This window comes from Pseudorasbora parva, chromosome 2, assembly GCF_024679245.1.
Source record: "Pseudorasbora parva isolate DD20220531a chromosome 2, ASM2467924v1, whole genome shotgun sequence".
Taxonomy (NCBI): Eukaryota; Metazoa; Chordata; class Actinopteri; order Cypriniformes; family Gobionidae; genus Pseudorasbora; species Pseudorasbora parva.
Genome location: NC_090173.1, coordinates 24,608,183 through 24,752,361, shown reverse-complemented (window position 1 = coordinate 24,752,361; position 144,179 = coordinate 24,608,183). Strand labels below are relative to the sequence as shown.

At 38.0% G+C, this 144,179-nt stretch overlaps 1 protein-coding gene across 3 annotated transcripts; it reads right to left on the bottom strand.

Moving 5' to 3' along the window:
- Nucleotides 1-25,162: 25,162 nt before the first annotated feature.
- On the bottom strand, nucleotides 25,163-134,558 carry spop (speckle type BTB/POZ protein). Of its 3 annotated transcripts, none has more exons than XM_067412880.1 (12): nucleotides 134,415-134,558; nucleotides 91,178-91,308; nucleotides 90,527-90,626; nucleotides 67,215-67,539; nucleotides 60,750-60,871; nucleotides 60,457-60,608; nucleotides 48,334-48,461; nucleotides 39,055-39,232; nucleotides 36,900-36,955; nucleotides 34,226-34,348; nucleotides 33,587-33,729; nucleotides 25,163-27,939 (listed from the first exon to the last, which is right to left on the bottom strand). In XM_067412880.1, the coding sequence occupies exons 4-12, from the start codon at nucleotides 67,290-67,292 to the stop codon at nucleotides 27,795-27,797; spliced, it is 1,125 nt and encodes a 374-aa protein (XP_067268981.1). In that variant the 5' UTR covers nucleotides 67,293-67,539; nucleotides 90,527-90,626; nucleotides 91,178-91,308; nucleotides 134,415-134,558; the 3' UTR covers nucleotides 25,163-27,794. The 3 variants fall into 3 exon arrangements, with proteins under 3 accessions (XP_067268981.1, XP_067268997.1, XP_067268989.1); XM_067412896.1 differs by lacking the exon at nucleotides 134,415-134,558 and adding an exon at nucleotides 102,207-102,224; XM_067412888.1 differs by lacking the exon at nucleotides 90,527-90,626.
- Between the last annotated feature and the right edge of the window lie 9,621 nt (nucleotides 134,559-144,179).

Genomic DNA, 144,179 nt, shown 5'->3' with positions numbered 1-144,179 from the left:
CACAGTAACTGCCTCAGAGACTGGTTTAGGTCTCAATTCACTTTTAAAGGTAGGTTAGGCAATTTTCAGAGAGGCTAGTAATAGCAAGCTAGCATTGAAAGCATAAGAACCAGTGCCACGCCTCCTTCAAAACACATGAACGCACACAGTGGAGAGTGTCACAGAGACGGCGTTTGGACCGAATGCAATGATTGGACGAAACATTATATTGTCCTACACCTATACAGATATAGAAATACATTTAGACCATTTAACTTAATGATTGTTATCAAGATGTAAAGAAACTTTCAAAAAGTTTTTGGGAACAAATCGCCTTCCCTGCCTTTAAGTTGTCCATGGTCGTGAAAAATGTTTTGGGTCACAAATCGATAAAAGGATTCAGTGGACAAACTCAAAACAGAAATCTTTACTCTTCATCTGATTGAGTCCATGCCTATTTTTTGTCTATGCAGTTTACAGAAACGCAAACAAAAGTAATAGATCTTGTTCTCTTTATAAAATCTGATTTTTTTGATATGTGGTTGAATTGAATCTTGAAGCAGAAAGGAAGACTTTCATATTAGAGAGGGTAACATTTCAGCAAAAAAAATGAAATAAATAAGAGCCTTTCCTAGAGGACTAGCTGACACTAAAGCTTCAACTTGACGTGCCAAGCAGAGGGAGTTATTTAAACGAAAGCTAACAACAGCCATAGCAAACGGCTCAGCTTAAGCTGAACAGGCCATTTGCAATGACATGGTAAGTAAGTGGTAATAGTTCTTGAAATGCAGACTTCTAAAATTGCCTGGATTAACACTCAGCTATGCTTTAATCGAGCTATAGACTTTAGTCAGGGTAGCGCCATATTTAGAAGTTGAGTATATTCAGTGGATTGTGCAGTTTTCTGATATACCAATCCGATGAAACATATTTCCAAGAAAAAAAAAAACTTTCACTAGACAAAAGTTTTTCGTTTTGAAAGTTTTAAAAATGACATGTATTTTTTGGACCTTTGCAGTGGCAAGCATCCATCTAAAGTTAAATATGGCATCTACACTGACTAAGGAGGTTCATTCTGTGCTTAATACTAATATTGCAAATTATTAATAATAATAATACATTCTGAAATCTTTTAAACATTTCCCTCAAATTGCTATGCTGATAATATTGTAATGACAAATTGCATCAATAATAATTTAAAGTGGACTTTTGGACTTCACTGTACATAATTGTTCTTTGAAAAATTGATAAAACATGAGGAAACGTATCTAGTGCCAAACTATTATGTATGTGCCTGAAGCAAAATATGTTATTCAACAAAAGCAAATAATTAATTTAAAACAACCACAGAACTCTACTGAATAACAAAAAAGAAAATATTTATAAGACTATTTATCCACATCTGTTTGTATCTGATGATGTCATTGCAACAGATACTGTACACAGACAATGGCTCGTAACTTTAATGAAACATATTACTGTTGAAGCCTGAAAAGATCTGCTTTTCCAGTTGTTACAGGATTCAAATCATGTCCTTGAGTATCTGAAAGGCATTCTCACTTTCATAGATTTACACTATAAACAGCTGCGTATGCTAGTGCCTCAGTATAACCCTGAAGGACTCCATCATTTTCTATTTACTTTTCACATTCACCTTCTCCCTCCCTCCCCTTTTTTTCTGTTTCCCTCCTTCCTCTTTTGTTATTTCATACTTCATACCATTTTCCCATGCAGCCTCTCAATAACTCATAAATGCAACTGGAAATAACCTACAATACACACTGACCACCGGGGTTTGCAAAACTACGTATTTTCCAAATCACATTATACATACAAAAATTAGTGAAGTTCTGTAAAAACACAATCAGTTTTCTACTTCTCACTCACCCCTTTCTACCATTTTTCTTGATTCTTTGTCTTTTTTGGGCTGTGATACGTCTATCCGTTCTCATAAAGTTCTACGTCTGTCCTTGAGGATTCATAGCCCTCTTTTTCTCCGCTTATTTTCTCCTCCACCATATCTCAATTCAATTCTCTTTATCCTCTGGACTCCATTCGTGGTTGAGTCTGACTCCCTCGGCCCAGACCTCCATCTGTCTATCTCCCTCTCTCTCATTTTCTCATCTAATCATCCCTCTCTCTTCCTCTATATTTACATAGCGGGGTGAACGGGGTGGAGGCGCTTACAAAATGCTTCTCCCTGTAATATCCTTTTTTCAGACCTTTTTCCTCCTCCCATCGGTGTCTTGCGGTTGGTAGCGCAGAGCAAACACAGCCTGTTATTATGGCACACTAGGTGGGCAAATATCATCATCCCACTGCCATGGCTATTTTTACGCATCAATATTAACACAGACCACAGAGAGTAGCAAAGCACTCTGGGAAAATTAGACCCCCGGCAGAGGTCTAGCCATGGGGGGAGTTGTAATTGTGGATACATACTTATAAAAACAGATGCTGACATACAGCTAATGCCCATGTGAACAGCTTCACCCTCTGAAACACCATTAAAGTGCATCACTGTGTCAATCAGTGTCATATTATTATGGGTAGTGAAGCTTTAGTGCAAACATGTAACTTAAACAATGCAAAAGAATTGGAGATGTGCATTTTCAGCAGTTTTTGTCCTTGTTAGGTGTGTGTCCTGATGCGAAATCCTTAGAGATTTATAGAATAGGAGCAAACAAGCCCACTCACTTTACCAGAAACAAGACCCAGCTGGCTTAATTTGCGGGGTCTATGTAAATTTGTACCATGTTTTACTTTAAAGAGTGACTCATTCCTACATATTTGCAACCTGTAACCCCCGTAAATCACAGTAAACACACCCAAGCCGAACCAAACCAAGGGAGACCGTGGAAATGAGAATAAACAAGTTCACAGCACACCTGGAACTCTGCTGAGTAAGCGATCCGAGTCCTCTCGGCGGCATTAAACCCTGGACCATTACAAGCTTGTTTCCTTTCACATCGAAAACTCTTTCAGCCAGAACCCACTGGCTGGCTGCTTGGACTGGGACAGAGCAATCTTATAACAAAGAAGCCAAATCTCGGCACAGAAAAGCGCTACTGTATGTCATCGACTGTAGATCCAATCGGCCTGGAGCAGTCAGTCAAGAGGATTAGTTTTGTCATTCTCATCTTTGGAAGTTGAAAAGCACTGCCTGTTTACAAAAAGAGAGAGAGAGCACAAGACCTGCTCCATGATTTTAATCATTTTGACCCAGAAAGCCATTTTATGTTTCTGCTGTAAATAATTGTTACACCGTTCTCTCTTATGCTCAACAAGGCTGCATTTTTCTTTTGGTAAAACTGAATCTTCAGCGTCATGATCATTCAGAAATCATTCTCATATGATGATTTGATGCTTAAGATTTGATGTTTATTGTTATAATCAATGTTAAAAACAGTTGTTCATGAAAAGAAGAGTGAGAGATGATACATTTCAGTAAGGTATACTATATTTTTCAACAACCTCATGTTTATTCTTTTTTTTTTTGTGCTACAACTATCAGTAAAGATTAAAAGAGATGATCGTTTGGGCTTGCGCTCTGTGCTTTCACTACAAGTCACATCACATTAAAGAGAATCAAAAGCTTAAAAAAAACAGGCTATTGTTTGGATTTTGTACTGAGATTAACAATTTAAAAGCTTTTTGCTTATAAAAATTGTTGTCTCGTCGCATAATGTATAAACATACAGCAATGTATAAACTATGACATCTGGCCATATAAATCAGGTGTGAATTTTAGAGATTTTGATTAATGCTATAGAAAGGGTGCAAGGAGAATGAATAACAGACCAGATACACATACACTAATATACACACAAACACACATACCCATGTCCCACCACTAGTTCAGCTCCTTTGGGGAAATGAAAAGAACAGCAAATGAAGGACATTTTCCAGAACTCACAACCTTTCCAGGCATAAGCTGTGTTCAGCATCCTAAACCTAAAATGTCCCATACACACAACTTTATTAGCTCATCAAAATGCCCCAAGAATCACATGAAGGTCTGCAAGAGATCCAGTTCATCAATTTTATGGTCACGCGCACACAAAAAATGAAGTGAAAAAAGTTGGTTTATAGATGGTGGAAGAATATTAGAATGCTAATCACAGCTATAAAAGGCCACACAAAATTTTAGCGACTGGTGTGGAGCATATCTTTCTGGTATGGGGGGTTTCATAAAGGGGGAAAAAGACCCTGAAATTCAAACACAGATGAGTAAATCTCGGCTCTTAATAAAGTTAATTTCTGACACCAGAGTGCACACATCTGCACAAAGTGCTTACGCTACATATAGACCATTAGGCCAAACCTAACACATTTGATTAAATAGTCAAAACTGTGCTTTATTTTTGTGCAGCATCAGGAGAGATTAAAGACGGCTACGTCTCTGCAGTGTGTTAAACAACGCTGGCTCTGCAGAACACAGCTCAAAATCAAACCCAATCAACTCAACTGCACTGCAGGGACGGCTAGCCTTTTCCACTTCCTGCAGTTCCGCAAACCGATGCAGAAACATCAGAACCCCCCGTAGACTCCCCTGGTATCAGACTCGTGCTTGATCCAGAATGCACTAAATCAAAGCTAAATTAAAGCCAACTGTCCTCTGATACCTTAGACTGGGCTCTGAAGAAAAAAAACACTATCTGAATATAAAATGACCCACATGCTGTTCATGAGTTCCAGTGTGATCTTTTTAGTAGTCTATTTGTTCATAAAGTTTAGTTCTTTCCAACATAGGCATAATAAGTATACCTAAACCCATGTACAACATTATTTTCATTTTTTTTTTAAGTGTACCGATTTAGTTCAAGGTAATGTGAGACCCCCCCTGCATCTGGCCAACAGAACACATTTGTGGTCATATGACCTTTATGTTTTCAAGCCCCTCCAGTATCCCCTTGGCCACGAAGGAGAGGACCTCATGGTGTTGTGGTCAGCATGTTTGTTTTTTATTACAAAAATCTATTTTTGCATGTTGAAGTACATTTTCTTGCTGTCAACTTAATCAATTGTTGTGCAAAAGCAAATTGATTCAGGTAGAAAAACTTATATGGTACATGTTGATGAACTACCAACATATAAAACCATGTGATGATGCTAGCTGAAGATTAGCCTGAATTGCTAAGAGTGATCATTTTTTTTTTCAAAAAAAAATGTGACAAATGCTGTGGGGTAAAGTGAGACATTAGTTTAAGTTAGTTTAAGTTATTAGTTTTTAGTTTAGTCTTAAACATATTTTAATGTAATATTACATTAAATATGTTTTATTTTTAATGTCATAAACATTGTAGAAAAGCCATCATGCCAAGGCAATACACCAGGAAGACAACTTGGGGCACGTTCCTACACTGTAAAACAAATATTGTTGGTTTTAACTTAAAAAATATATATATATTTTTAAAATTAAAAATTTGAGTTGCTACAATGAAGGAAATTGGTTTAATAAACTCAAAATATTATTTTATTTGAAATAGATTTTTAAAAAATGTGATACATCATGAAAATAGCACAATTCGGCATGTCTCACTGCATTATCACAAACAAAACACACAATTACCCAATATGCATCTTTAAAAGAACGAAACAATCTTTGAATAATATTTGAATAAAGGTTGTCGATTCTCAAAAAAGTTAATTGTATTAACTTAAATGTTTAATTTCAGTAAACTCTAAATTTTAAGGCAAACAGGGTAGAGTCGGGCTAGTTTTAGAGTATGACAGTAAGCTGATGTTCTAATCCAGGTGGGTCTAGGCCTGTGTTCTGAGTCCCAGGCTGTTCTAGCTGGCTCGGATTGTCCTTCGCTCTGACCCCCAGACACTAGCTGGCTCTAAGGGTCCTGTGTTCTGACCCCCAGACTGTGCTTTAATCTGGTTCTTTCTGTCATTTGAATGTTAAAACAATTTTAATTATATCATTTTGTATTTGATTTTGTTCAGACTCAGAGTTACATTCAAGTGTTTAGAATTTTTTTTTTTTTTTTGGCTTAATTGACCAATCCCCATGATTGTGTTATTAGTCCGACATTAGTTCTGGAATGTCTGGTTGTCAAGCTAGAGGTCAGGATTCAAACTTTTAAAACGTGTGTTGTTATAGTAGTTTCAGAGTAGAAAAAGTAAGTGGTTAACTTTACCCCCTTGATTTCTCTGGTCTGTCCCAGTTTTCCCCTGAGCTGAGGTAAAGTGAAACACAAGACCACTTTTTTTTTAAAAAAACAATCATATTTTCACTGAGCTTTGTCCTGAATACATTCTGATCATTCCATATAAGAAACAACCTGAATTAATGGGAAAATTGTCAATTTTACTGATATATCATTTTAGAGGGGAGCAAACGTAAAAAATGTCTCACTTTACCCCACTCTCCCCTACCAGGGGTGTCCAATGTTGTCCTGCTGAGTTTGGCTCCAACTACATGCCTGGAAGTTTCTAGTATGCCTAAAAGACCTTGATTAGCTGGTTCAGGTGTGTTTAACTGGGGTCAGAGTTAACCTCTGCAGGACAGAATCCCTCCAGGATGAGACAATATGATGAGGATGAGAGACCAAAACAAACACGCCCCTACCCCCAAAAGGGTCTCGCCCCTATTTTGATAGCTCCGCCCCACACATACGTAACCCAGGCAATGACTACGGCAGAATCTGTGTGTCACTAATTCAGGGCGAATATTCAATGAAAAAGTCACCCTTCCATCACAAAAACACAAACCGTTCTAATGACAACTCAATAGTACACGAGCACAACAGTCCATTACAATTACGACCGAATAAGGGTTACATATATCAAGAAGAAACAAACATATATGAGCAGTGTAGTTTCTTACTTGTCGGACACATGACACACTCTGAAACAGACAGTTAGGAGATTTAGATGCTCCATAGGCCGCGGCCATACGGTGTGGAATGGTCGGGTCTTTATCTTCGCTGATGTGAGCGACAATACGATCGCAAATGGACAAACAAGCAGACATCACACACAAGCATATTTAAGCAAAAGCCGGCATATATTAGTTATTGGCTAATGTCCTGTGTGACTCGTGTGTTTTGAATAATGATGTGCACTGAGCGAGCACTCTCTTCTCACCATCAAGAGTAGACACGCCCCTTACCTGCTGATTGGCTACAAGTTTGTTATTGGACTCAGCCCGAGTCCATTTTGTAAAACGGTTTTAAAATAACACTAACCCACCTTTTTGGTGTTTGGAATTTGGTCATTGTGTTTCCTCATATTTATACTCCTGTGAAACAAGACATCATAGCCGGAAAATGTCATGCTCATAGTCTAAAAAATTTAATGTACTTCAGATATTTTACTCATAAAAATAAATAATTGTGCCAGTTAATGTGGCCAACGTGTTTTGGAGAAAACATTTTTTCATAATGTGATTTTCCCCAGACTTTCCATTCTTCTACTTCAATGAAAGGTTACATTTTTGCAATTTTTTATTTATTTTTGCATGAAAGATCAAAAGGATAAACAATGCAGATTTATTTTTTCAGCCATCTTTGATTTACTAGGGGTGCCAATAATTCTCACCACAACTGTAAAAGCAATCATGTTCTCGCAGTTTCCCCTAGTAAATCCAGTCAAGCAGCAGCACTTTGGCCACTCATGTACATCAGGGGACGTATTACAGAAATATCTTAAAGCTCCACTGTGTGATATTTTCCACCATCTAGCGGTGTAAAGGTATATGACCATCCAGTCAATATTAGTTTCTGTTCCTCTCAATTCTGATTTCGTTTTAACTCCTACGGTGGCCGATTTAGTCCAAGATTAACATGGCAATCCCCCTCTTCACATTCCACACGGTGCCATCGAGTGTTAAAACGCGAAAGGCGAAGCTTGAATTTACGGGTATGTCCCTCTTTGGCTAATGTACTTTCAAGATGGAGGAGCAACATGGCGACCGGCATTCGAACCCCTCACCCGTATGTGTTTTCAATGGCATATTATAAACTTACGAGAATACTTTATTACTTGAAAGAAGTAAATATACACTAATGAGCACATATATTTTTTAAAGAACTATTGTTTTTAGCTAAGAATAAACTATAAAAGTTACACAGTGTAGCTTTAACTTTAGAATCCTATCCTATCTGTTTGGTAACCATGGCAATTTCAGTTAGGACCCTGTTTAGGACAAAAGCTATTACGAAGTGACATTTCTTAAATGCATAATCTCATGAATAGCAAACGGGTATTACAGGTGCATTCTAACTAGACAAAAAATCCTAAAAGCCGTCTTAACTCTAGGACAACTCCACTGGTGTCCTAACTTCAAACATTTTTAAAATCCAACTGTAAAAATCACAGTAGGTACAAAAATCCTTTTTCAAAAGAGCATTACATTTATTAATTATATAAGATGAAGAGCCGCAACGTTTTGATGGTGGAGATACTTTTGAAAGGACCCAGAGGATGTGCTGTGCTTTGATGATAAAATGCTTGTAAATAATTACAGAGTCCCAGGACACATGATTTTGCAGTTAGTTGACGAACTGCGACCAACATTACAGAGGCCAACGAGCCGGCACGGAGCATTAGCCACCCCGGTCGTTGCTTTGACGCTGGGCTGGATATTCAATATTCACAAATTTAAGGACTTTCAAAAGCTACATACGACCTAAATAAGACATGGACTTGCCTGAAAATGTGAATTGTGGTGGAAAAAAAGTCGTCGGATGTTCGTATTTTTTTAAACTCCATTATTGATTCGAACAGTAAACGACTCCTACTGCACGCATCGCAACAGGCTTTTCAATAAAATGCTGGGTGAGCTCCACCAATCAGCATGTTCAGCGCTCAAGTCCCGCCTCTGAAAGTTCCTGGACTTTGAAAAAGTACTGCCTCCTCCTGACCAGGGCTGTTTTGAGGAGGAAATAATTACCCAGAACTTTATTTAGACCCCAGTTCCTGTGGTCGAACATTCAGACCACCCAAATCCCTAGATCCTGGGTTCCCGCAGAGGAAACGCAGCTTTTGTCAGGGTGTGGTCTGTTCAGAGTTGTTATAAAACATAAGAATCTCTGCTCATATCTGTAAAAGCTCTGATAAGCAATGGTTTCTCCAGTCTCTCATTGGCATTTAGCGGTACAGCTTTGTTTAAATGATTTAAGCTGCTTGCTGTCATCCTTCACAGAAGCTGCTTAATATCTGATGTATGAGAGTCTTGGCCTCAAAGGGAAGACAATAAAACCACTTCTTACCATGTCCAGATTAACAGAAAAAGGAAGGAAAGAAAAAGGAATTAATTAATGACAAAAGGATTAAAGAGGAAGCATGAACACGTTGAATGGGTAAAAAGAGAGATGTAATATAGTGATTATAACTCAAGTGACACAACAAAGACATTCATTTAGTGGCCATGACCTTTTAGGTGTGTGTGTGTGTGTGTGTGTGTGTGTGTGTGTGTGTGTGTGTGTGTGTTACTCTCACTGAAGGACACTGGACCTAATGTGTCTGCCTCATTTTTGAAAAACAATGAATGTTTTGCACCTCCTTCTTTCTTCCACCCTTCTGTTTATCTCTCTCCTCATTTATTTCCCCGTTCTTTCCCTTTCATCGCCTTGTCCTCCTTTTTGCAGTCCTTTTCCACACTCCCTCCTTCCCAGACCATCTACAGACATGTCGCCGTGAGCGATTGCAAGTTGCCATGACGCTGTCTGTCTGAAGACTTTTCTGACACTGAGCTTGTGTGGGATTCATCTGTCAATCCGTGACTTAACACACAAGAACACACACGCACTTAAAAGACAGTCGAGCAGGGATATATTAAACAGATCATCAAAAATGCAGAAAGCAACCACAAAGACGTCATTTGGATTTCTGTCTAGAGTGAAGAGATATGCACATACACAGACAGCTTAATGAACAACTGCAGACAGATATGAGAGAAATTGATCCTCTAAAAATGACCTCTGTGACAATACTGCAGATTTCATCAACGATCCTGCTGCTCATGTGGGATACACGCGCACACACACAAATGGAAAGAGAACAAGTAGCACCACTACTCCTGCAACTACATTTATGAGTAGCCATGACAATATCTCAGCATTCCAATAGAGATTTTTTTTTCCCCAGCGTGTAAAGTGAAATACTGTATATATTTTACTCCTGTAATCTTTATTTCAGATTAAAACAGGATTTTCAATGAGAAGAAATCATGATTTTATATAAGGAACTGATCCTAAAAATGGCTAGATTGTTGTAACAAAAATAGAATTTTTTCTAGTGACTGATCACATCTAAATTTTTCAGTTGGTCAAATGGAATTTCTGTGAATTATTACAATTTAATTCACAGTAATTTAATTTAAATTAACTGAAAAATTTAGATGTTCACTAGAAATTTTTCAATTGGACACCTGAATTATTTTTACAGTACAAGCATTTAGAGGGCAGACATAACACAAAAACGTGCAATTTTAAATTCTAATTCAATTTAATAACCAATTATAATTATTATTAAATTAAAGCATTCAATTATACAGTATATCATTATTATTACTCTTTACAATAAGGTTTCATTAGTTATGAGTTATGAATTAGTTAACATAAACTAATATTGAACTGCACTGTGAAATGTCAATTTCAACATTTAATGATACATTATTAAAATCAAAAGCTGCATTATATTTACTAACATTAACAAAGATTAACAAATACAGTAACAAATTTGCTCATGTTAGTTAATACATTACCTAAAGCTAAAAAATTAAACATTAAAGCGCTACCATTATTATCATCATTATTAATATTATTCCAATATAAATATACATTACCATCCACAAGTTTGGGGTCAGTAAGATTTATCATCTAAAAAATGAATACTGTTATTTATCAAGGACACGTTAAATGTATCAACATTGACAATAAATATATTTATCATATTTAAAAAAATATAAATGTACAATGTATTTCAAATCGAGAGAGAGAGAGAGAGAGAGAGAGAGAGAGAGAGAGAAGTATATACAACAAAATTATTAAGCAGCTGTTTTTTGTTTTCAACTTTGATAATAATAAGAAATATTTATTGAGCTGCAAATCATCATATTAATGATTTCTGAAAGATCATGTGGAACTGAAAACACACACAAAACAGCAATACATTAAAAATATATTCAATCAGAAAACTGACATTTTAAATGATAATAATAATTTACAATAATACTGTTTAATGTATTTTGATCAAATAAATGAGAAATAGGGGGAAACATGCTAACTAAATATTTTAGAATGCAATGCCCAGTTAAATAACTTTATAATTACTCGATAGTGTTTGAATGACACCATGTATATGTTTGTATACCTACTTGAATAATGTGCGTCTTTTATTACTTTAAATATTTTTATTTTTATTATTTTTAATATCTCTTATTTCTCACTGTAAAGCACGTTGGATACAGTTGTGTGTAAAACAATGCTATAAATAAAGTTTGACTTGAATTTGATTTCAATGTCGTTATCTATTGTATTAGATTTTTAAAAAAGTGTAGCAAGACTGGTTACATCACTTTAAATGACGAGCAGCTAGGGTTTCACAGGATAGCTTCCCTAAAACTGAAACACACACACACACACACACACACACACACACACACAACACCACGAGTGAGGAAACTGCGCCACACAAACACCTTGTAGAGTTTGTTAGGAGCATGCATTAAAATACACTCAGACCTTGTGCAGTTTGTTTGAGCAGAATGTGAGACAGGCGCACACACATACACACACGCAAACAGGCAGGCGAGTGAAATCCCTGACTGCCTCCAGCCTTCACTTTGCATTTTGAGTGAAACTAAAGATTAAAGCCCTTCTCAATACAAAACCCCAACAGCAGCACAGCCAATTACACCTCCTAGACCTACCAGAGAGAGAGGGGGAGAGAGAAAGAGAGGGAGAGCGCAAGGAAAAGCAAAGAACTGGACTGAGAGAGGTACAGAAAGAAAAGAAGTGGACAGACATGCAGAGAACAGAAGGAAGAAGAAAGAAAAGAGAGGGCTGGTGAGGTTGAGGCCAAGACACACACCGTTTCCTCCAAGGAAACCATCTGAGAGGAGAACCATGCTGAAATTATAAACTTACAGAATACTTGGCGAGAGAGAGAGAGAGAGAGAGAGAGAGAGAGAGAGAGAGAGAGAGAGAGAGAGAGAGAGAGAGAGAGAGAGAGAGAGAGAGAAGTATACACAACAAAATTATTAAGAGAGAGAGAGAGAGAGAGAGAGAGAGAGAGAGAGAGAGAGAGAGAGAGAGAGAGATTTGTGCTATACTGCAAATTACAACAAAAAAAACTTTTATTCAGAACAAAGTCACACTCTAAAGAATGTAAAAACCAGCAAATGAGCCACAATTTTTTTTTACGCTGTCAGTGATTACACAGCGGGTTTTAGAGCAATCAACAAACCTGATGCTCCAGACGCTTCTAACGCATTGAAACCGGACGGGGATGAGGAATGGGAAAGATTAAACAAGTGCACATCCACCATTTTTCAAGCTGTGGTTCAGATACAGGCTCATTATGGAGAGAGCGTGTGTGTGATGACGGATAAAGCCAGCGTTAGTGAAGGGTTTAAGTCAGGAAGAGTGTGAAAGTGAGCTTTCGTAATGGTCGCAAGATATGTTAGTCTGACCTAGTATCGCAAGCTGCTGAAGCTTTTTGGCATTCCAGAAGCCTTCCGAATTTAAGATGCATAAAACGGTCTTAAAATCCAGTGAGATGCTCACACTTTAATAACTTTGTCATTCTAATAGTCAATACTGTGTCTCAAAATCTAGCGAGATTCCTGCCCAGCATTTTTGGGGATCAGACAGTCAGTGCTTAATTTGAACCGGATCCTGTTCCAAAAATGTTGGATTTTTGCGTTTTGTTATTTGTTCATAAACGATCCATCATTAACAAGCGCATCACAGCATGACAGTCTGCATGCGAGACAGAGCGAGCACGGTTTATGCAGATGTCTTTGGAGGTGATGTTTTCCTATTGAACCTCACAGTCCATTTGCTGTGGGATTGTGGGACACTGGAGGTCCGGAGAGGGGGGTTTTAATCACTAAGCAGTCTCAGTCATATGCACAACTGCAACTAAAGTGCGAGAAGCCTTGTGAGATTTTAGCACGATCGTAACGAGCCCCCTCTGTACACTTGCTACTAAACCAGACGAATACGCTTTATCATTCTCTGAACCCTTCATCTTTTGCTTTCTCTCTGTCCCTCATTCGCTTTGCCATGTCTACCACCCTCTGGCTCCCTCTACATCAATCTTTCTCCTGTCATTTTGCCTTTTTCTTATTCGCCTTATTAGTAGAGGCCACAGCCATTTCACTTTCAACATCCTACAGATAGATTACTTTTAGCTTGAACATACTCTTAGAAAAATGTAAAGATCCCTATGATTTTTCACTTAATTTTAAAGAAGGTTTTATGACAAAAAGGTTCTATGAAAGGAGAAATGTCCTAAACGACTGCATAATGCGTTTTGCCGTTTAACAGGTCATTCTCCATTGGATTGCAAGCTTGGAAAAATCAAACTCTGGTCAGGCCAATCACATTGTGTACAGAGTTGGTGGGCGGGCTTAACATAATGACGGCAGAGTTGTGACGGTTCCGCATGCTCTTTTGAATCGGCTTTGGAAGACTTGTGGTTAAGTTTTTATTTGAGAAAAGAACGGCACTGAAGTCATTCTTAAGAAAGGGAGGTGTTCTGAGTTTTGCCGACCGACTACAGCGAAAGTTCAATCTTTCAACTAGCCGTCACCTTCTTCATTGCTCTGGTTGGTTGAAGCGCTATCCAATTGCGTGCAGACGGAATGAGAAAGACAACCGTTTATCCTGCCTCTCGGATTGATCCTGGTCAATGATGAGTTCCCAGACCCAACATCTTGATGTGGGTCTGGTTTGTCAGGCTACCTAAATAGTTCTATATATGAAACAACATTTAACCTTTCCCTCTAAGATTGCAGTCTCTACATATTTGGCTGATATAGGTTATATTTACACAAAATATGCAGATTCTACAGGATGTATTTTTAGTTAAAGAGAGAGAGATGACAAACCTTGACAACAAAAACCAAAGCAACCAAAACAAACTAATATAAGAATATAAACCTTCAAATTAAGCAAGTAGAACTCCCATTGACATTTGCTGGAGACAAAAAAGGACAGAGGTGATAACAATGCCTCCCCCTCCCTCATTCCATATCCCATCTATCCATCTTTTCTCAGCAGCATTATGCGTTTTGCTTCATTAGACTTGAATCTCATCTCCTGACTTCGTTCAGTGCCAGCCAGTGTGGCATCCGCTGGGGAGATGCACATCGGGTTCAATGGCACACTTAATACACACGTCTCTGCATCAGCATCACTACACACACATATATTTGGCACAGCCATTAAACCCCAAAACACAAGCTAGAGTCGGCAAGGAAGAGAAATCAGAATGGAGCATTCATGCAGGGTGAACGGTATATTTGTTTATACGTGTGTGGGATGAAGTAAGGAGGTAAATGTTGAAGAGATCAAATGAAATGTTTGGGTAATAAAAGGTATGAAAATAAATAGCAATGTGTAAAATGTGTGAGAGAGGGAACGAGCGCAAAACAGGCATGAGGCCCCTGAGAGCGTAAAAGCATCTGCTTTCATTACTTTTCAGAGGCTTTTAGTTTAATTGTATTCTTATGGTACGTCTCTGGTGAACGGAGGGGTTTGCTGAAGGATAAAAGTCTGTTTGCTCTCCATCTCCCACTGAGAATTGTGTGGGAAGAAAATCTGAAACATTTTTTTTTTTTTACCGAAACTCAGATAAACTACTCACACAAATACATAAATTACCTCTCAAATATTAACACTTTAAATAATCATTAAAATATTTAACAGTGCAATTAAATCAAGCCAAAATCGAGCGCAAAATGATGGCTACCCACTGCTCCAGTGGCTTCAGTTTTTCCTATTCAGTTTCTCTTGAGGAATCGCTTTTTGTACAAACCCAATTCCAAAAAAATTGGGACACATTATAGATAACATATTTAATGTTGAAAGTGAGACATTTTGAAATGTCATGCCAAATACTGGCTCATTTTGGATTTCATAAGAGCTACACATTCCAAAAAAGTTGGGACAGGTAGCAATAAGAGGCCAGAAAAGTTAAATGTACATATAAGGAACAGCTGGAGGACCAATTTGCAACTTACCAGGTCAATTGGCAACATGATTGGGTATAAAAAGAGCCTCACAGAGGGGCAGTGTCTCTCAGAAGTCAAGATGGGCAGAGTATCACCAGTTCCCCCAATGCCGCTGCGAAAAATACTGGAGCAATATCAGGAAGGAGTTTCTCAGAGAAAAATTGCAAAGAGTTTGAAGTTATCATCATCTACAGTGCATAATATCACCCAAAGATTCAGAGAATCTGGAACAATCTCTGTGCGTAAGGGTCAAGGCCAGAAAACCATACTTGATGCGGTGATCTTCGGGCCCTTTGATGGCACTACATCACCTACAGGAATGCTACTGTAATAGAAATCACAACATGGGCTCAGGAATACTTCCAGAAAACATTGTCAGTGAACACAATCCACCATGCTATTCACCGTTGCAAATTTTGCATGTCATTCGGAAATCAAGGTGCCAGAGTCTGGAGGAAGACTGGGGAGAAGGAAATGCCCAAACCCTGAAGTCCAGTGTCAAGTACCCACAGTCAGTGATGGTCTGGGGTGCCATGTCAGCTGCTGGTGTTGGTCCACTGTGTTTTATCAAGGGCAGGGTCAATGCAGCTAGCTATCAGGAGATTTTGGAACACTTCATGCTTCCATCTGCTGAAAAGCTTTATGGAGATGAAGATTTGGTTTTTCAGCACGACCTGGCACCTGCTCACAGTGCCAAAACCACTGGTAAATGGTTTACTGACCATGGTATTACTGTGCTCTATTGGCCTGCCAACTCTCCTGACCTGAACCCCATAGAGAATCTGTGGGAAAGTTGAGAGACGCAAGACCCAACACTCTGGATGAGCTTAAGGCCGCTATCGAAGCATCCTGGGCCTCCATAACACCTCAGCAGTGCCACAGGCTGATCGCCTCCATGCCACGCCGCATTGAAGCAGTCATTTCTGTAAAAGGATTCCCGACCAAGTATTGAGTGCATAACTGAACATAATTATTTGAAGGTTAACTTTTTTTTGTATTAAAAACACTTTTATTTTATTGGTTTGATGAAATATGCAAATTTTTTGAGATAGGAATTTGGGGTTTTCATGAGCTGTATGCCAAAATCATCAGTATTAAAACAATAAAAGACCTGAAATATTTCAGTTGGTGTGCAATGAATCTAAAATATATGAAAGTTTAATTTTTATCATTACATTATGGAAAATAATGAACTTTATCACAATATGCTATTTTTTTTAGAAGGACCTGTTATATTACAATGCTAGCTTACTTAGTTGTAAATGACAGCGTCACTACTAAAAACCTGTTATATTCAACTACAGTTGTTGCAGTCATTGATTCCACAATGTTTCCCACGGAAACGCCTCCAACATGTACAGATCGGGGTTTAAAGAAAATCCCCAACATGGCAAATCCACAGCATGTCCAGTGCAAGTAGGCTTTAACCCTTTCATTTGACTTTTTGGAAGGATTTGGAAAGATGGGTGGCTTACTCATGTACTCATTGAGCACTTAAGTGAATTGAGTTTGTAGACATTTAAGAGGCTGTTGTGTCAACCTTTTGAGGTGCTACGTTTTGTTTTGATTTTAGAAAATAAATGTGATGATTTGGCTGCTCACAAATCAGTTGTTTCTTCTGGTTGTCTCAGGTTTGAGGACTAGTGCACCTTTGAGCTTACATTAGGTACCCGAAAAAATACTTAAATACTGTTAAAATCAGATACTCTAAGGCTTAGTTTAACAGACAGGGCTTAGATTAAGCCCGGATTTAGCCCTTTAAAAAGCTTTTATAAACATGAATAAAAACATGGTGTGCTTGTTGAGACGAGACAATGGCACTGACATTTTAAGATATGCCTCTGCAAGTTGCTTTCATAAACTTAAAACAGCTTAAAAGTGCAGTTTAGTCTGGGACTAGGCTTAAGCTTTGCCTGTAAAACTTTTACTCAAGTTGTATTGGAATTGGTGACTTTTAATAGAGTCATTTTCGCTGTAAGCTATCTGTATTTTTACTCAGATATGGTTTTCAGGTACTCTTTACACCTCTGGTTATTTTGGAGGCCTCATAAGACTCTCATAACTTCAGCTTTGTGTATAAGATAACAAATAGTGGATCCATTATCCACATTCTATCAGCTCTCTCAGCGAACACAAAAAGCTGTGAAGAGGTCAAAATCTTCTCTCACATCTAGACTTTGACAATAGTCTTTCATGGCTGACAGACAGCGCCGCCGGCCAGAAGCCATGAGACTAGTGGCATCAAAAGATAATGATCTACGGTTGCATTTATTCTGCACCATTGACTGCCCTGCTGTAGTCTATACGTCTACTTAACTAACATGCGGAACCCGGAAAGAGATAAACAACCGCTGCTCTCTCCACATCCCTCTCCATACATCTCTGTCCCTCACCCTTTCCCGAGCTGTCTCATCCACCACCTCCTCTCTCTTGCTTCGCGTCACTTTCTATCAGTTTATCTCTTCCCCTTTCCCTTAAATATCCATCCATCTCTTGTTCTATCACAAGGCCACAGCATCCTCCATTCATCATAGAAACAGGTCTGTCTGAGGGCATCTATCTGCAGCGTGTTGAGACAAGTGACAAATCAAATGCTCATATATTGAGCCAAAGCAGAGACATAATAAGGGGGAGGAGACGGATGTGAAAAATCATAAAACTCCATATGGTCGCTGTGGGAACGAAAGCCCCGCCTATGCGATAAAAGAGCCAATTTTGATAAACTCGTCACAACTTTCAGCACGGAAGACGGCGACTAGTCCCAACTTCCAGTAGGAACAATCCTGAGATGGGAACAGAGAAATGTAAGCGATGCAGGTTTAAAAAAAAAAAAATTACATTTAAGAGCCTTCAAAATGAAAATGAATATGAAATATTTTAGAAAAATGTAATGGCCAATCAGAGACATAATTACTTGTTACATTTAACAAATATGCTTTAAATGCTTTATGCTTCGTAACGGACCTTCCCAAAAAAAGCAGAAAAGGTCTCAGTTACCATGGATACCAACATAAGACAACCCAATATCATGTCGATTCATACATATTTCACAAGGTGGCTAATTCGAATGAATTTGTATGACCACACACATATGAATTTGTATGATTGTTGCTAAATCGTACATATTTGATGAGTAGCCAAATTCGTTTTCAATTCGTACAACTGACCTACCATAACACCTGTCTCTAAACTTACCCGTCACTTGGATTTAGACAAAATGTACAAATCAATAAAAGTGAGGTTGTACAAATTCGTACGAATTAGCCACCTCGTAAAATACATATGAATTGGTCGTGAGATAGTGTTGGATAAGACAGTTATTGCTTGAAACAATGTGAAAAACAAGGGCCATGGTGAGACCATAGACAGACTTTCCTGCAATAATTTATAGAAAAACTGTTCTATAAATGAACATGCACAGGACATTGTGCATTGGTATACATTACAACTATCCTGTAAAAGTGTATCTTGTATGGTATTTCAATTTTTTTATATATATTTTATGAACACACTACTATAACCTCATTAATACCTTGCTTGGTGTCAACAAATTCATAATTTATATGTCAACATATTAGTATTACTATATTCTTCAATAGTTTCTTCATCTGCAACAAATCAAACTGCACATACAAAAGGACACGCTTGAGACAAAGAGCCATAAAATCTCTAACAGAGGAATCTTCCCGTTTGGAAAATTTGGCCTTCTTCACTGGTCAAGTCAACCCTGAGGGGTTTGACGTGCCCCAGAACCTTAAAGAGAGACTCTCGCTCTCTCTCACTCGACTGGGCTCCCACCTGGCCAAGCCAGCATACTCTAAGGTCTATACACACATCAAGCCATGTGTGTGTGTGTGTGGGAGAGGCAACCCAATCCGCCCATAAGGTCGCGGGCCGCCAGGCCCAACACCTCTAGCCATGTGCAACATCCTCGACCTCGACGGAATCAAAATAACCTGGCAAGTTCCTCATATCTTCTTCAGTCAACGCAGAAGAAATCGATTGCAACTTCAACACCATATGACTGAACTAACAAGACTTTCTCCTGTGACGGTACACTATAGTGCTCTTCAACGGCTCAGGCAAATGCCAGTAACATACAATATACTAAATCGCTGTTTAGTCAGTCAAAGCTGTGAACTCTTTGTTCAAACAAAGGAGCTTGCAGTCATAACTGATGGTTCTCCCAGATGTTTTCATAGCTTCATCCCTCTGTTCTAACCCGGTTCTTCAACTTAACTTATTACCTATGTGTTTGTTTTGTGTGTATGCGTTTTATTTAAGTTTGTTTAGTTAGATTTAGTTAATAAAAATTAATTGTGCACAATACATATTTGGTTCTGAATCCCTGCCAGGAAATAAATTGTCACTTAAATTATCGATTTTGTTACACACTCCAAGCACTGTGAATGCTAAGGAAGAATTATTTTCTATGGCCAGGAAAAAGACCCATCCATTAGAATGAATTAATAATCAATACTGAGTGTTCACAGGATGAACTGAGTGATTGATTGTAATGTTAATGTAGCTACACTAAGTTAATCTCATTAATGGAATCAAATATTAATAATTAATCATAATGAATAATCATAATGACTTATGAATAATTATTAATATTTCCCCTTAGCTAATTTGCTACAAAAATATAAATATTTTAGCAACATATAAATGCGTAGGAAAAATGTAATGAATATACACCAATCAGACATAACATCTAATATTGTGTTGGTTCCCCTTTTGCTGCCAAAATAGCCCTGAAAATTTGCAATGTGAGCTACAGTAGCTCGTCTGTTTGATCAGAACACATGGGCCAGGCTTTGTTCCCCACGTGCATCAATGAGCCTTGGCCACCCATGACCTTGTCTCCGGTTCACCACCGTTCCTTCCTTGGGCCACTTTTTATAGATAATGAGCACTACAGACCAGGAACAGCCCACAAGAGCTGCAGTTTTGGAGGAGCTCTGACCCAGTCATCTAGGAATCACAATTTGGCCCTTGTCAAACTCGATGAAATCCTTACACTTGCCCATTTGTCCTGCTTCTAACACATCTACTTTGAGGACAAAATGTTCACTTGCTGCCTAATATATCTAACCATACTCCAGTCATACTCACTTCATCTGTCATATTTTGTGTGTGTGTGTGTGTGTGTGTGTATATGTATGTGTGTGTGTATATGTATGTGTGTGTGTGTGTATATGTATGTATGTATTATATATATATATATATATATATATATATATATATATATATATATATATATATATATATATATATATATATATATATATATATATATATATATATACACACACACTGTATAAGTCTAAGTATGTGACAAGAAATATACCAAGACAGAACATGTACCTGTTTGTAGCCCTTTTTTACAGTACAAGACCTAATTGTGGTCTACTGTTCTCATCTCTCTCTCTCTCTCTCTCTCTCTCTCTCTCTCTCTCTCTCTCTCTCTCAACAACCAGAGCACAACACCATTTATCCATCCATTTCCCCCTCTTGCTGTGGCTTTCTCTGGGAGAGCGACAGTGACGCAGAGCTGTTCATCCTGTTTGCAGAGTTGACCTGCTGCAACCCTCTATTCAATAAAAGAGACAGAGTGATGGAGAGTCAGACGGAGCACTGGTGATTGGCCATTTGTGCTCTTGTAGCTATCGATCAACAGATGTTGTATTGATCTCACAGTATAGCCACATAAATTGCACACTTGATTGCAAATTGGACATGTACGGACTACAGAGAGGTACAAATAAAATAAAATAAATAAATACAGTTTTACAGGCAAAAAGGAACTGTGACATGAAATAACTGTGCTGGATGTCTCAGTAAAGTGGTTCATAACTGAATGGGTTCAGAAACCTTGAGCAAGATCCTCATAATGCCAGAACTGAACCATCAGTACACAAACAAATGCCTCGTTCCACAAACTCAAGGACGAGACACACACACACACACACACACACACACACACACACACACACACACACACACACACACACGCACACGTTTTTTTTATAAGCTTACCTGCACACAAGGCAGCACACATCTTTATAAGCTCATCCCTTCATGCCACACAAACAGGGAGATAGAAGAAAACAAACACCAAACTCGCACATTCCACCCACAGGGGATTATACGGGCCACGCGTATCTAATATTCGTAAGTGCTTTTTTTCCTGAGTCTTGTTAAACAGAGCACAGAGAGTATTAGAATTTCAAGAGGCTCTGAGAAGAAAAAACGAAATTAGAAGCAACTCATAATGTACTTGGGATACCAAAAAAAAAAAAAAAAAAAAAAACTTTTCGCATTTAATCCACTGGTTAGGTCATCAGACCGGTTATATGAAACAGCCTGCAGGTAAGTTCTAGAAAACACTTCAGCCAAGCTTATTGCGATCAGTTTCCAGCTGGTAAATCACAGAAGCTGGCGACCCGAGTCTCATTAAAAGAAGAAAAATGGGACTCTTAAAAATGGTTGAGCATGAGATTTGTTCATGTTTTTGGTTAATATACAGTGGGGTCCAAAAGTCCACACTGAAAATCTGACAAAAAATGTATTTAAAAGTTAAACATTTAAAAACAAATATCATGAAGTAAAGAAATATTTGCGACTCAGCACTATATCTAAGTCACTAACCATATTGTTATACATATATCACTATTTGTAATGAACAAATAGCTTTCTCACCAGTGGTCTTTTGGACCTCTCTATGTTGTATATTACAAAATGGGTAGTTACACCTATAGAGTAGCATTGCATCCTTCATATCTCTGAATAGTGTTTAGTTTTATCATATTTATAAAAGCCAGATACAACGGTCAATTGTCAACAAAACACAGACATCTGATGCAGTTTCACTCACCGCCTGTGGTTCAGACTCATGACCGGGAACAAACAAACACACTTGCAGAACTCTGTTTCTGCTCCAGAAAAACAAACTGCATCCACTGTTTACTTAACGCTGGATTAGTGTGGAAGCTGAACAAGTTTATCTTTCACTCACAACCAAAAACACACTTCTTTAGTGACATTGTTGATTTTGCTGTCTAAAAACAAAATGACAGCTGTAACGCGAACAAAACCCGTTGATGGGCATGCTCTTGCTCTCACTCTGGTTAATGTGTGCAAACACTCTTCCTGGAGAAGTGCCCATACAAGCAATTCCGTTCGTCATGTCTTCATACAGGGCCATACTCAAGAAAAACTTTCAGAAACTTGTTTGAATCCTGAAGTGTATTTGAAACAGAAATCCTCCATCATACATCCAACTCGTTTTTTGAAAGTTTAGCATGAGAATCCAACCCTAACAGTAAAAAAAAGTCAGAATCCATAAAATAGTATTATGCTGCGTTCCAGGCAGTTTTTTTTTTTTTTGCCTGTAAGTCACAACTTCAAACCACGACTCTAGGCAGAGTCATGCCAAACTGCCTGAGCGCAAGGAATTGCGGTAGCTAGATGTAAACAAGGCATGGCAGACCTTACAGGGCTGATGCTCATTTACAATCATTTGTGTCGCCAAAGGTGATTACTTCTTGTTTATTTGAGGGAAACTGAGGAGAAAAAATGCCAAATAGGGCAACAGAAGCTGTTATACCTTTTATTTTACGTTATTTGTATACAGTATTTTGAATGTATGCACTCAATGGACTGAAAACTAGCTAACGCTAGAAAAGCTGCTGATAATGCATAACATTTGCAGATAAATAACGTTAGACCAATACCTTATTTTAATAAACGATTTGGTTTTTAATGTACGACTTCCATAAATACCACACCCGTAGGGGCTTCCTTTGTTTTTTGGCAGGTTTGCGATTGTCAGAGCTCTTAACTAGTACGAGTTCACGGGTGGGAAGTCCCGGGTCTGACTGCCATTCCAGTACACTTTTAAGGGTTGAAGGTTGGAAAAACACGGGATACAGATTGCCTGCAACACAGCATTAGGCCCTTTAAGGGTTTTTGCTGCTTAGCAACATTCTGTTTTATCAAGGTAAATTGGCCAATTTATACCAAGTATGACAGGAACTATAAAGTACTAATAATAATTCTAATTCTATGGAAACAAGGAAATCAATAAACAATTTTGTTTACAGTCAGTCACAATTTACATGAATTTAAAGAGCTTGCACATTTAAATCAGCAGATGACAACTGGAGTGTGTTTTTAAGAAACATTGATTATACCAATATAATCTGTTGGTGTGGATGTTAATATAATTATCATCATAATTATTGTTCTTTAAGTGATCATCAGGCCATACCTTCAAATGGTTAGTTCACCCAAAAATGAAAATTCTGTAATGAATTACTCACCCTCGTCATTTCAAACCTGTAAGACCTTTGTTCATCTTCAGAAAAAAAATGAAGTTCTTTTTTTGATGAAATCTGAGAGCTCTCTGATAGACAGCAATTTAATTAAGACTTTCAAGTACTAGGGAAAGTAAAGACGTCGTTAAAATAGTCCAGTGGTTCAATAAAATGGTTGAATTGTTTTTGCATGCAAAAGTATTCTCATCATTTCATAAAATTAAGGTTGAACCAAGGGAGTCACATGGACTATTTTAACAATGTCCATGGAGAGTAGGTTTGGGATGAGTAAGGGTGAGTAATTAAGGACAATTGTTTTTGGAGAACTAACCCTTTAAGCAGAAGAATGCCACTTACTAGAGTGCTCAAGGGATGATATATTTTTGTAGGCAAAAAAACAGGAACGAATCGGTATTTCAGAACTTCAGGTCTCATCACTCCGAAGCCAATGGGTTTTTTGTTAAATGGCTAAAATACGTAAGGTTCGTGGTGAACACAAGCTCAAGATGTTTTCACTGTGTATTCGACAACATACAATGCATACCATCTTGTGATATTTTTGTAAAGCTTTTAGTTGTCTTGATTAAAGCAGTTGCGAACAAGTGTCTGAATGGAACTAAAGAGGTTGTCAGAGACATTAAACATCATCAGCGGAACAGGTAAACTCATCTACTCACTCGTTTGCCTTCTCAGCCTTGTTTGCAGTCATGCGCTTGTAAACGATTAACTCAAACTATCAGTTGTATGTTCTTGGAAGCTTAGCGACAGTAACGTTGAAGCCATACGACCATTGTGTAGTTCGTTTATATCCTATGTTTAGCTTTTGACTGGTGATTGTTTATGATTCAAAAATTAATAAAAGTTGTTTATTTCTGAAGATTATCGTGATGAACAAAACATGCAAGAATCCTAAGCTTTTGTTTGTCACAGACCTTATTTTCGGCAATAATCTAAAAGCCAAAGTGAAAATCCTATTGTGTTTTTGTCAAGGTTTATTAATTCAGATTTAGGAATTTAGGTATGATTTCCCAAAACTGGGTTTTGAATGAGAGTGAGAGTGAGAGTGAGAGTGAGAGTGAGAGAGAGAGAGAGAGAGAGAGAGAGAGAGAGAGAGAGAGAGAGAGAGAGAGAGAGAGAGAGAGAGAGTGAGAGAGAGTGTGAGAGAGAGAGAGAGAGAGAGAGAGAGAGAGAGAGAGAGAGAAAGAGAGACAGAGAGAGAGAGATAGAGAGAGAGAGAGAGAGAAAGAGAGATATATTAATTTCAGCAAGTGACATTTCTGAAATAAATGTTATTTAACTAGTATTCCATAAATAAAGAACATTTTAATATAAACAGAATACACATACTGCACAAAGAATACACGTAGTGTAGAAGAATGACATTCTGCAAAGAGACTAAGCTCTGAATTATTGTGTCTGGAGGACTAATTAGTAAAAAGTTTTGCTTAATAAAAATAATGTAAAAAAAAAACAATAAAAAAGTTTTCAGAAATTATAGTTTTTTATCCAGTTTGCTGCTTTTTATTTGACAATGTTGATAATTAAAGTAATTCCTGAAGTCCTTTTATCACTAAGAACCATCCAGTGTGTCAAATTTTTCATAAAGAATATTTATGACCTTTAAGGGCCCCAATATACTCACAGCAAAGTTCTTTGCTCTACACTTGGGGGGGGTTGCTGAGATCCACCTTTAGATGTATATGCAAATATATGCTCTGCGCTTATCTCTCTCCCTCTCTCTCTCTTTCAAAAAATAATAAAAATAAATTGTGAGAAAATGGTAGTTAAGCAAGCACCTGATCATGGTAATGTGAATGTTTGCACAACCTCTGCAAGTTGGCCCGTCAGTAAAGTCACATTACATTTATTTGCACAGCACGTAATAGATATCGCTTTTAATCAAGCAGCTTTACAGTATTAAATATGAAAAAACATATTCTTCCAATTACAAATTAAATTTCTGCAATAAAGTGATATTTTTACCTGTGGACGTATGATCTTGAACAGAAGAAATGAACCGGAGAAGATCCACCAAAACAGGCGAATGTACCCATTACATCATCACTAAGTACCAATGGTAGTTTGATGGCATTTTTCCGGAAAGCTCGCTCTGGCAAGCCGCTTCAAACTCCTGAAATGAACCTCGTTTTGGACAGATTTTGTTCAAAACGACATCACACCGTTTGTTCTTCGTTTTACTCGAAATATATCAGGGCTTTTAGGTTACGTTCACGCTATCAGTCCACATCTGATTATTTGCGTATCTGACTGGAACCTGAGCTAAAATGATTGATGTCCACACTGGGTATCACAGCTGTTCAGATGCCATTTCTGTGTCAAATGCAGCTCTTTTGCTTTCTGGGATATCTGCATTGCTTTCAACGGCAATGTTGGTAGGCATAAGCCAAAAACAGCAGCAACAACTGCAACATGGGAGAGGTTTGCAATACAAATGATGTCTTATTTACACATGACATTGTGCAGCCATTGCACACTGGACTACTGTGTCTTCTGACTCTGAGGCAGCGGCAGAACCGTACAGGAGGCTGGCATGTGCAGCTTTATTCCGTGCTGTCGTTCCCACCGGTTTCAAAAAATGACCGATCATGGCTGATGATTATAGTTATTTTCTGCTCGACCTGCACTTTGCAACAACACAACTGGTTTCTGTAGCGTCTTACAGCATGTTTCCTATAGCAACACCAACGGCAGATGAAGCCACATAAACCACGCTAAAATCCCAGAAACTTCCACAAAACGCACCACATATGAACGTACCTCGAAATGGATTTGTGAATATCAAATTTCATGTGATTTTTGGCCGTTCAGACTTGCTAAATCTGATCGGATATGCACAAAAATCGGATCTGGACTGGCAGTCTGAACGTAGCCTGTATCTGTTAAACGACTTTTTTCTCTTACATTTCATTTTATTTTTGTTATATTTTACCCAATTTTTGTGAGGATGCTCAGAAATTATTATGTGTGATTGGGTGCACCTATTTTCCCTTCTACAAACAAGATTAAGCCCAATACAAAATGTATTTTATGGAACCAAAAACCCTATATGCTGTCTGTCAGACAGGCTTTTATTCTTTAAAAAGAAAAAAAAGCCAATTCTCCGTTTCAGGAACAGCTCCAGATTTGTCTAATCCATGACTGAGACTAGAGAGAAGAGAGAATGAAATCATCAGAAAGCAGGATAACTGCTAAGATATGCCCATAACACAAAACAAAAAGAATACACAAACGCAGAGAGGTTTGTGTTTTTTTTTTTTTTTTAAGCTTTTTTTTTTCATACAGAAAGCCTGGATTCAAATACACAAGTGCTACAAGGAGGAGAGAAAAAAAATCTCAAATAAACATCACAAGGAAAAATTCAAATAAAAAAAAGTTCCATGAGCATTTCCCCATTTTTACACTCCTCACTGGATTCGTCAATTTATTGACCCTGTAAAAAGAGACCAAACCACTGTAAGTCCATCTGAACTCCATCTCCATTTTGGAAGCAAGGCTAGCTTGTGGGTTGTCAGTCAAAGTTCATAAAGGTGGCAAGTTCTGTGTTTCAATTTTCCCAATAAACAGAGGACAGTTCTGGGAAAAGCTGTTTGTCGTCACAGGATTTATAAAGTCACACAGTAATCAACTAAACGCTGATGTCGTCTTTATGAAGACACATGCTACCTATTAAAAAGTTATTTTGCAATGATAACGGAGTTCGCCCTCAATTCCTTTTCGAAAGAAAAAACCTCAATCCACGACTGTAAAGGGGAATGTCTACCGGCCAATCGTTTTTTTGTTCTTTTTTAAGGAGGGATGGAGCGAAGATGGAGAACCGGTTCGCACAGTGAAGGAGAGCACAAGGTAGTGCCAGTGGAAGGAGTTACGTTAAAAAGTCTAGTCTTTATCCATCTCATGTTTAACTGCCCAACCAAAAGCTCAACCTTGATCCATCCGCCCACGCTCATGAATCCAGTCCAACAGAATCATCTCTCCCTGGAACAGACGGCCAGACTGGCACAGAGGATGGCCACGTTTTTGGACAGTAATCGACCTGCAGCAACCTCAACACTCAAGTCTGAGGAACCCGACAGTGGGGCAGCAACAAACAGGGTCCTCGGCGCTGGACGGGCCTGTCTGGATAACGTGAAGGAAGGGGGCAGGTCAAGAGCTGGTTTAGGCATCTAAAGGGACAGAGCTTGGGGGGGGGGATGAAAATCTAAAGTAGCACCCCCCTTTTTGTAGGCAGTTGTCTGTTGAGTGTGTGTGTAGGTGTGTGGGTTAGGTTACGGTAAGGGGTGGCACTATGACTGTTTGAGGCGTTTGCGGGGAGGGCCGAGGAAAGGGCACTGGGCGGAGGCCAGGGAGCGGTATGCCTCGGCGACCAGGTGAGGATGAGACGCCACCATTGACTTCCATCCCGAGGTCTCCATCACATCGGACGCATGGCTAAGAGAAAGAGAAAGAGAGAAGCATTTAGAACACAACCCTCTTTGCTGAGCTCAGCACCCCGAGGGCACTGACACTGCACTATCACGCACACCAAAAAATGGCCTTTAACGACATTTACCCGGAGAGTGTTTGTGTGTGAGACGCTGACCTCCCCCTAACCCCACTATGCTGTTGCCCCAAAACACTTGGCATTAATTGCAGCTTTTGCTCGCGGTTTTGACATCAGGCCTTGCGGGCAGATACCCATACCACTTTACCCAATGAAAAAGGTCAATGTGCGGCCAACCATCCACAAAGGACACGTTACAAACACAAGCTTTCCGAAATAAAATGGGAAGAAAACAAGACGGGGGGCAGAAGCAAAAAACAGCTTTTATATGAAAACACCTTGTAAAGTAGAAGTGTAGGGAGACAAAACTACACATTTATCAAGCATTCAGAAGTTCATTTGAAAGCGTTTGCTCAGTATTCATGCATTGCACTGGTGTAATCCAACATTTGGGATTCTTTGCCACTTTATATTTGACAAAAAAAAGTGATATGTGGCAGGAATGGGAATAGGGAATGGGAATAGGGCATACTGCATGACCACAAGAGAATCTTTCTTAAGATGAAAATTTACAATTCTAGCTAATACTTACTAGTTTTTTTTTTTTTTTAAGTTATGGCTGAATACCTGAAAGATGATATAAAAAAAAATATATATAAAAACTTTACCTTAACATTTAGAACATAATGTGAAAAATAGATATTTCAATTATGATTGTTTTAAGAAGAACTTTTAATGAGCAAGATAACAGCAAAGGTGTACAAAATGTAAAAATAGAGGATATGAGAGCATCCAATATTAAATATTCAGTATTGAAACCAAAAAATTAGAAAAATCTGTAAAATATCCCAATAATTAATATGGTAAACTAAAATATATTGATACAGTATATTACTTATAATATATTGATACATCATCAATTATTTTAGAACTTGCAAATCAGTAAATCAGATGTTAACACATTATTCTCTCCACATGATTCTGTCAATGAGTCATGTGAATGAGTTTGAGATTTTTCAGATTACCAAATAATTATTTTTGAATTTTTTTTTTTTTTAATATTTAAAAAGGCATATACATTTACTTATTTAAAAGGTTTTATGCATTTCTTTTTTTTTGTCTCTTCAGTTTTGTAAGGATACTTAATTATATAGAAAATTACAACAATTTAGAGAACCACAACTGCATGCTGTCTGTCAGAAAGGCTTTTATAGATTGATGTTTTTTAAAGAGAGACTCTTGTAAATCTTGAACCGAAAAAGAACCAGATCATAAGAGTCACTAGGGTGACCACCTGCTAATAAGCTCAAGGGGGGACAAAGGGTATGTTTCTGAGGGACAATGTGGGACACTGCCACCCCACGGGCAGACGGGCAGATAGTGGTTTACCCATTTCTAGCACATAGCACCTTACATGGTATATTAATAATGCCCTATTCCCCTAAACATGTGTAGGCTAATTGCTGATGTATGCTCATGAATAGGCCAACCAAAGTGTATTTTTGACATAATATTTTGAACATTCAATGAAATGACAGATGCACTTCCACTTACGATTTACTTTAGCTATTTTACTTTACTTATTTTTCATTACAATTTATTCACTTTAAATAAATTAGAATATCAAATTATAGGATTAGCACAATTTGTAGTTGCTCAACACCACAGGAACAGAAAAATAAATAAATAGTTAAGTTAAAGTTAAACTAAAAGTAAAGTGAACTCTAGAGGTTCACGGAATGAGAAGGAGGGGAAGGATGGTGAACTTCCATGTTAGTATAAAGTCTGCACTGCAAAAAAAAAAAAAAAAAAAAAAAAAATTCTTACTTAGTATTTTTGTCTTGTTTTAAGTCTAAATATCTAACAATTCTTAAATTAAGAAACATTTACTAGACATGTAAAAAATATTGTCTTGTTTTGGGGGGAAAAAAATCACTCAAAATTAAGCAAAATAATATGCCAATGGTGAGAAAAATTATCTTGTTTTCTGCTTGAATTAAGATTATTTTTCTTACCCCATTGGCAGTTTATTTGTCTTATTTTAAGCAAAAACTCTTTAAATAGAGGTATTTGTTCCCAAAACAAGACAATTACTTTTGTTTGATATTTTTATTTATATTTTGGCTAGAACCAAGCGTAATACGAAAATACTAAGAAAAGCATTTTTTGCAGTTTGACTCTGTCGTTTGACATCGTATTTAACTATGTCCGATTGAGAGAGACGTTTTGCAAAGGTCAAAAAAAAGCTCTCTCGGTCAACACCTTTCAGTCACAAATATTCATTTTCCCAGTCTTTCTTGTACCCACTCCTTCTCTTTTTAGTTGATGATTGCGGTGCCTCAGACTCCATTTTTCGAATAGGAAAGTGAATCTAAAAAGTTCCAAGTGTGTCTGGTATGCACGTGCGTACGCTGTCATGACAACAACGAAAAAGTTGACAACAGCAGTTCAACTGTGTGTGTGGCAACAGTAGTGTGCTGAACTGTCAAGTAATGTTGGTTTGGCTACCTGAGGCACGAGGATATAGAGCGACCAACTTTTTGAGCAAGCATGCGTGACACGGTCTCAATTTGCGGGACGCATAAATTTGGCTTCAAACGCTGTGCGCGCACGCGCTACGCGGGACGGGTGGTCACCCTAAGAGTCACTCATTGTTGAATCGGACTATAGATGCCATGCTGTATGCTTATAGATAAGTTTAAAATGAGGGCAATGGACTAGAAAACCTTTCATTTTATTCTTTTAAATGTATTCATGTGCAAAATTTCTCTTTTCCTGAGCAGTGGGGGTGCTCCTGCTGGCGTTCCTTGTCCTGTGATGACTGGACAAAGTCTGGCACTGTGGGAAAACTGCTGCACTCTGACACTAAACTCCTACATGCGGCAATAAAACCATTTGAGAAGAGGAAGACGAGCACATAAACCAATAACATAAGCAGCAAACATGAATGCAGGAAAAGAAGGGCAGAGAGGACGAATCATTTTGGGAGGGGGTGCTGGTGTGCATGTTTATTTTCTGCGTTGCCCTTGTTATTGATCTCCCTCTATCTCTGCTGTTGTTGTTGTGGTGGTGGGTGTTTTGTATAGAGATGGAGAGAGAGAGAGCTGAAATGAGATGGCCACGGTCCAGCTTCATTCCAGCCAAGTTACTGCCATCCACGAAATGAACTCAAAATTAAACAGTCCAATAAAGCTGCTGCAAAGACAGACTGAACAAGCTAGTAAAAAAATGCTACAATATAGAGCATGAAAGATAATTGTGGAGAGAAAAAAAATGGAGACTGACAAAGTGGGGACAACAAGCATTTGCTATTCAAAATCCCTATTCGGAAGGTAAGTGTTTCTCGTGGGGTTGTAAGGGTTTTTTTTTTATCATTGATGGGCTAGCCTGTGATTTTATTGCCGTCCGAATCCAGAATGTCGCCATCCGATCGGCATCCAAATGCACAGGTTTTATCACTGAGGTGGTGTGCAAAATTCTTTTTACGGACATCCACGTGAGAAACAATTATCGTCCGAATAGGGCTTAAGACTGAAAGGAACTGGTAAATGTATTTATTGTAATTACTTTTATATACATATAATTAATGATTTGATTTTAAATATTTATACCTACATTTATATTATATAGTATACATTTAAAAAAAAATACATTAAAATATATTCATGATAAAGATTTAATGATAATATTTTAATGTACTGATTTTTTTTTAAACATTATACTGTATTTGCAGTGCGCGTGCTCGCAAGGGGAAAAAATACACTTAAAAGGTGCAGTGTATAATATTAACAGAATTGCAATATACTATACATAACTGTCATTGGTGTCTAAAGACAATACATAAATAACCTTAGAATGAGTCATTTCTATCTACATGCACCGCGGGTCCCCTTTCAGTGACGTCACCATTTTGCGCAGTCATATTTCTACAGTAGCCCTAAACGGACAAACCGCTCTACAGAGCGCAAGTCGTTTTCTGCCGTCTCAGACGACAACATTTTTGTCCTGTGTCAGCCCCTGTAGCCTCTCTATGTACTTCGAAAGGGCAGTTGCAACTCCTCAAATTTACACAGTGCACCTTTAAATATAGCTATTATTAAAGGGGTCATTAATTGAGAAATCAACTTTCCCTTGAGCTTTTGATATATAAAGTTTCAGAGCTAAAAACCTCCTTGTTAGTCAAAGAAAAGCTTTTATAGTCACCAGCCACAATCATGTGCGCATCTTAACGTCATCGCGCGACGAAACTGCCTCTACAGCATGTCTAATTCAGTAGCCCCGCCCATTCACTCATGGAGCTGTTCGGATCGCGCTAGCCAGCAGCAATAAACATGCTGAAGAAGATAGCAAGATATTGCTCTATTCCTGGTTGTGGAAGAACACAGTTGCTACATATAAGCTTCCTGGTTGTGGAAGAACACAGTTGCTACATAAGCTCCCTTTGTTTGTAAACAAGTCTCAGCTCGAGCTGGATTTGCAGACATATTGAAATTAAAACACAATGCCGTGCTTCTATATAGGATACAACAGGAATGGTGCAACACACTTATGTAAGTAAAACATGTTTCTTTTATTTTTTTTATATTATTGCATTGAAATTAGGCTGTCGACAGGCCGGTGAATCTTAAGGTGCTTTCACACTTGGTTCGATTGCCTGGACGGAACCCGCGTTCGATTGGTCCCCCCTCCCCCAGCCCCCGCTGGACTGTGTTCATATTATATTATTTGGGTCCGAACCGAGGTTCGTTTGTGTCAACAAAGCTGCAGCTGTTTACCCAGTTGCTTTGTAACGACAGCCCGTGGGAAGGCGGCGAAGTGCATAGTGTTGCTCCCGTCACTTTTATATTTGTATGTTTAAACCATTCGATTTGTTACCAAATCTTCAGTACGTTATGGCACTTGCGTATATCTGCCGCAAATGCACTGGAAATGCTCTAAAGAACGCCGAAGACAAGCAGAAATTAGAACTACAGCTCTTTACTTGCAGTACGTCTGTGACGCTCGTCAGGTAAATGAGTGAAACACACAAAACACGCATTTTTATCAACTTAATGTCATTAATAGCGGTTCACTTCCGCGATTTAGTACGATTGCGTTTACATTAGCAGCGAACCGTAACAGAGTTCACATGAAACAAACCCCAGACCACCGTTTTAAGTGGACTCGGGTGTGGTTTGCGGGTGCGCACCCGAGTTTCACATCATCCAAACGAATCGAACTCTGACGTCAATCGAACTCGGGTGCGCACCAAAAGTGCTAGTGTGAAAGCCCCCTTCAAATAGTGAAATAACATTCCTTTCTTGATCTACGTTCTTCACTCTCTTGACGTGATATCTGAAAGGCATCCTTTCAGGAGCGAGAACCCAGCGTTCAGGAGAGAGCCTCAAAGCCAGTGTAGAAAATAGCCTATTACTCATTCATTATGATGTTTTTGAACATAAAAACCATTACATTCAAAATTAAGTTGACCTCAGACAACAGTATAAAAAAATAAAAAAGCCAGTTCATGACACCTTTAAATGTTCACCAATTTTTTGTGGGGAAACTGTAGACAGGTTAAGTAAAATCTGAACTACTGATTGGAGTAGCACTCACTAGTTGATGAAGTCGACGGCCTGCGTCTTGAGCTGGTCAGCACTGTGCAGGTCGGCCAAGATCAGAATCTCTGCTGCATTTTCCACGGACAGACTGGTGCACAGAGCGTCCTCACACATCACCTTCAGCCGCTCTAGAGCATACTGGAGACAAAGGCATGCACAATAAAAATCTGCATGCTAGTGTCAGCAAAACAAATTAGGTAATATAGATTTAAATAAAGTGACTTTTTTTATCATGACTTTTAATAAAAACTTATTTTTAAATGTCCTCAGATGAGAGGAGGGAATACGGTTTGCCATTAGTGCTGTTAAAAGTACCAACTTCGGTGCCTATTCGGTACTGAAATTTTAAAAACGTCATGCTTTGAGCGCTGCTAAATGGAATCGTAAACACCTCTGACTGGCCATTGTGCTCACATGCTCATCAAATATGTCTGAGATTGGCCACAATGATCAGTGCTTCAAAAACATGAAGTTAATATACATCAATGACGCTTTTGGAGTTTACATTCACGCTCAACAACACTCAAAGCACCCCATTTTGAATTTCAATACCGACTTGGTGCTTTTGACAGCACTATTTAGCAAACATTTAGCTAAATTTGGTGTTTATGTGTGCACACTGCGCAATACTCGCCTTGTCAGCAGCAGCGAGCAGGTCGTCAGCCATCTTGTCAAGGTTGGGTGCTTTGCCAGTGTAGATGAAGAACATCATCTCTTTAAAGACCTCAGCCTCCACGTCATTTATCTCCACTCGGTTCTAGACACAAAATCACAGTAAGAATCTGGTCAACCTTACAGGTCTCAGAGAACATCAGATCAGAAAACCCTCAAGATTCCTGACAGTCTACTGACTGCGCTTTTGAAGTTTTAAGAGCTGACGTAATTGGATCTGATGCAGTTCAGGATGTTAAAACCGTTGTAGAAGCACATTGTGTGATTCTGTCAGAGTCTGGCTTTTCCACTTATGAGCTCCTAATGGTGTCCCTTGAGCAGCCTACACCGCACTCGCACGACCTCTGACTTCCACCGTAGAGTGCGTACGAGCACACCAAAGGATTGAGTGACTCAAAGCAAATTAATATATAGTTCAGAAAGCCTTGTTCCGTTTTCGGTTCCTGGACTGATCAATGTTCCGGAATGGGTGCTGCGAGTTTCCCTCCTCAGCCCAAGGCCGCTGGGGCACAAACTCTTTGTCGATTGTTGTGCTGGTAACAAAGCCTTTTCCGTCCCAACCCTGTCCATCACAGCTAAACTAATTAATGCAGCTGCTGTTAGGAACCCACCCATAGACACATGGCAAGGTCAAATGAAAAAGTTCACTCAAAAGAGAAACACAATTTATTAAAGGCTATTATAGAAAATAAAAGTCTGTGTAGCCTGAAGGTCGGCATGTGTCACATCCCAGGATTTTTTCACACAAAGTTTTACCTCCTTCCCTCTGAAGATTTTGAACTGTGGTACAGTTGTCATCATCAATGTGAGTACCACAATAAAAACTAGTTACAACTTAGAAATGTAACTAGGTAAATTTATAAAAAGAAAAACCATTCAAAGGTCATTGAATGGGGTTTTACGTTTAGAAATAATACTTTTTTTCTTTCTTTTTTTGTAAGGATTCATTAAATTAATTAACAGTAACAAGTAAGGCATTTACAATGTTAAAAGAGATTTCCATTTCAAATAAACACTGTTCTTTTTCAGCTTTCTATTCAAAGAATCCTGAAAAAAAGCATCTCAGTTTTCACAATAATACTACTGAAAACTGTTTTTTTTGACCACCAAATCAACATACTAGAATGATTTCTAAACGATCGTCTGTCACTGAAGACTTTAGTAAAGACAGCATTTGCTGTTTTGATCCATAATTCAAAGGGGTATAGTGTTATTTTGGACCTCACTGCCTTTCAACATATCAACAAAAGCAGTTGAAATATCTTCTTTTGTGTCCAGAGAAGTGTGACGTATCCAGACAAGCTCGTTTTCAGGAGTCTTTCCTTTAGATGTAGTCTCACTCCGATGAGGCATTTCCTCTCTATTCTCTTTAGATTTGTTCTGTTGGAGCATCAATGCCATAAATATTCTACAGATGCCACTGCCAAATCACTGAGCCTCAACCATCATCTAAACCTGACACATACATGCGGCCACACTCGCGGTACACGTGCTTATACACAAATTGAGCTCCAGATCCCAAAGTTCATCTATTAACACACACACACACACACACACACACACACACACACACACACACACACACACACACACACACACACACACACACACACACACAAAACTGTCACATATTTGCATGGATCCCCATAAAGCTAATAAGCCACACAAGCAAAAGGAACAACAGGAAATCTCACTGCTCCACAAACCCCAAAAGCAAGCACATCCTGTCCCAAAAAACGTGCATGATGAAACTCTGGGAAAGGGAGGATATGGAGAGAACGACAGGAGGAGGGAGGCAGAGGAATACTGGATCAGCAGATGGTGAAACATGGGAATATCATAGATGATGATAAGAGAAAGAGCAGGAAATGTGTAGGGGTGTAATTTTATATTATGAATTGGCTTTTTTATATTTATATCAAATGTCCATTTATTTTTATTAGCCTTTATTTTTAATCAAGTTTTTAATCAAGTTTTTAATTTTATTTCATTAAACAAAAATATTTTGAATAGTTTAGCTAACACTGCTGCAAATATGTAAAATATATTAAAATAATTGTAGTTCACGCATCAAGTTCCTTTTAAGGTGAAATAATTGGGTTCATTACTTGGATTACATTCACAAATAAACAAATAAATGGCATTAAACACTTCACTAATTGCAAGTGTAAATTTTGACAGCCCTAAAAATAATATACTGTCTTCAGTCCTCTTTTAAATAGGCATGTGCAGCCCTCTTGATTTACACAGGCAATCTTTACTGCTGTGATCTATATCAGACCTAATAAGACTGCCATATTAAAAAGCCACATAGGAAAAATGGCAAATAGTAATTTATGATTGGCTATTGAAAGCAGGAAGACAGTGAGACAGTATTAGACCAAACACACACACACGCCTGGAGTGAAAATATGTCGTACTGAGAGATCACTAATACACTTACTGTTATAAACTACAGAAATGAGACCTCAGGACAACACTTGCATGAAAAACAACATGAATGTAAACGGTGGCTCTGTGATTGTGAAAGTCTAAAAGGACTGGAGTTCTCTCACTGCTTTTGAAGTTTAATGAGAGAAAATGGAAAAAAGAAGGGAGGGAGCCAAAAAAGAAAAAAAAAAATACACCCGACTGACCTTTTTACTCTCCTCCATCTCGTGTTCAAACATAGCGCTGAAAACTGGGGAACGTGCTGAGAAAGTAAAAGAGAGAAAGAAAGTTCTATTTAATACACAACACAAACTTGTGAAAAATTTTATAATAGAGCAAAGCGGCGACAGGCCACTTTTTCTCCCCAGTTCATGTTCTCCGAAGGCAATTTCAAAATGTTCTTCGATAAAGACTTCACATCATGAACCAATTCAACAAGTTCTGAGATGAATCACAACATTATACATTTTAAAACTTTGAAAAAGAATAAAAAGTTCAGCTTTCATGAAACTTGGCAAATGACGTAATAAATTCTATTTATTTGTATAACACTTTTTGTTAAATCATTGATGAAGATCACAGATCAAATCATAGTTTAATCAAGAGGGATAGTGAACGGGGATTCTGAAGAAATGTTTCCGCCATCAGCATCAAAAACTAAACATCTAACCGCGGTTCCTCAAACAACTTGTGCCTTGGTGCAATTGCCGAACCTTTTGGCTGATTAACCCAGGGAATAGTGGCGGCTCAGACCTTCCTCTCTGTTAAGCCTGGATGTGAAGTCAGATCTGTCTAGGGCAACTTTAACTTGTTTAAAAGGAGCGTGTGAAGTCTGGCACATTCTCTCACTCGCGCACACACACACACACACACACACACACAAAGTCCAATCACAGCTCAGACACCAGCCGATCAGATCCGTCTCCAAGGCGATTAATGAGCACTACCAGGTACAGCCAGATAACGAGGAATCCCGCCTCACCATGAGCGACAGCGGGGGAGAGAGAGAGGCTGTGTCGGCAAACTGAAAACCGCTGCCCTCTCAGACAGTATACATTGGTAGGAAGGTATTCAAATATTCACCTAACATCATGTCTAAAATTCTTCTGTATGGTTGATTTTTGAAGGCAGCACAGATGTATTTGTCACTGCCTTTGATAAACCGCAATTCTGTGCTTGTAGCAGTAAGATTATTGTTTTTTAAACTGCTGACTGACAGAGCAGTTGAAAACAGCTAAATAGTTTATATATTTACATTCTCAGCTTACGATTCATTTTTAACGAGACATAAGCATTGTAGTCAATAAATATTCACTTAGTTATCTCTAAAGCGCACATGAATTTGTTCTATATATGTAAAACCAGTTTCCATAAAAGGCACCTTTATACTAAAAAGCTGTCTGCTGAGTCACCAACTGGGCAATGGGACAACTGTCTTATTTTTTGAAAACAGCCAGAGAGGAAATCAGGACAGAGGAAGATCTGAATTTTATTTAGTGACAAGACTTTAACTAAGTCAAAAATCTCCAAATAAACTTGACATTAAATTGTACAAATGTATACTGGTCATCATCAGCCACACTGGTCTCTGCATCAATGTTGATAACTAAAACAAAAAGATATTTCCATTAATTAAAAAAAAAAAAAAGAAAAAAAAAAAAAGGAAAAGTAGAAATGTTGCCTCGGCACTCAAAGTGTGTATTTGAACATTAGCGCAGTAAGACTACTTAGTCCAGTAATCATGTGTGTTTGACAGGCGCGCGCGCTCGGTGCATAAAAAATGCAAATGAAATGTTTAACCAGCAAGGCTTTAAAACGCGGCTAAACACCACCTAACTTCAGTGCATATGATTGGATATTTGCTCATATCAGCGTGTAGACTCACAGGCACACTCAAACAGAGAATTTATAATTGATAAATTAAAAATATATTTAAAAAGGCAATTACATATAACACTTTAGTATGGGGAACACATTCACTATTACCTATGACTTTTGCCTCAATAAACCCTTAATTTGCTGCTTATTAATAGTTAGTAAGGTAAATTTGTAGGGATGTTGAAATTGGTCATGCAGAATAAGACATTAATATGTGCTGTATAAGTTAATAAGAGATAATTGAACCAGAAAACAATAATGTGTTACCAAAAATATGAATAATTACCATAGCATATAAATACTCAAATAAATCAGCCAACCCATTTCAGTTGACATCTGCAATAATTTTCTTTAAACTTGTGCATGATTAAATCTTGATTAATAAATCATGATTAAATTAAATATGTGAATCTCTTAATAAAGTATATGCAAGAGTGTGCGTGTGCATGTGTGTGCGCGTGTGTGTGTGTGTGTGCCACATACCTGCCAGAATGGCTTTGTGTGCCTGGAACTCTTGCCCAGCGACACACAGCGAGCAGTCCGTGAATCTGGAATGTTCCCACAGTCCGCCTAATTCATCTGCCAGCCGGCAGTCAGGGACCTTCACCATGTTCATGGTGTTCTGACCCGAGATATTCACAGAGTCCTGTACCACACTCACCTAAACTCACAAAAACAGAATGCAAAAACAAATCAGTGCTGCACCAGGAAAAAATAAGTGCATTTTAGATCTAGCAAACACCATACACAGAAAAATACGGTGTCAAACTTGAACCTTTAGGGGTACAACAGCTTGTCGCTGGGACAGTACCCTTAAAAGGACATCTGTGTACCTTGTTTACTCCTAAAAGGTGTATATTAGTACCTTTGAGTACAAATGTGTACCTTAAGGTACTACTATGAACCTTTTTGTGGTAAAAATGGTACAAAGTTGTCCTTTTAAGGGTACTGTCCCAGCGACAAGCTGTTGTACCCCTAAAGGTTCAAGTTTGACACCGTATTATTCTGTGTGCTATCAATACTATCATGCTAGAAAGAGATGAATGCATATCAGCCCGTGTACTGAACGAGTGCATTGTAAAGGTAGTCGAAGACCGATATATTGACCAGGCCAATTAATCTGCCGATATTTGACAATTTTGAGATGATTGCCATTGGTCTGATTGGACAATTAACAGAAGAGGTCATTCCTCTTAACATCAAATTTGTTAATGGATAATTCAGTGTTAAATCATGTTAAGTGCCCTTTGACTAAGTATCTAGGGGAAGAAGAAAAAAATTAAAGTCAAAGTAGCCACCATGCTCTCAATAGAAGGACGTAAAACCAGATTAATGTGTACATGTGTCATATTTAAGGATAACCATATGACAAAGTATAACATTTCACCTTGACACTGTTATATTAGTATTAAATTATATGATTCGTCCAACTGATCTCAGTACTGGAAGGAGATAAACAAACAAACAGACACAAACACACACTACTTCAATAGACGCAGATTTCTACGTTTTGGGTTTATTTTAAAGACACATTAAAGGATATCCATATGTCAGCCAAAATGGTAGATTCTGATTATAGTGGCTCATTGGGGACACTACAACGACTGTTCAACAAGGGCAGCCGTCTAGTTATCTCTTAATTTACACAAATTGCCTCAATTTGTTACTGGTCTCTGTGTGTGAGTGTGAGTGTGTGTGTGTGGCGGGCCACCATGCTGACTTAGCCACCTGTTCCCGCAGACATAAGCAGGTTCATTTATCTCACTCCAGGCGTCTCTCTCTCCCTCTCTCTCACACACACCACACACACGCACGCGCGCGCACACACAGAGAGAGAAATGCCACAGGTTCTCACACCAAGTTAATTGCCGTATAAGGCACATTTCTTTAATGAGCAAAACTCCTCACAGACAAGCCTCAAGCCTGAAGATGTTTCAAAACCTTGTGAGCTGCCTTCCTTTACAACATTTTGGGCATCGTAAGACAAGTACTGTAAAGGTAATGTTACAAAACTGGAAATCTCTTATTTGCTGCATAATGACATTTAAGCTCAATTTAGCCAATTAAACTAATGCTTAGAGCTGCAGAGTTTGAGCTAAAAAAATCAGGGATTATGAGCTGACGGGTGAAAATTACACAAAAGAAGAGTGAAAGGCAATGCGAATGAGACAGAGTTGGATATAAACTGAGGAGAGCGAGTATGACACACAGGAAGAGGGTAAAAGACCACCACAAACAGGAAATTAAATGTCAAGGACCCTTGTATGTTCTTAATAGAGGAGCAGGCTTTCCCCTGAAGGAAAACAGGGAAGACAGCAGATGAGAAGGGGAAGGACAAACAGGGAAAGAGGGCGAGAAACCGAGCAAGATGAGAACAGGTCGGGGACCCAAAAAATACAACCATTTCCTGCTAATAATGGTGTGTGTGTGTGTATGTATGTATGTATGTATGTATGTATGTATGTATGTATGTATTAGGGGTGTGCACGAATATTTGAATATTCGATCTGTAATTAACATTCAAAAACTAAAAATACTATTCGAATTTTATTGCGTTGATTGGCTGGCTGTAAATGCAGTGAATCAATGAGATATCCCTCTAAATCTCGCAGTTATAACTAAATCCACTGGGTGGCGCTGTGGAGCAGGTTAATAAGTTAAGTGCATTTGATCACAATGTCATCGTCTGTCTCGCGATGTTTTGGAATTACTTCGATGAAAATTGAAAATGATGTTACAAAATGGAGTTAGTTTTGATTAAATCAATTACTGAAATGGAGTTATCATAATATCACCACCACAAACGAGAATCACATGAAATCCAAACACCAGTGGAATGAGCAATCACCGCATTCAGGAGTGTGGGTAAGCCCATCTGTGCCCCGAGTGAGAGCGCGATAACTTGTGATAGCAAAATGATCTCGAGACAAATGCTTCCTTTAAAGTTCTTTGAGGGTTTGTGAACAGAAAACACAAAGTGCTTTACTCAAACTTCACCATTATCTTTGTCTCATCAACGCCTATCAGTGGCGCATTCTCTCACCCGGGGCCGAGAATAATATCATAATCCAATAATATTATAGTTTCTCTCTACATGAAAATGTGATATTATATAATTTATTATATATTTTCTTGACCAGGACCACACCCCTAAATGCATTGAAGCAACAGCCATGTGATTGGTGTATATATGGTGTGTGTGTGTATATATTATATATATGTATATGGTGTGTGTGTGTATATATATATATATATATATATATATATATATATATATATATATACACCAATCACATGGCTGTTGCTTCAATGCATTTAGGGGTGTGGTCCTGGTCAAGACAATCTCCTGAACTCCAAATTGAATGTCAGAATGGGAAAGAAAGGTTATTTAAGAAATTGTAAGCAGTTATCGTGGCATGGTTGCTGGTGCCAGACGGGCCGGTCTGAGTATTTCACAGTCTGCTCAGTTACTGATATTTTCACGCACAACCATTTCTAGGGTTTACAAAGAATGGTGTGAAAAGGGAAAAACATCCAGTATGCAGCAGTCCTGTGGGCGAAAATGCCTTGTTGATGCTAGAGGTCAGAGGAGAATGGGCCGACTGATTCAAGCTGATCGAAGAGCAACTTTGACTGAAATAACCACTCGTTACAACCGAGGTATGCAGCAAAGCATTTGTGAAGCCGCCACAAACACAACCCTTGAGGAGGATGGGCTACAACAGCAGAAGATCCCATCGGGTACCACTCATCTCCACTACAAATAGGAAAAAGAGGCTGGATTCTGCACAAGCTCACCAAAATTGGACAGTTGAATACTGGAAAAAGTATTCTTGAAAAAGTATTCAAAAGTGTTGCCTGGTCTGATGAGTCTCGATTTCTGTTGAGACATTCAGATGGTAGAGTCAGAATTTTGTGTAAACAGAATGAGAACATGGATCAATCATGCCTTGTTACAACTGTGCAGGCTGGTGGTGGTGGTGTAATGGTGTGGGGGATGTTTTCTTGGCACACTTTAGGCCCCTTTTTGCTAATTGGACGTCGTTTACATGCCACGGCCAACCTGAGCATTGTTTCTGACCATGTCCATCCCTTTATGACCACCATGTACCCATCCTCTGATGGCTACTTCCAGCAGGATAATGCACCATGTCACAAAGCTTGAATCATTTCAAATTGGTTTCTTGAACATGACAATGAGTTCACTGTACTAAAATGGCCCCACAGTCACCAGATCTCAACCCAATAGAGCATCTTTAGGATGTGGTGGAACGGGAGCTTCGTGCCTTGGATGTGGATCCCACAAATCTCCATCAACTGCAAGATGCTATCCTATCAATATGGGCCAACATTTCTAAAAAATACTTTCAGCACCTTGTTGAATCAATGCCATGTAAAATTAAGGCCGTTCTGAAGGCAAAAGGGGTCAAACATATTATTAATATGGTGTTCCCAATAATCCTCTAGGTTTTTGGGTGAACCAACCCTTTAAAATAAAATTGTAATGTCATGATATCAAATCGTACTATATAACTTCAAATCACATGGATTTTTAATTATGTCCATGGAGATGGAGATGAATGCTGAAAAAGTCCTGAGTCAATCTCTATACGTTTAAAAACACAACTTTATTTTCAGCCTCAGAAATAGGACGTATCAGTACTTTAAAGTCAAGCACATCACTTTAATGAGCAGTGCGAGATGGGCACTAGAGCAGCTCGGTGCTGTCTAGACTCAAGTCTGAGTGAACTGTTTACTGTGTGTGTAAATCTAAACAGAGAAACTAATGAGTGAGTAGGGTGTACACTAGTGCGTGTACGTACGCTATTCTCTACCTGAATTTGATTAATAAACCTTAAACACACACAAACTCAGAGTTAAACCTATGTGCGGACAAGCATCAATCAATCATTAGTGGCACGCAAAACAGAACGAGGAAGATGAGAACAAGAGAGAAAAAAAAGAAGGGACAATACTGCCAGGTGACTTCCAGAATCTATAAATACACACTACGAGCACTGCATCAGGCTCATGCTAATGAGCTTGTCCAGGTCATAATGAATTCATTGATTAATCAAAGCAAGCAGAGTAAATTACACACACTTCAATTAGATAATTACCACATGGTATCTTATCACTTCATCTCTTAATAACAAACACACCTCCACTGTGCACGAATGCAGAAGACATTAAACATATCTCCCGCTAATGGACTACTTCTCAGATAAAACACAGGAATGCTCATAATTTATTGGTCCTATTTACAAAAGATTTCTATTTCAGATAAATGTTGTTCCTTAGAGCTTTCTATTCATCAAAGAATAGAACAACACTGACATTAATAAAAAATCATTATATTAGACTGATTTCTGAAGGATCATGGTGTAATGATGCAGAAAATTTAGCTTTGCCAAACAGGAATATTTATGAAAAAAATATAAAAAAACATTAAAGAAACTTTCCCACTAATATTCTATAGTTTTACATTTTACATAAAAAAGTGGTATCTGGCCTTTAGCAGGTCTTAAAATTAGGTAAAGATGAACAACACGTCATATTACACTGTTTCATTATTTATTTAACAAAACAGGTGACAAAAACTAATTACATCCTTACTGCCTTCATAGCAATTAAGACACTGCTAACCAAACGCCTTTTATCAATTGATCATCAGCAAGTGTAATCACCTCTATGAAAGCAGACATTTTGGCAGTTTACTGGTCGAGAGCGTTCAGGTGTGTGTTAACACAACGCCAAGGAGGAAAGACATCAACAATGATCTTAAAGAAGAAATTGTTGCTGCCATCAGTCTGAGAAGGGTTATATGGCCATTTCCACAAAAATTTGAAGTCCATCCTTCTACAGTGAGGAAGATTTTTCACAAACGGAAAACATTCAAGACAGTTCCCAATCTTCCCAGGATTGGACGCCCCAGCAAATTCACCCCAAGGTCAGACAATGCTCAGAGAAGCTGCAAAACATTTTGGCCAAAACTGGGCCATGCAAAAGGACAATGATTCCAAGAATACCAGCTAATCTACAACAGAATGGATGAAAAAGAAAATAATCAATGTGTTGCACTGGCCCAGTTCAAATCCAGAAACGCAGAAAAGTATCACTTCAAGTTATTGTTTCTAAAGGTGGTTCTAAAAGCAATTAAATCACAGGGTGTACTAAGACACACAAGGCTTCTCCATTTTGGCCTAGTTTTATAATAATTTTATGTCAACATATGTAAAACAATAAAATTCAAAAGGGTGTATTTTTCCCATGACTGTATATTAGGGATTTGAGGGTGAGAATTTTCCCACCATTTAATCAGCATGTGCTGACAATGCTAATACTGGTATCCAGGTTTACTAGTATTCCCTCTTTTGCACCTTGCTTTTAAATTGTTAATTCATTAATAGAGCGAAAAGTAAAATACTCATGCTCACGGTGCTTCAATCAGCTGAAAACCATCCCTCTGCTCCGCATCAATGCACACCAATTTGCAAAATTCTAAACAACGGTGCATGGGGGTGGGTGTTGAGGTGGGAAAGTGAGGTAACCAGTAATTTTACAAATAAAACGGCAAAAACTCAAGGCAAAAAACATCTATACTCTTTAGCCCTGCATTCAGTTTTCATTCATTAATTTATTCATCAAAACTCATGACTCAATGTCAAAAACAAACAGACACATTCTGGGTTAAAAAAAAACATTAAATATTAAACTTTATATATTTATATAAAAAAAACACAATTTCTTCTGCACCCTCTTCATCAACAACAGCCTGAACTCTAAACTTTAGACAGTTTCATTGTTCACAATAAAAAATATAGCTGCAAGCAGCAATGAAGGGCCCAAGCCCCGGCGCCAATGCAAACTATGTTGTCAGTGCCCTACAAACTAACTGGTTTCTATACCTTTATTTCGATATTCAAACCTATAAAAAAATACAAGGTCTATGAGATTTTTTTTTTTACTTTAATGCTGGCAAAAGCACACAACAGTGAATGGGTTAAACTCTAAACCATCAAGAGTGTAACACACTCTCTGCGCGAGAGAGGGAGAGGAAAACAAAAGGGCCTCCACCAATTTGGGCCTTGGACCCTGAACATATCTAACTATAACTACAACCTAGTTCACAATATGAAGCAGCATTACAATTTGCACATTGAAATTACAAATAGCCACAGCTCTTACGCTAATAAGGTGGATACTGCTACCATAATATACCACAATTTAGGTCTCACTGTGTGAGAAATTTTACTCACTGCATGCTAAAGAAAGACACACTGACAGAGATGCAAGCTTTATTTGTGAACAGCTGTATGTTTGTGTCAGAGAGTTTGTTTGATTCTGTTTCAGACTACACATATGCTTTTACACGCATCATTTCCACTCAAGCTGTTCAAGTCTGGCCCTGACCGCAAACCTCCCTTTTTTCTCCTTCACCTGATCTTATTCCTCCATTTCCATGCTTTTGACGCCAGCATCTGCCTCTCATCTCACCAAACTCGTTGTGATGTATGCATGCGAGCTGACTCGTGTGCAAAGAGACTACCAACCGCATACATCTGTGAAAAGGGATCCCTGACATTTGTTGAGATGCAAGCACAACACTGATAAAGACAACTCATCAGTTTGTCACATATGTTGTGTGAATGTATACAGAGAAACGTTCAGTGTTAAATACTAATGCAATCAAATTCGCTTTTACTTTCATTAGTGTAAAATGCTTTCGCACTTCTACCTCTCTCCTTCCCTCCACCACACTCTCATCTCCGCTGAGCCCTCCGTGTTTTGAGGGTGAAGAGGAACAAAGCAGATGCTGCACGTACAGAACTTTCCTTCTTAAAGTGACAGTTCATTCAAAAAAATAATCATGCATGTTTCAAAACATGTATGCATTCAGCATGCTTTCAGCAAAGACAGCAAAATTGATCAAGAGACGCGCATGATGTCGCGAAAAATGTCACGAAGAATGTATCATAAAATACTGAGCAGCAACATTGATAAGAGATAATAATATAATGCACAATATTGCTGTTTTTACTTTTTTTTAATCAAATAAATGCAGTCACTTTTTATTGCAATTGAAGTTGAACTGAATTGGTGCTTCAAATAAAGAAGCAAATGCACCATACAAGTAGGAGTGAATAAATAACAACAATTTAGATTTTCTGTGAACTACTCCTTCAACTTGCTACCACTATTAAACTTTTGTGTGTGCATGTGTGTACGTATATATCAGTAGCAGATGTTGCAGCTGTAGTGGATCTCAGAGATTTCAGTGTGGCATATGGCTGCACTGAGTGAAAGATGGCTGCTGTCAGATGGAGAGAGAGAAGTGCAGAGCTCATTTATTTACTATGAGCAATCTACCTGCTGGAGGATGGAGGTGGAGTGAGGGACCAAAGGAGAGGTGAGAAAGAAAAGAAGAGAAAATAAGAAAAGGTGAAGGGGGAGAGAGAGAGAGAGAGAGAGAGAGAGAGAGAGAGAGAGAGAGAGAGAGAGAGAGAGAGAGAGAGAGAGAGAGAGAGAGAGAGAGAGAGAGAGAGAGAGAGAGAGAGAATAACTAAGTTATCGTTAAAAAAACTATAGAAAAAGAGATGGAATAAGAATAAGAAAGAGAGCTTGGAATAAGATGGAAATAGCTACCAAAGTCAACGAATCATTAGCTAAATCTGACGTGTTATCAATCTGATTTGTCACCAATCATTAAAGTGAGGGTAAGGGAATCCAGCATTAGTGCCTAATTTTCTTTATAAATCCCTCCATCTCACTGGACACAATGACACCAAGTACTCCACCTCTAATAGGACCCCTCTTCCTCATTAAAAACACAGAGGGAGAAGGGGGGGGGTATGCTCAGGCCCTTATTTAAAGAGCTAACACCTAAAAAGGAAACCACATAAGATGGCAGAGAAATAGAAAGAAACAAGAATGGAATTGTGGGAGGAAAATGTGAGTTAAGAATGGTGCAAGAAGGAACGAAGGAGGAGGCAATGCTAAAGTTTTAGGAAATAGTAATGAGATACAGAAAGAGAGTGAGGAGGAGGAATAGGAGGAGGAGAAGAAGAAGGGAGAGGAAAGAGTTCATCCATCTTGATTAGAAATGTGTAAAACTACATATTTTCATGGCTAGCTGACTAATTCGTTTTAAGGAAACCCTGTATAATAATTAAGTTGATTTCAGGACCACCTTACCCCTATCAGACATGTTTCTTTGGGAGTGTTTAAATAAGGCACCTGTGTTAAAAAAATGCTAGACTGAGTGCAGCAGGAACAAACACTGCGAGGCATGGTGCAACAATAAAGCATCCGTCTGAATGCCTATGACTAAAGCTTTAAAGTGGATTATTTTAAAGACAACTCATTGATCAAGGACACAAAATTGAGCAAAACAGATTTTTGTTTCAAATAAATTTGACTGTTGGAACATTAAAATAAAAAAAATTAACAAGTGCCTCAGTTTTCACTGTTTTCAACATTGATGACAATAAGACATTTTTGAGCACCATCAGCATAATAGAATGAAAGAATGTAACACTGAAGAGTGGATTAATGATGCTAAAATTTCAGCCATCACTATACATTTTAAAACATATTAAAATTATACAAATACTTACAATCGTATTGATAATTCACAATATTAATGTCTTGACACTTTTTGATCAAATAAATGCAGACTTCTTGAGCCCAAACCTTTGAAAAGTAGTGTATCTAAAAGTTAAGAAATAAAGTTCAGCATATGATTGGTCGTGCATCACTTACTTCACAGAAGAGTGTCAATTTGTCATCAGGCAGCAGCCCATTGGCCTCATCCAGGAGGAAGTCTCTCCTTATGAACTTCTTGAAACCCCAGTCTTTTCCTTGTACAAAGCGATACGCCCGCTGACTCTCTGCACAAAATAAAACATATTGACACAAAACTGATTAAGTGGACAAAGAACACCAGTCTTGCACCAGGACTCCATAATGACATGACATTACAAAAAAGATACATCTAGAGAACCTTCACCATAATACAGAACATCCCCTAATTCAGTTAAGTATTAGAATGAGGAAAAAACGATCTATGCAAGACATTGCATACACACATCAGAATCTGAATCCAAATACTCTTTAAGAGGCTTTTCTGCCTATCTGGCAAGGTCTATAATCTTGCTCTCCATTAATTTCTGCATAATACCTAGCCTGATTATTCTGTGATTTTTCATTCTCATGCTGTTTCTCTGAAAGCACATTAAACCTACATGAATGCATGAACCCTTCATGCACACACACAGAGACTGGTTTATTTTTAAGGCTGCTATGTTCAAACCTTCACTCCATCTTGACTGCAGATATTTTAGCTGACCCACAGAATCTGGTTGAGAAGTGTAAAAGAAATAGGGAGAAATAAAGGGGATAAAAGTAAGAGGGGGGAAGGATATGGATATGGAGAATAAGTAAGAGACAGAGGAGGAGAATGAGGAGAAGGAAAAGAAGGAAGAGAAGGTAATAAGGAAGGGAGGAGGAGAAGAAGGAAGGAGAAAAGAAGGAGTTGGAGGAGGAGGAGGAGGAGAATGAGGAGAAGGAAGGAGGACAAGGAGAGTAAGGAAGGAGAATTAGAAGGAGAAGGATGAGGATGAGAAGGAGGATGATGAGAAGGAGGAGAAGGAAAAGGATAAGTAGTTGAAGGAAAAGGAGGATGATGAGAAGGATGAAGAGGAGGAGGAATTGGAGGAGGATGATGAGGAGAGAGGAGGAGGATAAAAAAATGGAGAAGACCAAAAACAGCAAGGAGAAGAACAAGAGAAGGATGAAGAACAAGAATATAAGAAAGTGATGCTGAATCAAGACATATCGACAATACCTACAGATTTCTCCTTTGTCACTACTTCCATGCACAGAAGGGGGGGGGGGGGGAGAAGTGGGGAAGAGTGAAAAAAACAAGAGATGAATAGAATCCTTTGTGCTTTTGTTGCGGTTTGGGTATGTGTGACAAGTGCACTCTATCAAGTGTGACATCCTCTCTTCCTAAACATTAAACTTGTTCTAGTGAAGCATCTTTCCTCTTTTCTCTGTCGACCAAGCGCAGCTGGAGCTCAAATCATCGCTGGTTAATCTGCCGCTGTAGTTTGTAAGTGTGCAGGTGTTTTAACATGGTGTGAAATGGCTGTGTGTTCACAGCTCGACTGTGACAGTCATACAGATTCACACAATAGGGAAGCACTAGAAGGGGGAACAAACATGCCTCAGGAAGACCCTGGTCTCCCCATCAAAACAGAATTTAAATCATAGGTACCAAAAGTTACCAAAGGCTGATGCTGGTATCCAGATAGCATAAAGGCTAATCTAAGACTGATTATAACTAGGGATATATAATATTATCAGTATGACATCAGAATTGGCCAATATGGCAATATGCCTTGCCGATATGATAACGTGTTAATACACTCAGCTAAAGGATTATTAGGAAACACCTGTTCAATTTCTCATTAATGCAACTATCTAATCAAACAATCATATGGCAGTTGCTTCAATGCATTTAGGGGTGTGGTCCTGGTCAAGACAATCTCCTGAACTCCAAACTGAATGTCAGAATGGGAAATTCATTGTTGGTTCACTGTAGTTCACATTGTGCTATCATTGGGCAAAATTATACCCACATTATAAGCATAGAATTTACAGGAAAGAGTGAAGTTATGTGCAATGCCCACACCAAAATTCAGGCCCTATTCATAGAGACGACAATGCAATTTAATGAGACATACACAAATGATACATATCAAAACATTCAAGTCTCAGACAATTTATCAGCCTGGGTTATGGGTTGGCCCAAGTTCTGCGTCTGCTGAAGTAATGCTTTCAGGACTTGCCCACTGTTGTGATGTCTGGAATTGGACAGACAGGAGTGTTCACAGATGGCATGTTTTGATTCAGCTGCTTTGGAGAAGATGCTGATGGACCGGTGGGTAATTAACCCTCCCAGAATCAAGAACTTCTCAGTAAATCAAGTTACTTGCCTATTAAATGGGAGAGGCAGAATTTCAAAACATAATTTTTCAAACCCCACACCATACTGGCACGAACACACACAGGTGAAATCAACTTTGCTCCTCATTCCATAACAAAAAGTGCCAAAAAATGTTTAAGGGCAATCCTTGACCACAGAAGCAGAAAACTTTTCAAGAAATTATATATATATATATATATAGAGAGAGAGAGAGAGAGAGAGAGAGAGAGAGAGAGAGAGAGAGAGAAAGGGGGGGGTGGGAGGGGGGGAGAGACAGACACACTGATTGGTCTCTCGAGGAAGTCTGAGGTCAGATCGGGGCAGTGGCTAAATTTGTGCTCTCATTGGGGACGTCTGGCAACTAACCAATTGCAGTAGGGCACGGAAAGTTCCTGTTGGCACCCAACCAGGGTCAAGCCTCTGTGGACACGAATACACAAGCAGCAAAGAGGACCACTTTAGGACGTCTGACAGAATACAGCTCCAATAAGAAAGGACTGACAGATGGATTATGTAGATATTGGGGAGATGAGCAGGTTAAAGCAATGAAAAAGAAAGAGCAGTCAGTAGTAATACATATTCAGTCCCCGGCACTGGGGCATGGTGCCTAATGTCCTGGCACACAGAGAGAAAAAGAGAAGTTTGCTTGGATCACAAATGCACTAAGCACACACACACAGAAAGCCAGGGAGGTTGAAAGGCCATGTTCTGTTTGCCCATACTTTAAAACACATCTGTAAGTGAGCAAAAATAGGTGAACTCCTGTGAGCATGCATCAATTGACCAGAGCTCAGCAGCAAACCATTTTAATCTGCAACACCATGATTTCGAACTCCTTGAGAAAGACATTGAGGGCGTCAAGTAGACTCAGCCTCGGACGAAATGCCCATTGACCGCCCACAGATGACCCTGATGCACATTGCGCACACACACACACAAAGCAGAAAATGTTGGCACAAATAGCTAGTGCAATTCCATTTGGCTTGCACGTACAGAATTTTCAGGTGTCAGGTTACACAGGTTATTCTCTAAAGAAGAATTCCTTATTGGATCTGGGAACATTTGCAAGGACCGTGGCATCTAGACTTTAAAAGATATCCAAAAAAGCCACTTAGTAGCAAGCAAATTATATCTTTTTAGCAGATGGTCTTTTAGTTAGATGGTTGATTCCATTCTACATGGGCGCTCTTGGACAGAATAAGCTGCTAAAGTGGACAGAATTTATGAGACCAGTCAAAAGTCTGCCTACGTGACACTAAAAAGAAACAGAGATGTCATATTTGCTTCAACAACAACAACAAAAACATCCTTTACTTACACTTTTCCATTAACAAAGAGTTCAGTAGCATGGTGTCAAAACAATTATGAGAGTAAACTGACATTCTCACAACAGCATCAACACACACCGCTACCGTAAATGCTATCTAATAATTCCTCTAACCTTGACACTCCTATACAAACATACAGAGAGCAAAACACCTTTAACTGCCTGATATGATAACCCATCAGCTTAGACTGGCCTGTCTCGATTGGGTCTGTAAAAATGTAGAGATCAACTGGCCAGGGACTGGAATCAAATGATTTTCTGCATGCTCGACCCAGATCGGAGACTGGCAGTCAGTCTCACGTTTGTCTGATTCCAAGCCGGTCCGTTTTGTTGTCAACAGAATGAAACCAGAATGAGAACATGGATCCATCATGTCCTTCCAGCAGGATAATGCACCATGTCACAAAGCTCGAATCATTTCAAATTGGTTTCTTGAACATGACAATGAGTTCACTGAACTAAAATGGCCCCACAGTCACCAGATCTCAACCCAATAGAGCATCTTTAGGATGTGGTGGAACGGGAGCTTCGTGCCCTGGATGTGCATCCCACAAATCTCCATTAACTGCAAGATGCTATCCTATCAATATGGGCCAACATTTCTAAAGAATGCTTTCAGCACTTTGTTGAATCAATGCCACGTAGAATTAAGGCAGTTATGAAGGAGAAAGGGGGGCAAACCCAGGAATGCAACCTTGCCAAAATAACACAAATTTTATCCACCAAACAGCATTTTTTTCCAGAGAACCCCCACGAAAAGCTATTGGGTTTGTTTTGGGCTAGTAGTTGGCGGGTTTTGTTGTAAAAACTTGGCAACCCTATCTGCACACACGCTGGTATAAGTAACGTTAGAAGAAAAAGATGAGTGTAAACAATCTTTGCCGGTGTTGTAAAAAAAATAATTTAATGATACACAGAGTACGTACCAACACAATCATCATTTCTGAGAGAGATAGTGAAGGTGAATGTATACAAACAAATTCTGCATTTAGGATTTGAACAAATTTAACCCAAGCTCCTTTGATGACGTGATGATTATGTTACTGTTGATCATCTGTCCATCATCGTCTAAAGCCCGCCCTGATGATTTCATTGGTCTGAACAGTTTCTGTTCGGGCATAATTACTCTTCTATGGATCAAGTCCAGACCGAACTGCCCAAGCTTAAATGTTGTGGGTGGGGCTGAGTTTGGCTGGCATCCAGTCTAGTCTTGGGGAGTATTCAGTTTTAGAACGTAAATAGTTAAAAATATAATGCTTGTTGTATAACAATATATTGGTTCTGTGCATAAACTCTTAAAGTGACAGCAGCCTAAAATTCCTGCTGCTGTCTGTCATATTAAATCATATTAAAGAACGAAAGACCAAGAAAATCACTCTCTGCTCTTAACTTTTGTAACTTTATTTATAAGCATAGATCTGAATATTTACAATGAAGACTATCCAGTGTTATTTTACATTTGATTCATTTCCCCTCTTTATTTGTGCTGTTGTTTGCAATTTGTTAATTTGTTCTTATTTTATAGCTGCCTTTTTACTTTTTTATTAAAATAAAAGTTTCCGTAGTAGAAATGTAGATTTTTGTTTGTATATGCTGCCAATAATAGTGCTTAGAAACAAAATCGGAATTGGGGCACAAAAAATTGTACATCTCTATAAAAATGTCAGATCTCAACAAAAAAGTAACAAAAACAGTTTAATAGCAGGGTATGAAATTAAGACCTGTCACCAGGCGAATGTGGTTTTTGCACAGATATAGCAGTTGACCTGTATCACAAGAGGTAAACTGACTTTTGACAAGAAAAGCTGTTGCTTCGAAGCAACGACACGCACTTGAAGAAAAAGCCATCCAGTCTTTTGCCTCCACATAAGTGTTGCTAAATAAAGGTATTATTTATTTTGAGATTCTACAGAAAAGACAGAATATATTGCAAACAACTAAATTGAACAAAAAATAGATAAAATGTAACTCTCAGAGACATGGAAATCTGAATACAACAAATAAGTTCTATTTTTTAGTTCACATAAAGAGGTCTTTGCGCATTTATTTCACATGTATTTGAATAAAAACTATTGAAAAAACTAAACACTCACCAGCAAATCTGGTTGGGAGAAAAAAAACACCTATTCTGATTAATATGTATACATTTGACATATTATATACATATATAAAATGGATATCACAAAGCAGAGTAAAGTCAGGGATACACACCAAGCAAGTTTTTTTTTTTTTTTTTTGAGGTGGGGGTTCGATTAAACATGTAGGATCAGTGTTGGGCCGTCAGTGAGAGAGAGAACTCTGATTGGCTGTTCAGTTTAGCAAACGTGTCGTGCACGAGAGCAAGAGTGGTGAAAGCAAGCAAAGCAGTCCTGACGGCACAGACAGAATGCTGTTCTAATTTGACTTAATCTTACCTGAGCATTACCCTGTGCAAATATTTTTTTTAATACACGAGTGGTGTGAAATAAAGGACGTTATCAGCATGACTGATATTCAAAATGGTTAGCAAGCACTGCTTTGTTAATGGTTTGTATACCTGCAGTCTTAGCTTCACTTTCCCTTTTAGAATGATGAATATAGGTGACAATAGACAATTAGCTCCTTTGCACGCAAGTGAAGAATACGCGTTTAGATAAGAGTCACCTGTAGTCCTCCTTTCGGTGTGTTCAAGCACAAATCTTTTTCCCAGACACGAGACGACAACAGTCTGCTTTCATCAGCGCTAGTTCTTTGGTGTCGGTTTGGTGTGTCCCTAGCTTTAGGTTACAAAACCTCAGTCTTCTGTGGATTTACAGTGAACCTGTCAGCATAATAAATGTTGATCTAGGGGAGTATTAACAGCTATGGGCCACACGGGGCTGAGAGCAAAAGCAGTAAAAGCTCTGTTGTGTAAATATTCATCAAATGGTCAATAGCCAATAAAGCAGGTTCAGAATCAATATCTGTCAGCATGCAGTCTCATCTGAATAACTACACACGGCACGCAGAGCAGAGATCGTCAGCCTGGTAGTTTATAGACTACCCAACATCCATGCAACCCTCTCTATTATCCCAACGCCGCTGTCATACACAATATCAATTTCAAAAGGCCTATTCACCCAAAAAATAAAAATTATATATATATGGGGTGTGACGGTACACGTATTTGTACCGAACCATTTCGGTACAGGGCTTTTCGGTTCGATGCACAACAGCCAGCTTGTTTTAAGCACGGAATCAGAGTTCCCACGCGAGCATATAGGTATACAGTCCATTTTATCACAAAACTCAAACCATAAATGCCATTTTAACACCGATGACTTGGCGCGTCAGTTCAAACTGCGGTGCGTGAGAAAACGTGATCATCTCTTCCCAAAGAATAAACATGAATTAATATATCTTAAGGTATATTGAGGACCCATTACAAACTTACTGAAATGTATAATATGTTGTGTAATCGCTCAATCATTGTTTTAACCATCGAAAGACAGACTTGAGAATAATGTCACGTAGCATCACATTTACCTCAGGCAAGTCCTTCAGTGTCCACAGCTGGAAGTTCATTAGAGAAACAAGTTATTTCGCTAAATAAATAGATGCACTATATTAGGCTATATATTATTTATATTCTACTTAACCTGTTAGTGATGTCTTGTTTAATTAATGTATGTTTTAATAAATCTGTCATGATTTGACACTAATGTATAATTATTTTTCAACTATATATATACATATATATATATATAAAACACACACTCACCTAAAGAATTATTAGGAACACCTGTTCAATTTCTCATTAATGCAGTTATCTAAATCAACCATTTACATGGCAGTTGCTTCAATGCATTTAGGGGTGTGGTCCTGGTCAAGACAATCTCCTGAACTCCAAACTGAATGTCAGAATGGGAAATAACGGTGATTTAAGCAATTTTGAGCGTGGCATGGTTGGTGGTGCCAGACAAGCCGGTCTGAGTATTTCACAATCTTCTCAGTTACTGGGATTTTTACGCACAACCATTTCTAGGGTTTACAAAGAATGGTGTGAAAAGGGACAAACATCCAGTATGCAGCAGTCCTGTGGGCGAAAATGCTTTGTTGATGCTAGAGGTCAGAGGAGAATGGGCCGACTGATTCAAGCTGATCGAAGAGCAACTTTGACTGAAATAACCACTCATTACAACCGAGGTATGCAGCAAAGCATTTGTGAAGCCACAACACACACAACCTTGAGGCGGATCGGCTACAACAGCAAAAGACCCCACTGGGTACCAATCATCTCCACTACAAATAGGAAGAAGAGGCTACAATTTGCACAAGCTCACCAAAATTGGACAGTTGAAGACTGGAAAAATGTTGCCTGGTCTGATGAGTCTCGATTTCTGTTGAGACATTCAGATGGTAGAGTCAAAATTTGGCATAAACAGAATGAGTTGTTACCACTGTGCAGGCTGGTGGTGGTGGTGTAATGTTGTGGGGGATGTTTTCTTGGCACACTTTAAGCCCCTTAGTGCCAACTGGCCATTGATTAAATGCCCCGGCCTAACTGAGCATTGTTTCTGACCATGTCCATCCCTTTATGACCACCATGTACCCATCTACTGATGGCTACTTCCAGCAGGACAATGCACCATGTCACAAAGCTTGAATCATTTCAAATTGGTTTCTTGAACATGACAATGAGTTCACTGTACTAAAATGGCCCCCACAGTCACCAGATCTCAACCCAATAGAGCTTCTTTGGGATGTGGTGGAACAGGAGCTTTGTGTTATAACTATTGTAAATAGTAATAATATTTTACTATTTAAGTATTTTTGGATGTATTTTTAATCACTAAATACAGTCATTGTGAGCAGAATAGGATCCAGTACTTCTTTAAAAAAATAAAATAAAATAAAAATCTTATTGACCTCAAACTTCTGAACAGCAGTGTACTTCTGATACGCAACAGCATGGAGTAAAACATGCTCAAGGTAATGAAAATTTGTATTCTATTGACCCATCCATACAATAGCCTATCCAATAATCTACTAGCCATTCATTTAAAATATACTGTTCATATAGATCATATAGTCTGTTTGTTATATAGGCATATAGTAAATTTTGCATTTTATATTTACATAATGTACATTATTGCTTCTATTTCATAATAAGCATAATGCTTTTCAAAAGGCAATGTTTAATTCTTTTTTTCTGGTACCTGTGAGTGTTTTTCGCAGCTAGAGTATCTACTAGTATCTTCAAATTAGCTCATAAGGAGTTGCTCCTGTGGACTTTATTTTTTTCTGTGCTATAAAGTGGATGTTTTGATTGGGGGTTTTGAAGCATCTCTGACTTCACTTCAGGTGGTTGTTAGATTTCTTCCTTGGGAGCTCTCATTATTAAGGTTCACAATCCTTTTGGAAATTAGACTTAACTGAAGAGAAATCTTTTTCCAAGACAAACAACAAATTTCTGCTTTAAAAGGAAATCAAGCAGCACTGGAAAGAAATCTGCAAGCCATTGCAACAGAGAACATACACCGTGTTCTTCTGAATCTCACACGTTCATGTGTCCGTCAAACCTGATCATCGATCCTCAGAGAGGAACAGGTTCCTTGGTACCTCTATTTGTTCGTCTTCTTGCCCATGACTGACTCCATAAACACAAGTCATGCTGCAGAGTCCCAGTGCCTTCTCACAGCCCTCTTAATTAAAGCACTTCACTTTGTTTTTATTTCTCTCTCTCCACTTCAGCTTCACCCCCTCCTCCCCCCTTCCCTCTCGTTCATCTCGCTCTCCCCCAGGAGGAGGGCAGGATTAAATTGGATTCTAAATGATCCAGAACCGATAGAGCAATTTCTGCTGCCATATTTTCATCCTCCGTCCCGCTTTAAAAACTCTCCCCATCACCGTATGGGGGCTGTCGACGCTTCTGTGTCCCCGGGGACGCCCCAACCACGTCACCCTCCCCACATTGCGGAGGTGCGCTAAATGGAGAGAATGTTGAGCGGAGAAACGAGGGGAGCGCGGGGCAAAACACAAGGAGCGCCTTCTTGCCTATTAAGGCGCAGAAAATGAGAAAATTGGAAAATGAGAGACAGGGTTGTTCAACTTCTCATCTCGCTGCCACAATCTGGCACCCTTTTCTCTTCCTTTCACTCCTGTTCCTCTGCCCATATGTGAGATTCTTCAAAAAGATGAGATTGTGACTGCTGCTCACACCTCAGTTTCATCTCTCCAAGCTGCACGGCGCTTGCCACCTTTTGTGAAACGTATAATACAGGCTCATATGAAACCGCAAGAATCTGCGCATGGTTGATTCAGAAGAGATTTACCAGCTTAAGCTCACCTTGCCTAAAGTCACACAATTTGCTCACAGGCCATTAAAAAATTATTGTTTCAATCATAACGATTTAAAGTTCACAGTAAACAAAGAAAAAAAATAAAGCATTTACTGTTCCCTCATACATTTTTTGATGTTAGTTTTAAAGTACCAAAAAGAGAGAAAAAAGTTCAGTCATTTTCTTTCTTTCAAAAACCACAAAAGGTGAATATCTCTGCCATTCTCAGGGATAAGTACACACGGAAGTGCATACAAACTAGAGCCATCAACCTCTAAAATGACCAGTATAAGTATCATACAATGGTCCAAATATGGTCATTTTGAGTGCACTAATGACCTTTTGGACACAAAGTTTAGTTATATATTAAATTTTTTCTCCAAACAAACAAACTTCTAGGGCACTATTTCTTCTCTACACACTATAAACTCCATGACTCTGTGAGCTACAGAGTTCACCGACCTAAAGCACACATACTCACACTCTTATCATACATATTGATCTTTTCAATGCAACTTTGTATATTTATAAATGTAAATTCGCTAGGTTTAAAAACTCACACCAGCATATCAGAAATGTTTTCACTATGCAAATAACAAAACCACCTTAAAGAAATACACACCCCCAGCTATGAATAAATAAATAAAATAAAAAGTTTAAAACCAAAATCAGCCATGAAGTTGCTCCATCTGAGCGAGTATAATTCAGTTCCACTGAAGACCAAACCCCTGTAACTCACATAAACCAATCAAACAGGATAGCCCTGAGGCCATCACCCCAAAATAATTTCAATTAAAACACTGCCGCATGACTCAAATGTAATATTAAAAGGGGAAAGGTTCATGTTAAATGTTATTACTTTCACAGAAAATACAAGATCATTCACACTTTCAAAGGCATGCCAGTCTGATTAACTCTGTTTCACAGGTATCCGTCTGTAGTATCTACAGCTCCCTAAAGGAATCAAGTGATACTGAGCTAGTCTGCAAAAACACTCTCTGATTAAATAAACGTTTCATAAAACAGTAAATGTGATGAGTGTGCGAGAAACAAATTTGCTTCTGCTTATACACAGTTTTTTATTTTTATTTTAAGGCGATCAAATTATACACTAGATTAGAGGAAGATCCAAAATACACTAAGCAATTTTAACTCACTGCAATGATACACTTATTTTGGTTGGAAAACCAATGTAAAAACGTTATTATATATTAATAATAATAAAGCACTTAGGGCTGGTTTCACAGACAGGGCTTAGATTAAGCCAGGATTAGGTCTTCAATTAGGACACAAGTAGCTTTTATTAAGATCTTGAATGAATGAATGAATGAATGAATGAATGAATGAATGAATGAATGAATGAATGAATGAATGAATGAATGAATGAATGAATGAATGAATGAATGAATGAATGAATGAATGAATGAATGAATGAATGAATGAGGCATTTATATAACGCTTTCATATGTACAACTGTACACCCAAAGTGCTTCACACTCATGTCAGGGGTCGCTCCTCACCACTGCCAGTGTGCAGCATCCACTTGGATGATGCGACGGCAGCCACAGTACAACGGCGCCAGTGCACTCACCACACACCAGCGACCGGTGGAGAGGAGAGAGGGTGAAAGAGCCAATTCAGTGGATTGGATTATTAGGAGGTCATGATTGGTAAGGGCCAATCAAGGGGATTTGGCCAGGACACCGACCGGGGTTACACCCCTACTCTTTTACGAGAAGTGCCACAGGATTTTTAAACGACCACAGTGAGTCGGGACCTCGGTTTAACATCTGAAACCCGAAGGAAGGTGCTCTTTGACAGTACAGTGTCCCCATCTCTATACTGGGGTGTTTGGACCCACACAGACCACAGGGTGACCTCCACACAGACCCCGTGCTGGCCTCGCTAACACCTCTACCGGCAGTTTTCCCAGTTGGTCTCCCATCCAGGTACTGACCAGACTCAGCCCTGCTTAGCTTCAGTGGGATACCTTGTCTTGAGCTACAGGGTGATATGGCTGCTGGTAATCTTGAGACAAAACAATGGCACTGACATATTTTAAGATAAGCCAGTGCAAGTTGTTTACATTTAAAGCAGCTCAAACATGCATTTTAGTCTGAAACCAGCCACTTATCAAAAATGTAATGAAGTACCTTTAAAACGGCAATTCTTTGAGTTCGATGGACACAAACCAAAACTAAAAAGACTAAAAATAGCTACCATACCATGGTCTAACAGAATCATTGCTCAGCATTTAATCAGCATCTCACCCATAGCTTTGGTTTCCTCGCCCTTGGCGTTAAGGATGGAGAACTTGAACTTGGCCCGAACCTCGCTCTTAGGACAGCTGACCAGGAGAAGATAGAGCGACAGATAATCTTTACTCTCTTCATCTAGACCTTTTGGATTCACCCGCAAACACCTGCTCAAAAAAAAAAAATCTTACATCAGTACATTGATTTTTTTAAAAAATTCTAATAGAGTTACAAATTGAGTTTATCTGACAAAAAAAAAAAAAACGTAATATGTAATGCAAATTAATATATGCTCCTCCCCTTCTTACCATTTGAGCTTGTCATTGGCCCCTGAGGAGAAGGTGGAGCTTTTGATAACCTCGCCCATCTCCTCCCGGCAGAAGCTGAAGTTGTTGATGGTCCACATATAGGAGAACTTAACCACTTTGATCTGGATGAACACAAACACACAAGATAATAGACAATATGCTTCATTCTTCCATTTATCCATCTACTCCCCCTTTCCTACATTAGATCCACAAGTGTTGGCAAAGACATCAAAAAGAGACACATCAAAACCACCTTTTATCTTAATGCGCTCTGACAACAAACAGGATGGGGAGAACAAGGACTAAAAAGACCTCAAACAAAAACACTGTGGGAGAATGATGGTGAGATAAATGAAAGCATTAATGGAACATGTTTCACTAGTCGTGGGGATACTGAACACGCTGGAGGGCCTTGTGAAGTCACGCACACTCAAAACACAGAGATAATGGCCATTACATATTTTTAGATAGTGTGACAGATCATTTCTGGTACATAGAGATGGTTTTTCAAACACACATTAGGTTTAGTACTTGATATACTTATATAATTTATTTTAAAGAAGTGAATACTTTAATGCAAGGGTGGATTAAATTGTTCTGAAGTGACGGTAAAAACTTTTACATTTGTACAAAATTCTATTTTAAATACATTCCGAGTCTTTCCATTCATCAAAAATTAGGATGGTTTCCACAAAGATATTACGTAGCACACCTGTTTTAAACACTGATAAAAATAAGAAATGGTTCTTATTGAATTAGCACTTTAGAGTGATTTCTGAAGGATCACGTGACACTGAGAACTGGAGTAATGATGCTGAAAATACAGCTTTGCGCCACAGAAATAAATGATATATTTTCAAATAGAAGTGTTATTTTTACATCTAATAATTTTTCACAATATCACTGTTTTTGCTATATTTGATCAAATAAATGCAGCCTTGCAGAGACCACTGCATACATTTCTTTCAAAAACATATTTGAAAATATACTTAATATATACTTAACATATTTAAGATATTGGGCTACTTTTAACACTGTTGCCTCAGGCTGTTTTTTTCTTTTATTTTTTAATGTGATATTTAGCCCCAGGAATGCAAAAAAGCTGATTTTACCCACCGAAACGCTATTTTTACTGGGGAACCCCCGAAACGTGAGTGGGTCAGTTTTGAGAAGTAATTGGGCAGGTTTTGTTGTGAAAACCAGGCAACATTGCACATGGGCCTGTTACATCATTACATGAGGCTTAATGTGTGTCTGGGACACTAGGGGAGCTCAGACACACACACAATTTGCTGGTTACATACAAGTGCAACATTTTAGCCATAAATGAATAATACAATTATAGAAATAAAATATATTACAAATGGTTTGTATAATACATTTTTTAAAAATCAATCACAAGACATTATAGTGAGTTGGTTTGTGATATTTGTGTTTCATGCTCATGAACTTCTGTTAAGGGAACATAGTAAGCATCGATGCTCCCTGGTTCTAAAAGTGCATTTTTGGACTTTTTAGGGAGTAAACATTTCAGCGCACTGGTAGAATTTTGTGATTGAGACTTAAAATGGCCGACTTCATGATCAGTGCCCTGATAACGACACTGGAGAGCTGAGCTGATTGAGACGCTGATCTAGGCCGTTTCTCAATACCAAGTACGCGAACTTGTGACTTGCGTCCTTGGTAGTTCAAACTTGCCAAGTTCGACTCGGGAGAACGAACTCCAGAGGACAGAAGGAATTGTCACCAATCTTAATTGTGAATCGTCATCAGTCGCTGGTCGAGTCCTGTTCCAATTCAAAATTCACATCTAGCCAAGTACGGATGACTTGTGTAGACTTCAGACAGGCCGGTATTCCAGAATACATCGTCTCGCTCTCGCACCGATCGGCAAGCGTCAATAGCGGATGAGAAAACCCACACAATTTAAAAATACTACAGTTAATGTGTCACAAAATATAGTTTTAAGACTTTTTCAGGCGAGAATGTAGTGCTTTAAAGCTCAAATCTTGGTTTATTTATAAAGGGAGTGCCTATTTGGCAATTTGATCTGGCATTTTCTGAGTTGTGAAGTCCAGTCAATCCAGCGGGTGCTCCGCGCTCGTTAACCCACCGAGAGCAGCCTTTTCTCGGCTAGACCTTGTGATGTTTGCCGCTGGCTCTGATGTCTCTGTGGTGGTGAAACATGTCTTGTGTAAATCTAACAGGCGATCTTTGGTCTCATTAATCTATAATTTGTTCCCTGACAGATCGTTTTGGCTGATGGCAGAGTTAAGCTTTTTATTTTAGGCTATTTAACTTAACCGTTGTAGATAGCACCAACTTTGTTTGATTGGATTGTTCACTTTATTTCTTGTATAGCTTCTTATACCTTTTATTTTTCTCATATCATTGATCACACATAAACTGACATTTAACAAAAAGAGACTGGGCTGTGTTTTGTGTCATACTTCATTTTATTGGAGTGACAATCATATGCACACTTGTCTGAACCACTATTATTATTATTAAATATTATTATTATTATTATTATTATTATTATTATTATTATTATTATTATTATTATTATTATTATTATTATATATACAAATATATATATATATATATATAAATATATATATATATATATATATATATATATATATATATATATATATATATATATTTTTTTAGGCTACAATAAAATGAAATATGTCAAAACGCTCAGCCTCTTTTCTCCATTAAAAAAAAAAATCTTAAACATATTATAGCCACACATATGTGGTTCAGGCATCTATCTTAATTATGCATGTATATTTAACAAAATAAATATATAACAAAACGAAATATAAAACACAACCCTGCCTCTTTTTTAATGTTTCTGATATCTGAGGTTTAACCACATCAGTCAGCGGCAGACGTCAGAAGGTCTAGCCGAGAAAAGGCTGCTCTTGGCAGGATAACGAGTGCTAAGCACCTGCTGATGGAGCTCACAAAACGGCAGATAAAATTGTCAAATATGCGTTCTTTTTATAAATAAACCGCATATTTAATCATTAAACAAGTACATTCTCGCCTGAAAACTAAAAAATTGACACATTAACAGTAGTACTTCTAAATTACGCAGGATTTCTCACCCGCTATTTACGCTTGCTGGTCGGTGAGAGATGCATTCTAGAGCCCCTTTCACACTGCACGTCGGACCCGCAATATTCCCAGAACATTGCCGGGTCGCCTTCTGTGTGAAAGCAACCACGTCCCGGAATTGATTACCGAATTGAACCCGGGTCGGGGACAGGGATGGAAATTAACTTTTTTGTCCACCGGCCACTGTGGCTGGTGGATTTCAAAATCTACTAGCCACTCAATGTTTTTACCAGCCACTTTCTTGTTTTTAACCGACAATGTGTAACTGGACGTGAAAATTAATACTACAAGCTCTACAATACTTAAGCTGTTTATTGACATTTTTTCACTCTTATACACACACAAACCATGAACTGATATACATTTCATTAAATGAGTAGGGCTCTATGTTCTCTCTTTTTTTTTTTTTTTTACCTGGATGTGGCATTTGGATGATTCGTGGTCTTTTATGGCTTCCAGTTTTAGGTTTTTAGTACCAACAATGAAACTACTAGTTTTGGCATCTTCTGAAGTGTGTTGACGACATACCGAGCAGAACATTGTCAGTAGGGATGCACCGAAATAAAAATTATTGGCTGAAACCGAAGCACTAAAAGAAATTATGCCAATTATCCATTGCATTTATGGCTAATGCTATGACTGAGAAACTTTACTTAAAATTGCATTAATTAATATTAAAGTTTAAAATAATAAATCAATTACAAATTATGCAAATATTTATTTAGCACATTGCAACATCAAACAGTATAAAATAAAATTCAAAGTAAAATGTTTAACTTGACCTCACTCATGTGTACATTAAATAATAATGTACAGGTCTACTAGCCTACAGAAATGTAATAAAGTAATCAAATGTAAAATAACTGCATATTTAACTGTTTAAATGAAAGATTATTCCTTATTAAACTTACAAAAGCTATTCAATCAAGAGCAGTGAGTGATGTCCTTATTGTTTGTTTGACATTAAACATAGCAGTAAAAGCTACTGCCCCTTTAAGACCTAATAGAGGGATATGCGTCATCTTTCACGACTGTATAAAGTTCACTTAAGGCATATTCAGACTATGTCTGCTAGAATTCTCATCAAGATGAACATGTTGGCATACTTTTTGTGTGAGTTTGTCCGTTTAAGCACAAGACTTGAAAGAGAACTCAATATTTGTGCGCTGTGAGACGGGTGCGCGCTTCCGGATGACAGTGACGGATCTTCTTTCTTTTACTGTCTATGATCTTCTCTCAGCGGGCGCGAGTATTCGCGTCTTCTGACACTACATCCGGGTAATGACGGCGAAAACGACTGGTCATATTCGGACATACGGCCGCACTCGCATGCACTGAACACAGTTTATAAAGAGGGGAAACAGTATGCTATTTTTATTTACCCGCCACGGTGGCCGGTAGGTGAAGCGAGTTTACCCGCCACAACTCAAAATCACCCGCATTTGGCTGGTGGCGGGTGCTAATTTCCATCCCTGGTCGGGGACCTAGTAACATTGCGGGATTCGACCCGGGACGAGCGCTGTGTGAACAAAAGCCGGAACTAATGCTGCAACGTGTACGTAGTTATCGTGCGACTCCGAGCTTGTTTTTTCAATAATACAACCTTGCAGTGCCAGAAGAGCTAGTCTGTGTTTTAAATGCAGAGATTGTTCATATACAAAAGAAACTAAAATTAAACAAGCAGAAATGTGCGCAAACTGGACACAAGTCGAGACCACGGAGCTCCTTACTATCCGCGCTGAAGCTGAGATCGCTCGCCGTTATACGTCACATCAGGATGTCACGTGTCAACTCGACCCGGGACCGTTACGGGTTGTGTGTGAAAGCGCACATATTACGATATTTCGCTGGCAGTGTAAATGGACCAAATCTAGAACAAATGCCGGGTCGCATTATCCGTATATTTGCCGGAATCGCAGTGTGAAAGGAGCTTAGGATGTCTCCTCTCGATGCAACCTCCATGAAAGGGGCGGATCAAGGAGACATCCAGGGATTTTAACTGTAGCCTGCTTGGCTAGATGTGAACTTTGAAATGGAACAGTACTTGGACAGCGACTGATGATGACGAGAACACAAGTACAGACAAGTACGCATATAGAGAAACGGCCCTAGTTTCTTGCACACTTTAGTTCCAGTCTTGTGCCAACACACCTGTCTGTAATTTTCACCTGAACCCATGGTGTTTGATTGGCAGGTTCAGGTGTGTATAATTAGACATGAAACTAATGCTGCGTTTTTGAGCCAGTAAGTTCCGACTTCAAAACCACGACTCTGTAGCGTTCCAGACAAAGTCACGCCAAACTGCCCGAGCGCGAGGAATGCGGTTGCTAGATGTTAACAAAGCATGGCAGACCGTACAGGGCTTATGCTTATTTACAATCATCACCAAAGTCACCAAAGGTGCTTACTTATTGTTTATTTGAGGGAAAGGGAGGAGAAAAAACAGCAAAAGGCAACATATAAAGCAAGAGAAGCTGTTAAACCTTTTATTTCATGTAATTTGTATATTTGGAAATGTATTTGGTATTAATTTATTCTTGCACTCAATGGACTAGAAACTAGCTAACACTAGAAAATCTGCTGATAATGCATAGCATAACAAAATAAATAAATTATGTTAGAGCAATACCTTATTTAAAGGAAGTGTATGTAAGATTGTGACCAATACTGGTACTGCAATCACTATCAAATTACTGTAGAGAGGTTTATCACCTTTCCCCCACCTCCTGACTCGAGGTTGCCAGATAGGCTGCAGGATCAGCAGGAACATTTGTAGCTGCAGCTGTGTTAGCTAGATCTGGCAACCCGGATGCAGAAACAATACTGACTTTGTGATTGGTAGATAGGTGAAGGGTGGAGCTTCAGGCCAAAACACAACATGACAACATCAACATCAGTTGAGGGCTGCAACAACAACTTTTAAATGACAATATCCTGGCAGGACTACTGTTGTCAGTGATACAAGTATTTGAAATGAACATGATTCTTAATGTCTAGTGACATATCAGGACCATTTTATGATTCATTGAAATACATTTCTTACATACAGTTCCTTTAAATAAACAATTTGGTTTTTAAGGTACGACTTTCATAAACACCACATCCGTAGGGTCTGCTAATGTTGTTTTGCGGGCTATGTGATGTCAGAACTCATAACTGGGAGTACATCGAACTAGCATGAGTTCACGGGTGGGAATTCACGGGTTTGACTGCCGTTCCAGTGCACTTTCAAGGGTTGAAGGTTGGGAAAACACGGGTTACGGGTTGCCTGCAATGCGGCATAACTTAAGGCAGATGACCAGAACATGCGCACAAACACACACATTAACAAACACTCACCTGTGTGTAACACCAGCTTTCGGCCACGGGGCCGCTGGTCATTTCTGCAGGAGGGGGCGGACTCGGCACCCTGGACATCGCCAGTTTTGAGCGTGGGGGTGGGGCAGGGGGAGGGTCACTACGCCAGCCACCGCAGGACGTCCCCGACAAAGAGCGCACACGCGATTACTCACTCAGAAGCAAATAAGCATACACACGCACTCATGTGTACTTCACAGCCGCCGCCAGGACCCGGGCAAACACTCGTGTTCAGCGTAACCCAGAGAACATGGAGGGAATGCAGGCAGAACCTTGAAGTGGTTTTCTGTGAGCCGTTCAGTTCAACCTATAGAAGAGATGACAGAGAGCAAAAACAGATTGATTATTTTTAAATCGTGTAACGAAAGGATTTAAACTTTGATCTCGGAAATGGTGCTTTGCTGCTACTGCTACATGGCTTGATTGAATAGTTTATTGTGAGAAAAGTAATATTATTACTTTTAAATTAATAAATTGATTTGTTATATAAATTTGAACAGAATTATTATTAATAAACAATACAGAAACTATTATTATTATGCCTGTAGTTCATGTATATTAAGACGCTTATTTATTTATTTATAAAATAATCGAATTATTCAGTAGATGTATTAAAGTCAAGGTAAGTGGAGAGACTGGACAACTGATTCAACATAAACATCTACCTTCACCAAATTAAAAGCAGACAAATCCAGACTGATCTTTATAAAAGAGAAAAAGAAAAACACCTGCTATGCTGATTTTGCACACTGACAGGTCTACCATCTTTCTAGTATATATGCACGAAGCCACGAACCACAATAATATACAGAATCAAACAAAGCACCACAAAGTGTGCTGTTTGAGCTCCGTTTTGTTGATATCTAGTTCAGTACATCTACATTTGCCACTGGAGTCAGAGTGAAAGCCAGACCTCTGAAGCACCATCAGCAACAACAGCGAGTTTAAAATCTGTCAAAGCTATATGCTTATAATGCTGGAGGAAAAACTATTTCTTCTTTTCCCCTTGTGTGAAACAGCTCTCAGTCTCTTTTCCAGAAGAAAAGCACATTCATCACATTATTGGCTCTCTTGTTCGTTTCCCCTCAACCCTCTGAACCTTAAACCTTTTCAATCTTTTTTCTTCAGATCAAAAAATAAATCAATAAATAAAACAGAACCTCAGGACTAATCCTTATTTTGCCATCCCAGCTGCTAATTAAGGCACTTTAATCGTTAGCTGGATACACCCCAGCCATTAATGAACTGACCAGAAACACCACGCTAGCCACTTGTCTAACGGTACAGCAAGTCATTAATAAGGCTAATTAATGGATGTAAAAACAGTCTGACAGAAGCCCGTGACTGATAACCAATTAAAGCAAAAAAGTAAATTTCTCACTTTTTTCATGACATTTATAAATGTTTAAAGAACACATGGTCATGATAAAAGATCCTCGTGGTCATGAGCTGGGTAGAATCATTAAAAGAATTATTTAAAAGACATCACTTGTAGGTAACTTTTTAATTTACTTCACAGAGCAACGAGACCTTCTGCGGTCAGATCACAAAGTTATGAGAAGTTGAACATTTATCAGACGCGCCGACTGGGGGACCTTTGATTTAAGCCAAACTAATATATATATATATATATATATATATATATATATATATATATATATATATATATATATAAAATATATATATATATATAATCTTCTCCTTTCTCAATCTGAAGCGACCTAATCACCCTTTCATGTCTCATTCCTTTCTCCATTTTTACCATCTTGCAGTCCTCTCTCCCCTTTCTCACTCAACCTGCACGTCCTTCGTCTGCGAGCGAGGGAGACAGAGACGTCTCTTTCCCTTAATTAGCATCTGATTGAAAGGATAGACCATGGCCCGGCAAAACCTTCTGGAAACTGTGCGACGTTTTGAAAAAGATAGTGTGAGAAAGTACATGATGGAGAGAAAAAAAAACTAACCAAGTGCAAAACAAAGTGTACTGTAGGAAAGACAGAAGAAAAGAAAATATTAGGAGTATGAAAAGGTCAATTCAAAACTTTTCAGAAGTACGGAGCATATCCATTTCCCACCTACACACTAGGGCTTGATGATGCAGTCAAATTACAACTCAATATTTTTTAGCTTTTTAACAATACTGAAACCGTATCTCAGTATTTGCTCTAAAACACCTTAGGATTAAATTCACCGAAAAATAAAAAAGTAATTATTTACTCAACTTCATATATCGTTCCAAACTCGGAAGACTTTCATTTATCTTTGAAACACAAATAAAACATTTTTATATGAAATTTGAGAGATTTCTGTCCCTCCATGATTTTATTCACATACGGGTCAAAGACGTGACGTCTACATTTTCTTTCCGGTTGTATTTTTTTTCTTTTTTCTTTCCTAGTTAAAAACTAGTTTAAATGCATAAAAAGATACATATATGTGTGACTGTCCGGCCATAACTTCTGTTTCGGAAACATCTTTGAAATTACTCTAAATTTATTTAAAGCTACACTGTGTAACTTTTTTAGTTTATTCTTAGCTAAAATCACTTTAGTTCTTTCAAAAATATATGTGCTCATTAATGTATATTTACTTCTTTCAAGTAATAAAGTGTTCTCGTAAGTTTATAATATACCATTGAAAATACATACGGGTGAGGGTCGGATGGTGGTCGCCATGTTGCTCCTCCATCTTGAAAGTACATTCGCCAAAGAGGGACATACCCGTAAATTCAAGCTTCGCTTTTCACGTTTTAACACTCGATGGCACCGTGTCGAATGTGAAGAGGAGGATTGCTTGAGCTCTGCTATATGATGATGGAGGATCACTCTTATTCTCGAGGATATTTGTCAGAGTCGCCAAGGAAGCGGAGAAGAGAATTAAGACGGTAACGCAACAGGCAAATCAACAAGACAAAAGTATATATTGGAGTGGCCTTTCCCAGATGGAGAGAGCTCATGAGGAGCAACGATTTTAAAAAGAACGCCAACGTTGCCTGCTTTCTTCTCGATAGGTAATATTAATTCAGCCTATTTGTGTATATTGGAAGTTTTATTGTTTCTTGGCTAATTATATCATGGTGTGCTGAGCATAACACTAGAACAACGTCTAGGATAGTTTTCCTCGTGTCAATGATGAAAAAGTATTGTTTACCTTTTAACATAAATCCGTGTTCAATGACGGATAACATAGATTAACATGGGATTAATATTTGAATTGTATTATAATTTGTAGGCTATATATGTAGGCACTTTAAATTTGTTATTTTTCATTTATTTTACTGTATACACAATTCATGTAGTCTAATCTGATAATGCTAGTGTAAATTAACGTTAGCTGTTTCTAAGCGAGACTTTTACATCTGTCCTGTAATCTGATATAGCCTACAATGTAAACTTTGCCTTCCGCTAGTGATGTCTTACAATATACAGAATAACGATAGCACTGATAAAAGTTACTTTACTAAGAATAGCTTGCATTCGTCTGGGAACCTGATAGCTGATGTTAGCAATGAAATGGTAAAAAATAATGAAAACGTAAAACTATTATTCATTTTACATAGATTAATTTGATCATAGATCATTTGGCAAATTAAATAACTGCAAATTATAATAGTTTTCAAAAGTAACCTCATCACTTGAAGCAACACTCACCGAAGAGGTCGAACTGGAAGCCATGACTAAATCGGCCACTGTAGGAGTTGAAACGAAATCGAAATTGAGAGGAACAGAAACTATTATTCACTGGATGGTCATATACCTTTTCACCACTAGATGGGGGAAAATATCACACAGTGTAGCTTTAAAATTAATTTTCTACATTATTAAACATGAACTCCAAAGTGTTTTATAATCCTGCACAAAATTGCAAATCATTTGTTCTTTCATTTCTTTCATAATATGCAAGCAAACGTTGTCTAATGATGTCAATTTTATGAAATATCATGTGGTGCGACCATCAAGAAACTTCCAATTTTTGGACTTGTGTTGAAATTCAATTAAAGATAGGAAGTTGCATTATACAGCAATTTGCCAAGGACCCAATGAAGCAGCAAGCAGGATTGTAACTTTTAAAAATATTAAAAAATTATAAATGTAATTTAAAAAAATATATATTTGTATTATAAATTCCATAGTGCGATCGGTGCGACCACTGCAGAGTGTTTTCCATGATAAATATTATATATCCTAGATTGGCAGGTTTTCTGCCTTTATATTCAATTTATGGTTTAATGTTCATAAAGTACTTTATTTAAATATTATTTGGAGTAGATTTTTGGAATCTATTGGAAATGTGGGTCATTTACAAACATTTCAGTTGTTTTGTGCTCCAGGGTCACAAATGTGCAATAACTTAAAACTGTTCATGACAAGGCATTATTACATGACATGATTCTGATCAAAATTATTTTTCCATCATCTCCGTTGTCAAGTTAAATGAAATGTTGCACTCGTTTGCAATTTGATTGTTATATAAAATAAAAATATGTTAAATTAATAAAATATGATTTAAATCAATTTTTGTATGAAATGTATTGCTTATTGATATTTTTAAATAGATTTTTAATAATATTAAAGATCCTTATGGAATTTGATGCGATCAATAATAGCAATAACTGTATTAAATAAATAAAAATGTAATATCTAATTTCTGGCAATCATTGATACAGAATTCTTAAGTGAATGGTATTTTTTAAAACATTTTTATCAGTTTTATGCAACTTTATGCAAAAAAAAAAAAAATAAGTGTGTTAAATTCATTTAAGAAGGCAACTATGTTAAAAAAATGTGAGATCAACTTTTGCAAAAATTCAAAACAAGCGCAAATACTTTGTTTATAAACACTTAAATTACTGAGAAAAATGTTAAGCATGTTAAGGAAATAAATAAATCACAGTCACACCACATTATATCTTTTAAGACTAAGAAAAAAACAGTACAATTTGTATATGAATTTAGGTGTACACAACACTCTTAATGTTTGAACAATTGCAAATGACATTATTATTTGTATTTTAAAAATGGCCAGTTGAAAATCCTTATATGTCATTGACCCATAAACATTGATCAGCAAACATATACAAAAGCTAAACCGTACTTGCTTGACATGTAAGAACAAACCTCAATGGTTCTCGCATGAGCTTCATGAACATGAACAGATGTCTGTGTTGATGAATGCTCATGTGAATAAAAGCCTAAATTAAATCTGATCATCATATAAAGCGGCCATGTCTCTTCCGAAAATTTGGACAAAATCGCTCGATTCATGCTCATATATAAAAGATGACAATTCTCTACGCGAGTCGCCATTCTGACAGAACTAGGAAGCTCTGCATTGCCTGCGGTAACAACACTACATACATTGCTTGGGGACTGACAGAGAATTTGTTAAAGTCGTTATTTTTGCTGATAGCATTCTCATCGCTTCAAGAAATGAAGGTTGAACCAGTGGGGTCACATGGGCTATTTTAACAAAGTCTTTCCTACCTTTCTGGTACTTGAAACTGTTAATTAAAAAGCTGTCTGTGGAGGGGGCAGAGAGCTCTCAGATTTCATCAAAATATCTTCGTTTGTGTTCCGAAGATGAACAAAGGTCTTACGTATTTGGAATTGAGTAATGAGTTGAGTTATTTAAGACAGAATTTAATTCTTTGGGTGAACTAAACCCTAATTAATGTATATGCACTGAAATAATATAGTAATAAATGGTTATTAAATGCACTTCAATTGAATAATTATCACATCAAAGTTGTGTGTATGCAAAACACACCGACAGAACATCACATCAGACAAGCACTAATTAAACTTCACATTTTCAGTCCAAAACTATTCCAACAAAATAAAAAGGTTTATTTTGTTGCTGTTTTGGATAAATATATTTTTCCCTGTAATCAAGTCATTGAAATGGACAGTCAAATTCACCAATTCTGCTACTCAAGGTAAAACAGATATTATAAAAAGTTAGTCTTATTACTCATACTTTAAGAAACTTAATATAAATATAAAAATATAAAATATAAAAAAGAGCTTTAAAATATTAACTGCAAATGTTCACAATTAATTTTCACCATGAAAATAACAAATATTCTATATATTACCCTAGACTTTTCACACTGGAATTAATGTTCAGAGACAATATCCAATACCTTGCTACTGATTATTATCAGTTAAGCCAATCTCTCTTTTTTCCCTCCTCTTCTTTTGTGCGATTTGTTTCTGATGAAAAACACTTGTGGCATTTTCACGCAGTAAAACAATACAATATTAATGATTCAAGTCGGGAAACAAGTTGGTGTCCATTTGCAATTCAAATTACCACTGACTTCCTGGTAATTCATTTTCACATGCGTGCCTCCCATCATGTGTCTCCAGTTATATGTTTTCTGAACTTAATTTCCAATGGCCTTTGCATCCTCATCTATCGGCACTGCCAATGAAAACTCACCTTATGGCAACAAACAAAATCACTCACAAATCGTTCTACACTGAAAACACAAACAAACACAAAAAAACAAGTTACACCGTGACAAGCCATAAGACCGGGTAACCGGCAGGCCCACACAGAATCAGCCTACACAGAACTCCACAGCAATCTTCAGTATTTCCACAAAGTGGTAGTTTGTTTTTATATTCACAAAGTTTTCCATTTAATTGTTTAAGTTACCAATAATACCAGCACTTTTAGCTGCATTTAACATGTAAATCTATTCCACAGTATTTAGATTTTCCCCCTAAATCAGCACAGAAAATCCTCTAATTCCATCTGGGCCAAGGAACGGGCGATTATCCACAGGACACAAAGACGACACACACACACACTTAAGATGTCAGAGAGGTATGAGGGGGATCTGAGCTTGCAGGCACACACCAGATCAAAGAAACTGCATGTTTCACGTGTGATTCTGTTCATTAGTTTGCAAACTACTCTATATGTAACTGGAATTACGCATATATCATCTAAGAATTCAAGAGTCAGCTGATATTTAGCTCTTAATTACATAGAAAGGAATCCATTTTTAGTCAGTACACGGTCACGGATTGGCACTTTTTTCCCCAACAAAAATTTTCAAGTGCAAAATGACTGAAAATGCATTAAATAACTTGTTTTTCCTTAACCCCTTTGCAGTCAAAGATTGCCTACTAGATCGCCTACAAAGATCGCCAGATTATTAAAGGGATAGGTAGACATTTATGAGAACAATTCTTTTTTTTTCTGAATACAAAAAGTATTCATGGCGTCACACGGTCGAGGGGCTTGGTTTGAGACAGAGGAAAACATATAAGGAGATTAATATTAAAAAGAAACACAGGATAGATTTTTATCCTTATAGGATGGTTGTGTACAGGCAGTGCCAACACATATTTTTGTACAATCAACTTGAAATATTGCATGTACCATTTTATGACCCCTTTAAGGAGAAAATACTCTGCAATGGTGTAGACTTATGACTTTGCACATGGTTCGTCTTAAAGTATATTAAAACGCCACATAGACATTTAAACAAAATTACAAACGTGATTTTTCGCCACAGGTGGGACTTTTGTTATAATTTTGTATGTAATATTTAAGACATTAAATCTTTATTACCCCCCCCAACACACACACACACACACACACCTTTTATTTGCACACATACTCCTAAAACATTTTACAGTTCTTCGCACACATCTATTTTTAGTCTCATATGCGAATGAAATGCTGCCGCTGTCGAGCCCTGACTGATGTACAGCTTGACATTTCATGATAAATAAATTCACTAACATAACCATGATAAACAAACTCCATTTGATGTCAGAGTACGTGTTTGATTGGTGTGAATGCAGTTTTCCAAATGAATTCACACCCAAGCCTGCATAAAAGACGCATAGCTCCCCTATCGACAATGTATAATTAGCATCTTTGCATGCTCCTAGACACAGATTACACAAAAATGCATTTTTCATCGCTGCTTTCTCTGAATGAATAGCCTTCAGAGGCCTTAAGATGTTTCTTGTGAAGCCTTTATATCAGCACTGATAACAAGACTTGCTAAATCTAAAGGAACTAAAACAATATTAACATAGTGAATCTGGGGTTCAACATCTGAACAGACTCGAGTCTGACCAAGTAAAATGGAACCAAGTGTGAGCCTCAGACACAAAAAACTTGGTTAAATCACAATTAGTTTAGAGCGGTGTCAGACAGCATCTGAGATCTGATCGGCTGGCACATTCGAGGCGGGTGGGACGAGACGGGTGCCAGGCAGGGAGATTCAGCCCTCGAGGAATTCATTACTGCAACCGTTACCCAGCCAAAATAATTAATGAATTAATGAGGGGAGGGGAGAGCGGGCGAGGGAGAGAAAACACACCGCGTTTCTGCACTGAAATTCTCTTTTAGTTGCGACTTGAAAGAGAAACATGAAGTACAGCCCCACCCAGCAGACTCTCCCCACAGGCCTGCGCTTCTTGTGAGGAAACGAGAACCATGACATGCACTTTCACTTGTTTAAACCTCTCCCACAGAGCCGGTGTCAGCCACACACTTTCAAGGAGGAGTGGCTTAACATAGAAAAGGGAGGAGTTTAGCGTAGGTTTGGGGAGGGTTTTACAGCGAGGATAAAACTTCGGGAAGATGGGTCAAATTTATCGAAGACTTTTTTCTTTCTGGTTTAATTTTATCCAGTCTCTTTTTTCTCTCTCCACAGACACAGAATGAAAGAGATATGTTGGAAGAGAGTAACAGACTTTTACTTGACCTTATTCAAACCCCCCATGCAATGCTAAAATACATTCGGGGTCAATGTTAGGATGACATCTAAACCCTTTTAAAATCAACATGAAACGATAATAGCAACCCAATTTACTTCCCTAAGACATTTCCAGAACAAACAGGGTATTCAACAAGGACATTCAAAATAAAGTTTACACATGGAAAAAGTCATTTTATTTGATTTTGTATTCGTTGTATTCGCTTATTTATTTCCCATTTATAGCAAGAAAGTAAATAGTTAAAATATAGTGGTATATTCTATTTACACCATGTAAAAGTAGCAGTTCTCTAAAATGTGCAAATAGTAATTAGAAGCTATTTATACTTACTGTTTGCACCTCAGTATTGTACATTAACAGGATGCAGTAATAATAGTGTAAATATGATTATATTTATTACAATTATTAAATCGCTGCTGCCCTAATGGGACAATAAAAGCCCTTCCTACACATACCCTTAATACTACCCAATAAATGATTATTAATATTAAACATTTTGTTAGGGACTTTATTTCCACTTTTAGAAAATTGTCTTAATTTTTATTAAAAGTAAATGCCTTTCCAATGTGATATGTGCAAAAGGAAGAGTGAGTAAAATCATGTCCCGCGAACCTAACGCTCTACAGACAACGCCACTGAAGATGTTGAAAGCATGCGTTTTATTTTTTTCAGTCTTGATTGGCCCAACATGTGGCATTTTGGGCGACACTACTGTGAATAACGCTTGCCAACAAGGCGCGCTATTTTCACTTGGTGTAAATAGACACTGCGGAAAGCATGTAATGTTTGATTTGACGTGAATAAAAACGGCTTGCAAATTCATTGTTCAGCTTGACAAAACATTGAAATGTTAATATCTTAATTTTCCATCAAATAAAAGAAAAAGTACTACTGTACATTAATTAGACATAACCTTAAAGCAGTTAATAAATAGTTAAATTTTTTATCTGTCCATCACATAAAGTGATCACCACGCATCAGAAGACTTGATTTAAACTGCTCCCTTCATTGCATTACTTTTATTGGGATAACTAACCCTTTGAGATGGCACAAAATATTGAACAAACTGCACTTCAGACTTGATGGTCAAATTAAACAAGCTTTTGAGTATTGCAGGTCAAAAAGAAGGCACAATATAAGTTAACAGCATGAGCTTGAGGAACAGCTCAAATTTATCAGCATGACACATCATTTCATGCATCCAAACATTCATTTCCTGCCATCTTCTGATGATAAATGAAGTTAGATAATTATCAACTTAATTAAAATAGATGAGTTGACACAGGAAAATAAAGACACTGAAGCATAAAAATTTGCGGGTGAGATTGTAAGACCTTTCTCAAGTAAACCAGCTAGACCCTGGAGTCCCATATTATCATGAATGGAACTAGAAATTTGATGCACATCGAATTGTTACCCAGCTCACCTAAAAATAGTGCAAATAATAGCAGCTTAATTTTCCAGGTAACTAAAAGAAATCCAGGAAAGTGGCTAGTGGAAGAAAAACCCTTCAATTTTCCTTCTCTTTTTCCTCTTCTAAAAGAGAGGGGGAGAGAGGGAGCCAGTGCCTCTCTCGTTAAGACACAATGAATTCGAGGTGTTGGTGTGTGTGTGTGTGTGTGTGTGTGTGTGTGTGTGTGTGTGTGTGTGTGTGTGTGTGTGTGTGTGTGTGTGTGTGTGTGTGTGTGTGTGTCTCAACAGTTTGCCATTGCACACTGCTGCAGTGTGATCAATTAGACGGCTGAATCTCTGAAGTTTACACCACAGTAAAAAATCTTTGGTTGTAAACAAACACACATACATATAGCCTTGTTTGCCCGAACATGGTTGGTTAATTATACAAAATGTTAAAGGGATAGTTCACCCAAAAAATCTGCCATTATTTACTCACCCCCAAGTTGTTCCAAACAGGTATGAGTTTCTTTGTTCTGCTGAACACAATGATGATATTTTGAAGAATTTTTCAAAAAAAAAAAAAAAAAAAAAAAAAGCACAGAGCAACCATTGACTGCCATAGTTGGGGAAAAAATACTAAGGTTTGGGATCAGTAAGTTATGCAACGACACATTTAATACAAAACTGACAGTAAAGCCCTTTACATTGTTACAAAAAATTCCTATATGTTGAATTTTCTATTTAAAAAATATTTATTTTCAAAAAGATAAAAAAAATTAAATGAAGAAATCACCAAACCTAAACGTTTGCATTACAGTAAACATTAAAAATGGAAACAAATTAAAAATGGAAATGTGAGACACTATTCACACAATGCATATTTTTCCACATTAGAAATTAAATAGTGCACTACATCAATCTAAATATGACTTTCAGTTGTCATCCTTCTACTCTAGCAGGGAAACCAATGAAATATTTTCCTCCACTGCAGCAGTATTGGTGTGTCACTCTTGAAAGGGCATTGGACCCACAGGGGGGCCCCCTGCCTGGGACCCACCGCCTGCCATCCATCAGAACAACACAGTTAGCAAAAACACTCGGCCGCAACCTGCCAAATGCACAGCCGTAATCGGTGCATCTCCAAACTCTACACAGGGTATATTTAGAATAAACTATTCTTGCTCTCAGACCATCTTCAGTGGGACTCCCACTTTCCTTTTACACTCTGTTCATTGTTAAAACGATGATACAATACCCAAATTAGAGCTGCATGATTAATCATTAAAAGATTGAGATCTTCATTCAAACATCCACACAAATGTATTCCTTAGTGACAACGAATCAGCGGTGTCTATTAAACCTTTGACAAGTGCAATCACTGACAGTGCAGTTATCATGTATAGTTATGAAATGGCTTCAGTCTTTTCAACCACATAGTATTAGGGCTGGACGACTTGACCTAAAATCAAAACCTTAATTGAACACTTTACCTCAATTACGTTTAATGAACCATCTTATTATTTCATTTTTTTTCTGACAAGGTATGAACTGTAAATATGCTTGACTATTAAAGGTGGGATAAATTAGCACCGTGAGAGTACTACCATTTGATGGCATTAATGAAAGAGCGATTGTGTGTGAATCAGTCATATCGTCTCATTAATTGTAAAGCTGTGCGTTGTATGTAGTTACTTTAAAAGTAGAAAACGTATGCTATAACTTTTGACGGAAGTGAAAGTGATCTGGCTTCAAGGCTTGCGCATTGTCAGAGAAAATAGCTTGCGACCACTAAAGTACCATGTTTTCCATATTGATGTTATTGAATGGTGTAAAATCATTTGAATTTTAAATTCACAAGATCTGAGTTTACTTCCATCATTCATGCTGCTGACCGGACGGGGCGGAGTCATGTGACTACATGCACGATAGTATGTTATTATGGGGAAGTATTAACAAGATTAAAAACCGAAATAACCGACATGGGAACATTACAGTCTGTTAGAAGTTCTGAATTTCGATTTCATTACTTTTTGATTAATCGTCCAGCCCTACATATTGTCATTATTTACGTCTTACAATCATTCATATTAGTACTGGAATAAGAGTTTATATTTCAGATATAAACAGTGATACCAACAATTGTCATTAAATCATGCATTCAAGAGACGGTTCAAAGGCACTGATTCATCCGAATAATCAAACCAGTGAAGTCTTTAGGAGCGAGTCAGTGATTCATTCATTGAAACCGATTTAGGATATAAATTAGGCTTATTGAAATAAATTACATATTAAATAGACAGCAGCAATTACCATTTTGTCAGAACATGTAGTAAATTACTGTTGTTATAACATGGTACTATTATGTTACTGTTAATGTTATTTTGTTCAGTTGTCTATTCAAAATCGTGAATCGTGATCTCCATTTAAAAAGTGATTCTCAATTTATCAAGAATCATAAAGCTCTGTAAAAGCTCCAAATGTAATTCTTACCATGCCTGAAAACAATGGCAGGACAAAAGTGCCTTTCACTTCTCTGCACAGTATTTTAGCCTAAGAGGCAATATTTTGTGGACTAGTTTTGGGTGATATACTGTGGACTACTGCCTGAAAGCACAAGAAAAAAAACATCAAGAAACTACAAGGCAGATTCAATAGAGTTTTAAATGCAATTTAGAAAGGGGAAAAAACATTTGATGGATTTACCAATCAACTTTGTGGAAGCAATGCCCACTAAAATCCCTATAAATTGTCAGAAGTTCCCCAAGGCTCACCCTCAGGTCCTTTCCTAATTTGTTGCTCATGCCAAAATTGGTGTTTGAAGCACTTCAGCAGAGTTAAAACAACATCCTTACATTAGGAACAAAGGATGTGCTCTCAAATGGATCATCAGGTCCTTTTAAATTTTCAGTAATAACCTTCAACCTGACTTTGCCAAGTAACACATTTCCAAGCTCAATTATCCCCCTTCAATAGATTTCAAAGGTGTTCTTTAGAAGCATAAAAGCATTATAATTAGCAAGAGCCCTCGCTCACGTAAATGTGCCAAACACAAAGTAGCTCAGTAGCTGCTAATTTCTTTGGCTGTCCTTACAGTTGTGTCTCATCTCTGTTGATCCTTCCTCATTTCCTTCCACAAATACACACTTGCACGCATTCACACATCCTAACGCTCCTCGCCAGCCGAGCTTGAGCCATGTGTGAAAGCCCTTTGTCTCTCTGTCTTACTCTTCTTCTGGAAACACTCAAGAGCCAAAAGGGGAAAAAAACAACAACTTTTCCCCTTCATAGGCTTACTCTGAAACAAAACTAGCAGTTGGCAAAAAACGAAGTGAGAAGGGGGACACATTTTTACACATGATGAAAAGCTAAACAAACCTGGAGCCCTGAAAATCCTTGAACCTTCACAAACCCGCTAATTTAAATGGATTCCTGTAGCTCTGAGACCAAAGTTTCCCATTAAGATTAAATTAGTGAATTTAAATTGGATATTTATATAAATCAGCCCCCTAATTTGAGAACTAGACCACATCAATGAGATGTAAAAGCAAAAAGACATGCGTTTGCCTGACTTTAGATAAATGCAATCCAAATAAGCCACACACAAAAAAAGTGACTGCTAAGACCTTCAGTTTAACTTTAATTTTCACTCAACTCAATTCAATCAAATCAAATGTAATTGATTTTCACTTAACTGGAATGTAGAATAATTAAAAAATATATAATTTTGTAATTTTCATTAATAACTTTCAACCCTGTGTAGTATGCGGTTACAAAGCCATACATTATTTATAAGTGATTTCCAAGTTAATAACGAATAAATGAGATATGAATAATTAAGTCATTCATTACTATTATTCGAAAGTAAATGAATTGCCACAGCCAAAAACTAACCACAGCACCTCTAGAGTCATATTGAAGATGGCTAAACCCTGAGCCAGTGAAAGAGATACAAAGAGCACATAGACATGTTTGATTATAACGCCGAGCTAAATCTCCAGTGACCTCATCACAAAGTTAACACAAAACATATTTCCTTCCTGTAGTCCAGCAGAGATCAAAGTCAGAAATAAACTAATCCCAAAAAGACCAGCAACCACCATAACCAAGCCAATCAAAACTCCCAGTTACACAACACCCACCCTTTAAAAGTTAACATCACTGAACTGGCCCCTAAACGGGTGTGCACACTCGCTCACACACACAAACACACAAAAGTGCATTCAGCAGAGCCAATTAAGATCAAGTCTTCTGTTAACTTGATATGCTGTCTAAGCAACAGCAGAAATGCAGCTGGTAAAGCCAATAGGCTACCATGGTGATATGAGAGGGTAAACTGCCCTCATCCTCCTTTGGTTTCCTCTCTCTCTCCCCACAGGACATATGTCAGTGCTAATACTGATGGTTTTAGCCAATGGCCCTGTGAGTGGGGATCCAGCACAAGAAGGGCGTGAATAATAGGAGTGTATGTTTTAACTTCCTCGGTTTCATTTATACCATAGTTCTGTGTTCAGTGAATATCACAAGACATGATCTATAAGTCATTATTGGGGGGGGGGGGGGGGGGGCACTAATTTGAGACCAATACAACAATTGATTTCTATCTCTAGGACTGGGAAATACCCATCTGACTGCAGAAATCTACCATGTTAAAGGTGTATAGTACGTAAGTATAGTAAAGTAGTTTTTTTTTTTTCAGTAAAATAGCCAAAAACCACTAGGCCAGTGTTTTTTGTTCAGCAGAGTTCTTACAATATCCCAAATGTTTACAGCTATTTGTAAATTGTGAGAAAATTGTTATTTTAACCAAGGAGCCAGGATGTCTGAGGGAGTCGCCTGTCAATCTGCGTAACCCTCGGTTTTATTTGGCAACAGGTGTCACAGCAGTTGCCGAGCGAACGGACACAGTAACATAATTGTAAACACACTTAAATGTATCTAATATGATAAACAGAGCTGCACTACCTCATACTCATGACTGGAAAAGCGGAAATGGCACTGTTGATTGCGTCTCGTCATAATAAAAGTCCAGCTGTACGCGAGCCGTGTGTTCGGCAACAGTTGCACCAGCTGCCTTGCTCAGCTCCACAACACTCGGTCCTGCTCTGCTTCATATTACAGTAACATTAATAACCACATCCATGAACATGATTTCTGTCCGAGTCCTATCCCGATTCTTTTCCGCCGGCTGTGAGGTGAAGACCACATGTCCTAAAGATTCTGAGCTCAAACTTGACGTCATCAAACTACGCCTTTGTTTTCAATAGGTGCCCTCTAGCGGATGGAAAAATTACAGTGCAGCTTTAGCAAACATTAACCCATTTGCTGCAGCATACACATTACACTTTAAAAAACTATTTTTAATTTAAATAAATAAAGAAAGAATCGATCGATCGATTGAGAAAAATACAAAACGACTAGTGCAAATAAATCTTATAAACCGTTTTATTTGAGTGGGTCAAAAAAAAATACTCTTATGAGCTGGAAAGATATATTTTTTAAATTATTTATTTCTCATAATTAATTAAAGAATAGTTGAATGGAATTATTAGGAGGAATAGTCACCAGAACAAAAAGTACAGGTTTTATTCTGTAGAAACCATGGAAATGCTGAAGATGCTTTAATATATTGTTTTATTAGACAGGTGAGTAACTGTTTGCATACATTCATTGACAGGAATCTTATCATAGTTTTATTGTTTAAATATTGTTTTCTTGATTTACCGCGAGTACTATGTTTTACCATGTCTAATTTTGATCTAGCTTACTGCAGTGTGAATCAAGTGTCTCATAGTAGCCACCATGTGAATGTGCAGATTAGCATAATAACATAACTTTCAATTCTCACATTTTCCACATGTGAATGAGCCCACATAAGCAGAAGCAGAAGCGAAAGCGGTCGTCTGCGGCATAATAAAAGCTCTTCTGCTCTCGAGGCGTGTCGCACTTGTCTCTCATAGCACCTGATTTTTTTCCACCGGCTGTAGAGGTGAAGACAACAATTCCCGATTCCGTGAAATCAAGGTGTGATCAAGCTACGCCTTTGTTTTGGATGAAAGCAACCTCTAAATTAGGGGTTGTCCAACTTCTGATTTTTTTAAAGTCGACATTTATGTGACGAAAGTCGAGTCAACGTTGACTAGTCGCTGATGACGTCATTAATGAACAAATAAACCTGAACCTTGAGCTGAGACGCGAAACACGGGTCTTCTTGTGCACAGGACAGCTATGGCATATGACACAGCACTGCTCATAAGGTTATTGGTCCTACATAACAGCTTTTGTATCAGTTCTTTTGTATTATAGTCGTTATATTTCCCACAGATTTCTGCTCGTTCTGAATAAGATACAGATAAAGTAGCACAATAAAGATATCATGTATATGAATGCATTAGTGAGTAAATGTGTGTGAATTAATTCTACCTGCCAGCGTCTCTCAACTAATAGTGTAGCTGTGAGTTTTAGTTATCAAGAAATATATGCAAGAACTTTTCAGTTTCTAAGTTATTTTATTGATAAATGACAATAGTGTTGACAAAACATTTCTGAGCTACTGAATGGTTTTGTGTGAGGAGCGCGCGATCTCCGCATGATGTGCGATTGGTTATGCGTGTGCAGCGTTGCAATGCAGCATGCATTAGTTTAGCGCGATGATTAACTTACGTGTACACTAAGCGAGCATTCTCCCGATCAATTTTGAGCATCCAGATGGTATAATCAAACATGTCTTGTGTGGAGCTCTAGGAGTATACATTTATTTGTCGTTTTTAATTTTTGAAAACAGAGCCTGCATGTCAAGAAATGGCTTATCCTGTTGCGCCCTCTATAGGCCAGCGACTAGTCAACGTCAAGCTTAAAGCGTCATTGCAGAGCATTAAAGTCGACTAGTCGGTGCAACCTCTACTCTAAATACATATTGTGCTTTTAAAGTACTGGCAAATCTTTTCTACCGAAAATCTAAGAAAAACTGATTATCAAAAATTAGGGTGGGGATTAGAGTTCTCCATCTCAGCAACTATGTTGAATCTGGCAAAATAAAAATAAAAACGACAGCAAGGGTACGGAACACGCAGAAAAAAAAGCCAATCCTCAAAAACGGCCGCACATTGCCAATAGCTGACCGTTGGCTTGACGTGTCCCTGGCTCAAGACTTGTTTACCATCTTTAAAGTTGTGCCCGGGTTAAGTGATGAAAATCAAAAATAGTCTGCAATAATAAATAATACATTTGGTAAGCATCTTGTTACTGTGAACAAGCATATGTCACAGACCGTGCTAATATGGGAGTCTGAGTGAGACAGGGCGAGCATATGGGCACAGACATGTTTAATAAAGTACACTCGTATGCATTTACATCTTATGTCAAGTCAGTTTTGAGTGGTTTTGTAATTTCTTTTCCTCGATAAGCACAGATTACCATAACTACCTTTAAAAATTGAAGAGCACCTCATACAAACATATTTATATTTTCTGAAACATCATTAAACACAAGATGAACCATGGTTCAAATACGTGCCGAACTGTGGGTGGCAAGCCATATGCTGCTTCTTTTGTATGTGAATCGTTTCACCCCTGCGGAGTAAATATATGAGTTTGCGTGACAGAGTGTGTAGGATTGTAGCATTGTGGAATCTGCATCCAGCTTTCAACTGAGCCCCAGTAACACTACGCCACCCAATTACCTGATGCAGACACACATGCCACTGAATATTCTACATCTAGTGCCCATGTACACACACCAGAACGTGAAAGAGAATAAAATTCAAAGAATTAAATAAGCTGGCAAATGGTAATTTATTTAAAAAAGCAGGATGTGAGGCACTGTAAGAGATGAAGCGTGAGACTTTCTCCTCTCAACAGCCTTTGTATCAGGCAGCTGAAACGGGGGATTTTACGCTGCGTGTGTTTACACCTCTTAAATAACGGGGAGGACGTCACTGTTTAAATTTGGTTGAGTGCCGTAATGTGCAAACAGATTCTCAATGGAGGCTTTCCTTCAATGCAAACAAAATGACTTTACACACTCAGGGATTCCTCTGGACGCCCGGGGCAACGTCTGAATCACGAATCCCGAAAACAAATCCCCATACTGCCATGTCCGTTAAAAAACGAAGTGTATCAGCTGAATGGGTTTCATCTCTGCAGTGTCACCATAGACCGTAAAAAAATATGGACGTAGTGTCCGTGACGTCACCCATAGGATTCCGATAAGCCGTTCTGAAACTTAAAGTAGGGGGGAGCTGGGCGTTGCCATCTTGTCAGCGCGTCATAGCGTGTCACTCCCGGATAACAGAAAATGGGCCAAAAGGCGGGATGTGGGCAGAGCTTAGGTGACGCAATAACTACAGACTGCGGATAAATGGCTATCCACCTGTCACTCAAAGTAACCACACACTTAATTATGCAGAACTCTAAGGCCTTATATAACGTAAACGAATGAGTTATAAAAAAATGCACCCCCTCACTAGCCTGACAAGCCAGACCCACATCAAGATGTTTGGTCTGGAAACTCTCCATAGACAGGGCTCAATCCGAGGGGCGGGATAAACGGTTGTCTTTCAAACTCCCTCTGCACGCGATAGGATAGCGCTACACCAACCGGAGCAACGACGGTGAAACAGAGCTCGCTGACTGATTAAACATTTGCCGTTTTCGGTCGGCTACACTCCGAACACATCTTCCCTTTTTAAGAATGACTTCAGTGCCGCTCTTTGTTCTTTTCTCAGAGGAAAGCTTAACTCCAAGTCTTCCGGATGCGCGGGCAGAGCTGATTCGAAAGACCGCCGCCGTTCGCCAGTTTCTGTGTTACTAGAAGCACGCAAATGCAACTCGGCCGTCGTCATTATGGCCCCGTCCGCAGACTCTATACACGATGTTATTGGGCCGTCCAGATTCTGAGGAATACAGCTCAGATAGGAATTGAGAGTTGCTAGACCACACTTGCGGGCTAATTAAATTTGCTGCCGCTAGGGTGCGTCTAGATTTCTAGGCTACCCCCTCACAGTTGTTTTATAGTGAAGTCTATGTAGTGTTTTATGTTTACATTTGTTCATTCAATTTCATACTTAAATGCTGCTGTAACATCTTTGAGCTGCCAGTATCTTTATATATATTTATTTTATATTATACAATACACTAGGAATGTGTATATGTTTTTTTTCTTTTTTAAGTTTTAAATTGAAGTCATGTTTTTCAATTCTTTTAAGTAAAATAAAGAAAGAGTATTGCAATAAAAAAGTCTGAATAGAATAGGAAAAAAACGAACCGAACCGAAAACCGTGGTTAAAAAAAACTATGTAGGTATGTATTGAACCCTGGACTAACTGTAATGCTGCATCCCTAATATGCAGATCAGGTAATCATAAAAGAGATTGTTTAGACTACCGCAAACAAGTTTGGCATCAATATGTTTTTTTTTTATTTAATACTTTTCAGCAAGGACACATTCATTTCAAATCAAAAGTGACAGATTTGTTTTTTTACATTATAAATGTCTTTACTATTTAAAAAATATATATTTTAAACTTTTTAAATCACCCTTAAGGAATACTGCATTATGGTTTCAAAAAAAAAAAGCATTACAAGTTTGTTTTTTTACACATTGATTAGAAATTTTCTTGAGTTTTTTGAGCACCAAATATTAAAATAATAATAATTTCTGAAGGATCTTGTGACTGAAAAAATGATGCTGAAAGCTCGCTAAATTTCACAATGTTGCTATTTCTACTTAGGCAAGGCAAGGCAAGTTTATTTGTATAGCACATTTCATACCCAATGGCAATTCAAAGTGCTTTACATAGAAATTAATTAAAACAGTGGTAACAAATGCATGAGAAAAAAAAGAGTGCCATATGGACGAATAAAAAATTCAAAACAAGCATAGTTAAAACAGTTGTAAAGACTATAATAAGAATAATAAGAATAATAAAATAAAAAAATAATAAATAAATTTAAAAAAAATAATAATAATTTAAAAAAAAGGTCAGATCCACAATAATGGTCTGATATAAAAATAAACATTCTTCAGTTTACAGCCTACATACATGTACCATCTTAATTAGAACACTTCTCATTCATTTCTTTCTCAAACACGTTCATAACATCCATTTTGATCATTCTTCCTTGATTTTTACTCAGAAACCTTCTTGTTAAACCCATTCTCACTCATCATACCCTCCACAGATTTACACATACTCAAACCTTATTGTCAAACTTACTATTTCCATCAAACCCAGTTTTCACTCGTCATATTTAACTCAAAAGAATAAGAATAAGAAAATAAACAATAACCAAATATAAGAACAAAGGTAAACTAAAACAATTATAAAAAGAATAAAGAGATAAGATAGGGTGCCATCAGTCGGACATACAGTGCTCATTCAGTAAACGCACAGCTAAACAGATGTGTTTTGAGTCTGGATTTGAATGTGGCTACTGTTGGAGCACATCTGATCTGTTCAGGAAGCTGGTTCCAACTACGGCTGGCATAATAGCTAAAAGCAGACTCTCCTTGCTTTGAGTGAACTCTTGGTATTTCTAACTGACTTGATCCTGCTGATCTGAGTGATCTGTTGGGTTTGTATTTAATCAGCATATCTGCGATGTATTGAGGTCCTAGCTCATTGAGTGATTTATAAACAAGTAATAGTACTTTAAAGTCGATCCTAAATGTAACTGGAAGCCAGTGTAAAGACCTGAGGACTGGTGTGATATGGTCATATTTTCTGGTTTTGCTCACAATCCTGGCAGCAGAGTTCTGTATGAGCTGCAGCTGTCTAATGGTCTTTTTGGGAAGGCCAGTGAGAAGGCCATTACAATAGTCCACCCTACTGGTGATGAAAACATGAACCAGTTTCTCTAAGTCTTGCCTGGAGACAAAACATCTAATCCTTGCAATATTTTTCAGATGATAGTATGCTGATTTAGTTATTGCTTTGACATGACTACTGAAACTCAGGTCTGACTCCAAAATCACTCCAAGATTCCTGACTTGATTTTTTGTTATAAGGCCTTTAGCCTCAATATATGCGTTCACCTTGAGAATTTCATCTTTGTTTCCAAATGTAGTGATTTCGGTTTTGTCTTTGTTTAACTGAAGATAGTTTTGGCACATCCAGTTGTTAACTTCATCAATGCATTTGCACAGGGAGTCAATGGGGCTGTAGTCATTAGGTGACAGTGCTAAGTAGAGCTGGGTGTCATCAGCATAGCTGTGGTAAGCAATATTGTTATTTTTCATTATTTGGCTCAGTGGCAACATATACAGGTTAAACAGGAGTGGTGCAAGAATTGACCCTTGTGGGACTCTGCATGTCATGGATGTCCACTCAGACTTATGGTCTCCTATACTCACATAATAACCTCTCCCTTCTAAGTATGACCTGAACCATTTGAGGACCATCCCAGAAAGCCCGACCCAGTTTTCCAGCCTGTCTAGAAGTATGGTGTGGTCAACAGTGTCGAATGCAGCACTGAGGTCGAGTAGAACCAGAATTGATGTTTTGCCTGTATCAGTGTTTAAGCGAATATCATTTATAATCTTTATGAGCGCTGTCTCTGTACTGTGATGTGGACGGAAACCAGATTGAAAATTGTCAAAGTATCCATTCACATCCAGCCCACAACATTTTTAGGTTGGGCAGTTCGGTCCATAGAGGAGTAATTATCCCCGAACAGAAACTGTTCGAACCAATGAAATCATCAGGGCGGGCTTTAGATGATGACGGACAGATGATCAACAGTAATGTAATCATCACGTCATCAAAGGGGCTTGGATTATATTTGTTCAAATCTTAAACGGAGAGCATGGTGTATCTGCATTCACCTTCATAATTTCTCTCAGAAATGATGATCATGTTGGGTAAGTACTCTGTGTATCATTAAATTATTTTATTTTTTTACAACACCGGCAAAGATCGTGTATTCCAGCCTGATTTCAGCGCGCGTGCAGACAGGGTTGCCAAGTTTTTACAATAAAACCTGCCAACTACTAGCCCTAAACAATAGCTTCTCGGGGGGGTTCTCCGGGGGAAAATTGGCATTTGGGGGGTAATATGTGTGTTATTTTGGGAAGGTTGCCTGCTAAAATTCGCACTCATGGGTCTATATATCACATAATAGTCGCTTCAACCTGCAGACATAGAAAACAACCCGCGGGGGAAAAAAAAAATCGGACTTGGCAACACAATGCAGTTGAACTATGTTGATCTCTGATTGGTTGTAGGTCTGTCCAATAGAGATCTTTCCTGGTTCGTTTGAAACGCCCCATAATCACAGCCCAATGGAGCAGTTTCAGACTCATGTTCTGACTAGAATTGAGTATGACCACGTCAGGCTAATTTCTACTGTATTTATGATCACATAAACAAAGTCTTGGTGAACATAAGAGACTATATAAAAAATATTAAAACATCTTATCAACCCCAACCTTTTTAACTTTTTTTAAGTTTTCAAAAGGTACAAAAAAAAACAGTTTAACACTAAACACTAGAGAGAAGGCAGACAACAGTAATGTGCAACTAAATTAAACCCACTTTAGTGCTAAAAAAAAAACACCCAGCATAAGCCATATCAAATAAAACCGCTCTAACATCCACTTTCATTTTCTGCATGCATTCGCCTCAATGCCAGTAATCAACATGCTTTCACTATCTCAGTTTCAGACTCAGATTTGTCATCTAAAAAGAATAATAAAACTTTCTCAATTGGTTTTATTTCTAAAACACTTCAATAAGAGTAAAACTCCATCTGAAAAAACTACATATGAACATTAACAGATATTAGATTAAGTTTATATATCTTTGATTTGAATCAATCGACACTTAAAACAATGTGGGTCAGACGAACATTCTTACGTGTGTATGCGTGTTTGCTAAAATTCAGATTAGCAAAGAGAAGGTTCATATAATCTGGATTATCTTGATACGACCAACTCACACATGTACAAAAAAACCTGATCACAGAGAGGGAGAGAAAGACAGTGAGAGGCAGTGTACCTCTCTTATGAGATAAAAGAGCTATAGGGTAATGCTGAAAAAGATGTAGAGAACAGAGACGGGGATAAAAACAGACACGAGGTCATGAGTGGCTAATTATCCTGTCAGTAGTAATGCACTCAAGCCTGTGATCACCACAGGGTCATTCGTACCACACGCACCTGAGAGAGAGAGATGAATGTCGGTGTGTTTTAAGTTAGCAGATGAGTCTGTTTGTGAGCTCAATGAGAGTCCTTCACCTCTTGGATGTGGGTACATGGTCTGACAAAAAAACAGATTTAAAACGCATTATTTCCTTCACAGCTCCTCGTGTGTTATTCCTTTCATTCAGTACAGTAACATTCAAGATTCTTCCCTTTTTTTCACGCAGCTGTCTTTTAGCACTCTACGGTCCATTATTAGCTGTAAAAATGCCACTTTCATTACCCCATTGTCATCAAGATACTCAAATCTGCATCTTTCAGCACCAAGCCTTCACCTTTTCGCTTCTGCTCGTCTCCTTTTCTTTTTGCCTCCACTTCACATCAGTGCAATTCTCCCAGACTCCTTTCTCTCCCCTTTAAAGAGCTTTTATTGGTCTTCTTGTTCTTCCTTAAACCACTCTTATTTACCCCATCTAAATCACTTCCCTCATGCGCCATCTAGCTTATAGTATGTGACCCTGAGCTGAATCTTCACACAAAACTAATTGGATATACCTTATACAAAAATAAAATGTAAAGCAGCCACACAAAAAATCTATCATCTTTTTCAAATTCATCAAGTTCAGTTGGTCTACTATGCCTTTTACCCACCACGCAGGTGTTACTTACATATTGGTGATGAGGCAGAGATGTGGCATTACGTGGCAGCTGTTTCTCTCCGTACGTCAGAAGTTCTCAGTCTTCGTGGATTCTGCTGCGTGCATTTGATTTACTGTTCAATGATGTGTCCAGAAAGAGATCTGAGAAAAGAGGCAGAAGAGAATGCTGTGAAATCAGACAAATGTCACAGAACGAGAGTACGGCTTAAGGGAACTATAAGAAAACTGAAACCAACCAAGTTTAACATTTCTTAAAGAAAAAAAATATATATATATAAATGCTATTATATGCTGTTACAATGAATTATATGAAAATCACAATTATAATCGCATGGTTACCATCCAGCTAATTAAACACTGTATCAATCGAATTTCAAAAGTAAAGACGCTAGCCAATCACAGCAGTGGGCATTTACACTGAAGTCTCACAGCAGACACGCCCCTTAAAATACAATGCGTTCAAATCAGAGGGCTAAAATCAGGGTAGGATATGCCTTTTTATAAAGTATGACCATTTTTGATTAAAAATCATACAATATAAGTACACGCCAGGAAACATTATAAAACAATACAACAATGAAGTTAATGAACCCATTAATTCTGCAAAAACAGCTGCAGTTCACAAGTTAAAAACTGTACAATTATTATTATATAACACTATCAACATACAATATATAATAACCTTCATGATTTTTAGTACAAACAGTTTAGATGTTTTTCTCCACCTTGAAATCAACCCACAGCAATGTAAAAAGAAAAGAAAATGCTGGACAGTCAGGTATTTAAGGAGAAGTGACTGCTCAAGGAGAGTTGATCAGTCTGAAGCCCTGAAGGACTCAGACCAGTTCAGAAATCAATCCCATCATCCCCTAGACATGACTTCAAACACAAGCTTGGCTCTATCTGCTCCACACTCCCAGGGAAGGCCAAATCTCCTCAGCTTAACGCCATTATGATCTAAAAAACCCGCTCACGGCGATACTGAGAGGTGGATTCACTATCCCATCAACTAGTAGTGTGTGTCGTGATTGTCCGGTCTAGTACAGGAAGTGTGGGTGTAAAGTGAGAGATTACTGGGACACTAAAGCACTCGCTAATGAGTGAATTAAGCCCCTTTTAGGTGGCTCATGTCATTGAACTCCAACACATTGAAGCAAAGCATCAACTACAGCAACTCTGGTCAAGCATTTTAGTGGGACACTCAAGTTTAAACAATTTCACCAACCCCAATTGTCAATGACCTTTCAAAATGCAACCAACGATTACCAGACATTTCACAAGATGTATGCAGTCCGTGTTTGCCCTGAAATGTTTCTAGCCACGTTTATGACCATGTTATCATTTTTTTCTTCAAAGCAACATAAAATGTTTAAATTGGTCATGTTTAAAGGTTTTCTTCATTTGTTTTTTTACTGTTTTCAGAGGTACCTAGGTTGTGGTATCAAGCCTTGGAGAAGCTTTTATTTAAAGTGGTGATGAATTGAGGAATCAACTTTCCCTTGAGCTTTTAATATATAAAAGTTCATGGTAATATAAGAATATCCTCTAAGTTTCAGAGCTGAAAACTTCCGTGTTAGTCAAAGAAAAGCTTTTATAGACACCACGCTCAGCAAACGGTCCTGTGCTTCATACTTGCCTCTGTGCGACGAAAACTGCCTCTACAGAATCTACAGTGCGTCTAATCCAGTAGCCCCGCCCACCGACTCATGGAGGGCTGGTGCTTGCTGGTCAACAACAATAAACATGCCGAGGTAGATTAAGCTAGATTAAGTAAGATATTGCGCTATTCCTGGTTGTGGAAGAACACAGTCGCTGCATAAGCTTCCTTCTGATCCTAATATTAGGAATGAGTGGTTGAACTTTATTTTTAATGAAGTTCCAGCTTGCGTGGGGCAGATTTATTCACTCCCATTTCACTGCGGGATCATTTGTAAACAAATCTCCGGTCGATGCTGGATTTGGATCCGACAGCACTGGTGCTGCATGCTTATGCGAGTAAAACGTGTTTTTTTATGTAATAGTATTGCATTGTTATAGATCGTTTTGCTTATATGGACGTGTCTAACAGAAACATACCTTTAGCACGCTGGACTCAGACACGTATGGGCCAGGGCTCGCAAAGCCCAGCAGGCTGATCAATCTCATTATATTCCGTTCTTGTTCTGCTATTCTCTCTCGAGTTAACATCTGAAGGGCAGCGCACGCACCAAACGTGTGTGCACACGGTTCACGCTTATATGGTCCGATCTTGCGGGCTATGTGTAATATAAAAATAATCCAATCAATCGCGGGTGGATGAAAAATACATAAATCATTGTTTGTTTGATAAAGACGTTTATGAGCCCTGTGATCGAGAAAATCATTCTGGTTGCCGCTTCTCCCTCGATCTCTCCTCTCTCATGTGAACTGAACTGACAGCGGAGCTGAAGCTCATTAAATTTGCAAATATTTTCCAATCAAAAAGCCGTGGGCATTTACTTCAAAGTCTCCGGTGTGACACGCACATCAAAACCCAGCGTTTAGGAGAGAGCCTCAAAACCAGTGTAGAAAATAGCCTATTACTTATTAGTTATGATGTTTTTGAATGTAAAAACCACACAAACATCATTCGTTGACCTCAGACAACCGTATAAAAATTTTTTTAAAACCAGTTCATGACACCTTTAACAAAAATAAAACCATGTCCAAATAAACTGGGGTCTGGTATCCTTGTCGTGACATGAATAGTAAAGGAGTGGCACTGGCAGTGTTCAGTCAGGATGGGTGCAGGTAAGGTGGCGAGGTCTGGCGGCTGCATGTACTCCCCTCTCTCTGGTCCGGGGTGTGAGGGGCAGTGGCTTCTCCTCACCCCGGCGCGGCACATGAGAGAGAAAGGCGGCCCAGCAACTCAATACCTCCATGCTCCCCTTCCTCGACCCTACCAGTGTGCTTGTACGGGGGAAGAAACATCTAGCAAAGTACAGTTCAGTTCCCCAGATGTGCTCTTGATCTGCCCCTTTTATCGAGGATGCATCAAGAGGTGACTAGGTCTGTCACGATGATACATTTTGCTGGACGATAAATTGGCCAAGAAATTATTGTATGTGAGACACGTTAAGGTTCTGTTGTGAACGATTTTCGCTGCTGAAATAGAACAAAAGTACTCAATATTACATCTAAAAATGTAAGTGACTTTAAGTGAATGTTAATGTCAGTGAATGTTAATTAATTGTTTATGGAACTGTCATATGAAATCAGTGTCATTTTCAGTCATGATGGTATTCAGGAAACGGCTGAAATTTCTCCTCGAGAGGCTGCAGGAGCATCAACAGATCGACCTTGTTATCGTCAGTTCATTATACATTATTATCCACTATCGATTGCCTTACACTAAACTAATGCACAATCATTCTTGCATTTTGGCGATTCGCTAGTTATTTTTTGTTTTAATCAGGCTCTTGTCTGTCGGGTAAGAAAAATTCTCTTTCACTTTCCCTTTAAAAAATCAACTTGTCCAAGGACAAGCGTTAATGTTGAGCCTTGTGTATAACTCAATGTTTTAACTAATTGAATAATCGTTCAACACTTACTGATCAGTCGTCAACGAAGATGGCAATAATCGATGATTTGTTGATTAATCGTTCTGATAACCGTTAGATTAATCGATTATCAAAATAATCGTTTGTTGCAGCCCTACTCGAGACAGGTATCACTGGAGAATGCATCTTGACCTAACCAATAAGAATAGGAGAAAACCTGCATAATTTTAAAATACTACCGTTTTTGTGTATTGCCTCACAAAATAATAATACTTTGTTACATTTATATAGCGCTTTTCTGGGTCCTCAAAGGACTTTACATGGAAGTGGGGGAATCTCCTCAACGACCACCTATGTGCAGCATCCAATTGGATGATGCGACGGCGGCCATATTGCGCCAGCCAGAACGCCACCATACACCAGCTGATTCTTGGAGAGAGGACCAAATGAAGCCAAATGGTATATCGGGATTATTAGGAGGCCATGATGGATGGAGGCCAATGGAAAAATTTGGCCAAGATGCCGGGGTTACACCCCTACTCTTTTTCCAAAGGACATTCTGGGATTTTTAATGACCACAGTCAGGACTTCGGTTTAACGCCTCATCCGGAGGACAGAAATGTAGTCGAGATTTTTTTTTAGATTAGAATGTAGTTGTTTAAAACTAAAATCTGTGATTTACTTATAAAGACATCACCTATTTGAAAATTTGATCTGACGTTTTCAGAGTATTGAGATCCAGTCGATCACCGGTGCTCAGCTTTGCTGCTGGCTCTGATGTCTCTGTAGTAGTTAAAATATGAGATATAATTTGCTGGGTCTCTATTCGGTCTCATGAATCTCTAATTTGTTCCCTGTAAAAATAGTTTTTATTGTTGTCTAAAGCAAGGTTATTTTCGTAAACGAAAACTGAAACTAAGACTAAAACTATTGGTCAAAAAACATTTTCGTAAACTGAAAAAAAATTAAAAAATCTGAATAAATAAAAAACTAAAACTAAACGAAACTAACTACTTTTTCTAAAAAACGAACTGAAATAAAATAATAATTAGCAAAAATAAATATTCGTTTTCGTTATTAATAAGCCCTATTTAATGCGGTGGAAAATCTGACTGTGGCGGTTGAGGGAGTGTCTGTATATTGCGCTTACTGCGCGTGAAGTGATCTGAGCAGGAGATTAACCGCTGCCCTGTGACGGACGCGTGCAGACAGTCAACACATCACTAGTCCTAAACGGCAGTTCACAAAGAATCAATGCGTCCGTGGCAGTGAAATGGGAAATAACACAACGTAATGAGATGCACGTTGAACTTCTTTTAACTTAAGCTCACTGTTTTAGAATGCCGTTTCTTACGCGACGAGAGACGCAGGCGCAAAAGTCAGCAACTAATAGCAAGTACTAGCCTACTGTGCGTTTGAGATTTCATGTTTGCATAATATTGACAGGCTCAAAGGTGTTATCATAATCATTTACTACTTATAATATTATTATCTGTGTGGAGACATTTCCCCACAAAGTAGGGAATACCAGGACACACACACACGTTTGTTTCACTATATAAGTGAGGACATTGCATGGACTTCCATTGATTTTATATCAGGGTAATGATACTTTCCGTCCCCTAACCCAATCCCTATACCTACCCATCCCAAGAACATGCAAAACAATAGATTTAAATAAAAACATGTTTTGGCCGATTTATAAGCCTTTTTTAACTACACTGAAAAAAATGACTTTGTGGTATTGTAAAATCTATTACATTAATTCATGTAATTTATACATTGTAAAATCAAGATTAAGTTGGAACTATATATCTTATGTAAAATTTACACAATTTATTAATGTAATAAATTAACTGAGAAGAAAGAGTAAATTTTACCATATATTTACAAATAGTATTTAATGTTTTATAGTCACAGCACATTCACCTAAAAATACTAAGTAAATTTTAATCTGAAAAGCAAAGTGTGTTTGAATGTGCCCGCCCGTTTTTGTTGTTGCTCAAAAAGATCCCGGTTCAGTGACAGAGACTGAGACGGTCGGTTTGGGATGTTGCTTTTACATGGCTGACTTATTCTCGGTAAGTTCTGACCTTTCTATTTTAGATTCTAATTTAAATAAAATGTTATAAATGTAACTCTATTTCTTAAATGGAATTGTGTTCTTTCTTTCTTACAAACTGTATGCAGGAGGACAGTCGCAGTGTTGCTGCTGAACATATCCTTAAGATGGTCGTCCATGGAGCTGATTGAGAGGATCCAGTCGATGAATGAGCATTAAGGAAAAGTGACCATTCTGTTTCAGCTGGACTATGCATGTGCTCGTCATTAAAGGGTTAAGTTAGTTCAGTTCAGTCAAAAATGAAATGTCTGTCATTAACTCCTCTCCCTAATGTCGCTCCACACCCGTAAGACCTCCGTTCATCTTAACATTAAGATATTTTATATTTAGTCCGAGAGCGTATGCAAGTGTATGCACACTATACTGTCCATGTCCAGAAAGGGAATAAAAACATCATCACAGTAGTCCATATGAGACATCAGTGGGTTAATTAGAGTCTCTTGAAGCATCCAAAATACATTTGGGTCCAAAAATAACAAAAACTACGACTTTATTCAGCATTGGCTTCTCTTCACCGTTTGAATCTTTATTTGAGGATTGAACACAAACACGGAAGAGAAGACAATGCTGAATAAAGTCGTAGTTTTTGTTATTTTTGGACTCAAATGTGATACATTTCATATTTGGCTGAACTAACCCTTTAATGTTAGTTATGCCACTGTTGGCTGCTGATGTTTAGTTGAACCATACATGGTTAATTCTACAGTTATTGTAAATTATAATGAATGTACCTTAACTACTTAATCAGTTGATGTGAACATTACTGATGTAATGGTTAAATTTTGACATAATAAACTGTTCAACTGTATTGTATTTGTGTGATTTGTGCTAAATGTATTTGATGCAGAGAACATTATTACATTTATTTGGTTTAAAATAGCAACATTTACCTAATAATAGTGAGTAATATAAATTAATTAAACTAAGTAATTCAAAATGTCAAATGGACAAACATTATAAAATCTACTTAATTACTTCATAAGAGTAAATAATACAGATTTATAAAATTTTCACAATAGTTATGCTCCTTTTAAAATAAAATTTACTTGATTACTTTTAATAAATACAACATGCTAAGTTAAATATAATTAAGTAACATTTACTTAATGTCTTTGCAAATGTTACATTTATAGTTAAGTACATTTTACTTGATATTGGCAAGTAAGTTGTACTTGATATCGCAGCAGTAAATTTTACTTAGAAAAACTGAGTGCAAATTGTTACAAAGATTTTATCAAGTAAATCTTACAAGTTGTTTTTATCAGTGTAGTGAGGACATTTAACTGGTCCTCACTAGTTAAAAAGGCTTATAAATAATAATAAAGTTAACATAATATTTTACTAGATAAATGAGGACATTGGTCCCCTTTACAATTATAGCACAACAAACAAACACACACACACACACACACACACACACACACACACAGCACAACAGTGTGTGTTGGCTGTATTCAGATGACTTTAGCTAGCCTACATTGTACTACTGAAGAAATGAAAATAAGCTTTTAATTGTTTAACAATATTTCATCTTTGTTATGAATGAGTTTGTCTGGAATTTATAATTTTTACTTTTATATTTTACGTTGCATTTATTTTGTTCTTTAAGATAGATCCTCTGAGTATTAGCCTATGTCAAAAATATCAAATATAATTTTTTAAAATCAAAATATAATTGATTTCATTTTTAATCTCCAGATCGTTGTTTGTATAGGTCATAGTTTGACTCAAGCTTTTTTGCTCAAAGGTGAAGACCCAACTTTATGCATGTTTTGTAAGACCTTCCTGGGTTTAAACAATAATGCTTGTTTATCAAGTTATTTCACTTAAGGATGTTTAGTAAGATTAAACTCTAATCTGTGCAAACATTAAACTTTGCTGAAATTAAAAACCTTGATTTGGTCTCTACACTTCATTATGGTAACTCTGCTAAACTATAATTACTAAAACTAAAACTGAAACTAAATAAATAAAAACTAAATAGAAATGTATTTGCAAAATAAAAACTAAACTAAAACTAGCAAAACCATTTGTAAAACTAACTAAAACTAAACTGAAATTTGTAGCAAAATTGAAAACGATACTAAAATAAAAACTAATTTCAAAAAGCAAAACTATAATAACCTTGGTCTAAAGTATACACAAATAACTGGAGAAGCCAGAGCAAGCTCTCAGAGCGAATGACACTATCAAGAACCCTGCCGTTGCATTTGCAGAATAAACGGACTTGCATCCTCCAGTCCTCAGGAGTATGTTCTCCTGAGTCGAACTTGGCAAGTGCGAACTACCAAGGATGCAAGTCCGAATTTTAAATGGTATAAATGGTGAACTATAAACTATGAACAAATATGAACCTATAAAAACTATATATGTCGGTTGTCCTTCCCATAACAAAGTGTATGCATTCAATGGTTAGAAGGAGCAGAGAAGGCATTTCAAACCTGTGCAGCTGTAATGCACTTCACAGAATTCTCACCTCTGCTCTCTAATTGAAGAAGAAAGTTATTATGCTGTCTAATGAGTTTAGAAAGTCAATTTCTTGACATGCACAATAATAATTAAAATTGGTATTTAGCCTTAGAGCATCTCTTCAGCACTGCAAAAGAATCACAATATTGACTTTCACACCTTTACCACAAAGAGATGAAAACAGAAACAAAACCCTTCATCTGACGATGGATAGATGGAAGTAACCCAAGGGCTGTGTCTCAAAATATAGTGAGCTGCCAACATGCCAATCAGCATTTTGGGGCAACATAAAAAACATTTATGATGTCTAACTCAAGGTAAGCACCTCAATACATTTTGAAAGACGACAATAAACAAATCACAGACAAAGAATAGTTGCCTGATGTACTTCTCACAAATAAACTGCACAAACAGATCTTCTGAAAGCAAACTTCCTTTAAAAAAAAAAAAAAAAAAAAAACATTTCACAACCTTCCAAACATGAAGGCACATGAAAACTGAAAGTAGATCGATGTTAAAAGCCAGTTCAGGTTTACACATCATATGCAGCTCAATCAATATTAGACAGACGGTCAGACCCAACAATTGAATTAAATAACAATTGGCAAAAGGTGCTTCAGTAGTTAAAGAATGAATGTGAGCACAAGAGATAAGAGTGAGAGAGATGAAGTGAGAGAGTGGAAGAGACAGATAGAGATAGATGATCAACTCAGCACCGGACGCCAATCTACTGCTAGGAAAGATGGAAAGACAGAGAACAAGCGATAAATGGAAGACAAAAGATGAGAAACAAAGTGAAAGAGTGAGCTGAATAAAAATGGAAGCATAATTAAAAACAAAACAACAAAAAGTGACAATACTTTTTAACCCTCCTATTATCTTTGGGGTTAATTTGTCTACAGGATCTTTTAATTGTATAAAACATAGGAAATATCAAAATTTTTGTTTTGGTTGTTTTATTGAGGTCACTATAAAATGCTATCTTTTTTATATTCAATATAATATTCAAAAAATTCTCTCTGTTTTAGGGCTCGAACCTAACCTAACCTATAGTATTGCAAGAAATATAGTACTTCATGTTATTATGGTCCCGCTCCCAACTTAAACTACACATAGTTTTGCTTATGTCATTAAATGGTTCCAGGGACCACCTGACCACCTGGCCACCTGGCCACCTGGCCCTAAATTACCTTGCTACCAGATCGGAGGGTAACAGAAGGGTTAAACATCCTGCATCGGTGTTCAATTTCGTTTGATATGGGCCATAAATTATAAAATGATCAGGTGTGGTCCATTAAAGTTCATAATTTTAGAGTTTATTATTCCTTAAAGAATCATAAAAAGGAATACAATTTCTATGAAAAGGGTGACCTCATGACCACAAACCCCATTCAGTGTGTCATTCAGTCTGGTAATTGTTTTTAAATTACAGCTGATAACTTGACAAATGTCAATACTTTTGTTTCCTACTAATTTTAAATATTCTGTTTAAAAGTGTAGGATCATTAAAGGGTTAGTTCACCCAAAAATGAAATTTATGTCATTAACTCCTCACCCTAATGTCGTTCCACACCTGTAAGACCTCCATTCATCTTCAGAACACAGTTTAAGATATTTTATATTTAATGATTCGGATAGCGTGTCAAACTGCTGAAGTCACGTGACATTGGTGATCCGAATCATGAATCAATACGCTGATTCATGACCATTCGAATCTTTATTTGAGGATTGAAAACAAAAATGGAAGAGAAGACCATGCTGAATAAAGTCGTAGTTTTTGATATTTTTGGACCCAAATGTATTTCAGATACTTCAAGAGATTCTAATGAACCATCTGATGTCCCATATGGACTACTTTGATGATGTTTTTATTCCCTTTCTGGACATGGACAGTACAGTAGACTGCATTTGCTCTCGGACTAAATATAAAATATCTTAAACTGTGTTCTGAAGATGAACGGAGGTCTTACGGGTGTGGAACGACATTAGAATGAGGAGTTAATAACATCAATTTCATTTTTAGGTCTAACTTTCAGTTTTGGGAACTAACACTTTAAGATTGTATTTTTTAAAGAAATGAATAGCCTACTTTTATTCAGTAAAGATGCATTCAATTGTACAACAGTAAATCAAAAAAGATGGTACACTAAAAAATGCTGGGTTATTGTTTTAACCTAAATTTGTGTCAAATATAGACAAGCCCAGCCGTTGGGTTACATTTTTAAGCAAGTGGTTGGTTTGGTCCATAATTTAACCCAAATTTGGGTTAAAACAATAACCAGCTTTTTTTCTTTCTTTTTTTTTAGAATGCAGACATTCATTCACGATTAGATAGTTGAATGATTTCTGAAGGATCACCTGACACTGAAGACTGGAATAATGACGCTGAAAATTGCCATTATTTTAAAATGAAAAACAGTTACAGTTATTTGATCAAATAAATGCAGCCATGGTGAGCATAGGACTTTTTTCAGAAACACAAAGAAGAAAAAATCGTACGGACCCAAACTTTTGAATAAATGAGGAAAAAAAAAAACAATTCATCAGAATAAGAGAAAACAAACCTTTGGGAAAGTGATTAATAGAGCTATCATTCCACATGCATGGCAACTCACTCGTCCACTCTGCCAAAGCTTTCAAAGTATACTCAACCACGTATAATCACAGATGGACGAGTTCAAAACATGCGCAGTACTATTGCTTTAATGTCCACCAGACGTCAGAGCAGAGGGCAGCACTGAGTCGTGTTATTTACAGTATATTCACTCAAAAGAAGCGTAGCGGATCCCTCATTGCATGCAAAGTTTAGAACAAGAGCCAAAATAAAATGATGGAGTAGAATATGCTGCTTTGTTTACCGTTTTGTATTACTCTTTACTACATCACAACTGTGCTTATTGCCACCTAGTGGATTCTGTCCGAATATTCACCTTGCGCCTGAACTGTTGTAAGCGCACCATCCACAAAAATTGGGCTGAGTGTGGACATCTGCAGACCCCCCTGATGATGAAAATCACGTCACACAGACAGGGTGCGGACCATCACGGAACATGGACAAGCCTTTGAGCTTAAAGAGCTTCCCAGAGGTAGCATTTAGGCAGCTAGAGGTTCAGGTGTGTTCTTCAGAGTGAAGCTGTAGTGTGTAAAAACAGATGATAAGAGAGAATAAGTGTCAACATGAAGAGCGCTGCTGTCAGCTGGAGGACAGATAGATGCGCTCACACAGGTATACAGAAGATTAATGGTTCCCCTTCACACATTTAACTGAAGACATTCAAGGGCAACAAGTCATGATCAGACACGCTCTGCCAAGAGTGCTTCACTTTTCTTCCTGTTTCTACCAGTCCTCGCACTAGCCAACCACATTCTTTCTTTCTAATGCTTTTATCTGCACCCTTGAAAGTGCCTTTCATAACTCTGTCTATATCCTTTCTGTGTGGACTGGTGTGAAGGAATACTTTCTGAATTTACACATCCGCATTTCTTCTCCAACAAAGGCAGTATTTAAATTTATGGCATGTTAATGTGGGAGGGACTATGAATTATTCAGCTGAACTTTAGCTTATTAACTTTAGCTTCGACTGCAGTTAACTTACAATTGTATTTTTAACATTTAAAATTCTCTCACTAATGATTTTGAGAATAAAATAATTGGCAGACCACCTGCTGAAGAGCCCCACTTTATGTGCAGCTCTACCTCTCATAAAAATGTTCATATACTTGTTTTGGTGGCCTAATGAGAGCAATAGATCACATGTGTCTCGCCACATGGAGTTGTAGGGATGAAGAAACTTCTATGGGGCATTAAGTAAAGTATCTGCACATCATGCATTGGGCGATTTAATTGTTTTCCAATTGGGCCTAATTTCCACTTGGCCAAAAAAATGTGTCTCTATTAAAAAAACAAAATGGATACAGCTTTCAGTGATGATCCTAAAGCTAAAAGCAGCAAAATTCTCTGCTAAACACACTCTTGGACACAGACACTTCACTGGCTCTTGGCAGGCATACAGAACTTCAGCATTCAGAATGATCTAAATAAAACGACTGTGCATGAACGTACGCACTTCCATCGTTATTAGACACACATTTTAGAAGAGCCTGTTTTAGTCAGCCTTATCTCTAGGGCTGCATGATTTATCAGATTTATCGAAATATTGTGATATACAATGGCTTGCGATTACTGCATGATTTTAAATAGATTACAAATAGTGCAAGTTTTAGGTTCGAGGTAGATAGCAGAGAATAGAATGGACATGACTGTTACGTGTAACATGCTTAATGTTATTGCGCAAAGATTTTTAACTTTTTGTACTTATATAACACTTCACTTCACATATAATACAAATATAGCCACCCTTGGACACCAACATGCCTCTCACAATAGTAGAATCACTGCCATAGCTGTACAGTTGTTATATTACAGGAATTTTTTTAACAGAGCTATGCTCGAGAATATAAAGAATCTTTGTGCATGTGCAGTTCGTAATAACGGTACCTATACCTTCGACCAGATGGTAACAACACATTCACTAAAGGGTTACTTCAGCGATTAGCATATGGCTTTGTATCAGTAGAAACCCTGGAGAATATTCAAATTATTGTGCTTTCCCCCCTCATATCTCCCTGTGACAAGAGATTTATGCATTTTATTTCTGGAAAAATTCCTCCTATGATGCAAAATGACGATTTTTGCATCATAGGAGGAATGTTTGCCCAGAGGCTAAAGACTACAGCCAGCAGAGGGAGCCATTTCCGCATGTTTTGAATCCGCGCATGGGGGATGGGAGATTACACTCAGCTGGCAGGGAGAGCTCAGCTTGCAGACAGGATCATTTAAACGGAGCTATGGTGAGCAATGTAAGTCTTTTAACTTCTCAAATTCATTTCTATGAAAGTTAAGCTTGCAAAGGCATGAACTGAAACACGTGCCAGACTGAACTCGCGTTGTGAATGTATGCCGCGAATGTAGTCGCAATTACCTCAGCTCTCATCACTCCTGCAGTTCGTGCTCAGGGCTGTGACACTCGTGCGGTGACTCACTCATTATATTGAACAGACACGTTCAGTTTTTAATTGTAGTGTCTTCTCTAACTCAGTCACAGTAATGAAGTTGGTGGTGTTGGGAATGGCCTCACAGGGCAGCGAAGCATTCTGGGAATTGTAGTTTTTCATCCCCATGGGACAAAAATACATTTTCTGTCTTTTCTCAGTCTAGAAGACACCAAATTCAAAAATAATTTCACATTTCTACTGCATTGATGACCGAGTTTAAATACAGATTCATCTTCCCAGCGCTGAAGTACCCCTTAAGGATGCAACAATACAGTTAGTCCACGGTTCAATACATACATAAGACTCTTACTTTATTTTACTTACAAGACTCGAAAAACCTTACTTAAACATAACTTAAAATAAAAAATAAAATCTTGTACACATTTCTGGTGTATTGTATAATACAAAATACATATATAAAGATTTACAGTGGCAGCTGAGAGATGTACAGTAGCATTAAAGTATGAAATTAAATGAATAAATGTCGGCTAAAATTAAAACTACATAGTCTTCCATATGCAATATACAATGATTGAAAGCTACTGTATTATTACTTTATTCAAGAGCAGTGAGTGATTTGCTCTGTTTTTAGTTGTATAATTTTAGAGGGGAACTGTCTCTTTAAGGACATTAGACTGCACTGCTAAGCTCGCATCTCATATACAGACACGCAATTTTACTTTCACTTTAGACACAACCAGCTGTGTTATATGTTAACCTTGTGACAGTATTAGCACAGTAAGACCACTTAGTCCAGTAATCATGTGTGTTTGACAGGCGTACGCGCTCAGCGCATGTAAAACGCGAATGAAATGAAAAACAGGCTTTAAAACGCGGCTAAACATCTAAGTGTAACTTCAGGATGAGTACAGAATCTCCTGATCAAAACACGTGAGGAAGACGCAGTAAAACAAGCGATTGTATGTAAGCAGATGCACATGTAAAATAACGTGATCATCAACATTAAACATCATATAAATCAAAACTGCCTAATGTTACTGAATGAAATGTGGACCCAGGACAAGCAACAGGACTGTACAAGCATTAGAGGTGTTGATGGACTCGATCTACTCCATCTGTGTTTGATCCTCGCTCTGAATCTGATCTGGTCTTTCACAAAAATGTGATTTTCTCAGCTTTTTTTGTCCTTTATAGAAGAGGGTCTCTTTCTTTAGATATAGTGCATGCTCAGATATTCATAAAATGAAAATAGTCACACACAAAAAATTAAACGCTGGTGGGGAAAGAGTTAAGCAAAGTACTCAAGCACACAAAGCCACCTCTCAAACAGCGCATGATCCAGAATTTAGTTCTCTTCTGCAGTGCACATGTAGCTCTATATTCGTGAAGAGATCTGTGCAGCTCTTAAAGTGAGTGACAGCACCCAATGGAATCTGCTTGTGTGCTTAAATGTTACTCAAACAACAAAAGAGAAAGAAAAATCTACAATTTAGTTGTCATTGACCCAAGTATAGTTTACCTTATTTATAATTATTGGCATTCAAATTTTGGAAACGATGCATCACATGCTTGATTCTTGTGCACAGTACAAGCGGGAAAACAAGTGTGCAAAGCGAGAAGGGTAGACTCGGTTGAATGAGATAATTTAGTCAAAACTGCACAATTCTACCCACAACAATATTCCTTTTTGATTTGTTTTTAACGTGCTCAAACAACAATAAAACTTTCTCAATAAGAGACGATGAATAAAAGAACACATTTTCTGCACATGACAAGAGAGATGAAGAGAGAGAGAAGCGCTGAAATGAAAGACTGAAAGAACAAAGATGTCATCAGAAGAAGGAGAGAGGTCTTTCTTGGACATCTGAAGAGGGTCAGAAGCAGATGAATGAAGATAAAACTGAACGGCTGAATGAGTGATAAAGACTTTGACACTGACTTAATTACTGATAATTGATTCTGCTCCTAAGAAGTCAGTGACACAAAGCGCTATAAAAGGCATCAGAGTGTGTACGTGTGCGTGGCTGTCAGGAGGTCTTCTGAGCAGATCTACATCATACCTGATGAGAATGGCATCAGAGCCCTCAGAGACACACTAAGCTTTGATCAGAAGTGAGGCTCTCTAAACCAGCAGACACGTTGCCAAGATGAGACCCAGGCCACCCATTTGGATGGACAGCATAGAGACAGGGTAAGATGAAGGACAGCAAACAAGTTCGCTCTCTGTGGTCCCTCTCATTGACGTACAGATGAGACTGAAAGAATGTCCTTTCAGCCACTAGCACGCGTACACACACACACTCATCTCCAGTTGAGTTTAAATCCCCAATAAAGTTTAATCATTAAATTGTATTTTTAAAAACTGCAGTCCATAAAAATAAATTTAAAAAGTGTGTTCGTTTTTCAAAATGTATGCAAGTACATCATGAATCTATTTTCCAAACCCTCTTATCCTGATTCTCTACAGTAAACATATAATAAATGTTTATATTCGGACTATTTTAGACCGGACAGACCGCTGTGGAGTAGCCCAGTACCGTAACTCATCACAGACATAAACAGAGAGATGTAGCTCCGGCTACAATGTTCTTCCGCAAGACCAAAGTGTGCCACACGAGCCCTGAAAAGTGAAGTCAAAGCACCTTGATCAGCTGGCTGGATGCAGTATAGGTCATAAACCCCGCCCGCTCCGAAATGTAATGGGATATAGACAAAACAATCAAACAATATTTTTTTTCCAGAGATTTCTGTCATTTTAGGCAGTTTTTAATAATGCTGATGTTACTTCAACTGTTCGTTCTATAAATAAGTTTGGTTTCAATTAGTTATTTGATTCTATATGGGGGTGTAACATCATGACTGACAGCTGAGACTTACAGCTCCTCTGCCTCAGTGAGGCACCAATGGTCATTTTACAGGAACTTCCGGAGAAAATTGGAGCTTTAACTTCAATTTCTATATTTCAGTCACTAAACTAGATTTTTTCCCCCCTCACATAGTAATTTTCATTTTGGTTGAACTATTCACAATACATATTGTCACTATCCATGATACATAGTGTTGCATTTTTGTATTGCTATATATTGTGACAATATATTGTTATACCCATAATAATTCAAGCACTAGACAAATTTACACCAAGGGTCAAAGGACTGGCTATGTGAGGGCAGACAAGAAGTGACAGACAGTGAAAGCAGACTAAAACACATCTGGAATTTAAAGCAAGTGTTGCATTTGCAATCACTTTCACTTCTGACTCTGAATCAAAGCAAAGTTTACAATGTCTGATAGCAGCCAGAGTCAGAAGTGATGCTGATGAGCTCTTTAAAAGTAAATTTCACAACTCCTAAAACATTTGCTCCAGCTTCATAAAGTCAATCATTCTTGAGGAGAATAGGACATACAGAGTGTTTCTCAGGCACTCAAATGTGAAAAAGGGGCATCTGTACAGAGTAATTCCAAACAGTTACTACTACAGTAATTATTTGTTTTGATCTAATTTTATATAAAGACATTGGTAGCATTAAATGTGTCACAATGGAAGACATTGTAAACAGACTGTGTGGTCACAATTATGAATACTACTGAACGGGGCAAATTAACTCTTGAAATATTATTATGGTAGGCCTGCCCTACATAGTGCATCAAAATGCAATGTCATCAGTTTGCCTAAATTAGAACACAGAACGTTCAAATGTTTTACGCACCATTTACACATGGTAGGGAGCAGGTGTAAATTTCTTTCATACCAACATTTTGAAAATACGAACAATTTTCGTGAATCCGAAAATTTACGTCAGAGTGGCTTTACGAACGATTTACACACAAATTCGTTCTGCTCATGTTTCATGAGTGATGCCACCCACCGACTCATGGAGCTAAACGTTTTACTCACATAAGTGTCTTGCACCATTCCTGTCGGATCCAATATAGAAGCACAGCATTGTGTTTTAATCTCAATATGTCTGCAAATCCAGCTCGACCTGAGACTTGTTTACAAACGATTCCGCAGTGAAATGAAGCAAACACGTGCATTGTCTTCCTCAAGTGAGCTGGAACGTCATTAAAAATAAATGAAAGTATCACACATTCCTAAAATTATGATCAGAAGAAAGCTTATAATGCAGTGACTGAGTTGAGAACAGCTCCATGAGTCGGTGGGCGGGGTAAATGAATTATGCGCAAAAGATGACGTCAAGTTGCGAACACGATCGTTTTCTGGGCCTGGTGTACTGTTGTCAAAAATATCGATATTTCGATATGTATTGATACTGGAATATCTGAAACTATACGATTCTCAGTTTTTACAGTATCGATATCAGCTGCACTCTCCTCTCTGACCGTCAGCGAGTTGACACACACCGGCATATTCTCACTCAGACCGGTTAACCTCTGAGCACGGCGAACGCGCGTTCTGCTGGACCTTTTCCTCATGACAGTGTGTTAGTGTTAGTGAGTGATCGGTCTGAATTTCGCACGGGATTGCACGTAAATTAATTCTACTAATCCCCGCAGATTTCGTGCTCCACATCTGAAGCGCACACACACATAGCCTACCGTAATAAAGCCGCCTCTGACATGATACAAGTGCAAACATTTGCTTCCTTTTCCAGCTTATTGTTGGTCAAATACACTCAAAGAATTATCAGTGCACATCTGTTAGAACTAACGTAAACACAGTCGCAAACAGTTCAGGAAGAACGAGTAACAGGAACAGTGTTCAGGATCCATGCGTCTGTTAGTCTTAAAGGGACAGCAGTCATTTGTTATTAAAACTACAAAAAGACAAACGATCACACTGCTCTTGACTGATCAACTTGTGTAACTTTAATAGTTTCATCTGTACGCTATTGAATTTTTTACAAAGAACATTATCCAATGTTGTTTTAAATGTAATTACTATGCATTTTTTTATTCAGTTTCTTATCTGAATGTTAGACCTACCTGAAAAAATAAAGCAGTTTATTTAATTTGTATCTTCTATTCTATTGCATTTATTTGTGCTATTGTTTGTAATCTGTTTATTTGTTATTATTTTATAACCGTTTACTCGTCTTTTTAAATTCAATTTACCATTCGAAATCAAGCTTTCGTGTGCTGTGTGTAAGCTATTGCAACACAATTATTTATCCCATTGTAAAAAATACATTGAGATAGCAAAAATTTGTGAGATAATTTTAATAGTAATTGATCAATTGATCAATAATTGTTCAAATCAAAACGATGCCCAACCCTAAGGAACATGCTGGCCACATGAATTTTTAGTAAAAAATAACAATGAATAATAAGTTCTGTTGTCATATTAAGCATCTTATCTTATCTTTTTTTTTTTTTACTGTGGTATCGATTTAGTATCGATATATCGATATTTTAGTCTGGTATCGTATCGAAGTCATAATTTTGGTATCGTGACAACACTAGCCTGGTGTCTATAAAAGCTTTACTTTGACTAACAATAAAGTTTTCAGCTCTGAAACTTACAGGATATTCTTATTACCATGACCTTGAATATATAAAAAGCTCAAGGGAAAGTTGAAAGTTTATATCAGTGTAAATATGCTTTTAGTAGAGGCGAATGAAGTCTGGTTTCACGTTAGTTTCAAGCACCGGCGCACACACCAACGGCTCTGGTTAGAGTTAGATCGTTTAACGATCGTTAAAGTTAGACTGCAGACACGAGAGCGCTGCGCGGATCATATGCGCGAGTTGGCGGAGACAACAAACATATCGGACCCATTTGAATTCTGCACAGAATGTTGTATTTAAGCGATATGGAGCAGATTATGATGATAAACGGTTAGAGGAAATTGGCTTTACCAAACAGAAAAGACTCTAGTCAAACTGTGTATTAACAAAACACTATTGGCCATTTAAAAAAAGGAGAGGAGCTGCTAACAGCTGGAGCCGTTTCAGGAGAAATTACATTGAATAATGCGACGCATTTTAAGGCACTTCAGTGGATGTTTAAAGGTGCATACCGCCACCTACTGCACGACACCTGCATGACCGCTGACATAAAGCAAAGGATTGGGCTTAGGACATCGGTCAGTTAAATAAATGCTCAGCTGGCTCCTGTAGCTTAGGACATCCCTACTTTTATAGGAGCTTGGTATAAACGCCTCACTTAAATTCAAATTATTTAAACTGCAAGGTCCACAAATTATTATAAATGTAGCCCAAGCTAAATATTAAGTGCTTCAAAATATGGATTTCACTGCACTTTGCTTCAAGAACTCTACGAGATGCTGCACTAAATACACACATGTTCAGAGTTTGTTCATCTCTCACACACATGTGAAACAAACCTAAGTCAGACACACACACAGAGACACACTCCTCTGTTTGGCTGCTGAGTGGCAAAGCTTTGAGATCAAAGGTTTTACAGATGGCTTAACGAGCAGTTAGACGCATAACAGCAGGAGACAGAGAGAAAGAGAAAAAGTGAGGAGGAGAGACAGGCATTTAGACAAGTAAAGTCACAGAGAGAAAGAGTGAGAGAAGTTGACATGCAGAGAGAGAGACAAAGGAGAGAGAGATAAACTGGAGGAGACAGGTGGAGCAGAACAAAGCAGGCGAGACGAAAAATGTAGAAAATGAGAGTTATAACTTGCACAATAACACTCGTCTCGCATTTATTGTAAAACAGCCTCAACCTAACAGAATTTATTTCATATAATGTCGTCCGTACAACTTATAAACAACAGCACAAGAAAAACAGAAATGAGTTGAAAAGGAGAAGAAAGAAAAAAATCTGAGGACAAGAAACCAATAAACCAACATTCCCTTTTATAAACAATACTGGTTTGTATTTGTTGTGTCCGAGAACCAATATGCAAAACATTTTTTAGATTTGATTTTTGGTTTTTGACACAATAACAACACTATCATTATGCTAAAACAATAAAAACATGAATAACTTAATATTATATTTAATACTGAATTAAAACGAAATTGAATCGAATTGTTAAATGTGTCAATACCAAGCCCTAGTGGTTTGTGTAACATTAGCAACACATTATAGCTGTTTGATACTGTAGTCAAGCCAAAGGCTAATCATAACAATACATAATGCATTACCAATTTGATACATTGACTTGTAAATGACCCTGTTTAATTTGCTCTTCCTCTTCTTCTGAATCAGTTTATGGTTCCCTTTTCTTCCAAGTTAGTAGCCATTTAGAATTTTCACTGGCCACCATTTTGTTGTTGGAAAATTAGTTTTTTTGGCTAAATCTAAAAATCAAGTCTAAATGAAATGTATAACACGACAGGCCATCAAACAGGCCTATTTAGGTTGGGTGTAAAGCTCATTAATCTAGACCTAGAGAAACACTAACAGTTGCTTGTCTGAAAAAAATGTCACATCATGCGCTATTCTATGGTTCTGCTGTGATCTGCTGTGATGTGATCTTTAAAACTATTTTCGCTGCTGAAACAGAACAAAAACAGTCAAATTTCAACATATGAAATTAAAACAATAATATTATAGGCTAATATTTAAACAGCCTACCTATGAATCTAAATAGGCTAGCTATATGGTTTCTTTAACCCACTGTCAGGCGAAGGTGCCGTGGATTCTGATGGATTTTATCCTTTATGACAGTGGGAACAACTCAAAATACTCAATCATCAATTGTTTTGCCATACAGATAAGTGCAAGACATAATAATAATATTAACTATAAACTGTCTACTTTTATTTGTGTACACTTACAATACCAACAGGCGTGGGCGCAGGGAACGGGTTATTTTACATCCACTTCACTTCAAACTCTGTCTTCATTTCAATGTACTATTCTAATTTTAAAAGCATTTCTTAATAATGAAATGGTATAAAAATAAAATTGTTAAAAGAACTTTGAGTTACCACTATACACATTCAAACATTTTGTACTTTAAATTTTAATAAATGTTTGAATAACTATATCTTCTTCTGTTAAAACTTATGGCTAGTGGGGTGGATGGGATATACATAAACCTATCAAGGCACGTGGCAATTTTTGGAATGACTTATCAAGAGAGGGAAAAAAAAATCTTTAAAAATTAAAATTAAAAAGTTTTAGTCACATAACATTGGTTAATGGAAATTTTAATGGTGTCATTTCTTAATTGTTTATCGACATTTAGAAATTATAAAGTTTTGCGCAAATCTGTAGGCTAATGGAAACGCGGCTACTGTCGGACATGCATGTCGTCAGAAAATGCAAACAATTTGTTTGTTAGAGGAACAATTAACCTTAAATTAGAGGTAAGAAAAGATCACTAGTCATTTAAGGGTGTTTTCACACCTGAAAGTCCGCACCAAGGTCCGAACCAAAGTTTGTGTTGGGACATTTGGTTCTTTTTGGTTTGCTTTCACATTGCAGTTATGTCAGCGCACCAAAGAACTTTACATGACGCACTGGCGTCCTGTCGTCATCATCTTTGTGGGCTGCATCTTAACATTGATTGGTTTGTTAGCGGACGTGCGTCTGACGTCAGTGTGTTGTCAATTCAGTGGCTTACTTTGACAAGAATGAATGAACAGACGTGCATTATTATGGCATTACTATCTGCAGCACCAACTATACTCGAGGCAAATTCACAGAATGAACGTCCTCGTTGTGCAAACATTTTATCGGCGCCGACAGGAAAGGAGGAGCTCCTAGAAGATAGGCTTTTTAGCCAAACAATGTGTTTTATTTTATAGTTATGTTAAATATTATAATGATTTTTTAAATTTCATCTAGGCTATATTGATTATGAAACGTGCACAGATGTGCAATATATGTCAAAGACATCGAGTCAGAAATAATTTTGACCACTTCATTAAGATTTGTTGTGTAGAAAGCTTTGTATTTTGTATCTTAATTTTAATAAATGTTTCATCATTTGCCTGAATTTAATAAATAAGCTTAAATAAATAATATAGCAGACATCCCGTGACAGAGTGATCATTTGCGTTGCACATGAACTGGAGCGGTCTCATAAATAAACCGAAACTCAGCATATAACGTTACTTGTCTCACAGACATTAGAAATAAATATATATATATATATATATATATATATATATATATATATATATATATATATATATATATATATATATATATATATATATATATATATATATATATTCACAAGCAGAGCACGCCGTTCACGCGAGCTGACATGACTACACAAGCGGTTCTGTTTAAAATGCTGTGCGCTCCATCACTGCATGTGCTGTGAGTTTAATCTGTGTTTTTTCACTAATCCTACACCAGAACTTCCTGTAAATGGTCTGAAAGTCCGAACTATACAGAAAATGCTTTCACACAAGAAACGAACCGAACCTTTGTTCAGTTTGGTCCGGACCGAGACTACCTCAAATTTCGTCTGTTTGGTCCGGACCATGGACCGAGGGAGGTTTCACACCTGTAATTTTGGTTCGTACCAAACTGAAAAGTCCGAAAATCCAGACCAAACAAGGTAGGTGTGAAAGCACCCTAAAGCCCCGTTTCCACCAAAATTACCCGGAACAATTTGTACCAGGAACTTTTTTACAGGAACTTTTCTCCCCCCCAGACCTGCAGCTGTCTGCGTTTCGACCGCGATAAAGTTCCGAGAAGATTAGGCAAATTAAGTCCGGTGATGTAGGACTGCGCGCGACTGCTCCTCCAAATCAGTGAAGGACATGTAATCATTTTTAAGTGTACCGATTGAAAGATTTTGTGGACTGTTTACATGAGACGTTATCTAAACCGATCTGGTGTTTACATGTGATGACTTTCAATCGCAATCATTTTGTCACATGCAGTTTGTCTGCCGCATCAAAAATGTCGCCGCTGTTTTCTCCAGCAGCTGGAGTGTGTTTACTGCAGCCATAGCAACTCTTAACGGCCACCAGGACTAATACAGTATTATTTATAGCTATTTGTTGTAAAGTGTAATAATAATCTCAGAAAAAAAAATCTTCTGTCAGGCGCAGTTAAAGTAAAAACTGCCTGGGGCAATATACGCTGTGTCATTACTCCAACATTATCTTCATAACTTACGAAATAAAAAGTTTACCCCTCAGAAAAATGTACTTTCCTCTCTTGTCAACATGAGCGCGGCGCGCGCCGTCACGTCATGTAAGGACACACACTTAAAAGTAATCGGTCAGGTCGTTTACATGGGGAAAAAAATTAATAACGAGTATGGAAGAGATTCAAGCTGTGCTGCTTTTGCTGGTTATGTATAGGTTTACTAAAGAGGTAATTAACAACGACAGAAAAGAGCACTAATATGCAGATTCAGCAGCATGCAGCATATACAGAAAGCTTGTAAAGCTAGATTTAAAATGACAATGTATATTATTATCAGCTATTACGGACATTGAACGTGAGATGGCTGAGACGACCGCGCGCCACCAGACAGAGAGCAAGACTGATATTTACTGAACGCAGAACGAACCTCGCAAAAGACTTTTAAAAATGCCGGTTGTACTAAAATGCTGCCTGAGCTCAACCAATCAGCATGTTCAGCGCCCAAGTCCCGCCCTCGAAAGTTCCTGAACTTTGAAAAAGTACTACCTCGCGAGCAGGGCCGTTTGGAGGGGGAAATATTTACCCGGAACTTCATTTATACCCTGGTTCCTGCGGTCTAAACACACGAAGTACCACCCAAAGTTCCTAGTTCCTGGGTAAAGTTCCTGTGGTGGAAACGGGGCTTAAGTCTCATATCAAGTGCACTGCCATACAGCCAGTGTTGGGCGGTAGCAACATAAAAGTTGCGACGCTAGCTTAACTACATTTTTCAGTAGCTCAGTTACTTTTAAAACAGTGTAGATTTTCCAGTAGCTAACTACTTTATCCAGTGAATTTCATTTTGTATAAATTGTACTTTAACTTTAATCAATGTTTTGTCAACCAATTGCCTGCATTTAATAAATGAGAAGCAAATAGACTACAGAAAGCAATAATCATGACACGAAGGCTGGAACGCCGCTCATTAATAATTTGAATTCAACCTGAAATCAACCTGAATTCACCCCATACAATGCTAATGCACTTTCTTTTATAAATTTGAATTCCAGAAAACGTGGCTGGTAAAAAAATATATATATATAAGTGGCTGGTAAAATTGGGCATTGGGACAAATAAATAAATAAATACATTTCCCACCCTGATTGCATTCATATGCTCAAAAGAATCGCGTGATTGATTAAAATGCACAACACGATTATAACATATGCCTTTTTGAGAAGACTACAATAAAATGAAACCAAATTGGCTAGTTGCAGTGTTACACACCACAGCTGAATTACACCTGCAAATGTCTACACCTTCATACACACCAGCACATAAGTTTCACAGGAATCCTGATCTATATGCTGTAAACAGCCCCCTGCCTTATGAATATTCATCAAACTCATTACCACACAAGTGAGGAAACAAACCAGATCAGAGAGAGAGAGAAAGAGAGAGAGAGAGACAGAGAGACAGAGAGACAGAGAGACAGAGAGAGAGAGAGAGAGAGAGAGAGAGAGAGAGAGAGAGAGACTACTAATGCATACATGCTTTCCTTCTTTTCTTACCTCTCCTTGCTCTGCAGACTGAAATATACTACTACTCGTCTGTTTGAAATGCAGAATATACTGAGCTTTCTATGATAATAAGGCATGTCTGAATCCATCCTGTCTACTAAGATGCCACCATCTGGACGATTTGTGAAGGCAGCGTTGATGCTTGATATCCTATGTGTGTGGGTCAGCTGTTGGTTGACAAAAGAAAAGAAAAAAAAGGCGTCTGATGGAGCAGTTAAATGTCGTGAATTAATTTATGAGCATCAATTTTCAATTTTTGTTTTTAATGCTTGATTAAATTTCTACTGACAAATAAGCATTTAAGTCATTAAAAACAGTCCCTTGGATAGTTCTAAAACTCACTTCAATGTGTTTTACATCATTACACATGAAACTATGGTGCCTTCATTCAAAAATGTTGCCAAATAAGTCAATAGATGTCTGGACAGTGAGGCAACTGCTCTTTTTAATGTCTCGTTGAAATGTGTGCATATGTGTGCATGTGTGTGTGTGCGCGTGTGTGAATCTAAAGCAATAGTTGCTTGACTTGCCGTGGCTCGTCTGTATGGGCCAAATTATGCATCCAAACATAGACCTTTAGGCGATATACACTGAATTAATAATAAATGTGTTCAGCATTCTGCAACAAATATTTTTGGTATTTTTAGACTATAAGTTGTAAAGTGAGCAGGATAGGCTATTAAAATGAAGCGAATGGATTCGGCAGGCGTGTATTCATGATACTAAGTGGGGCAGCTGGTCTCTGAGCCCTCCCTAGCTCTACAGCGCCCCACAAATTGTAAAATTGTGGTGAAAAATGGAACTGCAGCACACTCTCAGAGCCATTTCTGACTAGCTGGCATGTGTGTTCTTCATGTGGAGTAGAATATCAAATTAATGAATGTATAAATCCTTTATTTTAAAGGGTTATTTCAGCGATTAGTAGTTGGCTTTGTATCAGTAGAAACCCTGGAGTAGATTCAAATGATTATGCTTCCCCCTCTCATATCCCCCTGGGACAAGTGATTTATGCATTTTATTTCTGGAAAAATTCCTCCGATGACACAATTTGACGATATTTACGTCATTGGAGGAATTTTTGGCCAAAGGCTAAAGACTACAGCCAACAGAGGGAGCCATTTCCACGTTTTCAACCCACGCATGGGGGATGGGATCTCACTCACAGCTCAGCTCGCAGCTGCAGGCATTCCTGTAAACGGAGCTATGCTGAGCAATGTAAGTGTTTTAACTAGAAGTCGACCGATAGTGGATTTTACCGATACCGATAGCTAGTTTGGACCTCATTTGCCGATAACCGGTTAACCGGCCGATAGTTTTTAAAAAGATACTAGATTAAAATATAATAATTATAAATAAAATAACAGGTAAAAAAGCAGTGCTGAACTTTATTACAAGAAATTTTAAAAAGTACTGAACCATGAAAATGTGTTAAATTTCATATGTAAATATGAAAATATTAAAAATGAGTACTAACAGAAAAAAAATTCTACAGAAAACAACTAAAACATTAAAATATTACAAATAAATGTTTCTTTAGCTATAACCTAGAAACATGTATGTAAACAGACTGCAAATCCCATTTGTTAACAAGGATGTATTTATTTAGCTAGCTTACATGAACTAAATACATAATGTAATGTACATTGTACAGCGTACTAATATTCGATCAATACAATTCTACCTTAATCATTTATGTTAGTTCTAGGGCTGTCCTCGACTAAGGATTTAGACAATCGAATCAGAATTGTCGAATCTCACTATGGTTGACTGATAGTCGAATCATCTGTGTGTGTGAATGGGTTGGGAGGGGCACGACACTGTCAGCAGAAGGTTAAAACTATTTTTATTTTCCTTTACACACTGCACACAGCAACAACTTTTAATAAAACGACCAAAACTGCCTGCCAACTGACAGACGAACTGACAATGGCTTTCTTATTTAGGTTTAAATACATAAGCATTCATAAACCGTTCTCTCATAACATGTTAAAGCCGCGATCGAAATAAAGGACATCACACAAATATATAAAAGAACATTTTGATAAATAAACCTAAAAAAATACCTGCCTAGAGAGGAAAAGAACACTGAGTGCGTTTACATGCACGTTCTGAAGCCGATTGTGCCTAAAGCAGGTGAAGGACGCGAAGCTCAGCCCCGCGCACCTCAGGATCTCACTCACACCGCCACCTGACGCGCACATTATATACACGCGAGCTCAATTTTGAATTGACTGACAGATGAGCTGCACGAAAGCGCTCTGTGGTGCAGCAGGATTTTAAACAACTTCCTGAGTGGCCGCGGACAGGCGCTGGATGCTGCCGCCGGTGTGTGTACACTCATTGAAAGTGTTCTAATTTTAAAGGCGCGGTGCGAAGCTCAGCGCACTTAAAGGGGTCGCACACCGATGCTCAGCTCAGCTCAGCGTCGCGACACCTCTTTAGAATATTGAGCACCCCCAATATTGCCAAAATGGTATGATCCTCGTTTCATAACACCCTCGAAGATTCGACCGTGAGATCGGTGGTCGAATCAGGCTCCGCATATCGATGCATTGAATCTTCGACTATTCACCCCTAGTTAGTTCATAGTGCATAAAAAAGGTTAACAGATAAAACTAACAATGAATAATACTTCTACAGCATTTATTAACCTTACTTAGTTACAAATTGAATATTATTGTATTATATTAAGTATTATCATTTCATATAAATCCAAACAGTTCGCTTTTTTAGAACACAACGGTTTTCTTATCAAAATAACAACATATTTATTGACGTCTAATGCTTTTATATTTCTGTTGGATGCATGATACCGTTTCTCACATCAAAAAAAGTTTCTCAGTTACATCGTTTTAAATGCTTGAGGTAACCATTGCTGCTAATATTAGCGTCCTGTCAGCCTCAACGACAACGTACATATACTGCTGTTCTTTCCCTGCTAAAGCATCTAGTCAACAAATCAATCACTTAATAATGATTTGGCAACATGTACTGAAGTGTTCTGTATTCATACCGTTTCTCTGTTGGTGTTTAAAACGCGCATCAGATGGGTCAGCGCGCTCTGTGCAGCGTGTGCTGTGAAGCGCGGAGCCTCACATGTTAATAATCAGTGATAGTTTTTTCATTTGGCCTCTAGAGGCCTCTCTCGCACTATATAATACCAGCAGACCCTTCTCAGAGCTCTCGTGGGCTACTGTGTAATGACAGCAGCCTTCTCAGCCACTCCCGCAACGGACGCAAACCGGAAAAACTATCGGTATTGATTTTTGCCGATAACCGATTGTTCCACCAATCAGCTATCGGTGCCGATTAATCTGCAAATCCGATGAATTAATCGACCTGAATGTGGTCGTGATTACCTCAGCTCTAATCACGAGAGCTCATTCATCTCAATTATGACGTTAAATGTAATCTGACTCCTAATTTGAGTTAGTGCTGTGAGACTCACGCGGCAACTCGATCATTATATTGAACAGACACGTTCAGTATTTAATTGTAGTGTCTGTTCTCTAACTCAGTCACAGTAATCCAGTAGCGGTGGCTTTGGGAATGGGCTCACAGGGCAGCGAAGCATTCTGGGAATTGTAGTCTTTCATACCCATTAGACAAAATTACATTTTCTGTCTTTTCTCAGTCTAGAATAATTTCACATTTCTACTACATTAATGACCCAGTTTAAATACAGATTAATCTTCCCAGCGCTGAAGTACCCCTTTAAACATGCTCATGTGAATAGCCTTTATAGTTCTGTAGTGTTGTTAACTTGTAATTAGGGCTGGGCGATATGGCCCAAAAAAATTATCACGATATAATTTAGCATATCAGTCGATATCGATAAATATCGTGATAAATGTAAAATGTTTATTTCTTTAAAGTTTAAAGGCATATTTTTGCTCCTGAGTGAAATATGTAGAAAACAAACAGTTAGCTGTGGTTTTAAACTATCCTTTATTGTCAAAACATGACAAACACTTCCCAAACAAGTGAACAATTTATTTAAACTGAGGTAGATTTATTTATTAAAATCTTAACTGTGGCCAGCATTTTTTTACTCAACACTTTATATCAATAATATATCATTATACAGGGCTTGACATTAAGCATGTTCATGTGCTTGTCCTTCGAACAAGTACATCGTTTAAGCTTGTCCAAGTAAAAAATTAGCTTGTCCGGAAAAGTGTGTGTGTGTGTTTGTGTGTTGTAAATATAATTTATTCTGAAGCAATATTCTCACCAGTGTTCAATCAGCTTTGACATATTTAAATCTGCATCATTTGAAATTTGTGATATTTTCACCTTTTATAAAGGGCATTTCCCCTTAATCTTATTCAATATAGGCTAAGCTTCATGTTTCATTTTATATTTGTAATTTTGATCAATACATTTAATTAAAATAAAACACTATAAGGGCTGTTACCAATCAAATTAAATAATTTACACTGAAAAATTACAACAGCATTAAATAATGTTTTGAGATTTGTAGTTTTGAATAGACAAATAAGACATGTTGGAAAGTTAAATTAAACCACCAGTAGGTGGCAGCAGGTGTCCGTCTTAATGAGCGAGTCATTGAGTCGTTCATTTAAACGATTCATTCAAACAATGAATCGTTCATTTACACACGTTGTTGTGAGACGCGTTGCGGTTCTGCTGTGAACGATTTTCGCATCTTAAATAGAACAAAAACGCTCAATATTGCATCATATATATTTAATTGTGTAAGTAAAACACTAAAAACGCAAACGGTCAAAAAAAGCGTTTTAAGATACATTTTGAGGCCCCTTCTCTTGCCTCACAGTGGATTGGTCCACCGTGCATCTCACCGACACACACACACAAACACACCTCACCGACAGTGGGCTGGTCGGGAGAGAGAAAAGTTCAGTATTTGTGGATCTCCAGTAAGGGCTGTCTAGTCTATTTTATTAATTTTAAACACCAGATGACATTATTTCTCTTTTGATACAGGCGATGCGGAGTCATTAATACATCACCAAAGACAAACAATTATGATAGCAATGTACAAGTCCGATGTTTTAGTGATTATAGTTTGGTAACGTTAGCCTGTTGTAAATAAGTCACCCACTACAGCTAACAAGGTAATAAGCCGGTGTGTGAATGTAGTTAATGTAGATTCAACGCTGTATTGGGCTGCATGTTATATGGAAGGACTTTGAAGAAACACGATAATTTAATAATTAAATTCTGTGTGGTGAACGTGAACCTATGATAAGCAGTCCACGCACGTCGCTCTGTTTTATGTCGGATGGGATCGCTAAAATATCTCCAAACCACTGAAGTTGAGCGAACTAACTTGTCAACGATATCTGTGTCCCCCGAGCTGGCCGTGAGCGCTGCATTTTCTTCACTATTGCTCATTTTTATCGCTCCACTTATCTCCGATCCTCCAAGCCTGTCAGCCACAGACTGTAAACATTACCGCGTGCAGCACCCAGAAGCCCGGTCTGCAATAAGCATGCGCAGCATTACGCATAGCGCGTAAGCATTATATCGAGAATTTATCGACCTGTTGTTATCGTTTTATCGAGGAAAATTATATCGTGATAATTATCGTTATCGTTTTATCGCCCAGCCCTACTTGTAATATTCTAAAACAACATCTGAGGCCATAAATTAAGGCAATTCTAAGATGGTATACTATGCGTTAGTCGCGCATAATAAAGTCTGAAGGCTGAATAACGCATGGGGATAAGAATTCTGTCAAAAGTGTGTCTGATATGTTCAGTGATTAGAATAACATTTTTACAAAATGGTTATATCTAGCACTACTATTACTTTTATTAAACAGCCCACTGGCCGATTCACACTGCCAACTGCTTCCTCTTTGACATGCTTCTTCTGTGCCCATCACAAATGGCTTTCCAAAAACAAAAGGCCAAAAGTCTGATCTGTCGATTTCTCTGAGCAAACGGTGAGCTCCACCCTGCCCTCACCCTTCAGTTACACTAACCTGAAAAAGGTTAAAATAAAAAATTACACATCTAACCTTCATTTATACCATCTCATTCTCACACACTTACAGCAAACTGAAGGTACAAGCTTTTGAAATGCTACAGAAATGTTTTTAAAAGGACAAGAGAAACAAGATACTCCTTCGTCTGCAGAAATAAAAGTAAAATCAGATAATCAGATCAACAGAGAAACTTTTTGAAAGTAATCTCATCATCATTCATCATACATCAGGAGTTGGCAACTTCGGTCCTGGAGGGCTACAGTCCTGTTCCACCGCTAATCAAACACACCTGCCTTTAATTTTCAAGCAATCCTGAAGAGTGGTGTGTTCAGGCCCGGAGTGACCATCAGGAGAATCTGGAGAATTCCCGGTAGGCTGCTCATAAATTGGGCCGGTAGTACCACTTCGATATAAAAGCAGTTTCACACAGGAGGTGGACAAAGCAAGTGTGTAGTTGATTTTCAGTGAGACACAGAAATTGGAAAAATCGCAGGCGGGTCAAGTGAAAAAGTGGTGCTCACCTGAAATCCTGTCATTTGCCTATGCACAGCTCTTATAAATAAAAAAATAAATAAATTAGTTATTGAAGTAACTAATCACACATCTCTACTAAAGTAGAGATCAGTTTAAAGTAACGCATCAGTTTACGCTATGCATTAAAAAAATGTCATTTTCATGTCACTTGGCAGACAGCATTCTCTCTCTCTCTCTCTCTCTCTCTCTCTCTCTCTCTCTCTGAAAAAGAGTGAATCTGTTCTTTCTGAATTGAAATTCTGTCAATGTCAATTTTTGTGAGTCAATCAATCCTCCCTTCCAAATAAAAAAAAAAAGCCATCAAGGCAATATCAAGGTTTTTATACAGTGATGTAACATGACATTTTATAGATTAACTTGGTCTAATCCATACATAGTGGTCTGATATTTATTTTAATTTATTTGACTTTATTTTTGGGTGTGTGTGCACTGTGCCAATTAATGAATCATTAATTGTAGAATGTTTGCTAAAAAGCTTTAGCATTTTATTTGTCATTTTATTTAGCATCCAGCATTCCTGCTAAAACATGAGTAAAAAGCAAAAGGGTTGGGGGTCTTGGGCATTAAAATCCCGTGCTGAAAATGGACACTACTTCGGCCCAGGGTGTGTTTGATCGGGAATGGAACTTGTCCCAAATATAAAACAACAACATCAAATTAAGAAATGATTGATTGAGGAGAAAAACGTACAAGCCCAAGTAAGTACACATTTTATTTGACTTTTTTACAGGCCCCATATTATTTACTAAATAAATATAACCCTAGTCAATTCAGAATTAAGCAACCTTTCCTGTCCTGAACAAAAGTCTGAACTACAGCTGAAACAATCATAACAGGTCATCATTTGCATAGCCATGGTCTGAAGATAAAGTACAATAAACTTCTTTTTAATTTTAACACACAATTCTATTTTAGAAAAGGTTTCTATTTCTGTGACGTCGCGGCTGGAAAAACAACACAAAATATATTTGTGTGCTTTACTTAATGTTAAAAGCATGCAAAGTGACTTGCCACGAGAGTGCCGCCCACACACTGTTCTGATTGACTGTGGTTTTTGATTGATTTCTTGCATCTCGCAGTCGCGTCTGGTGTGGAAAGACAATTTGCTTGTCGCTGAAATCTTATGTCGCAGGTGTAGTTATGACATGGTGTAAGGGTAAATTTAACTATTGCATTACACTTCCAGTGCAAGTAACATTGACTTAAAGCAGCACTAGGTAACTTTTCAACCTTTATAATATATTTTCAAGATTCTTGTGATGATACATCAACTTACAATAGGTTAAATGACACATCTGCCATAGCTTGACATGGTCTGTATCATTTTTAATCGTCACTTCCACCAACACCGACACTTCCTTAAATTCGGACGTGCGAGCCCAACTTTATTCGTCGGATAATATAGTCATGTCCGAAGCAGCACAGACAAATAAGAAAGAAAAGGTTTTGTTGGAGGAAAGCAATAAGAGGAAACGAAAAAGTGCTGGGATTAAAGGCAGGACGAGGATCAACATGTGACCAGCGTTTGCTCGTTGGCGTGAGCTGAAGGAGGCGTGCCCGACCGATGCTGTCCTGCTTGTTACGGTGATTACCTACCACTCAAACATTGAATTGAAGTATCATATAGATTCTGTAAAACGGTAACCAATAGACTACTATAATGACGCTGGCTTGTAAACGTGACCATCGTGATTATTTGGCGTTTGAAAAAAATAAAACCCATGAAATTATATTCATATGACATGCTGAAACATATGCCACTGACTGTACCTGGGATGAAGACATTTTACACGCGCCGCCAGAAGAACACCTGCATGTGAACTCCTGCAGTGTTCAGGGTAACTGTTAGTGCTGCACAAACCCGCGAGGATGCTTTTATGAAGTTATTTGGCCCGCACCGCACCAATGTATATATTTTTACAACCCGCCCCGCACCCGCGACCATTAAATAGACATACGGGGTCCGCGGGTTATGAGACGACCCACGCATCACTAGTTCAGGGCTATCAGGGTTGTCATGTCAACAAATGCATGCGCGATGGCATCCCCTGTTGTAGGATGACAGATCTTACGACAGTAGTTGAGGACATTATTTTTTCCCAACTGTAGGGGGACCCCGAGAGCAAAAGTTGCCAAGTGCTGCTTTAAGTTATAATTAAACGTAATCGAAACTTAACTACGTAATTGAAAAAAAGAGATACAGATGTTAAACTATATTCCAAATTTCCAATCTGTTTATGTTTTCAGTGTATTATCTGCATGAATACTAATGAGGGCAACAAGAATTCAGAAAGCAAGGAAAGTGTGGGAGAGAGGAAGAAACCGTATTCTAGTGTCTCAATAAGAAAGATGGAAATATTCATTACAGAGATTGAAATTCAAATACTGAAACAATAAGTCAAAGCACAGACACATACTCTCTGTGACTCCTTCCCTGCATCTAAATATAACCGGACACACACACGCGTGTGCACAGACAGAGCTCACACACTTAAATGAGGAGCAAGAAAATATTTGAGCAGTTATGGAAGCTAACGCAAGCATTTGCGACCCCAATCCATATTTCAATTTCCATATTCTCATGTAAACAAATTCAATCACCACTAAGTGTCCTCAGTGCAACTGTCTGTGTGAAAAATGAGCCTATTCTCACCCACACATCCTGACACCTTCTTCACTTCTATATCTTTAACATGTGTGCACACACCCTAGAACCAGCCCTTCTCTTCATAAACCATTCATTCATTGTCAAATCTCACGTGTCATCATACAACAGTCAACCTTAAAAATAACACACAGGATAAAAACCTAGCTTAATTAAACTTCGGAGTGACCCACTTCAGCTGAAATACAAGAAAAAGAGAGCGAGAGAGAGACTATGATCAGTAAGCTGCTAAAGTTATTGGTGCAGGGCATGCTTTCTGTTACCCCTAACACCCTACCGTTGTTACTCTATAATACTTTGAAAATTTTTCATTTACATTCAAACAGTTAGGGCTCGGTTAAAAATATTGATTTCTTGATTTTAATCGATTCCTAAATCTCAACAATTCATCTTTTGGTCTATGCTGTTTTCAGCTGATGAACAGAACTTTGTAGCACACCTTGAAACGTTTTTTCAAGGGGTGTGGAAGACCCATAACTCATTCATTTTCATTATATAAAGCCTTAAAGTTCTGCATTATGGGCACTTTGATTGACAGGTGGATAACCATTTGTCTGCTGTCTGTTAGTCATCAAGTCACCTCAGCTCCGCCCATGTCCCTCTTTGCCCATTTTCTATTATATGGAAGTGACACGCGATGACACACTGCCAAGATGGCAACGGCCGGCTCGTCTCTACCAAGCGGCAACCTCCCGCGATCTCTCTTGAAGCCAATATGGAAGTAATGTAAACTGCAAAACAGGCTCCAGAAGGGAGCAGAATCTCATTGAGCCCCATGTTAAAATTCTCAACTTTAAAGCAGAAAAAAAACATGTTTACAGCTAGGGTTGGGCATCGAGAACCGGTTCTAACTTGGAACCGTTTAAAAAATAACGATTCCACTGGAATCGTTTAGAAAATTTATTTTCGGTTCCGATCTTCGGTTCCAAGCGTGCAAGTTTTGGTTTCCATGGCCACCTGATTTCCGGTGCTTGCACGCCCGCTTGTTCTTTTCATGGAAGCCCGGTAAGCGGCTCTGAAGTGTGGATTTATTTCACTTTTAAAAAGCCTGGGTCGGCACAGTGCAACTAGTGTTGTCAAAAATATCGATACTGAAATATCTGTAAAGATACGATAGCCTGCTCAGCCTACACAATCGATCCCAGCTGCTCTCCTCTCCTCTCCTCTCTGACCGACAGCGAGTTGACCAGCAACCGCATATTCTCACTCAGCCGGTTAACCTCTGAACACGACGGACACGCGTTCTGCTGGACTTTTCCTTACGACAGCGTGTTAGTGTGTGTGATCGGTCTGAATTTCGCGCGGGATTGCACATAATTCTACGAATCCCCGCAGATTTCGCGCTCACATCTGAAGCGCACACACACACATAGCCTACCGTAATAAAGCCGCCCCTGACATACAAGTGGAAATATTCGCTTCTTTTTCCAGCTTATTATTGGTCAAATACACTCAAACAAATTCTCAATGCACATTTTGAAGAGTATGTAAACACAGTCTTAAACAATTCAGGAAGAAATGAAGAATGAGTAACAGGAACAGTTCAGGATCCATGAGTGCAGCAGTTCTTAAAGGGACCACAGTTATTTGTTATTCAAAGTCGAACTACAAAAAGACAAACGATCACACTGCTCTTGACTGATCAACGTGTGTAACTTTAATGGTTTTATATGAAACTATTTAATTTTTTGCAAAAAACATTATCCAATGTTATTTTAAATTTATTTAGCCACTTTGCGTTTTTTTATTCAGTTTCTTACCTGAATGTTAGACCTACCTGAAAAAATAAAGCAGTCTATTTAATTTATATCTTTTATTCTATTGTATTTATTTGTGCTATTTTTTGTAATATTTATCTTTGTTTATTCAATTTACCATTCAAAATCAAGCTTACTTGTGCTGTGTGTAAACCATTGCAACACAATTACCCCGTTGTAAAAAATACATTGAGTTAGCAAATATTTGTGAGATAATTTTAATAGTAATTGATCAATGTTTATATATGAGAAAAAGCTTTATCATATAAAGGGATCTCTTCAGAAGAAATGTTTTATTGCCTAGACTTTCAAAAGACAGACTATATATATTGTGACGAAGCGACTGCCACTCCCACATGATCAGCGCCACCCCGTCTTGGAAATCGCCGCCCTTCACCAGGTTCCCGACTGGTGTGGGTAATAGAGAGAGGAGGGGAGCTGAAACTACTGAGAATTGAGAAATGGCTGTGAGTGATGAGGCACACCTGAGGATCATGAAGCCTCATCACCGCCACTGTTAAGTGCTGAGCGTGCCTCTCTCCAGGAGGCCGGCCTCTCCCCTTGTGCATGCACGCTGGTGTCCTCGGAGGTCCACGAAGGGAGCGCGGAGGGACTCCCCTGCTGTCCAGGATGGAAGTGCTCACGTAATGCCGCTGACGGGCTAGTACGCCGAGCCGCTCTTCCCCTCGACGTCCGCGGCTGAAGAGGATGAGCCGCCGCATCGAAGCCGCTGCCCCTCGCGCCTCGGACCAGGGTGAAGCGTGTGCGACCGCCGGACCCCGCCCCTTTTCTGGACCCATTCTGTCCACTCACTACCCTTCCGAGACGATGTAATGTTGCCCCGAGGACACCAGATCCCTAGTGTAGTGTTTGTTAATTCCCTGTTTGTGAACAAGTTATGTGTGTGATTTGAATAAATGCCTCTTCGAGGGCTGACGCCACACCCCCTGTGTCTGTCTTGTGCTCCGACCCGTCACAATATATATTATATATATATATATATATATATATATATATATATATATATATATATATATATATATATATATATATAAAAAATTGACAGTATATGCAGCGTTTTTCCCCATGGTATTGAAAATAGCATTGAATATCGATGTGACATGTTTTGACTCCACCCCTCAAAGAATCGGAATCGAGAATCGAAAAGAACCGGAAACGAAAGTAAGAATCGGAATCGGAATCAGAATCGTTCAAATCAAAACTATGCCCAACCCTATTTACAGCCTGGTACAAATTGTGGTTTTGGCTTATAAGGCTAATTTTGATCTTCATGACAACTCTGAGGGTGGTGATTTTTTTTATAACTCATTCGTTTACGTTATATAAAGCCTTAAAGTTCTGCATAATTAAGGGCGTTGTTACAAGTGGATAGCCATTTATCTGCGGTCTATAGTTACTGCGTCACCTCAGCTCCGCGCACATCCCGCCTTTTTGCCCATTTTCTGTTATCCGGGAGTGACACGCGTTGACTCGCTCACAAGATGGCAACGCCCAGCTCGCCCCTACTTTAAGCTTCAGAACGGCTTATCGGAATCCTATGGGTGACGTCACGGACACTACGTCCATATTTTTTTACAGTCTATGGTCTCTAGTCTCTACTAGGGCTGGGATAAACGATTATTTTTTAAACGATTAATCTAGCGATTATTTTTTCGATGCATCGATTAATCTAACGATTAATTTTTCCTGTCCGATTCGGTTGCGATTCTATTCGATTACCGATTATCTCCCCATTAATTGCCTAATAGCAATTTATACATGTTGATTTAATTATCTGAATGAAAAAACGAATTCCTTAACATTGCAATATATGTTTATTGCTCTTAAAATTCCAAAGTAAGACTATACAAGAGCAATGCATTCAATAAAACCTTGAAAACATAAAGTAGGCTACACACACAGACACACACACACACACACACACACACACACAGACACACACACACACACACACACACACACAAATAAATAAGTATAAACCTACAACAAAGAAACATATTATACGATTTTTCTATGTATGCAACTCAGCCTACAGGCTATGCCCATCGATTAAATATCAACAAGTTGGTTAATCAAATCCGGGGACACACTGCAAGCGTGAGCGTCTCGGCTGCGTGGCGTGTCCGTTTTTGTTTCGGCTCCCATGTTAACAGGTTGGAGTTTGCACACTGCCTGTGACGCGCGGAAAACGCGTGCATGCTGGAAATAGAAGAGCGCCTATTTTTCACGCGTGTTGGGAGCGTCTCCAGGCAAAATAGAATAGGAAAAGATGTTTATATATCATTTTGACACGAATACATATTATTAAATTACATTTTCATGTTTGAAAGTCTGTAGGTTTACATAAATGCAGATATAGGCCTAATTGTAATAATAAAAAACGTCAATTATCGATTTTGAAATGTTGCAACTGTCAATACAGAACGACATATTCTGTAGCCTATTTTGCCGTCAATACCATAGATATGTGGCTACTCCCGACGTTTTCTTTGCTGTATCAGTAGGCTATTTATGTTTAACATTAGGAATAGGGCTTCCCTCCGCATCAATAGCAGCAGCAGCGCCGCGTCAGACACGCTTCTAGTGTGCAAAGGCAGAGAAAACGCCACGCAGCCCCGTGGCTGACCCGCAACAGAAACGCCATGCGCATCCGCGGCATATGACAGTGAAAACAGTTACATGTAGAGTGCATTACGGGCGCCAATACTCCGTTTAAAACCGGAATAGTCCTGGGATGAAACTGCTCTCTTAGAGGATGGATACCCTCGGTCACATCAGCGCGATTAGACATTGAACATTTTAAATTTAAAACAGCTTATTATGTAGGTAACGTAGCCAATGTGCCCGATGCTTTCACTTGATGCAAACGTTTGTTTTTGTGATTAAAATACATCAAATATTACCAAAACATCTGTCTTCCTGTGTGCAGAAATTTGTTTATGTAGCCGTGACAACAAAACGCGTGCGCGCATCCCTGTGATGCTCCGTGCGGACCGCGCGCCAACCCCATAGACTGTGGCCAACCCGCAAGCCTTGCACTTCTGAAAGTCTGAGGAGCCACTCGTGTTGCTACCATAGATATACATAATAAATAATATACTTAATTACATAATATACTTTATTATGTACATCTATGGTTGCTACTACTCTCCGGTGCCGCCATCTTTATTTTGAGTCTGACGAAACGACGCGCATATTTTGCGTCGACGTATTTTTTGCGTCGACGTCATCGATGACGTCGACGCGTTGTCCCAGCCCTAGTCTCTACACTTCAAAACTACACTTCAGAATCCTATGGGTGACGTCACGGACAAAACGTCCATATTTTTTTACAGTCTATGGTCTCTACACTTCAAAACTACACTTCAGAATCCTATGGGTGACGTCACGGACACTATGTCCATATTTTTTTACAGTCTATGGTCTCTACACTTCAAAACTACACTTCAGAATCCTATGGGTGACGTCACGGACAATACGTCCATATTTTTTTTTACAGTCTATGGGTAGACCTCATGAAATGACTAGTGTCGCGGAGCGGGTGTATTACGACTGCGAATACATGGTGTTGTCAAAGGCATGGCGGTTGCTTGCATAGGTGCATTTCTAGAGGGAGCTGAAATGACAAGTGCACATAAATTTGGTAAAAAGAACATTTACTAACACATCACAAGTTCTATTTCCAACACAACAGAGGATGGCTTTGCTTGAGCTGTCTCTCCGAATTCTGTTGCTTTTAAGAAGAAAAAATATATCAAATGTATGCCGTTTAAGGTTCGTCACCTTCTCCACTCCTCTTTGACATTTTTACTGCTAAAGTTACTACATGGAGCATCATTTTTTTTCAGGGGTTTTACTTAACCTGCCAACCTACTTTTCACTGCCCCCACAACAAAAAAAGTAAAAATAAATTAGGCCTAATATTGTTTTTGCTGTTTTTGAGCCATCCAACCTTAATAGGTAAGGTTACTTATTACTCTAAATATTATCCGAACTCATATCAATTTTAAATATTGTTAAAGTTTAATAAAATAAGAACAAATTATCAAAAGAGCAACAGCACAAAAAAATAAATAAATAAACATTACATACAAATTTAATACATTTTTTTTTCTATGCAATCGTGACATGATATTGCATCGTTACACCCCTATTAATATTATAGTAATAAATCAAATGGGGTTCCCTGTATATTTTAAAGCATCAGTAGAATTTTTTTTTTAATCCCCTTGAGAAAATTTGCCATGTACATCTGATACATAACCCAAATAATCTATATTGAATCGAATTGAACAGAAATTGGCACTGGACCGCAAGCGTGTGCAATTGTGAATCAAAATCGCATTGTGAAATTTGTGTCAATACCCATCCCCACAAGCAACTACAAAAATATAATGAAATATTCACAGTTAATCAAGAATTATTCAATTCAATACACATATTTTTGTATAGCTTTTATCACATATTGTTTCAAAGCAGCTTTAAAGAAACCGTATGCAGTAAGTTTAACAGGAATACAGAAAGTCAAAACCTGATGCCTTGACATTAATGCAGCAGCTCCACCTGCCAGTTTACATAATGTTCTGCCAAATTGCCAGTTTGTTGTGTTCTATACTTCCTCTTTTAAAGGCACCAGCTGTCTGTTCACATTCGATTCAGACATTGTAAATATGTGGCTGTTCATTGGGTAAACATAAACACTTTATCAGGGACTTATTAAACATATAACAATCCATGTTTATTACACCCAAGCAAGCCATTTACTACTGTTAACATTACTGATTATTTAAAAACAACAGCTTTAAAAAAAAATTATAATAACAATCTGAATATTTCAGCAGAGCAATCCCTCTCATTCGCAGTCTGCCGCCTGGTCTCGGGTTTGTTCATAAATTACAACTGTTCATCATTCGAGGCAATTTGGTGCGTAATATCTTGGCTTTGATGGAGCTGCTGACTAATTGATGGATTACTTTATTTTCGAATAGCGGAAACTGCCAAGACGGAGTTGCAGTAGTAAATCTCTCCGCAATGAAAGAAAGCATCACATTTACACTGGACTTTAATCAGCACCTAATGCAAGAGTTTATTCAGAGACGCACCATCAGCCCCATTTTACACAGCTGATAATTACAGCAAATAATCTGTCATTTCTGACACACCTGCTGAGCGAACCCCGTCAGACACATCATAATAGCCACAGATATAATTGAGTATTATTAGTATAAACAAAATGTACATGTATTGATTCAGAGGGATTTGAGATGATCAAGAAACAAAAAATAGTCGTATAAATGCTACTTTAAGTGCCAGGGAATGCTAAAATCAATTCAAATGAGCCAACTTTTTAGGGATAAAATCTGCAGAATTATTCAAAATAGATTTAAAGATGCAAATGTAAGTGTGCTTCATTGAGCTACTGTAAAAGGAAATACAATGCAGAACTCGCATGAATATCAGACTAGAATAGACAGACTAGAGCGCTTTAAAATTCTTAAAACAGTGGGAAGTGGGTCAGACTGATTTCAGGACGTATGCTAAAAATGCCAGAATAAATAGGGAAACACAAAAAGCGTGTGCAACAACAGATGGGAGAAGTTTGACATGTTTAAAAAGAACAGTATACTCAGAGGAGTTTCGCTATTTCACTGTCATTATTATTGCATCGCTGGGTAAAGAACTAGGCATCAGACTAATTAGAAAAACATGTAGAACCGCATTAGCTGAGCATTCTCACACAATCTGTGTCTCCCATCTCTCCAACATACTCAAGAATTGCTCTCTGTAACTGTATATGAGGCCACTAGCAAAAAAAGTGAGTGGGCATTCCTTCTCTATGGGAGATAAACGGCAGGTTTGCACAGAGCAAGAATCAAAACAAATGCTGAACTTTAAGCAAATTGTGAGAAAATATTGTGACATCAATCAACAATGTTGGAATTTCTAGTAGATTAGTGCTTAAAATCACGTGTTGCGATTCATAATAAATGTATGTACATTAACATTAAAAGGTTTGGGTTCAATTAAGACCTTCAAATGTTTTGAAAGAAAGATCACCATTTAAAATAACTTGTTTCTATTTTAATGTATTACAAAATGCAACTTGTTCCTGTGGCGTCAAACCTGTATTTTTAATATCATTACTCCAGTCTTCAGTGTCACATGATCCTTCAGAAATCCTTCACATGTTGATTTGATGCTCAAGAAACATATTATTGCTGTTATTATTATATCCTCGTCATCACTATCATCAGTGTTGCCAGATGTATCAAATATACCATAAACATGTTATGCAGCACATTTTGCTAGACTTATGGATTTATTTGAAATGTGTGACTTAAATGCAATGCATTAGGCTAGTTAATTTGAATGCATCCCTAGATAAACTCAAGTATAACTGTTTTTTGCTGGCCCAAAAAGAGAAAAGTATGTTCTGTTTACATTAAACAAACTTAAATGATTAAATATATCAAATTAACATAATTTCTGTATCCACTGTTAGAGATCACATTCCATAATGACAACAGCCAGCTGTGTTGCACATTCACACCCCCGAAGTGGCAGAGCAGGTGTTTTTGAGCAGATTTCTTCCATGCCAGTTGACACATATGATTAGTCACATTAGATTCATGTGACACAGGAGTGTGTGTGTGTAACAGTAGGGGCTTCTCCAGCTCTAATGTGTTAAAGAGAAGCGTGTTCCTACGACCTCAACATCGCATCTTCCCTAATAAATGACCAGCTGGGGACCCAAAGCTGAAACCACCACCCCTCAAACCATACGTGAGCACAGCCACCGTCCCGCTTCACCACGGCCACGGACAGGCAGAACAATTTGTCAGCTGAGCTGTGCCTAATTCCTGCAGTGCAGCAACCCATTCAACACGTCTGCGTGAACGCGGTTCAGTTTCTGGCAAAGAGCGCCCCTGCATCGCCGCACTGCGCATGCGCACAGCAACTTCCCACTATCTGGCAGGATGCGGGAGGTGTAGAGGGCGCGTGCGCGGCAAGATCCTTCCATTCACAGTCAATGCGGGATCAGTATTTAGCAGGGCTTGAGTCACTGATACCCAGGCCTCTGACCAAAAACAACTTACAAACATTTGCAACAATACTGAAGTACTGCATTGAAGCTGACAGGGCACCATAACATAAAACACATCTTTCAAAGCCACACTGAGAGCATGACATCACAAATCCCCGTGCAAAAAATCTGTAGTAAACATTAATAAACTAAACACAACAATATAAAGCAGGTGGAAGAGCCAGTCTGCTCATTAATAACATGACAGTTGTCAAAATAATCACTAATATGACTACAAACCCTTAGTCGCTCGTAGATTCTAATGGTTAACTGCAAAGACACCAAAAACGTGCTGCAAAAATCACGTTGGATGGTTGCTTTTGTATTATATAAGAGTCATAAAGTAATAAGGCTGGCAAGCGCAACAAGAGGCTAAGCTAGTTAGCACTACAACAGCAGCCTGAAACAAGCTCAAATATTAGCGACACAGATCCTCTAAACGCGCTGTTTTCATGCTTACGAAGCTAAGCAAAGGCTAAAACAGAAATATTTGACATCTCCGTGTGTGTTGTGGTGTATTTGGGTTTATACACGTACCTTTTTATGAAGGTAAGCTGTTTTACCGTATCGGATATTTTTCTATGGAGCGGCTTCACGTCCGGGTTAAATGAATGACGAGGGACGGGAGTGCGTACGTACTCGGGTGCGCGCACTGTGTGCTAGCTGTAAAACCAGTGCAATTTTTAGTTTACTGAGCATAATATAACTATTGTTTTAAATCACAGAATCATATAGCATACTTTGAATAGGATCGCACCTTATTGTCCCTGTCACCTGTGTATTTCGGTGAAATGTATGAGAGCTGTGTCTATGAAATGCCATTTCATAATGTTTTAAAGGTCCTGTTTTCGCTTTTCCATAGATTATATACGACTAAAGCATCATATTTTTATTCATACTGTGTTTTGTTTGTAGTATGTGATTTGGAATTGTAAAATGTATACATGTAAAACAATGAAGATGACAATAAAAGCCTTTTAAAGATGAATTTAATCGAAATGTGGTCCCCCTTTATGGAAAGAAGCTGTAAGTGATTTATCAAAACAGTTAGCCTACTATTTTTCCTTATATTTATATTATTATTGTTGTATTTATCTATTGTTACGTTTGGGTGATATCTGAATTTCTTTCAATTAACAGATTTTCTAGTTACATTTGGCAGTGTTTATATGAGGAAAAGATTTATTGCTGTGCTTGATTGCTTGCAATAATTATCACAAATGAATAAACAAGCGATTCTCTCTCTCTCTCTCTCTCTCTCTCTCTCTTTTTTTTTCTCTTTATTTCTTTCTTTCTTTCTCTCACCTCATTCTTCCTATCAGACCCATTGTGTCATCATTCGAAGGTCATTACTGTTGGGCTTTAGGTTGTGTGTTAATCCTGTGCTGTTATTGGGGTGTGTTGTTTAGGTGTTTTTTGATGCATGTTTTCTTCTTCCAATCTAGGCTCTGAAGGGAGACATGAATCAGCGCCAGCAGATGTTCATGAAAAAAAAAACGACTCTGTTATAAAATAAAATAAATATGAAAAAAGTTGGAAGGGAGAAAAAAGGGAATAATGTTTAAAAACACAAGGGAAATATAAAAAAATACATATGCACAGCTTCACAAACCATGAACATCACTGTTTGTTCAACTTAAACGGCCATCTTAACCTCACTATTTGTTGTAGAAGTTATTTTTTATTCCAGTTTTTAAAATGTTATCTAAATATTGTAACACACTTTGAATCGCAATCATGTACTCAAAAACCATCTTTTTTTATGGTGAAAAAATATAGATATACAGTATGTGCAATTTCAGTTCTCCATATAAGCTATTTTATGATATAATTATATGATATACTTTTATTTAAAAAACAGAGCAAAAAAAAACTACAGGGCTCAATAGTCCTCAAGGCACAGGTAATCACAGCCATGCTGATATTAATAATTAAATTTTTCTGAATGTCAACTCAACTGCATCTATCTTACCTGATGGCAACAATTTGGCCTTCCCTTATGATTCCATTAACCTTGTGTTGAACTAGAGTTCTTGATATCTGAATCCTGTTTAGAGTTCTCTGTTGTTAATATGTTACACCAATTAAAATGTGCATTGCCAGTGTAACCCATCCACAAATGACAGTGTTGACAGGACACTCTCGCAGCATGAGGGTTTAAGAGATTGAAAATCAGACGCGAAGGCAGAGATCAAACATAAAGTACACCGCTGAAATTTTCATGCTATCAAGATGAATGTAATAACATTTTGATATTCATAATATTTAGTCATTTTCTTCATTAAGCACCTCTTTGAATCAACATGAATCATGGTCTCCATGTACTTTCTTAATATAAATTCCTGCCCCCTGGTCTTATTGTGAGCAAATCATCTGTGCATATCATTCCGAAGAAAACAATATCTGTCTTCTTAGCATTTCGCAAAAATATAATAACTTGCTTTGTTTTTCAAATGACTTTCCTTTTCGGCTGACATCACCAATGAGGTCTATAATACTTTGAGAAAGCTCTCCATTGGCATTCCCATTCATCTCAATGGCAGTTCCTTGGCTGTCTGCCATCTTTGCTCATGGGCACTTAATTCTGGAGAATTTTCTTAAGCCAATCAAACAAACAAAACTCATCTTTATAGTGACTTTCTTGGGCTGTTATATCAACAGCAAGGATAGTACAATATCAATCCATTTCAAGGGTTAGTTCACATAAAAAGATAATTATGTCATTAATTACTCATCCTCGATAATGTCCTTTCAAACCCGTAAGACATTTGTTAAATTGTGTGATAAAGATCTTTTAAATGGAGTCTGAGACAGCCTACGCAATACTTTCAAAGCCCAGAAAGGTAATTAAAGTAATCCATGTGACTCCACGCAACAACGTCTACTCTGCACTCTTGTCAACATAACACGCATGCGGAGTGGTGCTCTTGTGAATGAGCGTTAGGGATTGTCTTGCGCAAGCACTCGCATTGCTTTATTAACTCAAACTCAGATGCTCTCCTTTCGGGATCTTCAGAGCACAAATTAAAGCTTTTTGTCCCGCCATTGATAGACCTATGCAACTAAACATACAAATATATGCAAATTAATTCTAGATTAATGCTCAGCGAATGACCAATGAGAGCTTTGTGTCATTTCGTGTCGTGCGTGTCAATGAGCCTGGACAAAGTTCTTCCAAAGCCATGTTCTTGTAACCCCTTCTGTTCGGACCAGGACTCAAACCCAGGTCCGTCAGCATGAGTCGGACGCTCTAACAAGGAGGCTAAAGGCTGCAGCCAGAGCATCTCTTGAGATCAGAGAAGTGAGGTTTACTCGCACAGCATCCGGGTCACGGCACCAATGAAACAGACCGGGACTCAGACCCGGGTCCACCGGCATTAGAGTCAGACGCTTTAACGAGGAGGCTAAAGGCTGCAACCTCTAGCATCAGAGGAGTCAGAGGAGCGAGGTTTACTCGCACAGCAACTACTAGCTGGCCTCCCTTACATACACTCCACACGACTTTGGAAGAGTTGAAAAATCAATCAATCACTCAAAAAAATAATAATAATAATAATAATTTTTTATATATATATATATATATATATATATATATATATATATATATATATATATATATATATATATATATATATATATATATGTATATATAATTTGTACATTGCCACGCGGTTCACGTTAACGTTAGACATTTACGACTACAGTGGCGGTTCTACATTAAATTACACTCTGGGTAAGACCCCCTTCGAGACCCCTTTTTTTTCTTTGTTTATTTATTCTACAAAAGAAAGTGTTTCACTATAACAACGTCATTGATATAGAAAATTATATTTCTCAAATGCAAAAATCACTCACTAGAACATTTTAAAAACACACTTAACAAAACACAGTTATTTAACTAGTGCAATTACAACATGAAACACTTTTTAAGGTGCACCATCTCCACCTCCAACATTGCAAAAAAGGCAATGAACACAATTCTGCAAAAAATATGACAGTATCAGAACGTAAATATACACTACATATAAATGTGTCAAAAATAGGCCTATATACAATCAGATATGGAAAAAAATTAACTAGCAGAGAGCAACAGTAATATAAAATATTAAGAATAATATAGGTTAGGTTACAAATAAAATATAGAATATTTTAAATAGCACAAATCCTTCATTACCTTGTCATTACATAGCCTGGATGCCAGCCGAACTTAGCCCTGCCCACAACATTTTTAGGTCGGGCAGTTCGGTCTGGCCTCGATCCATAGAGGAGTAATTATCCCGGAACAGAAACTGTTCAGACCAATGAAATCATCAGGGCGGGCTTTAGACGATGATGGACAGATGATAAACAGTAACGTAATCATCACGTCATCAAAGGGGCTTGGATTATATTTTTTCAAATCCTAAACGGAGAGCTTGTTTGTATATGCATTCACCTTCACATTTTCTCTCAGAAATGATGATCATGTTGGGTAAGTCCTCTGTGTATCATTAAATTATTTAATTTTTTTACAACACCGGCAAAGATCGTGTATTCCAGCCTGATTTCAGCGCGCGTGCAGACAGGGTTGCCAAGTTTTTACAATAAAACCTGCCAACTACTAGCCCTAAACAATAGCTTCTCGGGGGTTCTCCGGGGGAAAAATGGCGTTTGGGGGGTAATATGTGTGTTATTTTGGCAAGGATGCCTGCTAAAATTCGCACTCATGGGTCTATATATCACATAATAGTCGCTTCAACCGTGGACATAGAAAACAACCCGCGTTGCTCTGGTTGGTTGTAGGTCTGTCCAATAGAGATCTTTCCTGGTTCGGTTGAAACGCCCCATAATCACAGCTCAGTGGAGCAGTTTCAGACTCATATTCTGACTAGAACTGAGTATGACCACATCAGGCTAGCCTTTACCTTTCTGGGTTTTGAAAGTGGTAGTTGCATATAGGCTGTCAATGGAGCCATTAAAAGATCTTTAACAAAGACAATTTAACAAATGTCTTGTGGGTTTGAAAGCATGTGAGGATGAGTAATTAATAACAGAAGAAAAAAAATTGTGAACTAACCCTGTAAAAAAATTAATTAAGAAGTAAATAATTGAACGGTCATAAATGCAGAAAGATTATTTGCCACAATACAGTTTAGTCCTGGCATTATGCAAAAACAGACAAACCTTAACATTACCAAACCTGCTTATTTTTTCCAAACCACTTGTTTCCATTCTGGCATGTACTCTTCATTATCCAATAACAAAAAGGAAAAACTGGGATTCTGTCAATTCCCGGAGGACAAAATCAAGTCCCGCCCTGCATTTTTTTCTCATTGAATATTCAGTTTCACAGAGAAATATAATCACATTACGGAATGATTGGCTGCAAATCCAGTTTTATGCTGACCACAAACAACAAGGTTCTTTCTTATTCTCTGTTGGCCACCAGTCCCAGCTACACCATTAAAAGTGACCTTTTGCCACAATGTTATCCATTACTATGTGTGTGTATGTGCATCAGTGTGTGTACAATTCAGTGTTGTAATGTAATCAGACATAAATAAGCATAAGGAAGTCGCAGCTCAACGGGGAGTGGAGGAGAGAAAATAAAGGCAGTGTAATTAAAGCAGCCGTACCCTCACACATATTAACCAGGGAATATGTGACTGAGTGTATGATTTACACACACCCACCCTTTCCAACCCACGTGTCTGTGTATCACTTACCATCCCATTGCCCCATGCAAAAATAATTAAGCATCTTCAGAGAGGAATTGGGTTACCTGCACATTACAGTGAGAGATGTAAGGCTAGCTCACACATGGGACATGGAGGAATGAACACTGGACAAGAGATGAAGAAATTATGGGAAGAGAGGGAGGTAGAGATGAGAAAGATGGCTCATCTCTGATGCACGGTCCCACCTGTGCATATTAGCGCCCTCCAGTTACCATGGTAATTTTCCTTCTAGTTTGTCTGTTTATGGACCTTGGTTAATGACACCTATTTATTTTGATGTGAATGACAACAAGGCTGTTACATTGCGTTGTATATGGTGGTTTTGCCATATACGGTACACTTAATTTTAGTTTTGTAGCCTCTAGACCATCGCTGTGTCCCAAATCGCATACTGTATCATAGGTACTACATTTGGTTCAAAACTTCACAACCATTAAAAAGTATTTTCTATTTAGTACAAATTTACCATATTTATGGTGTTAGTTGCGTTGCTTCACTGCCATTCACAAATCTTCTCCCATGGCCTCAAGGGCGAGTAAAGTGCCCATCGTATGTGTGCTTTATAATCTCACTGGAAAGAGTAGGTCATACAGGTACTTTTCGCCTACACTGTAATAAATAAAAAAATAAAATAAAAAAAAGTATCAGTCTGAAATCTTCAACCCACTTGGATGTTTAAGTTATTTCAACTAGATTATGTTAAACTGACTTTAAAAAATGAGTTACATCTTGTATAATGTAGTTATAAAAGTTTATCATGTTCTTTAGGATGCAGTGCATGTCTTGTATAAAAAGGTTATTTTGTGCAAATGGCTACATATTAAATAATTGAATAAATAGACATGAAATGTTGATTTGACTTATTTTCCCTGTATACGTGTCAGTCAACAGAAGGGACAGAGATGGTGAGTCGAGCAATAAGACTTTATTATTTAATGCAGAGGTCGTTTGGGTTGCGTGAGAAACACAGGTGAGTAGATACGATGTAGATGAGTTCTGGATGTTAGCTGGAGGATGACTTGCGTGTTTGTATGCAGATCTGAACAGGAGAGGAAGGCCTTAGATTGATTCCAAACTGGATGACAGAAGACTCCCTTCTAAGGTTTGGATCAAATAAGTATATTGCATACATGCTAAAGAGACCAAATTGGCCATATGCCTGCAATAAATATTAAATGATCATGTGTCCACCAAAGCATTTTTTGTGGTCAGCAGCGCTTTGCAAGCGCAGTGTTTTTCCAGAGATAAATTGGTTGTTAGGTTGTTACAGAATATGCATGGCAGTAATGTTACTAGTATCTCATTTTGAAGAATATTACAGAATATAAAAATGCTGGCCTAACCAGCAATATTAACTTCTCCATTGTTGTTCATTAGTTGTGCAATTAGGATGATTGGTCGGTGTTGTATTTGACCCGCCCCTCCTCCACTGTGATTGGACAGCTGGGTAAAAAGTGACAGTGACGTGTGCTGCCTATTGCTAAACTCAAAGTAGAAGTAAAAAAAAAAAAAAAAAACGAAATTCAGAACAGCTTTACAAACGATTTCTGCTCATGTTTCCAATATTATCCAACTGCGGCCACAAATGGGAATTATCGTGCTGGTGGGGGTTACCGTTTTCGCAGACTGGAGCGCCCCCCTTCTTCACCTTTTCTGCTAAACTGCTAGCTGTCAACATCTGGATTAATATATTCAACATTCGCTAGTTAGTTTTACTCAAACAGAAGCTTCAAAATAAGATCTAGCATCTTGCAACATGACATCATGACTTTGCGTAAACACTTTCTAAAGCCAAGTGGCTTGTTATCTGTATGCATTTTGAGCTATCCGGGTGTATGCTGTTTGATTCCGCGTGAATCTCTACGCCTAAACAAACCATCATCCCCGCATGTTATGTGTATGTCTACGCCGAAACAAACCATTGTGTGTGTGTATTTATAAACATACTAAATTGTTTGTTTGTTTTTTATGTAAAAATGCAGAATGTTTCTTGTGATGGGTAGGTTTATTGATCAGGGTTGGGTGTAGGCAATCGTTATTGGGATTGACATGGCCAAATGAAATGTTTAGAATCAGTTGCAGGGCATTTCCGCTGAACTGGTTTGGGGAAAAATCACGCATATTGAGGGTGAAATGATATCATACCCAGTGTGGCTTGAGAAACTCATCGTGATTGGTAGATGAAACGCTACCAGGAAAGCCCAATAGGCGTTCTTGTTTCATGACGGGAAGGCCCAAGCCGCAGTTGGGCCCTTCTTCATGGAAACTGAACTATGCTGAGAGCAATGTAAATGTTTTAACTTCTCAAAATAATTTCCATGAAAGTTAAGCTTCCAAAGGCATGAATTGAAAATGCGCCAGACTGAACATGCGTTGTGAATGTATGCTGTGAGTGTGGTCGCTATTTCCTCAGCTTTCATCACGATAGCTCATCAGCTCATTTATGACATTAAATGTATGGGGACTCCTGCAGTGTTAGTGCTGTGAGACTCACGTGTCGACTCGATCATTATATTGAACAGACACGTTCAGTATTTAATTGTAGTGTCTGTTCTCTAACTCAGTCACAGTAATCCAGTAGCGGTGGCTTTGGTAATGGCCTCACAGGGCAGCGAAGCATTCTAGGAATTGTAGTCTTTCATCCCCATGGGACAAAAATAAATTTTCTGTCTTTTCTCAGTCTAGAAAGCACCAAATTCAAAAATAATTTCACATTTCTACTACATTAATGACCCAGTTTAAATACAGATTCATCTTCCCAGCGCTGAAGTACCCAAGTGTAAACAATTGCTTGCCTTGGAAACGGCACATATTACAAAATGGCTGACCACTGAATTCTCCTGCAGTCAACCAATCAAAATAGACCTTATTCCCAGCAATCTTACATTTTTAATGGAAATCAAAAGCAAGGCTGTGAAGGATAGACATCTCTTTGGCGGGTGATTTTGGATTGTTTTGCTGACAAAAGTCTGCAAAAATATCTTTCAGGGCAATTTCATTAGACAAAAAGCCACAGCCAATATAAGCTGTGGAAAATTCTAAGTGATCAGGAGCTTTGCAAAGCTTTTTATAGCGGATGCCATTGAAACACAGTAGTCACAGCCTCGCTTTCATAGCGTAGACATGGCACTCCTTTCATGGCGTATACAAAGAGAGCCATGTGTATCTTAACATGAGACAACTCGCTCCAAGTAAAATAAAACTAATTTTATTAGGCTACTCTGAGTGTACATAATTTATAATATAACCTATTTTTAAAAGATACTATTAATTTATTTATGTATAAAACTTTTTAATGAGGTAAAATTTCAGAGCGCATCTTTAACAAGAGCAAAGTATGAACAATCAGAAAGCGGAACGACCAATTACATCCAAATAATTGGAATATGTTTCTTGGAGAAATAGCTGATTTATAATTCTAGTCTGGTTTGTCAGCTTTGGTCACATGATGACCATGATGTCTTCTCCACCTGGTCATGCCAAGACAAAACAATCAATCTTGCCATGAAGAAGACATCATCCTTGAGAAAATGTACGCACAATGTGTCTCACTGGAACCAAACCTTCTCAAGAAGAAATGTACAGTTGTGTTTAATGAATCATGTTTGATATAAAGGGGATGAGCTCAATGTCAGGTGTTTGTTTTATCTCTTCTGCCCCTTTGTGAGTGATTTTATTGCAACAATTACTCTTAGAGAGAGGACGGGAGATAAATAAAGGAAGTGACATGGTAAATACAATGGATTATGAATGCACTACCAGAGTATAGCAGCACATTTAGAGAGGATTTGCCTGTAAGCGTGTGATAACTGCCGTCTTGTTTTTTCCCTACTAAAAGTATTAAAAGAAGGGCCGTCGAAGGACATGCTTTAAAAAAAAAAAAAAAAGTAATTCAGACTCTGTGGCTGAAGGTGGAAGGAGAATAAATAAAAGAGCAAAAGAGAAAACTAATTTGATTACTTGGCTGCACTTTAAAACACAATGGCAGATAATATGAATAATTAATTGTAACAGGTTCTTCTGACGAGGCGCTTGCGGTTTAATTACTGAATGTGTTGTTTGCACAAGCATGCCGTAGATTAGGGCATTTCAAAGAGAAGAGCTGAAGAGGGTGAGAGAGAGAGAACAGACTGAAATAGTAGAAAAGAGGGCTGAAAAGTCTTTGAAAACTAAACTCAATTGGTTCCACTGTCCGGGTTCTAAGGATTTTACAACAAATTTGTTGCGACTCATGTTAACATGTCTTTATCAGCCCTGCTCCAAATGTCAACATGAGTCCAAATGTCAGAGATTGCAAGTTCGGTAGAGGTGAAAACTCAAATGTCTTTGCGCCTGCTGGATCAACAGCAGTGTGTACGTGTGCAGTGCTGATATAATGTGCAAAATGCCTTGTGGTCCACAGAGAGCTGGATGTTCACAGAAAATCTGCATAATAATTAGTTAGGGAATAGACAGAAGCCCCTTATCAGTTCTAAGTAAGAGGAACTCAGAAATAAACACACGTACAGCGACACCAATGCATGCAAACACACAATAACTCCCATATAAAAACATACACAAACAGCTAGAGAAATATTTTCATAAG

Bases quoted from the DNA above. Each gene is read 5' to 3' on its own strand.
- spop (XM_067412880.1), bottom strand. From the start codon at position 67,292: ATGTCCAGGGTGCCGAGTCCGCCCCCTCCTGCAGAAATGACCAGCGGC. The intron at 60,872-67,214 runs GTGAGTGTTTGT...GTGTTCATCCAG, and splicing joins AAAGCTGGTGTTACACACAG to ATCAAAGTGGTTAAGTTCTC. The intron at 36,956-39,054 runs GTATGTGGCACA...TTACTTTCTCAG, and splicing joins ACACAAAGCCATTCTGGCAG to CACGTTCCCCAGTTTTCAGC.